A 142,475-nucleotide genomic window follows, 5' to 3' on the forward strand; every position below is an offset into this window, starting at 1 on the left:
ATGAAACTGCTCACTGTTTGACAACCGCTGATCTCCACAACACTGTTACCAGGCCTTTCAACCGGCACCCCCAAAAATGTATCATTATGAATCACAAATCATGAGCGTCTGATATTGTGTAAGTGAAGTGAGTGGGTGAAGGATGGAATTTAATAGTTCTCAAAATTTTACCTGGATAAATAAATAATAGTGTCAAAGAGGTTGGCTTTCTCACTCATTTAATTCACAACTTGATCAACATATAGCACAGGTCTGTCCCCATATTATACAGCAGGTTCTACTTATGTATTCTCACTACCATTATTCCTTGCTATGGGCATCTGATTTAGGCTGCCTTCCCGACTCATGATTTCAGTCCTGATATTGTCAATCTCTACTGAACTAAAGGTAAAAAGTAGTTGTTAACTTGAAAACTACAACTTCATGACATCACAAGGTGGAACAGAGCATTTGGAGCTTTGGAGATATCGACAGACAGGATTACTTAAACATGTGTGAATAAAACTAAATACAACTCAAGGTATGTTGAATGTTGATGAGGTACCAGTATTATAACATGGCTTAAAGCTCAGAAGAATCAGTTTTTATGTAATATAGGCCCTTTAGCTACTCCAATAGTCTAGTTTGTATATTATTTCCCAGAAAGGAAAGCCATCGTAATGCCTACAGAATCATTCCGTGTCTTAACTTACTCACTGGGTTGATTTGTTGAAATTCTGAAAACTTGCTGTAATGCCGGTGTGTGTTGGTAAATACATAAATGAGTACGACTGAGAGGAAGTGGCGCAGCGTGTGACTCTTGGTGTTGCGGTCGTCACTGTGAGTCAGAGCCCAGAGCTGCTGTTGTCAGTGTCATCGGTTTTGCCTCAGGGACGAGAAAAAACTTCATCATGGCACTATATTAAACACGCATGATTCAAATGGACACACCTTGTTTCTCATTCGAAATTTATTCTATCAACTGGGCATGACAACAATTGAGTGCTGTGTTACGTGGTGTTTTGAGCAGCCATGACAAAAAATTGTTTGTTTGTTAGTGCAGTTCAACAGTGCCGCCTACTTGGATGTCTGCCCTGGTTTTGGAAGTAAATTTTGCATTCATTTTTCCCAGAGACTTTTCAAAAAATTCAGATAGGCAATTAAGAATTCAACAGCAATAATTCAACAATAATTAAATAATTCAACAATATTCAGAAATTCTAAAGATTTTAGTAACTTTTTTAGTGATAAAGTTTTAGAAAAATATTAAGTTTATATGTTATTTTTAAATATATGAACATATATGCTTGTATCAATTTGTTACCACATAGCTGATAAGCCCTTAACAAGCTTTCAAGCATGTAATATTTAGTTTTTAATTTTTTTATTTTAATGAATGGGAAAAATGAAATGTGAAATTAGGTAGTCACTCTTGAGCTCCATTATCAGAAGTCTTTAGTTAGTATATCTAATCTTGATAGAATCTAGCTCTGTGATTACTTGATTTTTTTTGTATTTTTATAGCAGTTCATATAAACATTCAAAAATAAGTAAGTTTAAACCAGATTTTTTATTTTAGGTTTCTATTAGTGATTGGGCCTTGAACTTACTAGGCTAACAGCAAAACATGTTACTTAGTCATCTATTAAATATTGGCTATAGAATATCCCAGGTACAACATAGTGAAACCAGTAATACTTATTCATTTTGTTTGTATGTGTGTGACAAAGAAAGGTAGAATAAGAATGAGCAGACACAGAATAACAACTCATGGGAGCTATTTGGATCACAGAGGTCAAACGCAGGTCAAGACAATGCAGACGATGGAGTAAAGATGGAGTCAGATGATTGGCTGTGTCGTCTTTCCAAATGAAATATCAGTTTCATTTCCCTGATTGTTGCCAGTGTGAGATCAGAAATATTTGTCATCTCTTTGTTCCTGTCAGTCTCTCGGGAGTCTGATTACTCACCAGCACTTACTCTACCAATAACACAGAATGGTGGGTTTGTTTTCTAATTCAAGGCTCGATGTTTCTTGAGCAGTTTATGTAAATGCATTTCCTAGTAAATAAGTGCGTGGGTATTGTTGGGTTTCAGCTGACATCACAGCATTCTATAGGCCAATATTTAATAGAAATGGGGGCAGGTTCAAATTTGCCTTTTCAGGTATTTCATGGCAAAATACAGTCTAATCAATAGATCTTTTTTTCCATTAAATTTATTACATAAATAGAAAGTTATTATAAACATACATACAATCAAACAAACAGATAAACAATATACACACAGGTTACAAGACATAGGACAGATGATTCAGACTGATAACTGACGTTCTTTATAAATTGATAATATGTAATTAGATTGTTTATTTAGAAGGTTTTCTACTGATTTAACATAATTTTGCATTTGAATTGAAATAGGATTAGGATTGCTATTATTCCATTGACATTCCAAATACAAAATAAAACAAAATACCCCTTTCTATTTACATACATACATATTTTTTGAATAACAACAAATAGTGGCGGCGGTTAGAGGGTGTTTCCTATTTAAGTGCATCGTTCTGAGTGTTTCCTCTCCGCTGAATGAGAAAAGCAGAAGTAGTGTTCATATTTCCATGTTTCACAGTCACACCTGTCAGCTGCTGCCCTCAGACCACATCCCCTCCACCGTCGGCCATTTTGCAGCTCGGAGTGTGTCACGATTATAAATGTTTGATATTGTGGTGTACTTTGGCTTGTCATAATAACAGATTTTGAAGCATGATATACCACTACAGAGATATATAATGATAATATTGAAACAAATTTATGCCACTGACACAATAACAATAAAGCAAGATAATCCCAGTAAACCATTTTTAGCCATTAAATGTCCTGAGCTGCAACAATCAAATAGCAGAATGAACTGATAATTAGCCATAGAAGTTACTTAATCAACCCTCTACAGCTCAAATCTTATCATATTACAACTAAAATAATAAAAAGCTCCCCATCATTGCAAACAAAATGTACAGATGATAAATATTCAGCTCAAAAATTGTTCCAGCTATCATATATTGAATGATAAGTTAAATTTTTGTGACAGGCCCAGGTGTATAAACCTGTATTGTCAAAAATGTATGCCAAATTCATCAAGTTGAATAAAAATATAACAGGAATACACAATACCGCTTTAAATGGTACACTGAGTAACTTTTTGGTTGGGGTCCCACCTGGAATGTTCCACAGTATGACATTAGACAGCTCTGCTTTACATTTATCAAATTACAGGTGGTTTTACAGCTCAAAAATACCTAGAAAATCAGGCATTCAGACTCTGAGCGGGATTTCCTCTCCACAGATCTGACCTATAACTTGGTCTGGTTTGATCTCCATAAAAAGGTTTAATACTGTACTGTGAAACATTCCAGAAAAGCAATAAAATCTTCATGGAAACAAGCATTTGAAGGGGCCCCCCCACGAGAAAAGTTACATTATTTTATTGCCACTTCTACTTTATAACCAAACAAGATCAGTGTGCTCAGAAAAAAATATATATAATTGCAAACTTTGTATTAGGTGTAGATGTAAATAAGATTGAGTTTGCAGAGAGGAGCGTGGAGGGTGGCAGGAGCAAAGGAGCCGGACAGATTGGCAGATTAGTCACTATACAGCCTGAGGACTGTTTGTGCAGGATGTTGGTGGTAAACAGACGGAGCAGAGTCAGCCCAGATACCCCTACCTCTCCCCAGACACTTCCTTCCCCCACAGAGCCGCTGCACTCAACATCACGCCCACAAGCAAGCCCACCAAAATCCAACTGTTCGCATATATCTTTACAAAAGAGCTTTTTGCCATTTTGGTATGTGATATTACTTGATATAATTACATGACAACAGAGGGAATTTGTTGTGTTTTATTCAGCCTTGAAGGTGCACTAAGTTTTCATGTTTCTTAGAATGTTGCACAGTATGGCATTAAAGCAATAACATCTGCATATAGACCCCTAAAGTGCACCTTCATATTCCAGGGTGGTCTCTATGGTCACTCAGAGTATAGTACTAATTAAAAGGCATATCGCTGTAAAGGAGGTGGATAAACTACAGAAGTCTCTTTAAAAACATCTTTCATTAACTTTTTTGCTTCTTCTGTTGGCTTTTTGTTTGTCTCTTCATGTAAATCATCTCTGAGTATCCTGAAAAGCCCAAGTGTAGTATCAATGAAAAGAAAACAAACATAAACAAATACTGTGGAAATGCAAATGACCTGCACTGTAATATAACAAAAAACACTGATATCATGACATCGTTATAGTGTGGTATATCAGTATACGTGTGTAAGAGACTGGGTTGTTTTAAATTACAAATCTGAAGTTTTGGGATTTTCTTTTAATTCTGGGGATGCACAAAAACTCCCCCATTTGTATCAGGACGACATCCTGCCCACCACAGGAACAACACGGCCCCCAACAGGAAAGTCACCTCCTCACACTCACATTATCCTACAGCCTCAGGACATGTCTATAATTGAGAACTGCTGACTCTACACTTTGGGAAAAACCTGTCAGTCAGGTTCAATGTGGACTTACAGTAAGTTAGTCTTGTATTTTAAAGTGTCTTGTCACATTAAAAGCATTTGTTTATCATGAAAACATTTACTCATTTAACCTTTTATGGGCCTTTGGAGCCAGTGCCACTAAACTTTACAACCGCTAACACAGTTCACCACAGGAAATCTCACATTTGTGGTTTGTCTTTGTGAACACACTCAACTTGATAATTACTATAGTAACTGTTATGCTCAAGTAGTTCCTTTTATTTATACTGACTTTACATTATTTGAACTTCTTTTCATTTAAGCTTTTTAATAATTTCTTTAAACATGAGAAATGATAATAAACCTACTTTCTACTCATTAACTCAAATACCTCTTTTTGTATTAGGTAGCTGTAGGGCTTTTCCTCCACCTCATACTGAGATGCTTCGAGTAAGGATTCTACTCAGTTTCCTTGAATGACACAGGGCCACGTGTGTTTGGTCTTTGGGGGATTCCACCACTGGTGTGGAAAGTACTACTGAAATTCTACAGTACAGTACCACAGTCGCTGTCTCTCTCCCATGAGACTTTCCATTTGTATTTCCACTACTGCACAGTTGTATTTCTTCTACTGCAGTTCAATGAATGAAAATAAAACACAAATGAATGAAACAAATGACTCAAAGAATCTGAAAATGTATACAGCATGTTGTGTTGCTTGCAGATTTAGTATTACATTTTATTATTCTAGAGACATTTAACTGTTACTACACATTTACCATCTGCATTTCAAACAAAAGCTGTGATATACAAAAGTCTTGTTGAAACTACAGAATCTATGTCTACATGTTAACTCCTATGTCCTCTCACGCATTCACAGATTGTCATGTGTAGTTGTCACATTGTCACCACGGGTCCATGTTAACACTGTAAATGTTGATAATACGCAGCTCTCATCTACATCTCGCTGTGGTCTGACCTCACAGGCTCCTGTCATGACCAGGTCAGCATCATTGTTACCACGGTGACGGTGACAGCCGCTAATCAGAGTGAGAGCGCGGGCAGATGGCACTGTGACTCACCAGCACAAACCACAACATGGTTTGCTGTCTCCTCAAGGAGGAATGTGCAGTCTACAGGGAGGGGAACGGAATATATAAGGGCTTTACTTATGGACGAGTCCAATAAGGCCTCAGTACTTTCATATCCTGTAATCATTCATTATAGGCCTCTGGAGCCTAACAGTGACCACACACTTTGAGGTTCTGGAAGAAAATGCTGAATTTTGAATAATCACTAATACATAGAAGTGGGTGGAGCTAGGGGATAGGTGAAAACAGTGATTTTGAGCACTTGTGCCCCAAATGCAGGGTACAATACAGAGCTACACAAATATACATGAAGCAATCTGACAAGCACTGCTAAAAGCAGTTAAAGTTGATTTGACATAATATGTCTCATTTGTGTTTGTCTGGCAAATCCAGAATGATATCTCTGAAATTTTTAGTTCATTTTTTTTCTATACAGGGGTGATCAGTCGGGTCACCATGAACCAAACATTTTTATGCAATCTGATTTTTTCAGTGACACATCACCCACCATTTTAAATACAATCACTTTTCTCTCACCTCTGGGAGTTTAATGTTTTGCCCATTGTTAAATGTTTTTTTTTCTTCCTTTTTTCCTTGTAAGCAGTCATACTTGTTTTGATCTGGATGAACTCTGCATGTCCCTGATTGGCTAATTCATCTGTCAGTCATGCTCATTTCAACTCGGGGGAGATTAAATGGTGACCAGACTCACATCTTCGTAAAGTAAAAAGGAAGTGTGTCATCTGGGTCCACCTTTATGTAATTGTGATTTACTTTGATCAAATATTGCCAATCCTCAATTGAAACAAATCAAATGTCAAATCCAAACATTGTGAAGTCACATCTTTACTTGAGTGCAAGTCTTCTACCTCTGTTTGAAGCTACAGCTAATTAGTGCGGGCGCTTTGACACGGTGGGCTCAGCAGGTGATGCTAACTTTGGCTATCTGAGATGATATTTATCAGGTTTTCCATGGGTGAAAGAAGTGACAAGCCGGGCTGATGAGTCAAGAGTGGGTAATTGCAATCAAATGGGATAAAATAAGCTTTAAAGGCCTGGGCTTTCAGCACACTGTGTCGGTGTGTGTGGTGGGGGTGGTCACTCGACTGACTCATTCACTTTGTCTCCAAAGGTCTGTGCACTGCTTTTACTGGCGCATCTTTGTATATGTGTTTTATGCTTTAATCACCTCCTTCACGTATTAGTCAAGTGGAAGGTGTGTGTAGGGAGTACGGGCATCTACTCTGCAAACGTCAACCAGTCCCCAGCATAATGTATTCATATAATGGTGCTTGTGACATTCAGTATCAGTAGTGATTCAGTGCAATGTCTCCAAGGTTATAACTCATTCAGTCAGCAGCAGGGTCAATAATAATTAATGTAATATATATATTTTTTGCAGTCAAAAATGTTGTTCATATTGGTTGATATTTTACATTTTATTCAGTTGGGTTTGTTTACTTCCTGTTAAACAGAACTGGTAAGCCCTGCCTCTGTAAGGTGACATTTCACTCCAGCAAACAGTGGATATTTATTTGTGTGTTTTTATTGTTGTAAAATGGCTACATGTATAAGCCCGATAAGTCTGTTTATGCTTTTTTAACATAATCACAAGTAAGTATAGAAAGGTGGGTGTAGGGGGCAAGTGAAAACAGAACATTTCCACTCATCACTCAAATGCAGGACAGTACAGGAATATTCAAACAAGTATGAATGAATATAAATACAGCTTTGAGCAAGCTAATGATAAGAGAGTTTTTATTACCATTTAATCGTTTTATTATATTGTTTTTTTCAACATAGAAAAACCTCTACTGCTTCTAAGCCCCACCCGACTCCTCTGTCCTGCAGACGTCTACCCCTACCCCTCCTCATCCTCCAGACCCCCATGCTCCCCTCTCCACCCCTCCACCTTCCCCTTTCCTTCTCTTCCTCCAGACACACCCAAAGGCCCTCACATCACGGTGCGTCCTGCCTTGTGATAACAGACGTAAGCTCTGATTGGATTCAGGTAAATGGGCTCATTTCCAGGGCATTGATTGTCTCTTTAATGAACAGACACACAGGAGCCTTTTGTATCACGATCTGCAAAGCTTTACATTAGAGCCAGCCACAGACAAACACCGAATCAAGATAACCACAGGGCCAGACACTATCTACCTCCGTAAGCCATCAGGTCCAATCAGAGCTAGTGTAGATTGGTGAGTACGTGGTCACTTTCAGACAGGAAATGTGTTTGCGTGTGACGCAGTTTAATCTTTGTCTAATTCCAAACAGGGATGAGGGTTATTATTTGGAGGAGTTCAATAATTGGCACAAAATAAAGACAGTCAATTATAAATCTAAGAGTACGTGTCTCCAAATCAAAAGAACATTGGACACTCAGAAAACACTTTGAGTTTGTGAGTTAAATAAATAAATTTAAAAAAACTGTTAATCAAAACAGAATTAATTGAACTGTCCACTTACATCAGGACAGGTTTTGCTTTGTACGTTTCTGAATATAATTAGGAAAAAAAATATTAGCATAGTACAATCCACCTATTTGTTAAGCACAGCACGTTAACTTTAGGTGCACTTAAAAACAAGAAGGCAATTGCACAGAAAGGATTTATATCTATGTCTTATCAATCAAAGATGAGACCAATTCGTTGTTTTGCAAGTGCCAAGTAAGTCTCAAGTCTTTGACTTGAAGTCTGAGTCAAGTCCCAAGCCAAATACAGACAAGTTCAAGTCATCTGCTTTGAGCTTCAAGCCATTTCAAGTCTTTAAACCAAAGTACCAAATATAGCTTAGATTTCTGCTATTTATATGAATTTTAAGCTAAATCTTTAAAAGCACATTTTTCCTTTTTAAATGTCTTGACAAGATCTTAGTGTGTATCATTACAGTCAGAACAGAAAGAGTTAAGATTTAAAAATGCTAAATAACAGCTATTTTTTCATGTAGTTTGCACTGAAATGGAAGAATCATGTTCTATGTAGTCCTCTGTTATACTATATCGTACTGTATATTACTTTAGTACATTTGAGGATACCACATCGCAGTACTTCAGTTACGCAAAAAATAACAAACACAGAAGTGGGAGGAACATGTTCCAATTTGTTCCTGTAAAATTCAGCACCACATGTATCAACTGTAAAGAGAGAAGTATTTTCTAAAAACATATTTTTAGAAGCATCAAGTCTTCTCAAGTCACAGGGCTCAAGTCCGAGTCAAGTCCCAAGTCACTGACCTTCAAGTCCAAGTCGAGTCCTTAGTGTTAGTCCATTTTATCAAGTCAAGTTTCAAGTCCTAAAAATAGTGACTCAAATCTGACTCCAGATAGGACCAAGGCAGGGAATGTGTGTATCAGCCACGTTGAGGCCTTTTAAAGGGTTAATGGTTTTTTAATATATTTGATGTTGGTTTTAGGGTTTTATGCACAGTATATGTAATAAATTAATTTGATTTATGGGTTCATTTGGGTTTGTAGAGGTGTTTTAAAGAGCAAATGTATAAGTGACCACCCTTCTTAATTAACACTAGTCTGGACCAGTTAGTGGATAACAGGACAGGATAAAAGGCACATGAGACCATCACAACATGTTCTGCTGCTGGAGAAAATGCTGACTCTCAAACCGCCATTGTACTTTGCACATTGAAATGATTGAAAAATTTAAATAAAAATTGGGGACCATGCCATTGATGTCTTCTGTCTCACCTGCATCCAACTGCTAAAGGCCAGCCTATGTTACAGTGCAGCACAAAAGATCAAACTTATTGATGACTTATTGACTGAATGGCTTCCAACTATATTTATGTATTATACAATGATTAGTGAGTGAATGATGAGTTTTTCATGCCATAATTGGTGAACAAAAACAAAGTGGAACATGTCTGGACTGTTCTGAATAATACATAAAAGGTCAAATAAGAACTGGAAACAATAGCAGACAACACATGGATCACTTTACAGTATTGACATTAGAAGTAACATGGAGAAGTGCATGGTGCTTGCTTCTGCTTTCATTGATAGCGGTGTTTGTTAAGCAGGACATCAGAAAAAGGATTTCCCTGACATTCTCTTGTGTAGGCTGTTTCCATTTAGATCATAATTTCATATCATGACCATGACTCATCAAAATATTATACAGTTCTGACAAAAGATGAAAGGATGCCTATATTAATTCAGAGTTTTTTCTTAGCAGTCTTGGTCCATTGAGAAATTATCATTGTTGTATTAAACTGTCATTAGCAATCTACATGCTTGGCTTTCTCTCTTGCTGATGATATGGCCTGATTAATGGACTAGATCAATACTACAGGGAGATTAAGGACTTATACTGACTTGTGATGTGATGTTGTTCCTGTAGGTAAAATGTAACAGCCACGAATAGACTACACACTAAGAAGCATCAGGGTAGTTATTCCTTTTCTATGTCACTTTCTAAAATTGCTGTAGCTTTTGTGAGTATAGACTCAGACAGTATTTGCTGGTAAGTGTCCTACAAACACCAACAGTAAAACTACACAATTTTCAGAGGCATAAAATCACAAGGCCCATTTCATGCAGAGAGATCACATGAGGACAACCATACTATTTGAAGCAATAGTAATCATATCCATTCATCTAGCTTGCCCCCAAACATTTAACCTTATTATAAGTAATTCAAAAAAACAAATGCCTTTGATGCGTACAAAACATGACCAATAAAATACACATCATATTAATGTGACTCAGTTGCCCTTTTGTTGCCCTTTAGCTAATATTGTACATAGGTGACTGGGGGATTACATGAAGAGGTTTCCTATGGATGACCAATGACATCATTTTGTTGGTAAAGCCCAGTTCATTGTCAGTGACTCACATCTTAGAATTGTGTGCATTTGTTCTTCACACAAAAGAGAGCTTTAGTAACTGGTTGTTGCAATCTACTGTAAAAACAACTGTATAGAACAACATTTTAAACATTTTTAGGGCAAAACAACAGTGTTATGGGGAAATTAACATATAAAGGTCCAGCATCACACAGAACTGTTTGTGAGCTTGTAAGTATGTTATAATGCTGTTATCAGTGTTGGGAAGGTTACTTTTAAAATGTATTCCCCTACAGATTACAGATTACATAACCCAAAATGTAGTTTGTAATGTAATCCATTAAATTACTTAAAGTGAGTAATGTAATATGAATACTTTGGATTACTTGGTTTGCTGTAGAGTAGAAAAGATGAGGATATCTTCACATAAGAAGTTTTGTCTGATAAAAGAAAATAAAAAGCCCAGAATTTACTTCACCATATTAAAAATAGTATTGATAGAAGAGGAGGAGACAAGTCCGTGCAGCATGATTTAGTCCTGTTAAATCCTGGTTTAGACCTGGTTTAGTCCTGGTTTAAACCTGGTTTAGTCCTGGTTTAGACCTGGTTTAGGCCTGGTTTAGTCCTGGTTTAGTCCTGGTTTAGACCTTGTTTAGACCTGGTTTTAGTCCTGGTTTAGATCTGGTTTGGATCTGGTTTTAGACCTGGTTTAGACCTGTTTTAGTCCTGGTTTAGACCTTGTTTAGACCTGGTTTTAGTCCTGGTTTAGATCTGGTTTGGATCTGGTTTTAGACCTGGTTCAGGCCTGTTTTGGACCTGGTTTAGACCTTGTTTAGACCTGGTTTTAGACCTGGTTTAGACCTGAGTTTAGACCTGGTTTTAGACCTGGTTTGGACCTGGTTTAGACCTGATTTAGACCTAGTTTAGACCTGGTTTTATTCCTGGTTTAGTCCTGGTTTTAGACCTGGTTTAGACCTGGGTTTAGACCTGGTTTTAGACCTGGTTTTAGACCTGGTTTGGATCTGGGTTTAGACCTGGATGAGACCTGGTTTAGACCTAGTTTAGACCTGGGTTTAGACCTGGCTTAGACCTGGTTTAGTGTCCGGCAATTACAAAAAAAAAAAAAGGATATAGCCCAAAATGTAAAAACAGGAAAATATCGCCGTGTAATCCATTTATTTCAACAAAGTAACTGTAACCCAATTACCTCTCACTGAAACAGTAACTGTAACTAAATACAGTTACTCATAATTTGTACTCAGATTACGTAACTCCGGTACATGTAATCTGTTACTCCCCAACACTGGCTGTTATATCCTCAAAAAACATATTCGTAGTTGTGTTTCATTCACACATGTCTGAGAAAACCTGGTTTATTAGTCTGTCTACATCTCCAAAGCTCAAAATGCTCTGTTCCACCTTGTGATGTCATGTAGTGGTAGCTTTCATGTTAGCAGCTACCTTTACCTTTAGTTCAGAAAATGAGAATGAATCAGTTCCAGGACTGAAATCCTCCAAATGATTCTTGTGAAGGTGTATGGAGTTTAAAAACACAATGGAGCACTTCCAGTATTACCACATGGCGTAACAGGGTGGAGTGTTTTCTGTTTAAGAGAAGTACTCAACCTAAATATGCAGAGTTTGTGCGTTAAACATGTGTAAATTAAACAAAACCCAACTCCAGTTACGTTTGTGATGAGGAAACAACATTATAGTTCCAAAAATAGCATAACCATTAACAGAAACTAGAAACAAATTTAAATGGGGAAAATAATAAAGCTTAAAATGTAACTAGAGTAACAACATTTTGTAATGGGAATAATATTTTGTAATGGGAACACATTGAAGGCAGGGTCTGTATTTTCTAGATTTCTTTTTGGATAGTGGTTTTTACATATTCTTCTTTTTGAGTTTTGTTCTTTTGAGATCACCTGCACACAGAGTTTGTCTTGCATTTCAGCTACAGAACTCAATAAAATTCCATTCTCAAAACTGATGCCTAACAAACAATACACAACCCCTGCAGATGATGAAGGCCTATGGATGTGGCCACTTGAACACAGCTGTCTTCTGCTTTGTCTGCTGTCTGCATCTCTTCCCGAACCACTGCCAGGTTCTTATCAGGGCTATCCAGATAAATATAGCCCCTCTTTGCATCTGACTGTCTGGTAAAAAGTGGAGAGGAGACATTCTTCAAGCACTATGTCTTTTCAAACAGTATAGTCAGGCTTAAATATGTGATTCCTCCCACGAACACCAATTTCTGATGTAACAAAAGTAAAGGGGAGACAGACGACGAGGCATGAGTCACCAGCCTTGCCTCTACCCCTTCAGAGAAACTGTGGCGTATACGCTGTAACATAAGCACAGCACCAAAGCTAAAGTCATCCAAAATGAGACAAAATTGTCAATGTGCATTTCATGATTTGGGGATTTGCATACTGATGTCACAGAGATTTTGTAATGGGAGATAATTAGTTTCATCAGGTTTTGAATTTTAAATGCTGCATTTCACACTTTGATTTTTTTAAATTCTAAAAACGACATGTTTGAACTGTTTTTATTTCAAAAGTGAATTTTCAAGTATAGATTTTCTATGTGTTTAACAATTCAAAATAAAATCTTTAAAATATCCAACACAAACACAGTGTAAAATTTGCAGCAAAATTTTTGCAGCAAAGAACTAAGATGCCAAGGCATAAGCGGGCAGGGCTTATAGTCATGGAATCAAAGAGCTGATGTTTGATCAGACTAATTCCTGATTGTTACTAAGTTAGATCAACTCACTAAATATCGATTGCTTATGCCTTGGCATCTTGCAAATTTTTTCAGTGCAAATTTTACACTCTGAATTTGACTGTTGGATTTGAGGGCTTGAAAATGTATGTGCTGAATATTTATTTATTTACAATTCAAATTGAACAATATTTAAAATTCTAAATCTGAACCAAATAATCTTCTATATTTTATGATGGTTACAATTCCTGTACAAGAAATCCTAATAATATTTATGAACAATGAATATATATAATAAGACAATTGATAATTAAGTGCAACAAAGAATAAGTTTGCTGTTTTAGGAGAGTATGAATGTAGTCACAGGCAAAGCCAAAATGAGCAGCCTTGGTTGCATAAGAAAGGCCATCTACTTACTTTTTTAGTATATGTAATTACAGTTTTGCACAGGAGAGATGTAAAAAAAAAATATATATATATATATGATTATTTGACCATGACAAACCCCATACACAGTTACTGTGTATTCCCTTGTCTGTGTTTCAAGAATGACTAACCTCTTATCTTGCTCTTTTCTGCAGAACTCGCTTGAAAGTATTGTACTTTAAATGAATCCTGTGCATTGACATTTATATGCACTTCCTCTGACGTGGGCCCTCTCCACTATCGAGTACATCTTTCTAGCTTAGGAGAGAGACAGAGTGACAGACAGAGAGAGAGATAGAGACACAGAGAGAAAGAGAGAGTATAGTGTCACCACCAAAGCCAGTATCTGTCTGAAACAGGGCAGAGAAATCCCTAAGTCCCTAGAGTTTAATATCAGTGGAGTGGATTTGGCTGAGTGCTGCCCACACAGGTGACGACAGGGCGGGGTAAAGTAGAAGAGACTGTGGAGGCTGAAGAGAACCGTGATCAACTGTGTTTTATTTTTAGGAGAACGTGAAGGTTGCTTTCATTTTTGTAATGTTTTTTTTTATATCTTTGATGACGCACTACACTGAGGGATGGTAGAACAGCTGTGTGAACACTGAACACATGCAATAAAATTAAAATCAAACCCAATAGGAAAATAATGGTGATAGGAGAAAGAGATGAACATTTATGTCACTGTCAGTACTTACAACAACAACATAACACAGTACACGTGTGAATACCAATATAGGGCCAATAATACAAGAGTAATGCATATCATTTGTGACCTCTGAGTCCATGTTTGAAACATTTCAATGTGAAATTTCAGTGAGTGATAGACATCAAAATAAAACATATACCATACAATCCTCCAGCTAATGTAATCCTGACTAAGCCTAGCAACAACATCACAGAGAGGGGTCCCTGGGTATGGTACTGTGGTGCCCACTGTTCTTAATAAAGTGCCCCAACTGGCTTTGAAGTTTGGGTCAAATTCAGAGGACAAATTTCCCTGCAGAGACATTATGGGTTTGACTCCTGGGTTGCCCAGGCCTTTCTGTGAAGAGTTTGCATGTTTCTCCCTGTGTCTGTGGGTTTTTAATTAAATCATTAAATCATTAAAATGTCTGCATGGATTTTACACAAGCATTGAGAGTTCAGTGCTTAAAAGACCTAAGCATTTCAAACATGGAGGTGACAGAAAATTAAAGATGGGGGTTGTTGTGGCTCTAAATCATTGAGTCAACATCAAAAGGCCCATCCTCGCCTCTCCAGGCCTACACTGGTGTAACATAAGGACCTGGTTATTTCTGTCAGTGTGTGATGTAGTGGAGGTTGGATTTATTCTGCAGGGCACTCCAGCTGATGATCTCATGAGTGTGTCACTGCCAAAGGCTCACTCTTATTCATTGCCTCTACAAAGATACAAAATCAATGCCTCTGTGCCCATTTCATCAATAGAATTTGACACATATATGCACACAGTATAGTATATATTATAATGTTTATATATATATATATATATATATATGTATATGTGTGTGTATGTATATACATATGTATATATATATATATATATATATATATATATATATATATATATATATATATATATATATATATATATATATATATATATATATATATATATATATATATATATATATATATATATATATATATATATAATGATAAATTTATAAAGTTATGTCTTTCACTCATCGTTGGCAATTTTTCTGCTGTGTGAAGAACAATGTATTTCTGTTTAGGGAACTATACACAGCACTGAATCCCTGAAAACAGGAAATGACCACATTCATGTCATAAGCCAGGTCTAGTGTCTATATTTTACCGCCCCATCAAAGCAGATTTATTCCATCTCATCTGTGAAATCACACACCTCTGATTTCCCTCATGTTATTTTAAAATGTGTTGTCAAAAAGACTATCTTGGTGGCCTGACGTGTTTTAATGAAAAACCTTAATGCAAATGTAATGCTAAATGTTTGTTTAGTACCCACACACCACGCCTTTTATAAAAATATCTGTCAATTCTGTTGCTACCCTGCAGGGCTCAGCTATTTTTACGCAATGGAATTTTCAAATCCTGAAACTTGGATTGACTTCTTTGTACAATATCCGGGGGCAAATAAGGCAATGCACAGTTGTGTCTTGGGCAATAGTTGTTCTTGCTGGCTTTGGAGTCATGGAGTAAGTGTGAGCGGTGGGCGGGAAGGAGGAGCTCTGACTCAAGTCATGCTGGAGAAGACTGTGTGTTCAGCATGTGTCATCTGGAACATCAGATCCCAACTTGAACTCAGGAATACCAAGCATTCCGAGGTAACTAAGAACAAATACCACCCCCACTGGAGAATAGAAGCCTGTATGGAAACGGGAAAAAGCAGGAAGAGCAAGAAAGACGTAAACACCCCCATGACTGAAGCCCTTCATGAGAATGTAAAACCAGTTATAGAGAAGTAATTCATGTCTCATCATAAACACAACAGTTTTGGCATTCAAAAATGGTTACGTATTAAAAGGGCCCATATTAGGCTATCCTCTGATCTCTGTTATAAACGTTGTTTCCTCGTCACAAACATACCTGGAATTGTGTTTCATTCACATGTTTAACACACAAACCTCATCTCACATTATCTCAAACTGAAAACCACCTTGTGATGTCATGTGGTAATACAGAAAGTGATTCAGAAAGTGCTCCAATGTGTTTTTAAACCCCATACACCTTCAGTAGAATCATATGGATGAACTAAAGTGAACTAAAGGTAAAAGGTAATTGTTAACTTGAAAACTGCCACTACATGACATCACACAGTGGAACAGAACATTCTGACTAACTAATAATAAAGGGTTATTAATTGTGTGAATGAAACAAAACACAATTCCAGGTATGCTTTTGATGAGGTAACACCATTCTGATATGACTTAAAGCTCAAAAAGGAAATTTTGCATAATATATTACCTTTAATGGGAAAAAGTGGCAAAAGTTATCTTCTTCACAACACTGTCTGTGACTGTGTTTATATTATATGTCATGCAAGTCCAATTTACACTCACATCTGAGTAAATGTGGCAATACGATTTGTCTCTGTTACTAAATTCTGGCTCTTTGTTTAGACAGTTTGTGAAGAGGAATTCCAGTGCTGTCCTTGTAGGAGAGTAACATGCTCTTTTTTGGGAAACAGCATCATCACTTGTAGGCGTTCACCAGGAAGCACCTGCAGCAGCTACCACTATTGTGTCTCTGTGCCTTTATATGTCGCATAGAAAAGGGACATTCTCAACAGGAAGTCACTATTCAAACGCTTGCATACTGTGCAAATGAAGTAGTGCTGCCAAAAACTTAAGAACTATGGACTTTATTATGTTTCTCCAAAATTTGATTTGTAGCACCAAGCACTGACTCAGAGCTGCACAGTAGTACTGTTCCAAGACTACATTTGAACACAGTGAAAACATGCAAGGAATCTGTAAAAAGTCAATGTATTTTTAAGGCTGAAAATGTCTTGGAGATTTTTATAACTGCATATGGCATGGTAGCTTTCTCTTTGGCGAAGTTCCAGGCACACCTGAAAATACCTCAAGGCACAACATTCTATGCTATAGCTAAAATGAACATTACTTTAAAGGGCCTATATTATGCCTAAACCATACTTGGAGCTGTGTTTTGTTTCGTTAATGTTTAATTAACAGGAATGTAAAAGGTAAATTAACAAAAAACTAAAATATACAGAAAATAACCTAAACTAAGAAACAGAACAACAGAATAAACCGAGTTTTGTGCCACAAAAGGGGTCACGCAGGCTTACACAATAACGAATGGTAAAATAAGGGACACACACGAAACCAAAACACAAGTTCCCTAAATTAAACCACATAAGCCCACAAACAGAATCGAGTGACCAAACTAAAAAAGGCACAAAACAGAACTAAACTAAACACACAAACAAACACAAAAAGGCATACTGGCCACCAAGGCCAGCAGCCCCGATCAGGTGCTGGTAATCTCCTTAAATAGGGGGCGGTGGCTGCAGGTGAGGTGGGCGTAGACTTGCCACCAATCACGGACCAGGGCTCCCACAGCAGGAATCAGGAGAACTCAGCAAAATCACACAAAACAAATAAGAACTAAGGCCTGGGGCCATAACAGACCTTTAACAGTAATTTATACACTGGAATTTGTATCAGTGGACCAAAGGAACTACAAACACAAATTTTGTGCTGTTTTAAGAATAATAGCCTATGTGATTGTGAACGGTTGTCAAAGGGTGTATTCACCATAGGCCAATATACTGACAGTCCAGTGGTAGAAATGAAGCAATATTGGCTATGTCCCAATTTTGGTAGGGGGACTAAGCTTTACCCAACATGCTAGTAATCCAGATACTGTTGTATTAGGCAGAGAAACAGTTAACAGGCTTACAGCACTGCTCTATGATCACAGGCTTGCTTCTGACAAACAACTTGCCGGGGCACTTCCTAAATAAATTAGCTTTACTCTAGAGTCTCTAATATGCTCGCACAATCCTGTTATAGAGATATGTATGAGCCGAGGCTTCACAGGATGTAGGCAGATGGGAGGGAAAGAACGAGGGAATCAGAGAGACAGAGAGAGAGAGAGAAAGAGAGAAAGAGAGAGAAAGAGAAAGAGAAAGACAGGAGGTTAGCTGAAAGGAAATGCATCTTGTTTATGTCTCTGGTCTGGGCCTTTGTTGTTATTTACAGCTGACACTAACAAAGTCTGTAATGAAATAAGGTTTAGAGAGGGCTGCTGATGGTGGGGCTCCCCGCTCTGTGCTGATGTCACGAGCCAGGATTAGAGTTGACCATATGGCACTCTAGTAATCCTCTGCTTTAAACCGGGCATTTCTCCTCACAAGACAACGATTAAATAAATAAATAAATAAACACAAATATTCTTTTTCATCCTCTATAAATGTTCTATAAACACAGCCTTTCCTCTCAACTGTTTTTTTTAGTTATACTATACTAGCCTTTTTAAATCATTGACTCTAGCCCGGCTGTACAAGTTGTTGACGTGATTCCTCACTGACTAATAAGCCTGTTGCTTTAAAAGATGCACTTTCAATAGACCTGACAAATCTGAAGACAGTGAATAATGGTCTGTGTGTCTCCTCCTCGCATCGAATGAGTAACTGACCATCGGGTGTATTTGGTCTACAGTTGTTGAGCCATTGGGATTCATGCCAATTCGTTATCCTAAAAAAGATGACAAAGAAGTTACTATCAAATACTGTTTATGAACCTAAAACTCTCTGAATTGCTGCTAACACACATTGCATAAGTAATGGCTAGGTTTTAGGATAGAAATATGCCAATAAAGAACAATCAAAGCATTACATTGTGAAATTGAGAGGAGACAAAATTTTTGTTTCATCATAAATAAAGAGAACAGTCCTTTGGTCACACTTTTGGCTCTGTAAGTGCATTTGTTTCATAAATATGAATTTTACTTTTTTTTGGTGTATCTGGCCAGTCCATTCGATAGCTTCACACTGTGCATTTGTTATCTTTCTTGTGCACACACACTGAGACATGCAGTATATTTAACGGATTAAAATGTTCATTGAAAGACTTAATTACATTGCTACACATGAGGCTTACTCTTTGAACTGCAATGTTGAAAAAAAAAAAAAATAACGTAAATGCTTTTGCAATGTGTCATACTATTCACACCACAGGCATGCTTTGAATTCTTGCATGTGCTTCGAGACAAAGGCAAATGTTTAAATCGGGATTAAGGCCTAGATGGCTTCATATTTTAACGCCTACTCAAAAGCACAACCCAAACAGTCTGAGGATTGCCTGAACGTCATCTGGCTGTGACGTTTAAACCTGTTAATTCATTTAGGGATTGAGTTTAGGCGGTAAGAGATATAAAGCTGTGCAGTTCACTTGGCAATATGACAAGCGGATGTCGGGCAAGGACTTGGCCAGGGTTATGGAGAAAAAAGCAGACTAGCTAGTAAGGGTTACGGGTTTACAGCATTTTCCTTTTACTGTAGCCTAAATAAAGCACTGCAGTGTAAAGTATGTGCGGCTCTTAATAATACAAAACACACACACACACTCAATTCACTATGATTTGCACACAATAATTTTTGGAGTATGTGAGAACACTATGTTTGGATCTGTACCATAAGCATGTCTATCCGCTGAAGGAGCTGTTTATATCACTCTTAAATGGAAAAGTCGCACCTGAAACTATAAGGAGTAGGTGTAGGCTGAGAGAAAACTGTGTGAGTAATAAGTGAGCTATGAATCAGTCCTAGCAGCGGCACAAGGGATTTATTGACCAGCCCCGAGGGCGGAGTCATTACTACAGTCATTGTTTGTGGGCGTGCCCTTATCTACGTCACTGTCCATATTTGGTTCGTGACGTCAGGCGCCGGAGGTTCATTCATATAAAACTGATCCACCGGAATCCCCTTGGAGGAAATGTAGGCAAAGACGCGTACAGGGCTCTGTGTTGCCCGTATATTCTATCAGGAGTCAGTCACTTATATTCTCCAGGCAATAATAACATTTAAACTCCCAAAGCAACAATGAAGGTGTCAAGCATTGATGGCCGGCGTCTGAAGAAAATCATCAGGAAGGAATGTGGGACCTGCCTTATTGTGGATTGTCGACCGTATCTTTCATTCACAAACTCTAGCATCAAAGGCTCCATCAATGTCAACCTCAACTCAGTGGTGGTGCGGAGGTTCAGAGGTGGACCGATGCCTCTTCAGTTTGTTATCCCGGACGAAAGAGCTCTGTATCGGCTTCGGGAGGGAAGCATATCGGCAATAGTAGCACTGGATGACCGGACGTCCCACTGGCAAAAATTAAAAAAGGACAGTGTAGCACAAATAGTAATAAACACCCTTTCACACTTAACAAATGGGACCAGCATCTGTTTTCTGAAAGGTAAGCAAATTATAATAATGTTTTACATTTTCATATCTTATTATGAGGTCGCCCGCTTTTGAAATAATTAATTGGCAGCAGCCTTTTCTCTTCCTCTAAGTTTAAAACAAGCTAGCGTTTCCAAAACTTGAGAACGTAAGAATAAATGTATTTTTAATAAACTATATTCCCCATTTTGTCACAGTATAATGTTTTATCGGTGCTGTTAATAGCCGATACTGTAAAAGCCGTCTAAGTACACTAATGAGCTTCTTGGAGAGATGTTATGCGTGCGTCAACGGAGTGGATGAGTCAGAATGAGAAACTAGCGAGCTTATGATATGTTACTGATAAAATGTGTGTGTGTGTGTGTATGTCTTATATATATTGTCTCACATATATATATATATATATAGATAGATATGACACAAAGTAGGCCTACAGTCTTGGTCATTTGCCCCGTCCAAGTTAATACTTCGGGGTCGCTGTGATGTGTTGAAACGCTCCCATTTCCTTCTGTCACCTCTGAGAGCGCAGGATGTGGGCCTAAAAGGATTAGCGCTCCTTCCACGGAGAGGTGCAGTAATTAATTTCGCGCGTATAATCAGTTTATAAACGTAATAATCTGCTGTTGAAACTGTTTCATAAAAGGCTGACATTTCTCAAGCTTAGGCCGTGACACTGTGTGTTAGGAGCCAGGATTAATGTTTGTTTCCTCTGTTTGTTTCAGGCGGATATGAGAACTTCCACTCTCAATACCCTGAACTTTGCACTGAGGTGAAAACCATAGACCAGAGCGGAACTGAAACTGAGAGAAAAGTCAGCTGCCACACCGAGATGCGTTCTCACCACAAACCAGATTATGATCAGGTATGGAAACACCCTCATAGGGTTTATTTTTAACTTCACTGATAAGTAATAACACATAGAACCACACTGACATCAGGATGTCTATTATCTGACCTTCACTACACAGTCTCTCTATATTTGGTTCAAAAGAAAAACGCCACTTGACGTTTTGCCTGGACAGGACACCTGTAGAGAAACATACACTTTCATCATGGCCTTTTCTGTCATCCTTTGCCAACATGCACACAACACTACACACTTGAAAAGGGGCAATGATCAAGGGGCTTGTTTACATATTGTTATAGGTTCTAGATGTTTATTAAATTGTTGGTTGATATCAAATCTGAGGCTTTTTGAGGATTTTGTTTTTCATTTGTATTGAGAATTTTGTTGTGCTTTTTCAGGGCAAACCTGTGGAGATCCTGCCTTTCCTCTACCTCGGTAGTGCCTATCATGCTTCCAGACAGGACTATCTCAGCGACCTTCACATCACAGCCTTGCTCAACGTGTCACGCAGGGACCTGCAGCCAGCAAAGGGCCGGTACGACTACAAGTGGATCCCAGTAGAGGACAGCCATATGGCAGATATCAGCTCCCACTTTCAAGAGGCAATACAGTTCATTGGTGAGCTTTATGCCCTTTTTGGATAATAATAGTAAAGTTAGATTTCTGCGTAGCAACCGTATTCAGAAATCTAAGTAAACACTGCAGAAAAAATAGACACGGGATTATTTTCTTGGAAACCTGTGCCTGTTTTTAGCGCTGCGTAAAGGAGCTGTGAAATGTGTTATCACAGCACTGATATTAACAGCAGCGGGACTTTGTTTATTTGTCACATGCGTATTTGATTCTGTCTCTCGTCTACCCAGTCCAATTTCTCACCTGCTGTCATTCACAAATACGACCCTCGTTAATCAGTTTAACTTGATCAACTGCTCGTCATCGTCTCCAGCTTTCATTCAGGATTTACTCCCATCCTTCCCTGACCTTTCATTCATCCTCCCCCCATCTTAGCCTGAAAAAGACACTGTCATGTCGTCATTGCTTCTCAGGCCTAATCTCTGTGGCTTACTCCCTTGGGTGTGGCCAGCACTATGACAAGTGGGTGAGCAGTACATATTTAGCCAAGGCCAGGGGGAGGAAGCTGTGGGTGTGCTACTCATCATAATCGTTGTTTATGTTGTTTGGGCTTTGACTAAATGTGAGTTGTCTGTCTGGATTGCATAGCATTGCCTGCAGGTGGGTTGCACTGATGGTCCCTATAGGGCAGTAGGACAGTAAATATGGAAGGTAGTGTGGGAGGGAAAAGTGGAGCTCAATAGATATACTCAATGTGCAGGTTATTTATAGCCACCACAAGGACAAAGTCCACAGCCTGCATCCCTGCTAAAGATATTAGATGACAACATAAATGGATAATATTGTGCATGCGGTTTGGGTTATCTTTTAGCAAGTCTGGGTATTGCATAAGCATGTAATGTATTCCAGTAGAAAAATTAAGCCCATATTTACAGAAAGGTTTCTGAATCCTATCACTTCCTGGACTCACAGTGGATTCAAAATGATCAATAATTTATCAGTACAAAAGATGAGCAGCATAATAGAAATATTAAGTACCTTAACATGCTTGAGGTCTGATTTCTGGAGTGGCCATGCAGATGAGACACGAGTGCTTCTTGATATTGTTATTAGGCTTTGTCTAGAGCTCTAGATGGCAGACTAAACTTCACCTAGCAGAAAAACAGATATATGTTGCAACTACAGTAACTCCAAATGAACAATTGTAATGAAATATGTGTAAGTGAGATTTATAAAGACCACTGGAATTTATTACACATAATGATGCACAAATTAGTGTGTTAGAGTGCTGCACCACTAAACTCTCCAAGCCCACATAGTGTAGGAGGCAGTCTATCACTCTTGTTTTGTGACTCACACTAAGGTCCCAAATGCCTGCGTGTAAGGATCTGACAAGAAGTCCATAATAATTAGGGACATATGTTGTGTGAAATAAAAACTGTAGAAATAATATTAAATTTGATGTCCTCTTTTTCTTTCAGATCAAGTGAAGCAATCTGGAGGCAAGGTCCTGGTGCATTGCGAAGCAGGCATATCTCGTTCCCCCACTATCTGCATGGCCTACATCATGAGGACCCAGCGGCTGCGACTCGATGCTGCCTTTGACATCATCAAACAGCGTCGCACAGTCATCTCACCCAATTTTAGCTTCATGGGTCAGCTGCTGCAGTATGAATCTGAGGTCCTCTCTACAGCTCCAGCTCATGCAGTCACTCCAGAACCTGCCACACCCTGTGCCCCAGAATCTGCCTCCTTCTTTGCCAATGACTTTACCAATAACTTCAGCACCAAAAACTATGAGCCATCTGTGTTCACCCTCCCTACCTCTTGCCTGCACTCCCCAGTCCATCACCAGTTCAAACTGAGCCCAATAACTGCACTGCCTTAAATAAACTTTTGACTGCTTGTAGTCTTTACTTGAAAAATATGAAAAATAATACTTTGTGTGCCTGGTGTTTGACCCAGCAACACAGATTCACTGGAGATACGAGAAAGAAAATGTTTATATGACGATGAAGAAGTCGAGACTCCTGGGAGTTGCTGTTTTCCGGTCTTCTGGGCTGTTGATGAAACAACACAGCACAATGATAGCCTGAACTGCAATATTCATGCCTTAGGTTAATATTGTGATTTGCCTATACATTTGGGCATAGAAATTATTTATTTGAAAGTACTGTCTGATTTTTATCAAGATAGAGATGTTAATTAATGTGTGTTTAATAAATGTTTCACTACAAAAATGTTTCACTTTGCTTTTACTGGTCAAATCTTTTTTGTCACCTACTTGTCTTCATGTCATTGCTCTGCCTGGAATGTTCCACAGTATGATATTAAACAGCTCTACCTTACATTCATTACAGGTAGTTTTATTGCTCAAAAATACCTAGAAAAAAAGGCATCCTGACTGTGAGTGGGGCTGCCTCTCCACAGATCTGACTTTCAACTTGGTCTGGTTTGGTCTCCATTAAGACAGAAAGGTTTAATGCTATACTGAAACATTCCAGACAAAGCAATAACATCTCAGTGGAGAAAAGCATTTGGAAGACTCTCCACCAGGAAAGTTAAACAATGCACCTTTAACACATTTAGAATGAGCTCACTACAATACATAATCAAAAGACAACAGTGACACCTGCAGTGAGTGAGGGGATAAACCATACAGTCTTTGGGATATCATAAACCAATAAACAAAGTGGCCTACTGAAAGGCGCGACCCATTCATTCAATATACTACTAAAAACCTGCCATAGGCCTAAATATATTTTCCATTGTAAAATGAGGAACTAAAGTCAATGAACTAAAGATAATAAATTAGAGTTAATGGCTGAATGAGAGTAGCCTAACCTGGCCGGGACAGGGGCCCATATGTCGTACTCATGTGTTGCCCTCACAGGCCGTACACCATACAGATCCACGCCGTAGACCCGGAGAGACGTTTCCTTTGGCGCCCAGAGAGCGAGTGTCTAGACTGTACCATCTCAGGCGCTGGGGGTGAGGTATTAGTAAAGACGGCCACATGTGACAATGTAGATAGTTATAGCCATTGTATGATAGGGTAATATTCCTATCCTTTTCTACCCACGGTTCTAAATCCAACAATAATAATGCCTTTAACATTTTTGACGGACCTTGTCCTTATAAAGATTAATGGTATGTTCCATTCAACCCGCCCCCGCCGCCATTTTCCGTGTCATTCTGTTGCTTGATTGTGTTTCTCGACAAAAATTAATGCATTATATTCAATTAACTTTTGGATTTCGGTATATTTCCCGATTACTCCAGCTCTTTGGAGAGAGGAGTTGATCCCCTACTTTTTCTGAGAAGAGTTGGGCTACTCGGACCGCCATGTACATCAAACAGGTAAGAGAACTATCCAGGACTTGTGCATGCTAGCGGCAATCAATGGCCTATTGAAACAGTTTATAATTGCGCGTTAACTTTATGTGTAATAGCTCAAAGAGCAGTTTATTGTATATCAGTCATATTTTTGTGATGCAAAGTATGTTAGCATCATAGTCAGGTGTGTTTCTGTTTGCTCTACTCTGCCCGCCCCCTTTACCGGGGCTAAAGCTAATGCTAAACTCTCATAGTGGAGTTTAGTTTGATTTGTAATTTTTTAGTGCTACATTTTCGTACTTCAAAACGAATCATTGCATTTATTACCATTTGCACCATGTTTAATATTGTCTTATGAACACGTTTCTTAAAACATTACAAGTGTGCTGTGCCAAGGCCCCACTGTGCCAGATGTTTAGCTGCAGTGTTTACTTTCGTATAACATTCATCATTATATATGTGTAGGTCATTATTCAAGGATTTCGAAGTTACAGGGACCAAACCGTAGTCGACCCTTTCAGTCCCAAGCACAATGTTATTGGTAAGTGCATATCACATGCTGTATGTGACTTAATTGTGACATGACAAGGATCTTAAATTGAATAAATAATTCTGTTTTCACAGTTGGAAGAAATGGGTCTGGCAAAAGTAACTTCTTTTATGGTATGAAATGAAAGTATTTAAATAAAAAATAATTAATATAATGAAATTGTCTGTCTTATTTCAACATTCACTGGTCTTTTTCTGCAGCCATCCAGTTTGTGCTTAGTGATGAGTTCAGTCATCTTCGACCTGAGCAGCGTCTGGCCTTGCTCCATGTAAGATATTAAAATGACAGTGACAGCACTTTTCCTCTTTCTGTTACAATTTCTGTTACACATTTTTCTTTTGTTACAATAGGAAGGAACAGGTCCCAGGGTCATTTCAGCTTTTGTGGAAATTATATTTGACAACTCGGACAACCGGCTTCCTGTAAGTCAGATTTCATTCATCATTCTTTTTTTTTTTTCTATGTTCTGTGTCCCGATATTGGGAAAGTCTCTCCAAATTTTATACACTGGGGGAATTCTGTTATAGTGTCCATCTTCGTCAAGTTCATGAGCTGTCTGAACTGGTAATGTTCATGCTAAGAACACATTAATAGAGCCTTTTGTAAAGTTGCATAACAACATAACATGAACACAAAAATAATCTTGAAACTTTTTACCTTTTTTATTTTTCTCTCTTGTAACTTACAATATTGTTTCTATTTTAGATTGATAAAGAGGAGGTCTCGCTTCGGCGTGTCATTGGGGCTAAGAAGGACCAGTATTTCTTAGACAAGAAGATGGTGACGTAAGTGTATTGCCCTGTATTTATTAAGGTAAATTGTAAAATCATGTAAGTGTGAATGGCGTCTGTGATTTTTGCAGTAAAAATGATGTCATGAACCTTCTGGAAAGTGCTGGCTTCTCTCGCAGTAACCCCTACTACATCGTCAAGCAGGGAAAGGTGAGTCAGGAGTGTCTAATGCGGGTGTGCAATGTCTGCACCTGTGATGGTGTTAAAATGATAAAATACATTTTACCAAATGTTAATACATATTTATTGGTACAGATCAACCAAATGGCAACAGCCCCTGACTCCCAGCGTCTCAAACTTCTTAGAGAGGTGGCCGGGACACGTGTGTATGATGAGCGCAAAGAAGAGAGTATTTCTCTCATGAAAGAGACAGGTAAACTTTTTGGAATTATTACTATTTCTTTCATGTGACAAAACCATCAAAAGAAACATTGTTTCTACAAATCTGCTACCAATCTGTAGCATCTACTCCTCTTATGTGGTTGGAGTGTCTTGCTTAAGGGCACAACAACAGTTTTTGCCACTGTTGCCAGACTGTAACACCTGGTATTCCCAGTGGTTTCCCATCCAAGTTCTTACCAGGCCCAGTTCTGCAAACAGCTATGAAGAGTAACAATTTTCTAATCTCTGTTTTAACAGAGGGAAAGCGTGAAAAGATCAATGAATTGCTAAAGTACATTGAGGAGCGTCTTCACACTCTGGAGGATGAGAAGGAGGAGCTGGCTCAGTACCAAAAGTGGGACAAGATGAGGAGAGCCCTGGAGTACACCATCTACAACCAGGAGCTTAATGAAACCCGAGCCAAACTGGATGAGGTAAATCAAAACACCTGTTTGATGGCTATTTTCTACAGTAGATTTTGGTCTTGATTTTTTTTCTTTCTTCAGCTGTCCACCAAACGAGAAACATGTGGGGACAAGTCAAGGCAACTCCGTGATGCTCAGCAAGATGCTAGAGATAAAGTGGAGGTATAAATTAACATATAAAACTTTCAAGAAGAAAACCTACTTTTTATATGATTATTTTAGATTGCTACAATATTTATCACTAAACCTTATACAACTTGAAATAACTGGTTGAAATGTGTACAGTGCAATTTGGAGTCTGTTTTATATATTTGATATTAATATTTATAGGAAACAGAGCGAGTTGTGCGAGAGTTGAAGTCCAAGATCTCAGCCATGAAGGAGGAGAAGGAGCAGCTCTCGGCTGAGCGCCAGGAGCAGATCAAGCAGAGGACCAAACTGGAACTGAAGGCCAAGGACCTGCAGGACGAGCTGGCAGGCAACAGCGAACAGAGGGTACGGAAGCCTCTATGTGCGTCATGGTGCACACGTGATTCCTGCACCAACTCTCTATTGTAAACACACACACTGTGATTATTTACCTCTCTCCTTGAGATGATTTCTCAATTCTATAAAAAGTTATCGCTGCACTTCTAGATGATAGTTTGTTTTTGCGTTATTTTTAGTTAATTTTAATTTGACAATTTTTTTCTTTCAAGTAAAGGCTGTGACTAATACACCTTGCAGGTTTTTTGTTTTTTGACTCTAGAGACCCACTGGTGTGTCATTGAAAGACAAAAATATTGATAAATGGCTGTGGCTGTGGATATTTAACTCTCCTCATCACAGTGGCTTGACATCAGTTTTGGCACAAGGCCTCACGTATACCGAGCTGGCTTCTCTTTGTGTCCGTATGGCACAGAATTTCTCTGTGTATAAAGGCAATTATGACTGTGTTTTGGCCCAGTTCCCCATACACTATGATGAGTCCCAGGCATCATGCCGGCTGTTAGGATTAGGCCCACCTGGCTAAAATTGGCACGTTAACATCCAAAAGTTATTGGAGCACACTGAAAAGCAAGGGAAGCAAATTTCGTCAGTGGTTGACAATAGCTGTTTTCTTTTTATACTTAACAAGAAGCAAATCTATTTATCTCATGAAGTTAGTGTTAAATCCATCAACAATCCCTTCCCTCTCACTGCAGTATTCTTGAACTGTTTATTTTGTACCTTTTTAGAAACGTCTGTTGAAAGAACGTCAGAAGCTACTTGAGAAAATTGAGGAAAAGCAAAAAGAACTGCAGGAAACAGAGCCCAAATTTAACATGGTAAAAGAGAAGGAGGAGCGAGGCATCTCCAGGTAATGAGTCACTCCCACACATCTGGTCACTGAGAAAATCATTGATGGCTTTAACACAGCAACTTACTTGGATATTTAAAGTTATGTTTGTTCCTTTTTGGATAATTTATCCTGATGATTTGATAACAATTTCTCTTCTGTTCAGACTAGCCCAGGCAACACAGGAGAGGACAGATTTGTATGCCAAGCAGGGACGAGGGAGCCAGTTTACCTCCAAGGAAGAAAGAGACAAGTGGATTAAAAAGGAGTTGAAATCTTTAGACCAGGCTATCAATGACAAAAAGAGGCAAATAGCAGCCATCCACAAAGACCTAGAGGACACGGAGACAAATAAAGAGAAAAACCTGGAACAGTACACTGTAAGAATAATGTGTTTGATTTGTTGTGCCTTAGATGAAACATTAACACATCTCACAGCTAACATTTTTATACCTCCCTCTAGAAATTAGACCAAGATCTTAACGAAGTCAAGACCCGTGTGGAGGAACTGGACAAAAAGTACTATGAGGTTAAAAACAGAAAAGATGAACTTCAAAGTGAAAGAAAGTAAGGTGTTAATTGCTTCATATATGCGGTAGATCAAATAGTCGGCAGTTTTTTAATGATGTATCTTTTTTTTTTTTTTACTTGTCACTAGCTACCTCTGGAGAGAGGAAAATGCTGAACAGCAGGCTTTAGCTGCTAAACGTGAGGACCTCGAGAAGAAACAGCAGCTTCTCCGAGCTGCCACGGGGAAGGTATGTGTGTATTTATGTAATAATAAAGTTAATGGTGCCTTCTACATGCAAAAAAATACCACAAACTGACTGAATCATATCAATGAGCAATATAGTCATGTACTCAGAGCCAGTGGTAGATCTGTTTAATAAGGTTTGTTCTATTTAGAATGGATCAACAAAATGACACCCATTTACCACCAACGCTCCAACTGAGCCAGAGTGAATACTGAGAAAAACTCACTTTGTGACTCACCCGATTGTCATCTCAAATCTAATCATTCTTCTCCCTCACTTAGGCTTTCTTATGATCTGCAGCTAAATTTACACATGAGTCACTCCTTCGTCCAATCGACTGCCAATCAAATATCACTTGTGAGAATTGTCTAAGACTAAAAGGAATTGTTCTTTTCATCAAGCGATCCTGCATTTATTTGATTCATTTGTGATTGTCTTATTTGTATTCAACTGTGTGTGCACGCTTATTATCTAGTCTAGATGCAATCATTCTTCAAAGAATTTGATCATGGTTTGAATACAATTTGATTGATGGCACGACCCTCTTTAGTTGTCAAATTTACTTAATATGCTAAGAAAATTTACTTGTTTCCTCTCCTGCGTTTTGTGAACCCTAAATCTTACTTTTTCAGGCTATTCTTAATGGCATTGACAGCATCAACAAAGTCCTGGAGCATTTTCGCCGTAAAGGCATCAATCAGCATGTGATCAATGGTTACCATGGCATTGTCATGAATAACTTTGAGTGTGAGCCAGCCTTTTACACCTGTGTGGAGGTGACCGCAGGAACCAGGTGCTAATTTTTTGTTATTATTACTACCATCTTTGAGGTTGTCAGCACACAGAGCAGGGCCATACTTATTCCTTGTTGTGTTTTCAGGCTCTTCTATCACATTGTAGACACTGATGAAGTCAGCACTAAAATCCTGATGGAGTTCAACAAAATGAACCTCCCTGGAGAAGTCACTTTCCTTCCTCTGAGCAAGTTAGATGTCCGTGACACAGCATACCCAGAGACTAATGTGAGGACTGCACATGAGATTTTTTCAGTATAAACAATATATTTATTTTGAAACCTATTGTTTTTCAGGATGCTATTCCCATGATCAGCAAACTGCGTTACAGCCCAAACTTTGATAAAGCTTTCAAGCATGTTTTTGGGAAGACACTCATTTGTCGTAGCATGGAGGTTTCCACTCAGTTGGCCAGAGCGTTTACCATGGACTGTATCACACTGGAGGGTAAGTAAAAAAAACTCTAAACTCTTTAACATTTTAGATTTAGAATATATATTATGCTTTCTTGTAATATACTAGAGAAGAAAGGGATCAATCTTTATTCATCCCGAGTGAGGAAAATGTTTTGCTGCAGCAACATGTACACTGTGCTGCTCTACCCTCATATTTGTATTATACACTCTTGGCATAATTCAGTGTTTTTTTTTATTGTAAATCATTGTTTTGATTTAAAACAACTTGAATTGTGTTATTTCAACAAAGCAAACAGCTGATTTTCATTCATTTATATTTAATAAACTGCTCTGCAACATTTTCTTTTTTTTTTTTTTTTTTTCTTTTTTTTTTTTTTATAATTGCATTTACTAAATTAGGTCTTGACTAAAATATTTTTCAGTCTGTGGCGTAGGAAGAACTATTGTCCATCTGCCATATCACTCCCAGTTGACATCAGGGCATCATAAAACGCTTGTCTTAACTGTGTAAATTTTCCATAATCATATATCTTCTTTTAAGCAAAACTGATTTATTTTCTCCAGGTGATCAGGTGAGCCACAGAGGAGCTTTGACAGGAGGCTACTATGACACACGCAAATCTCGTCTGGAGCTGCAAAAAGACATGCGAAAAGCTGAAGAAGAACTTGGTGAACTCGAAGCCAAACTTAATGAGAATCTACGCAGAAACATTGAACATATCCTTTCACTGAGTCATAAGACAGGGGCTGGATCACTCACCTGTCCACCATGAGGCTGTAATTATACCCGTGAGTACAACCTGACTTGAAAACACAAAACGCTGCTGTGAATGACGACATTGTGAAAGGAGTTTTCCAAATTAGACTCGGGAGGAGAGAAGGGGAGGAAGTTTTGTGGCATTCTCTGCCCTCTCTGTCTCAAGAAATAGCTTTGCGGAGGCGATGGATGTTAATATACTTACGTTTTTCCCTATTTTTGCTTTGATCTTGCACACCCAACCTCTGCATGCTTTAAGACTTATGCCCCACACTTAATTTCACATCACTACACGTTTATTCATAGCAGCACTTCTCACAGTTTTAAGATATTCTTGCACATGTCTTACCTGTCAATCGTGTGCTCAGACACGTGTGTGTGTGTGTGCGCGCGTGTGTGTGTGCGCGTGCGCATATTAGAGCCTGATCGATATATCGGTTGGCCGTTATGAGCACCTGGAAGCATATCGGCTATGGGCCGATATTTATTATATATATATTTATATTATATTATATTATATTATTTTATAAAATATATCAATTTATTTCACTCGGGCTGACTGTCCTTCACTGCTGGTCATTTAAAATCTCTACCTCCGTCCATAAACTGCAGATTATGTGAAAGCTCTTCATACTACACAATGGTAGCTCCTCTTTTCAAACCCTCTTGCCCCCAAACTAGCTACAAATCTTTCCCTGAAGATCCATGCAGGTACTTCCATGAAAAATCCATATAGATTGACAGTTAACTGGCTTGCCAGAACCCCATGCTTTGACAAGACTTAACAAAGACAAGTGGGCCTGGACCCATATTCCAATTACACTAATTATGAGAGATCCGTTTAGGTAAATACAAACATGGCTGCTTATGTTAAAAAGAGAAAAAAAAAAAAACTCAGATGACTGAGAAACTGAAAATTTCTGCAAAATCAACAGGCGAAGCACCAAGTTCAGGTTTAAAAAAAAAAAAAACATTTTCTTAACACTTGTCTTTACGTATCAACAATGAGATTGACCAGCTGATGAACCAGATGCAGCAGATTGAAACTCAGCAGAGGAAGTTCAAAGCATCCCGAGACAGTATCCTGTCAGAAATGAAGATGCTGAAGGAGAAGAGGCAGCAGTCGGAGAAAACATTCATGCCCAAGGTAAAACACACACTGGTGTGCATATACAAGTCAAAGGTTTTGTTTTCTAACTAATATGTTTCTACAGCAACGCAGTCTTCAGAGTCTTGAGGCTAGTCTTCACGCCATGGAGTCAACCAGAGAGTCCCTGAAGGCCGAGCTGGGCACTGACCTTCTATCTCAACTCAGTTTGGAGGACCAGCGGCGCGTGGATGACCTCAACGATGAGATTCGCCAGCTGCAGCAGGTCAAACAAATAGAGCAAACAAATGAAACGCTCCATTGCTGTTGCATTTGTTTCTGTATGTACAGCAAAAAAATTTTAATCTGTTCACACATTAATTCAATATACACAGTATATAGTACTGACTGACAGTCTGTTTCCTCCATTTGGTGTCTGGTCGCTTGCAGCAGCTGTGTGTGGGGTGTGTGGGACGTGTTTGTGATCCAACATGGCTCCTCTCTGCCTCTCTGCCAGCTGCTCTCACCTCACTCAGTGCAGTTATTTTATCATCACTGTGCAACAGCTTCCACCTTTCTGTGGACAGTTATGATGTTGTCATGTTAGAGTTGAGAATCAGAACTGTTTTTGTTTTTATATCCCCACTACTTACTTGTCATACTTATTTTTATTTGGGTAGACAGGTACATATTTAATGAGTTTCAGCACAAGTTTATGAATAATACAGTATTCAATTACGTGTTATCCAAATATCATTATAATATATAATCCTAATGTTGCTCAATTATTACTATCTTGAACATATTTTTGCTGTTGCCAATGCAGGACAACAGACAGCTGCTGAATGAGAGAATCAAACTAGAGGGCATCATGACCAGAGTGGAGACCTACCTCAATGAAAATCTACGCAAGCGCCTTGACCAAGTAGAACAGGTACTGTTCTTTTACTTTTCTTTTCTCTGAAAAGGTAGAAATGAAAAAAGAAATGAAAACAAAGCTAGTAAAATTGCATTAATATTGTCTTCTTTTTTTTCTTTACAGGAATTAAATGAATTGAGAGAGACTGAAGGAGGGACAGTGCTGACAGCAACCACCTCAGAGCTTGATGGCATCAACAAAAGAGTCAAAGACACACTGGCTCGATCAGAAGGTACACAGTGGGGAAAATCAGAGAAAATTGTCCCAAGTCTGCTGTGAGTTTTACTGCTGCAAGTGATTAATTTTGATTTGTAATATAACCATATATATCACGCACTAATTATATATTCTGAGATACTACCAAATGTACTCATTTAGTTTATTATGGCTTTAGGAGAATTTCAATTCTGATAACTGAACAAAAGATTTTGATTGAATACGTTTCGCAGCTCATCCAAGCTGCTTCTTCAGTTCTGGTCAGATTATTATGGCTTTTTAAAAATACAAAAGTGCCCTTACATAACATAATATATAATATATTCTATTAGCAGATATGCTGAATGTATTTCCTTGTCCACTAGAATAAATAGATTTAAGTAAACTATACTGTTTTCGTCAGAGCTGGACTCAATGATTGACAAAACTGAACTGGAAATCAAGGACCACATAAAAAGCATGGAGCGCTGGAAAAGCATTGAAAAGGAGCAGAATGACGCCATTAACCATGACACTAAAGAGCTGGAGAAGATGACCAACCGCCAGGGCATGCTGCTCAAGAAGAAGGAGGAGTGCATGAAGAAGATCCGAGAGCTGGGCTCACTGCCTCAGGAGGCCTTCGAAAAGTACCAGACTCTCACACTTAAACAGGTAGGCACAAAAGGGACTTTTGACATATTATTTTGAAATGGACATTATTGAGCAGTTTTCTCAGGCAGAATTGCAGCAGGATTATTAAATCTCCTTCTGGGGTCTGCAGAGGTCAATTTCATTTTTAAAAGAGATCTCAAGTATGATATTATACAACCTCCTTAGCCTTTTAACATTAAGTTGTATCTATCTTCTAACCTTTCTCTTTACTTGTGCATCTTGACCTTTGAGTAAAGTGACACATAAATGACATAACACAAGCCCAAATATTGACTACATAACAAGTCTAAAGGTCAGAAAATGCAATAATCTGATTTGTATACCTGCACCTGGACACAGAGAACAGAAATTCTCCAAGTTTAAATCCTAAGGCCCTACCACTTACTCTTCAGTAGTGAGTCATCCTCTTTGCATTCTGCTGCTTAGATCCTTCAGCCAAACTCCTCTGCTCTTAGACGCTTGCTTGATTAGACTTGGCATCTTTCATAATGTAACATATACAGGGACTCTGACAGTTCCCCCACTTAACAATACCACAAATAGCATTCGCAAGCGCTCAATAGTTTTTCTATCTGCATAATTTCTGCTCAGAGGCGAGATGGTGCTGCTGATTGCTCAAGTGGATGAGTGGGCTAAATAACAGAGGCACTTGTCCTTGTTAAAACTTCATTACTGATTCAGATGGTGGTATTTATCAACCTAATGTGAGTGAGTCTTTTGTATGCTGCACCCAAATAGACAGGCTTTCCTATTTTCAGCTTTGAATAGTGCCGCCAATGAGGTAAACAGTTATCAAGCCACTGCATGTAATTGACTGCTTCTTCGGTTCAGTGTATTTGTGTTTTACTCGAAGCACTGACTTTTCTCTACTCTGTCACGGTAGTGCAGCTTGTAAAAAAAAGTAGACTGTTGCCCTCATATGGCTGTATAATTAATCTATTAATGCACACAGACTTGTAGAATGTTTTTAACCACCTATTTTATGCCAGAATACTCAAGCAGTTTTACATCCAATCCAAACCCAATCGAATACACTTTATTCATATTGCACATTTCACAAACACTTTCCAAAGTGCGGCACAAACACATACTAGTACCAACAATAATAATATAATGATAAAATAAACGCTCACATTTAATCATGCTAGTCCTAAAACAATACAACCAGTAAAATAAAATAAGAGCAAAACCATAAAATAGCAATAAATAAATAAAACCAATAAAATACATTAAAAATAAATAAAAGACACTGAGGACCACACAACTCACACAGTGTTAAAAGCCAGAGAATAAAAGTGGGTTCTAAGAAGAGACTTACAACACTCCACTGTGGGGGCAGTTCAGATGTGGAGGGGCAGAGCGTTCCAGAGCATAGGGCTGGCCACAGAGAAGGCCCTCTCCCCCCTGATTTCTTGTCTTAGGCACCACAAGTTGGAGCTGGCCCTTGGACCTCAGAACACGTGTAGGAGTGTAAATTTGGAGGGGGTCAGTCCATTCAAAGCTTTAAAAACAAACAATACAATTTTTAAATCAATTCTGAAATTTACAGGAAGCCAGTGCAAAGATGCACGAATTAGGGTAATGTGCCCTCTTCTTTTGGTTCCTGTTAAAAGTTGCGCTGCAGAGTTTTGAAATAACTAGTCAGTAAAGTGCGTTTTGTGAGATGCTGGAATAAAGTGCATTAGTTGTCCAGGCGTGATGAAATAAAAGCATGCACGACTTGTTCAGAAAGTTAAGATAAAAAAGGTTTGACTTTGGATAAAAGCCACAAATTATTAAAACTTGATTTTAAAGCACCATCTCCTTGTCAAATTTAGGACTGTGGGGCGAAGATAATTTTTAAGGCATCCCACATCAGTGAGGGTACTGCTGGACCCAAACAGTATCAACTCTGTCTTTGCTTCATTAAATTTTAAAAAGTTTTGGGCCAACCAAGTCTTGACAGGTAGACAGTCAAACATAATAATTTTGTTGTGTGAGCTATTGTGAGAATTACAGTATGCTTGCTTTTACTCTCCTTTATTGGCAATATAAAAGTAATCAAGATGACTTCATATTATTTTTTAAAAAGGCAAACATTGTCAAGAAGAAAAATATTTTTGTAAGACTTAATCTCACTTTATGGGAATGTATTACTACTTCAAACATAATTGTTTGTTTTTTTTAAGTAACATTATTTAATAACATGTTTCAGCTTTTCCGAAAACTGGAGCAATGCAACACTGAGTTGAAGAAATACAGTCATGTGAACAAAAAAGCTTTGGACCAGTTTGTGAATTTCTCTGAGCAAAAGGAAAAATTGATCAAACGTCAAGACGAGCTCGACCGTGGCTACAAATCTATCATGGAGCTCATGAATGTCCTGGAGCTGCGCAAGTATGAGGCCATCCAGCTCACCTTCAAACAGGTCCGTTCACTAGATACTGTGGGTATTAAGATTACAGCAACAACTACTGTGTATCAAAAATATCTTCTCTTTTAGGTGTCTAAGAACTTCAGCGAGGTGTTTCAGAAACTGGTGCCTGGAGGTAAAGCCACTCTGGTGATGAAGAAGGGTGATGCAGAGGGAGGACAGTCCCAGGATGAGGAGGGTCAGGACAGTGAGAGGGGCTCAGGCTCCCAAAGCAGTGTCCCATCTGTGGATCAGTTCACTGGAGTCGGCATTAGGGTAATTTAGTTTCTCAAATGTGATGTGTTTGTGATGTGTTCAAAGGCTTAACTAACATAAGTGTGGTGGATTTCTGTCTTGTTTAGGTGTCCTTCACTGGAAAACAGGGCGAGATGAGAGAAATGCAGCAGCTCTCTGGTGGTCAGAAGTCTCTGGTGGCCCTGGCTCTGATTTTTGCGATTCAAAAATGTGACCCTGCTCCTTTCTACCTATTTGATGAGATCGACCAGGCTCTTGATGCTCAGCACAGAAAAGCTGTGTCAGGTAAAGGCAAACACATTTATCCAATTCTCAGGAAAAAATACATTTTATAAAGTAAGAAAATCATGATAATGTAATTTTCATTGTTATTACAGACATGATTGTGGAGCTGGCTGGGCATGCCCAATTCATTACCACCACATTCAGGCCTGAGCTGCTCGAGTCTGCAGACAAGTTTTATGGTGTTAAATTCAGAAATAAGGTGAGATTTTGTTCTGAAGTAAAATACCTGGTTTCACTTGTAACCTTGATGATCTGTTTGCACTGATGATGTTACTCAGGTGTATTAAACTTTGCATGTGTTATAGGTGAGTCACATTGACGTGATCACAGCGGAGCAGGCCAAAGACTTTGTGGAGGATGACACCACCCACGGTTAAACACCACCTCTATTTCTTCAGCCTCATACTGGCCCCAGAGCACTTCTGTCAAACCATACACTCTTACAGTAATTTACGAGCATGGTCAGCAGTTCAGGTCCATGACATTCATTTTATTCAGTCTAAATTTACAAGACATTAATAAAATTCAGACTTGGCATGACAAAGCTTTTCGCACTAATTTCCCTTTTTAAAAATACATTTCTTAAGGGAAGTTTAACTCTTTCTGGTAAGATGAGGAAGAGACTCTTGGGACCCAGTTATGGGAGGAATTTGTTAAAGCAAATATGATTTATGTACAGTTTTCATAACATTTGACCCTCTCTTATGTTGACATTTTTACCCATTTTATATCTACATAATTGTTTTTGAAATGTGTACAATTTCCCAACCATAATGCATAAAAGCTTATGGTTTTAGATAATTTACACACAGTGGTGTCATGTGATCATTTACATGCATATTGATGTAAGAAAATGTGTTCTTTCAAATTATAAGAGATCAAATTGTAATTTACAATTTACAATCATTTAAACTCCATGTTAGAATGTAATGTTACTCAAGTGCTCAGTATTTTTGGAAATTAAAGCCCATATGTTGTAGTTTTCAGTCTTCACCATTTTACATGTTCTCTTCATTTTTATATGAAATAAAATATTGAAAAATAAACTCGATTTTGTTTTTGCTTTAAAAAGAAATTCGCATAGACACCAGATGGCGCCATGTTTCAAGCACATTGATTACATGTGTCAGTAGCGCAACTAGAAATATGATGGAATAAACCAGGCCAATATTACATGATGATTTACGTCCTGGCTGAATAACAAAGTTAGTAATTTTTTACTATATACACTAGAGCCTAAACTCTTCACTCAACTACTTTTTAAAATTGTTCTCTGGTGAGTTTTATTTTTGTAATGTTTTTGAAATTGCGTTTTATTAGGCTACTTCTGTTGAAAAGACATACAATGCACACTGACTATATATATGATGTATTGATTTTCTTCATTATAGTTATTCAACTAGAAAAATCTGACTACAATACAGGAAGCATTTTCTTGCTGGCCTATTCTAATATAAGCCTACACAGTTTACACTGGCATTATTAAAGCGCATATGTGTTTTTATTTTCTCTCAAATTACTTGGTTTGGTGGTATAGTGTACAGTAAATATTTATCACAGTTCTACATCAGTCAAGAAACATTTGAGGAAAAGTTGGGAAGAAAAGTGCTGAGTAAAACAGAATTCCTCTATATATGCCATAAACACAGAAAAGTTCACCCAATTGCTAATTTGCAATTTACGCAGAAGGACATTTATCTAGGAGTTTAAACATATTTGGCCCTGTTGAGTCAGTAAGTGAAATTATAAACTTCACCAAAATGAATAAAACTAGATCAAAACAATTTCAGATTTGTAGTAAAAACTTAAATATAAATATGTTAATTATGTTTTATTCACTTTTTCAATCATTCACTTTAAAGTCTCGTTCAGTGTTTGTGTGCACATAATATCCACGCACATGAGGTTGTTCAGGGTTTCAGTGGAGCAGGCCTTTCAAAAGGTTATAACCTTCTGAAAGGCTATCATTAAACCCATGTGGTCCATGATCCTCCTATAATCAGTCTCATGGTCTTCTCAACTTTCTTTTTTGTTGTACCTTTTTCTTATGCATAAAAATATAGAATATAGGTCTATACATTTAAAATATCGGCCAATCGATTCTGGGTGGATAATCCAAGTGTGTCAGGAGCAATACTACTACTACTACTACTACTACTAATAATAATAATAATAATTATTATTATTATTATTATTGTTATTGTTGTTGTTGTTGTTATTATTATTATTATTATTATTATTATTATTATTATGTGATGTGTGAGCTACTGTGTCCAAATAATTTCCCTTGTGGAACAACCAAGTTTGTCTCAGTCATCAGTGTCATTCATTTATTCAGATAAAAGTACAGATACTGGAGGATACAAAAAATAAAAAAATGACTTGTTTCACATTGCTCTAGCTAATTAGCCCTGGTGCCAGAGCAGCTCTGGCTGTCCTGGCTGTGAGACGTTAACAGCCCTGCACTATATCAGATGCCACATCAGATGACAGATCTCTGGGGTATAAGACCTACACTGTGCCAATCTGGTCTAACATTTCCAAACCCCAAGAATAATTATTTCACATCTCAATTTGAGTTGCTTCAAACTCTTAACAGTGTTAAATTGGAGTAATGGGTTCTATTCCCATACCCCATTCCCAATTCATAGGCCTACAACTGACTAACTTTCTAATTAGACTATTTTTTTTCTAATCCCCCAGCATTCTCTCCTACACTTTATAGACAAAATATGTCCTTTTTATCAGTCCACCTAATATCATTTCTTCATCTCTTATTTAAAATAAGCTTGAATCAAAGAACATTAAACACTGGTGTCAAATACATATTTAACATTCACCCCTCTTGTCTCCCTTGTTTCTGTGACCACAAGCTCTCCGTGTCGTGTGTCTGCTCTGGCATGCTTTCTTCTCCATTCTCACACAATAAACACCATATCTTTCCAACCATGTATCTTTGCTCTGTGGTTTCAGTGCGTCTGCAGGTTATAGTAATGTACAGATTATATCAACCCCCATCCTCAGTCTCCTTATCATAAAGAAGACAATAAAACTGTCCAAGGGTTATGTCCAACAGCTTAATTTGTTGTCTAACAGGTGGTATTGGGTAATGGGACCAGGTCATGCCAGCTGACTCACTGTCCCTGTGCTTTAGTGTCTTCTGCTGGACGCATTTCACGCAAGCTTAAATTGCCTTAAAGGCAGCCACAGCCTCTTAACTCAAACTTTTAGAATTAAAAATTTATTAAAACCTGTGTTGCCAGTCAGACTTAAGTCTTCTTTTTCTGACAGACTAATGTTAGATTGTTTATTATTATTGTAAAGAGTAGGAAAAAAGTTTAACATTAATCCACATGATGGCACCATATTGATACACAGCAGTAGAGGGAGCAGATTGCTTTCGCTTCGGTCAGGTATTATGTAGCTTTAAGACCTACAGTATGTGGGGGCTGAAATCTGTGCACATCTGGCCACCCCAATCTAACCAAAGGCAAGCAGTAAGTGGTTATTTTAAGCTAACGCAACCAATAATAATTTTAATAAGATATTTAGCCTAACCTTACAGCAATATAAAGAAGCAATTAACGAATATAAACGATATGCCCTGTCTGTGGGCCTATTTCCTAATAATGATATGTCATTTCTAGATTCAGACTTGTTTCCCTGCCACAGTATCTAATATTTTTCTGTTTGCCGATACCTACTGCACTAAAATAAGAGTACTTGTTCAGACTGATCAGACTGTGTGTGACAGGCAGAGGAATAACCGTGCTGGTGTCCCAGGATGAGCCATGGAGTCGCAGCAGGAGGCCCGCAGACCCCCTCCTCTGATCCAGGGAAGACCCGAGGAAGACTTGGGGCCCCGGCTGATCACAGAAGTCACTCCCCTTATGTCTGCTGGACCCAATGGATTTCTCATGTGTCAAAGCCAAAGGGTAGACTGGCTAAAACGAAGCAACAAACCCCAACTTATAAAGATTAACATTAACTTACTTAATGTCATATTTAATGCATACATTGATACATTGTTAGATGATAGGCCAAATCTATAGTGTTAAATTTCCACAGGACTGCAAAAAGTAATAAGGCAACTGTATGCAATAGTGTTTATAGGATGTTGTCTTTCTTTTAAGAAACAAAACACATAGCTTCTGTTTATTCTTTTTCTGTAGTTAAACAATACTCATCTTTCCTCTCTTCCATTCCTGGGGGCTGTGTCTGTGCTGTACATCACTCTTTATGTTTAGTCCAACAATAAAATATGCAACTGCTGTGAACAAAGGAATTTGCGGTCTGTTAGTGATTCCCCATGCTCTGCTCCCTTTAAGCCAGTTTTATGGGGTCACATGTTCTCTAGATCCTGGGCCAAATGGTAGTGCTGGTCATAACTTCTCTGAAGTCTGGGTTAGCAACAGAGCGGCACAGTCTATTCTGAGTCTGTACTTCCATGTTTATTGTTTGTGTACTTCAGGGCTGTCATACCACATCTGACACATTATTCACCATGTCTTTTGTTTGGTGTCATCAAATCTTTCTTCTGTGCGCTAGCTTGTTGCTTGTTTGCCCACACAATGTAATGGATACTCTTTTCTCATGCAATGTCCATAGCCATATTTGACCTTCATTGAGTAGAGCACATGTGTGCACAAATGGCTCCATGAGCTTAGGATTTTCACATTCTATGCCCTGCTCCGTTCTCATAGAGGTCCGTTATAATGAGGCTAAAGGTAGACTATTAAAGGGGCTTAATTAACGCTCTAAGCTTGTCTAATGACTTCACACATGCCAGCTTAAATCCTTTACAAAATAAACATTCCCTTCTTCATGGGAATGCTCGCCTCGTAAAGACATCCTCCACTACAATGAACATTTTATGGAAACTCAACACATGACTCAAATTACTTATTCACTTGGTTTGTTTCTCATTATAAAATGGACCAGTGGACATTCAGTGTTAAGATTAGCACATCATCTGTAGCCTGTGAAGTGTGTTCCAAAAATGCCCATGAGCGTTACATGTGCTGTAATATACTGTGGGGTTAACAAATTCCCACATGCAAATGGAGACATACTTTTAACTAAGTCATACAGAGACACTGCAAACCATCATAGCTCCAGTTCCATGCATAATCTTTTTTTATTGTTACTATAGATATATTACATTGATTTGACTTTCAATGGTTGTTACGTTGACAACGTTATTTTATTGTAATTGACTTCATTTCAGGGAGGTATTCTTAGAAACCACTTCATGCTACAGCAGGATCTGCTTTCTCAGAGAGCCATAAATAAATAGTAGGATTGTTATTTGTCACATGACTTGTATGTGCTTGGGCCCTGGGCTGGGGTGTGCATGTTTCCTATGTCATGTCAGATGCTACTGATTCTTTAGGAAATGGGTGAGCAGTTTGCATTTAGGGTAGAATGCATTATACAACTTTATATCATATAGGTTTCTTTTTGAAGATCTTCTGATTAGCATTTGTACAGATACTTTTTAAATATAATTTGATAATTTACTTGCCTTGATAAAAATCCTTACTGCTTTTGTATTTACTTGGTGAAGCTGTGGCAGCTCTCATTGCAGCGCACTTGTGTACTCCTAATGGTGATTTATGGGCGAGCATGTCTTACCTGTTGTACAGATGTGAAACCACAGCCTGCTGGACCATTACAAAATGTGAATAATCTGACACTGTCCCAGTGCTGAGGCCAGACCCTCCAGTGATTCAGCAGCTAAATTGATCCCAACAGCAACTGAGTGACTGATGGCATTCCCAGAAGTGCAGTGCCAGTGCCTTTCCTGGCCAGACTATGTAGGGCTGCGTGTACAAGCGGATATGCGTTTGTGTGTGAATGTGGAGGTGATAATCAGCAGTGGCTGCCGGGTCTTTCTTTTCTCTTGTTGTTGTGCTGTATGGAGCTCTCCCAGGCAGGGAGTCCCAGTTGGTCTCCAATGCCCCCCCTCCCATTCCCTGAGTCCCCCTTGAGTGTTCTCCCAGCTATACACTCACTCACTCTCCTGGCTGCTCCTGAAAGGACTTCACTTAAGTTATTCTCCTGACACCGGCTGAACTTTAGGTAGAAGAGCCACATGCATGTAAATTTAAAGAGGAAAAGTTTCTTACTTACTGTGTTGTTGCTGCTGTCGATCAGGGCAGGAAAGTGGCTGAGCCCCTCCTCGTGTCCTGCAGCCGCTGCCCCCCACGGACCGCCCTGTCATCTGGTCATTGCCGTGAGACCAGAACAAGAGAGGAGACTGGTGAAAGTTGCCTCATCAGGATTTGCTGTCTTTGGAGCACTGCAGTTATTTTAAGTGGTAGTTTGGACAGGACAGGGCTGTGGAGGCTGCAGGTGGAACTGGGACTGTAATGTGCTGGAGCTGGAGCTGACAGGACACACTGAAATGCTGGGGAAAGGACAAAGTGTAGGATACCCCATGGACGCGTCCGGTGAACTCATACCAAGGTACGATTGAATCAGTTTCCTCCAAAAAACCTGACAATGGACTCACAAGGAGCGCGGCTGTTCCGCTTGGGCTATGTGGAAAATGCATTAGTTTGGGCATATATACATGAAATGAGTTATGAGGTTAAGTTTGTGGGCTACTCTCTTTGGAACCAGTTCATTTAAACTGATGGAAATAGTTACTGCTGGTAAATCTAAGATTTTTATTTTTTTTCTTCTTTTTAAATATTGGTAGAAATTGTTACTTTCTTCAACAAAAAGATAAGTTAAATTTATGCGTAAGTAGAAGGCGCTATAATAATAATAATAATATATAATGCACCATTATCAGCAGAGTTTGCTTTAGAAACCAATAGCTCAAAAAGAAATACATATAAAGTTGTTGTATGTATTTCTGGTAAATATATTTTTTTGTTTAAAACCTGGTTTTTCACGGTCTACAACGCAGTTCCTTATCCAACTCGGCTTTAGACAACATTGCAAATGTACAATGCCCTGTCTTCTCATAAAATAAAAAATAACATTTAGCTACACTTTGTATGAATAGTAGTAACAGTACAGTGCAGGAAGTATGCATACATTTCTAAACTAGAACCAAGTAGACCATACTAGAATATGGTCTACTTGGTTTAGAAATGTATTCAGTATTTTAAATGTAAATACCTATTTTAAAACAACAATTATATTTATTGTTTTGGGCATCATTTTAATATTTTACACATCTCACTGATGTGAGTGTATCTTGGAATCACTAAAGATTTAACAATTTTGTAACAATTCTAATTGTTTAAATTGAATGATAAAATATTTTTGATAATGTGAAAAATTATATACTTTTAAATTTGTCACTTTAACATTCAGCATGCCTTATTTTCCTGGTCGTCTAAAAGGCGTGAGGGACTGGTGTGAGTAGGCCTGCCTCAGGCACCTCAGAGCTTTCCTCACAGCTCTGTGTGAAAATCCCACAGGATTTCCACTTTATTCACAGGGGCCATATAAAAGGTGTTAATAGGCCTTGCTGTGTCTATTGTACCATTAGCGCAGTCACAGCTACATGACATTTCTTCATCGTGTCATTGTTGTTGTAGGCCCAAAAATGTATTCAAAGGGCTATTACTTTCTCGTCTGTTTGTCTCATATAAAATGTGTAGATTGAAGGTAGACATTGTTTATGTGGTCCAGTCAGGAACTAAGGTGGCTGCTTTGATTATTCTGTTTGCACCTTTTTTATTTGAGCTTGGAGTCCCACAGTCTTCTGCCTCTTGACTTCCATCTCGTCCCTATTACACTCCATCTTAAACATGTGCTCAGGACTACATGCGTGTGGGAGCTACTGTGGCCTACTCTTACCCAAACTGAAGTGCATTAGAACCCCTCCTAAAGGTTCATTTGTACACAATGAAATCATCATAACTGACCTGTTGAAAGTACTAGATTTGGAGGCTGTTTGGAACAATACAACTTTAATAGGACTTAATACTTCATTGTCTGCAACAACAAGACAGATTGTGTTGTGAAATGCGTTCCTGTGAATAGATTTACTGAAGGGATTTACACCTAACTGGGATAAGCATGAGTGATACACATGTGATAATCCTCAAATCATCTCAGATCTGGGGTTTTGGGGGCTGCTATAAATGAATCTGCCTGCTATGGCCTCCAGTCTCTCCAATACTCCCATTTAAACTGTTCTTCATAGTGTACAAATACATATACATGATTACGCATACAACTGTGTTTGAGGAGTACATTCATATTTTTATTCGGATGTAAGACAAACATATTATAAATTTCAAATGAAAAGTTGCTCATCTAAATACTTTTACCTCTGACCTTCAGTCAGTGTCAAACAAATGCTAAAGTTATTATTACAGAACTTATACAACACTTAATCCACACTGTGTACTATTCACAGTTTTTGTTTTCGTAGGTCCCCTATTTTTAGGATGTGGCTTCATTTGTGTTTGGGCAAATTAGTTCTATTTGATTGTCTGACTCAGCGGTGAGTCAGACACAAATATAACTGACCCTTATGTCTTTGTGCCCTGGTCCACTCGCCGTACGCTTCTGTAACTATTAGCTTGTGTGAAGGGGTTTGACAGCAAACTTTACACGCTCCAACATTTATAGGTAACTTTATAGCTGCAGAATCTTCATTTCCATATAGAGAGGTCAGAGTAAAACTTGTAAATCTGACAGTGACTAGACTACATGAATGTAGGATTGGGTGATAATGTGACAAAAATAAAATTTCTTTTTCCCTGACTGATTGATGATCAATATTAAGCTTTTGAACTTAAACAAAGCATAGTTTTAATCACTGCCATTTAAGACACAATAAAAAAATATATATATATATAAAAATACATCTTACTCCTAAGTCTGAACCTTGCTTCAAATCACTAACCACAAAGTACAAATACTGGCTGTATATCGATCGATTTAAAAAAGCCCATGCTTATCATTGATTAGAAATTCAATTAGAAATAATTGAATCTCAATCTCGATTCAAGTACAGTTAAATGCACAGCCATACATGATGAGGATGAAACCATTTACCTTTTACATATTTTATTTTTTATTACAATATTAAAGCAAAGATCCCAACATTTACCATTTATTGTATGTGTGAAGCACTTTGCACGCAGTTGTTTTAAATGTGCTATAGAAATAACATTGACATTGACATAGGCACAATGTCTCGTGCCACTGAATGAAAAAAATACATATTAACACAAATACAATTTGTAGTAACATTAGATAAAACAAAACAAATGACTTGTCAAGAATAGCATATTTATTGTATTTTACTGTATTTGTAACTATTGATGTTGATTATATTTATATTAATTATATTATTTTATTATATTAATCAAATCTTGAGAGGCCATGGCAGTTTAAGACTTAATTTTAAGATAATTTATTACCACATTGGAGTATATTGAAAATCACAGAGGCACTCTAATAAAACAATAATACATATTTGCTTGTATTGTGAGCCATGCACAATTTCTAGTAGATCGTTCATACCGTTTCGTTATTGCCGATTTTATATGGTGTTGATTGAAACTGATGACAGTTTATTATCAATATATAGAGTGTTCTTAACATGTAGGTCTCATGTAGGTAAGGAGGCTGTATTAGTGTCTTTTCTCACTTGTGCAAAACTTGAACCCCAACCATTTGCATTTACCATTTACAGGCTCATTTGAGCAAGTTTTTGAGCAAAAATATTGTCTAATAAGTGCAGTTAGGATAATCCCCTAAAATATTGAGATATTATATTTGTGTCATCCACAGCTATAGGCACAAGTTCAGTATAACTTTATAATCATAATTATATATTTCAGGAAGACAGTATGATTGCTATATCGTGACAACTTAGTATTGTTTCAATTTGTCTTCTCACAATCTGTGCTCTGACGTAGTTCTCTTAACAGCCAGAGCAGTTTACCTATAGAATGTACTGAATGCATGCCTCGCTCCAGGTCTGAGGCAGGGAGCAGGCCTGTGACAGCATTAGCCTGCCCTTGTTTTAGGCTGCACTGACAGCTGAGGCTCAGCACAGTGCATGTGATGTACAGGACAAAACCACTGGCTCATATCCACACTGGAGCTGTGCTTCTCTACAGAGGTTGGATTTTACACCAGGTAAGACAGACTCCAGAGCTAGTGATTTGTGTTTGACTCTAAAAATGTGCACAAGTGTACAGAGGTACCGTTCTGTTACTCAGATTATGTGGTATATACAATGTACAAGCGACCACATGCTGCCTTCTCTGCAATGTCTGCAATAATTTGACACAATTTATCTTCATTTCTCACACCATTTCTGAGTAAAATAGAATCACAAGTTTATGAAACATGATATTCATCACACCAGTTTATCTTGTGTTTAGTGTTTATGGCCTCTAAACTCATAATAATCCTTACATTAGTAGTTCACCTTATTAAATAGTCATGTAATATAACAGCGTTTCATAACAGTGGCTAGGGCTGAATTCTTTATGGTTTTGGTCAGAAACGCAGAGATCTACATCTTTGTATTTATCTGCCAATCTCACAATATTATTATTATATTTTCCCGTGTACCTGGATGACTGAGGGGTACACAGACATAATAGACATGTAATAGACATAAGATGTGTGTATTGTGTCTATTTAGTGGACTGGAGCTGGTGAAAATTTTCAGTGTAACTTACTTTGATGCACAGAGGAGGTGGTTCAAACAATAGTGGATCAGATTACATCAAACAGGTGCACATATTTAAATATTAGGGACACATGTGTTTGTGATCCCACACTATATGCTTTGGTAATATAACGCTTTTAGTGATTTATGGTACCTATAGACCTTAAAAGTTAATTAATGGTACAGTTGTTATACAATTCTAATTTGATAAATTCTTTTTAGAAATGGCTATTGGCGAAAAAAAAAAAAAATCCCACTAACTGTTAATAAAACTCTGGTGAATCCTGTGTTTGTTATAAATGTATAAACATGGCCACACACTGTGCTCTTGTTGTTTAGGCAAAGAGCAGCATATGTATGTTCTAAAAGGAGCTTTTCAGCGTATCGTCTTGCTTGTCTCCAGACGCAGATTTATGGCCATGGGGCCGTACGTGCTACTGCCTTTAGGGAAGTGTCTCCTGTGTGTTTCACAGGCCAGAAACTAACTAAATTATATGATATGTGTAATAATATCATCTACAGGTTTCTATTCTAACCATTTGTAGCAATTAAAGTGGCACAGTGATTTGTGTTGGTATCAGTATATAGTTGGACATGTAATTAATAGGGCAGTCTCACATTGCATTTCACATGTTTCTTTGGGTTTTTCTCCTTTGAGGCAAAAGTGAGGGCTGGGCCAAACTTATTAGTTACTTATGAGTATTCAGCCCAGTGATCATAAGCAATCTTGATCTATCCTGAGGTCACCTCAACCAAAAGCGTTCAGGAGGAATTTTGGGAGTGGGACGAGACACAATTCCCACAAGTTGAAAACAAGAGAAGACAAGATTTTGTCATTATTTATGATAATACATTTTCAGTTCACAATTTGAGCATATAACTTCTCAAGAAATTTAACACTTTAATGCCTTTTTGTCCAATTTAAACGATAGGCAATTTTGTAGTAATTTTGTCTTGCAAGATCTTGTGGCATGAAATTATTTTCCCCAAATCCCATAATTTAAATTTACATCACACATTTTTATTTATTTTTTTTTTTACCATAAACCTTTAAGAAACATGTGTAGTTGCATTTTGTGCAGTTATCTCTTTACACGTGTTTAAATAAAGCGCTATGTGCACTCATTTGGCAGCAGGTCCACTAAAACCAAATATCGGCCTAAGCTGGAGAATTAAGGCACAAAGCCAATATGCTAAAAACTGCAAATATCGACTTGATATATATCGTCTATCTCTAATAGGAGAGGTGTTCAAATGGCCCTTAGACCATTTACTGTTGGACCTCAGTCCTCCTGTTGGCCCAAATGATCAAAAGCTGTGAACTGTGGTTGTGGGCAGAGTTTAAGAGTCCCACTTAAATGTTTCCAAATCTAAAGGTGTGAAGGCTCAGTCAGACCAATGTACAATATAATTATTTGAATATGAAGAGCACTGACTACACTCCCCGTAGCTGTAACTTTGGGGGAGGAGCCCATGCATCCCCAGGAGAACAGATTACCTTGTGTCTGTCACATTATGCCACTAAAGGTCATTTCTAAAAGAAAAGCATTTAATTATGATAAATGATATGTCAGTGGATGTTGTCAGTATGTCCGTTCCTTACAGAAGTGACTTTTTAACAGAGACCTCCTTGTATTAAAAAAGGCAATCTACAGTTACATATTAATCTCCATAAATGATCCTGCTGGAAATGTGGCACTGTGTTTGCGCCAGAGGACTTGAACAGATTTATGTTGAGGGATTAGACCCAAATGGGCTGAACGTTTAGCAGTGGGAACAGAGCTCCTCATGAGACCAGTGCCACCAGTGAGAACCACTCTGCCTGTCAGCATGCCCACTCTGTGTTTTCTTTCCTGCAATTTACACTTGGACTCAGAGCCAGGAAATGATTTAAGGATGAACGTTTAAAATGATGCATTTAAACAATGGGTCTTTGTTTGAGTCAGATGTTCCCTTCACTTTTGTTTAAATTACTGTTGTGGATTAACTCAGTAATGTTTATGATGTGGCACTGGTGGCTGGATGCTTTTCCATGAGTAGTGTAAAGTTTTGAATGTATTTGTATTTGAACAAATTATGGGGGAAAATACATAAAAAATATTTCTAAAGAAAAAGAAAAAGATCTACCACCACTAAGTGATTCATACACTGAAAAAAAAAGGTCGCTGGATTTGCGTAAAAAAGTTATGGAAAGCGGTTGCATGCAATAAAATTATGTTTAGGCTTTGAAACTTATTTCAATCCCCTCTGCACATATTTTTTTCAGAACATGAACGTCACTTTTTCATGTTAATGAAATTTTATCAAATCATGCTGAATACGGATATTTATCTTATGTTACCTTATCATGAAATGTATAAGTATGTATAATGTAATTTAATTGATCTAATTCTGTAAAATAATACAAAAACAGTTTTTAGTTTTCCACAGTTCTGTATTGTCTTAACAGAATCAAACACACAAGAGCACAAGTACAGGGACACAGTTTGGAGCTGGACAGTGTGAAGATTTATTCCAGTGAAGAAGCTCTGGTCTCTGCCTGTGGACACAGGAATAACACACGTTGATTATATTATAATGATCTACTCTGTTGTACATGTTTAAATATACTTAAAGTACTTAATACTACAATAATGGACCAGAACAGAATCACAAGAACATTAGAACTGTATCTGCAGAAACAATACTCACCATGTGCTGCTTTTCTTCCTCTAAACACAGTACCAGGTAGGGCATCTGGTATAAAGTCCTCCTAGTGCCACATCACCCTGTAGAAACACAATGACTGTTTCAATAGGAAGTTCATTTTGAAAAATGTGTTTAAATCATTTTAGTTGAGTTACTTACTTTGTTCATCTGTGGTCTGTGTTTTGTTGGTTCTTCAGACATCTTCCTTTTTTCTGAAACATCAGCTATAACATTCTTGAACTTCCCCACAGCTCCAGCAGTGCGCTGGATATCACTCTTTGTTTATAGATTACTCTGGAATAAACACATTCAAATCTTATTACAACTGTCACACTCTTGTAGATGGACAGTCAGATACAATTTGTCTCATGGAAACACTCCTTACATTAACTCTAATTTCAAATAAAACACCACAAACATGTTTTAACAATGACGACATTCTAGTCCAGAGAAGCATATAAAATCTTTGAAAAGTCTCAACTCCAGATCAGCTCTCATAATCCTCCTGCTCCACACTGTATCTCTGCTCCTGGAACTGTCCTGTGTCCTGTTACATTTGAATTTTCCCTTCAAAAGTTTTGGGGAGGAGAATTCGAGAGGGAGGAGCCTCACCAGAAATTATAACAAAGTCATGTTTCCTCAACCTGATTAAAACATGCAGGTCTAACATCGACCACAATCAAGTGACCTTTGTAAGATTTAAACACGCTGGACAGAGAAATGTAAAAAAGTCATGTTATTGTTGTTAAATTTGTTTTTGCAATTTGAGCAACCTCTCTAGGACTATTTTTTCAGTGTAGCAACCTCCTTTTGTTATGCTGATTCTCATGCTATAGTTCATCTAATTCATTTTATTCATCTTATATGGTGTAGGAAAGACTCAGTGATGTTTGTAGTATAGAAATTTAACTCCTATGTCAAGTGTTTTTTTTTTTTTTTTTTTTTATAAAGCACACATGCTAATGACACCCCAGAATAGATCATGTGATGAAGGAGCAGCTTTAAAACTTCTTTCATCACAAGGTCACGACTCCGATCAAGTGCTTTGTTTCAGTTAACAGCTCTGCTAATCAATAGCACCTAAGGGAGGGCAGAGGTGGGACCTGCTTGGTTCCATGGAGAAAACTTAAATAATTTGTCAGCTTTGTTTTGTTTAAACTGCTAGCATTTAAAGTGAAAGCCATAGTATACTGTTTTACATAAGTTTTGTTTTAAATTATTTAATTATTTTAACTATTATTTAAAATATACGCAACATAAAAAAAAGATTGTTATTTTGACAATTGTGGTGGTTGTTAATTGTGTACTGAGTTTTAATATACCTACAGTTCACCAAAAATCTAAAACAATTGATGATTAAAATAAGTTTGCATATTTATATTTACTAACTGCCTAAAAGCATAATGAAACAGTTAGGGCACAGTGCAGTAGACAGCTGTATTCATACAGCTGTTCTGGACTCATCAGTGCTTGGACAGACAGGAGCTTCCTGGGTCCCTGCTGCGAGGAGCTCCACATACAACCACAAATACAGCTGCCAAACTATTTAACTAAGTTAAGCTTAGCATGCTTTTAAAAGTCATTATGTTTCATAGATGTTTTTATGTTAACTTGTAAAGCTGCTATTGTGGTGCCAGGATTGTTCCACAGTGCATTAATTATATCTCTGTTGCATTTATTTGCTCAAAACTACCTTGAAAAACATGTAATTTACTGTGAGCAGGATTGCCTCTCTACAAATTCACCCTTCTCATGCTGGCACCACCAGCTTGTCTCCAAACAGATGTGTAGATAGGCAGCTAGACAGATAAACAAAATAATAATATTTTCCTGAAAAAAGCAAATGGCGGACCCTCCATCAGAAAAGTTACATAGTGTATCTTTAATATTTGAGTTCAGGATATAGGACCTTTGGAATTGGTGCCAGGTTTTTGTGCACCCAGATGTGACTCTGCTTGTGAAACTGTATATAGTGCAAATCTTTTAGACATATAAAGACTTTAACACATTGACACGTGTCAGGTTTATGTTTGCTTTCTGATGTTACTTGTGTAAATATATGCCATCTCCACATGATGCCTGTACTGCCGTCTGCTGGGCGGTTGTCATGGGCACTTGCTGGCATTGTGCCTGGCACCATGTGGAGACTAAGCCCACCTTATTTCAGTTGTTTGTGGTTGTTTTGGCGACTCCACAGAGGGCCCTGTCAGGGGTTTGGCCAACTGGGCAGACCCATCGTTAACTGTGCGCATGGTGACGTGTGATTGGCTGCTGTCCTAGTGCTGTCATCCATCTGCTTGTCTGTAACAACTCTGCCATTTTCATCACTTTGGGCAAGAGTAAGCCATTTATTATGCTGATATCAAGACTGCAGTCTGTATATTCTAGATAATCATAATCAAAATATAATTATAATTATTGTAATATAGTTGATTAGTCTTAGTAGCTATCATAGCTCCTTTATCATTGTTGTAACATTTTGTAGCTCAGTGCATTTACACAGTTCAAATTATATGTCTGAAACCACCACTTCACCAAAAAGTTTTATTTTACAAGCCTTCGATGTACCTTTTGGGGTGAAGACAGAGAAGTGCTGCTGCTGGTCATATTGCCTTGGGGAATGACGACTTACTGGGTGTGATTGGTATTTGTGAGCATGTCTGTGTAGTGACAGATGGCAAAGTGCAATACTAGCTTTGGGAAGGTGCAATGGAGAGTTAGGTAAGAACGCAGAGCAATGGGATATGAAGGAAAGAAGGAAGAGGGGAGCACATAAAGGAGGGGTTGTAGGATTCATCTCCACGTCACCCTGTGTACAGATATAGCTCTGATGTTGCTGACCACAGTTGGGGTAGACTCTAGTTACATGTATTCCTTACTGTACTGAGCATCGAGCGCAGTGATGGTGTGATCTGCCTCCACTGAGACTGACAAGGTTTTAAAATAAATAATATTTGACTTTTAGATTTTAACTATAATAGTTTTCCTTAACCCATTTGTGTTGTAATGAAAGGATTTTTTCATGTTTGAGAGATCCTGTATTGTACTTGCAGCCTGAGTGCTCAAAAATGTTCCCTTTGCACATTTGTTGTAATCCTGCTTACGGCTCTGTATTTGTTACTTGCAATTATTTAAAAATAGACTCCAGGTCATATAAGTACAGTTCAAAAATGTTGTATACAATCTGCTTTTTGCTTTGGTGAAAAGCTGTAATAAAGTTTTGGACAAGACTTTACACACTTCAGTTATCAAACAATTTTAGATTAATACTGCAGTTTACAAACAAAAATATGTGATGCCAGAAAAACAGAAAAAACTGAAAACATCCCATGAACCACTGCTCTGACTCAGTAGACAAATCTTCTTTGTAACCTGGATGGATGTTGGACTATATGGTCTATGCACATGTAATTTGTCTGTCTGAGTGACTTAGAATGTTTGTTTATTTGTCAAACTCACTGTAACATGATCCAGGGTCACTGTAAGGAGAGACTTTCCCTGCAGCATGTGCAGTCGTCATTCTTCATTTGCTGATGTCCTTTTGGAGCCAACTGCACGTCTGATCTCACTGTGTCTACAGTGCTCTGAACGCTCGGCTCTCAGCACCCAGTTTGACACTGAATGTCAACAGACCTCAGGTAACTTTTACTTGCCTCTTGTCAGCACTCTTTTCATCAGAAGTGACCACTGGGCACTCGATAGGTCCCAACAGAGAGGCCAATGTTGATAAAGTGTCAGAAAACAGGGGTGTGAGAATGTATTGTTGACATACAAAACCCTCAACAGTTTTGGTTCTACAATCTGCAGTCTAATGATAGATGCTGGGGGATTTGAGTGCGCATATTTAAAACCATGTCAGCTCCTGTAGGACTAATTGCACTTTTCCTGCATTGGGACCCATTTGTTGGAATGCTCTTTAAGTGCTACAGTTGGAGGCAGCTGTCACACAGAGAGCTCCCCCTGACCTCTGTGTCACTAAATGACCCCAATCACTGTGTTCGGTCACTTAATGGTTTGGAACAGGAGTGTATGATGCACAAGCACTACCTTCTGCAGTGTGAGAAAGAGGAGGGCAACATGTTTTTTCTTTTTTTGACTTGGGCCATAATGGGTGCTTTACACCTGCCTTCACAACAAGTATGTGCACTTAAGGTTCACATGAGACGTGTCCACGCTGGATACTTCAGATTATTCTTAGCTCGCAAACTTAAGTTTATCTTTTGATATGGACTCATAAAATCTTGAGGCTGATCCCTAGCATAAATTTCGCCTTTTTATATCCATCATCATAAAGTGACACTGTAAGTCAAAGTCGACTATCACTTGACAGGGGGTCTTAATGTGTGTAGTAAGAGGTCAGAGCCCACATTTCTGTGGGGGATACTTGTGCCATTGCTAGGTGCTATAAATCAAGAAGTCCCCCACACCATCTGTGCCAAAAGTGGAGCAGGCAAGTTCACCAAGCTGTCTTGCACACACACCCCTCTGTCATGAAGGGAGCAGTGTGTTAGCATTATGGACTCCAACCAAGAGTTTAATTTGATAAAAATTTTAAGGAAGGCTTGGGATGTTGGTGAACATTCCTACTGCATTTGTGAAAGCTGATTCTGTCTCTGTATGAGACAGTATGAAGTGGTGGACATGTGGTTGGTTTGCCTGCTTTGTTGTGAGCAGATGCATGTACACAGTCTGGCACTTTTCTGTGAAAAAAAGACAACTGCATTAATTTAACTATAAAACCTGTTAAGAGCTTCCAAATGACATGTGATTCCTTTAAACTCTCTTGCGCAGTGTATAGCACCACCTAGTGGATCAGCAACATCCTCACAGTTTTGTTCCACAACTGATATGACTTTAATCGTTCAGAGCAGTTATCTAATCACTAAAATGCTACACATCTAACAAATTGTTATTATTATTTTTTTGTTTGTTTTATTTGTGAAAAGTAAATTATTGCTGCTGATAACTGAGAAGTTTTCTTTGGTTCTTAAATAAATAGTACTGTGGTATATTATTGTAATATGTTTAGTTTGCCATGTTTTGAGCAAGGTTACTTTCACACATTTACCAATCGCAGAAAAATATCCACATGATGACCATAATCTGTTAAACTAATACCATTGTGCATTGAATGTTTTGGAACATATGAACAGAACATGTGTTTAATGCATTTTCTTTGTTCTTTCTATTCTTGCCCATTTTACATTAAACCATAACATGCAATACATTTATTTCTAATAATTTCAAACTCAGTTTTGATACCACAGTGATAATAAAAAGACAGTAATGATTGTTACAAATAATATTTTACAATTGCATTTTCAACACAGATAATATAAGATTAGTCATGAGAGACCAATTTAACCTTGTATTATTATTATTATATTATTGTACTTACAATACTTTTGACAAACATGGTGGAGTGTTTTAAGTCTTATCTTAAGACCCACTTTTATTCTCTTGTTTTGAACACCACATGAGTTATGTGGTTCTCTGTCTTTTTTATTTTACTCATTTATTGCTATTTTATGATTTTTACTATGTTTTATTGTTTTAGGATTGGTATGATACATTTTTTAGCAGTTTACCTTTTGTTGTCTTCATTTTATGATCTCTGTGCAGTACTTTGGAAACAGCTTTGTTTGTAAAATGTGCTATATAAATAAAGTGGCTTTGGATTTGAATTTGACAACCCTAGTTCTTAGTGTTTCTTGTATATTCAGCTCTTTAGTATCAGCTCCTGTCTGGACTCTGGTGTGTCTTTATAAACACTCTGGTGAGGTGCGTGTGGATGTATGTGCTGCGTTAGTGGCAGGTCATGCTCAGATGCCGGACAGAGGTCAGAGTGTGGAGCCTCGGGGTTTCGGCCGGACGCCCACTGAAGGTCTGTCTGGTTACTGTGCCATGTACCTGCCTTATACAGCCTGCAGCATGGGGTCCAACCAGAGGGGTAATGTTGGTCTTGTTTCAATGTAGGATAAGAAGACTGTGTATGTTTGTATGCATGCATGTTATATATTTACACCATTTTAAAGTCATGGGCTGTAATTTGTCCTTTAACATGTTTTCCTCTTGAGACACAGTCAACTGGACCCATGTGTCCTTTTGTTTTGACTACGAGAGCACATCCATCATTGGTGTCTGAACGCTGAATGTATTATGTCATTCATTATACATGTAATTAAATATTTTCATATACCGGTCATTTTAGTTTTATTACGAATATTTAGGTTATTATTTTAATACAAACTTGTTTTCTTTAAACTATTGTGCCTTGGTATGTTAAGACTGGTGAATATGGAACACATACAATACTTTAATTCTGCAACTACATTTCCACCAAACAACTTTTATTTGATGTAAGATTGTAAAAGGAAGGATTGATAATCTAACATCTCTCATTTTCATACATGTTACATTACTGGACAGAACCCTGAACTTTCACACCTGGTTGTTCATATTTGATGTGTCACATGATGGGCTGAAGTGCCTGCTCCGCTGTGCCAGCTGCAGCAGCCATATTAGTTAAGGACAGAGCGTGTCGTGAAAGCTCTGGGCAGCGTTTGTATTTATAGCTTTGAGTCACACGCTGGAATGGTGTAAGTGTATCTCTCCGTCACCGGGCTTGTCCACAGAAAGTGTCTGCAAATGCAACAAAACAGAGGCCAGTTCCCTGTTGTGGCTTTTACTTTGTGAGTGATAATTCATAAAAATTTATGAATTATAAGTAATAAGTTCATGTTATTTGATTTGTTGTTTTGCTTATGTTCTTTCATGAAGTACAGTCAGTATAATGGGATGTTGTATATTGGATTAAATTAAATTAATATTACATTGTTTTGTGGGGTTGCTTACAGTGGTCTTCATAGACTTGTGTGTTACTAATTGACTTTATTTATTTATTTTTAATACAACTCCACGTGTTTGAAATTAGTTTGCAAAAGTTGAACATTGCAAAACTCTTTCAAAATCATAAATTATAAAGGTTGTATTTTTATGGCTATATTATTTTTCATTATTTGATATTTTATTAAGGATTGCCCCTTGAGATGCATCATCTCTTTTTCAAATCACAATAGACAATGACAAGAGACAACAGACAACAGATTACTTACAATCACATACAAAATAATTCCATACAATCACAAGACATCCTGCTCTTCATCCTTCTGTCCCACACCCCCAAGATCCCCACCATGAAACAGCTGAATCAGAAGGACATGATTAGCGAAACAGACTTAATCACAATGACATTTCAACCTTAAGACTATGGACCACAGAGCCAGTCTTGGTAGTCAAAGCTTAATGACAGGTACAGGTATAAGCTTTGTATACAAAGCAGCTTTAAAGTGTTGAAATTACATTATTGTCCTCAACTCTACACTAAGGTTATTCCAATCAAATGGAGCTTTATAGGAAAAACCTTTCTTGCCTCTCTATTCACAAAGTGCACACTAAAGAATGGGTGCTCCAGGATGTCAAAGGAAATGAGTTGATCTTAAGGAGCCCATATGTTGTCTCAAATAGCATGGGAAGCTACAATAAATACATTTACAAATATACATTACAAAAGCACTAGATACATTCACAAATAGTGACCAATGAAGCTGTTCTTGCCTTCATTTGCAAACATAAAGGCTGTATCTTGCCTCTGGTTTTAGCGCAAGCGCAGGCATGTGGTATGGAGCTCCAACTGTGAGGTGTGCCATGCCAAAATATCAGGTGGAGTGTGACAGACTGAGGGTGTGGTGTGGCACGTTCAGTGAATTGCCAGAATCTTAAAAATAAATATCAAACTAGTCCACTGAAAAACATTACTGCCTTCTTTTTTGGGGGTATGTGATAAATGCATGAAATTCACATGTTCGTGTGCTGCCCGGGATGTTCATGCAGTGTCCAGATGCCCTTCCGTAGCAGAGCACATCCCTGCACCCGCTCCAGTTATCGGCACAGCACTGCTCTATAGTTTGGTTTGATCTTGATCTGTACAAAAACTCCTTATTCACACAAGGCCGTTAAAGCACTATCCTAAAATGTGTTTTTTTTACCCTGTCTACAGGGTACTGCTCTAGGCACGGCACCTCCTTCTACAAGCGCAGGTCGATTTACCCTCCCCGTGTTTTAATGGTCTAATCCATCCAAGCGGTAAAATCAGAAACATTTATGACAACAACCTGTGAGAGGAGAATGTGAGCGGTCAGCTCTAGCAGCAGTGGAAACTCCACCTCAGGTGAGAGACATGGGACCTGTCGGCCTGGGACAGGCGAGAGAGGGGCACACCTGTGCACAGAACACAGGCCCAGTGAGTTCTGTCATGGCTCATCGAAAATTCTATAACCCTGGCGCCTCTACTGGTGCTTACTTACATTGTGTGGCTCCGGAGCTGTTTTCTGTACCCATATATCTTTTTTTTACCACACCTCTCTTTGCTGCCTGGTAATGAGGCAAAGATTGCAGACATTACCCATGCTGGCAGTGATTTTAAATGCCACATCGGTCACAGATTGGTTCAGATGCCATCACAGCCTGTACCGCCCCACTTCAGCCCCCAGCAGCCAATTACAGCCCAAACTGGACACGCACCCTCGTTAACACTAGAGCTCGCATAGAGCCCAAAATGTTGATGCATCTTGTAATAACCCATTCTTACATTGTTTTTCAGCCTCAGCAGCGGCCCTGTGGACAGCACCAGTAAAAAGGGTCTGCTCCAAGGAAATGTCCCAACAACAGCTCCACCACAGAGTCAGCTGCTCCTGACCCCAGCCAGCCTCCAACTGGCACAACTACAGGCACAACTCACCCTCCAGCGCTTAAAGCTGGCTCAGGGGGGAAGTCCAGCCTCAGCAGCCGTCCTCAATCAGGTCCTTTCCAGTGTGGCCATGTCTCAGCCCTTGTTTAATCACCTACGAACTTCATCCATGGTTGGAAACCCTCAGAGCACCTTCACCACTGGGGTCCTTGGATTTCCTTCCTCCAATTCCACCTTAAATGCTTTGGCTGGTGGAGTGTTTTATCAAAGTTCAAACTCGCTACATCCAAACCAGCCCATAAGGGGGGGCACAGGGGCGCAGCAGACAATGGACTATGGCAAAAAGACAGGATCAGCTTACCCATCTGATACTGACAGGCGGGCTCAATACAACATGACTGGAGGTACATCTGCTACAGCTAGTACAGACAGGCAGTACTCTCTGGTCAATACTCAGGTGAAACACTTAGGTAGAGACTTGTATGGTAAGGATATAAAAGGACAACAGGCTGGGTTCAACCTTAATGAGCAGAATGTGTACAACTCTGCAGTGCAAAGTGATCACTGGAAAGGCTCAGTCAGTCACACAGGAAACTGTGAGGCCTCAAACACAAACCCTCTGTGGACATCATCTGGACAACCACTCTGCTCCCGACCAGATCTGTACAACCCAGAGGAGCCCACCTCTGACCCCAAGTTTAACTCCAGTGGGCTACAAGGATTTGGAGGCTACCAGCCACTACATGGAAATGAAGAACTCAAGATCCTTCAGCCGCATCAAGTCAGCGATTATTACGCCATCACTCCCTCTCAGCTGCCACATCAGTGCAGCATCTGTGACAAGAAGGTCTACAACCTCAAGGTCAGTGACCGTGCATTCTTTCAGTTAGATTAAGCCTTTTGTACAGGGGATATAATTTCTGTTCTGGAAATTAAAAGAATGAGAGCCTCGCACATCAATTACTAGAGATGGGTACGTAGGAGGAGAAGGAGCAGCCCAAGAACATACAGAAAAATCTGGGATTTTTCTGTATGTTCTGGAAATTAAACCATACTCCTTTGTTTTGGCTTGAAGTGCTTGGATTCTGATGTAAAAACAACATTATTATATAGTATTACTGTAGTTACTTCTATATTTATTTAATGAGACAGGGACAGTGCACAATCTACATTAACCTTAAAAGGAGAGATTCATTGTACCAGGTTGTAGCGGCTGTGACAACCAGTACTAATTTCCACCTGTAGTTCCTGGGCAGGTTAATTGATTGATTGTATTTTTAATTGACCTTAGCTATCAACTAACGTCCTGAACAAAACCTATACTCTCACATATGAAACAAACTGTTCTTGCCCAAACACACTACAGCAGCTCGCAATACTGTGGCAATATTGAGCCACTGAAAGGAAAGTTGGTCAAAGACAAAAAGAAGTTGTTGTCAAAGTTGGTCAAATTTTTTGCATCATTTATCTTTGTGTCAGCTACAGCATGTTGTGTATTTAGACTTATTTATGAATTTTTGACATGAGCAAGTGCAATTTGAGTTGATATTAGGTCTATTGGCTTAGTGAAGAACTCTTCTTTCATTAAATAAGAGATATAAACAACCATTGTGTCTGTGTTGCTAGGACTGGGAGCAGCACGTGAAAGGAAAACTGCACCTCCAAAACAAAACTCAGTACAGCAGTGAGAGGTAAGTAAAGTAAAAACACTTCGTAATAAGATAAACTTTCCATAACAATAATAAAACTTTGAAAAGACTGATGGGGCTAATCACATTTGCGGTAACTACCATCCACGACAAATCTGTTTCTGAAAAGTTATTAAACATTAGACATTAGTCTAGATTTTCTCTGCAGCTCTGTCCTTATTGTAAGTTTAAAAACAGATAGCCCTGTCAACACAGCCGCACACATATCTCATCTAAAGCTGCATTATGTGAAAACAATACATTTTTAACCAGATCCCTTCACCCACATTAAACTACTGCGAACTTTACATTACCATAGTGACATACCCTGCTCTGCCCCCCAACTCTGCCCTGTCTAAATTTATTTTTTATGGCCAACCTTGGAGCGAGGTCACAGCATCCTCCCTCCTGCTTTTCTCATCATACACTTCTCCAAAACACCTTCATTTCAAGTACATTTTGTCATTGTTTTTCCTGCCTCATGCGCTGCAGTCTCAATATGAATCTGAGCTCTGTCATAAGATATGAGTGGGCAGGGAGATGTAGCTAAAATGGTCCGTCCCTGATTGTTGCAGCTCGGCCGTGGCATCGACTGGAGGGGTTCACTACGCTGTCGGCAGACCCTCGGAAGCACCAGTGAACTTGGGACAAACTAACTCTATGGTCTATACCACCACAGGTCAAGGTAAGAGGCACTTATACTGACACGTATACTTTTGAGTCTCTTTCTGTTGAATTTCTAGAAATATTTTAAGAAACATGCAAGCTATGCAGCAATGTTAGATACTACATATTGAAACATGAAATAATGTATGGAAGAAACACTGAGAAACACTCTTTTAAATTGAAAGTTAAGATGGATTCTTCAGTAGAACTTAGGCGTACTTTAAAATGCTGTGTCATTTGAGGACACCGCCTTAAATACACAAATATGAAGTGGTACAGAACGAATTGTCAGTATTGTCCTCATTTATTGATTTTAATATCGTACAAAAAATCTGAAAAACAGTTATACTCTGCAATGCTCAAACTGTTTCAAATGGTTTCCACAGATGGATCCTCAGGGGGCAGTTCTTCATTCCTACCAGCTGCAACCATGAAGACGTATCCTCTCTCAGACACTGGCTTCACTCCTCTACAGCTTGATCCAAAGGTGAGGTTAATGTTCCATTATCAATAGTGGGCACATGTTAGTGTAACTGATCATATTTAAAAATTGACCTTGTTTATCATTATTTTTATTATGTGTTGTGCCAGTAAGTTTAGAGTATTATTTATGAGGATTCGTGTGTGGTGATCACACACAGAAATAGCTTCGGAGGTATTATATGTACAAAGTGTGAAAGCAGAAAGAGCAGAGGTGTTACAGTGTAATGAAAGGCAGAGCCTCTTGTTGACAGCTGCTGATGCACTGCCCCAGGTTCGAAAGTGTGAAGCATTGTTATTGAAAAGTGAGAACTGTGTGTTATGTAGATGATGGTCCACTGTGTATTGAGTCTATTTTGTAATGTTTTAATTTTATCAGTTATTTATGACTAAGAACATACAAAGACCTCAACAGATGACTGAATGAATCGTGTAACATTTGTTAAATCAGTTAAAGTACACTTGTTCCTTACTGACCTATGGTCATTGTGCTTGTCCAAGCTTGTTGGCTGAGCTTTGGGAAAACTGCTTGTACATGTCCAAGGCCTCAGATGGCCACATGGGCTCTCATTGTCTTGTTCTAAGGTTAAATAGATGATGGGGATTCATACACTGATTGTGGGCTAATTCACATTTATAATGTATTCATAATACTGTATACCTTAATTTATCTTATTTTGATTTCTTAAGGTCTCTACTAGAGTGACACTAATTTGTTATATATATATATATTATATATATAATATATATATATATAAAAATATATTATATATATATCGGGCAGCAGTAGCTCAGTTGGTAGAGCATTCGTCCACTAATCTGAAGGTTGGCGGTTCAATTCCAGCTCTCCACATATACATCACAGGTTGACTGGTCAGATCCACTGACCCACAGGTTGGCTGGTGTGATTCCAGCTCCCACAGATGAATGCTGTCGTTGTGTCCTTGGGCAAGACACTTAACCCACCTTTTCACAGTGTCTGCGTACACTGGTGTGTGAATGTGTGTGTGAATGGGTGAGTGGTTCCTTGTTGTAAAGCACTTTGAGTGCCTTGAAGGTGGAAAAGCGCTATAGAAAAATGTGACCAATTACCATTTATATATAGATACATTTCAAGCTTTGTTGCTAAAAAAATGTTGTAGACAGATAACTTGAAATATAACTTTAAAAATGAACAAATTTTAAATGTAATTTTAAATGTCTTGTTTATGGGAAAACCAGTCCTCCAGGAGAGTGCTGTTATTTACAGAATAGTTGCTAGGCTCATTTACTGTTTTATTGTCTCCGTGAGAAATATGCAAGTCATTTTAAATGAGCTAATGTTAGTGGCTTTAAAGAGGCACCTGTTGGAACAGGTGTTTTTATTGTTTTTTAAAGTGGGGTTAAATGACTTATACACAGAATTTCTTGTGAATACTTAGATTGAACAGATTAAATGTAAACTAAGACACTTTCATATGGACACGCAACATGTGACCTGCGTGTCCACCGTGTCTTTGAGCCTGGAGTTACAGTAGAGCTGCTTATTGAAGGACCACTCACAGAGATAAAAGCAGGATTATGGCACTGCTGCTCAGAGCAGACCTCAGGACCTCAGTTTAAGAGTGTAGAGTTTCAGACTGGTAAGTGATCAGGAGATTTGGCAGGCTAACTTTTATGAAGGAATGTGTGGAGATACTGTGAAACCAGTCACCATCTCTTTATATCCGAGAACAAGGATCCCACTTGTTACAAATAAACAAACATCCTCACAAGAGATTCCTGTTAATGTCTCTCTATGCCTTGCCTAAAACACATTGTATTTTTAGAGCTTCATTAACAAATCCATCAGGCTTTAGTGAGTATTGCTTCAGTGTTTGGAGTTACTAAGCACTAGTTTGCTCTGATGATTGGAGCCAGTGGTGGCAGCCAAAAGTTACTGCTACTGTCTGCTGATCCAATGTCTGACAGTTATAGTTCTGTGGTCAGACGGTCTGCACTCGCAGACACAGACACACATTTCAGCTTGAAAATTCCTTTAAGAATTACTTGTTCTTTGTGATATACCAGGACATTAACAGCCTATTACTGGACTTGTTTATAGAGCGCAACCTACTCTGACCTTCTTGTTTTCTGGTGTGGCAGGGGCCTGGCTGACCTGTTTAGAGAATTATCACTGTTGAATCAAAAGCATTCAATGTGTCCGATGCTGACCAATCTAGCTGCTTCATATGGACTGTGTATGGACTGAAAACTGTTGGATTTAAGAATAGTATAATTTTTTCATTGCTCTGGCTCATTTCTAATCTAATTAATTCAAATGGCTGATATTATTGTAGGTGATATCATAATAAGCCTTGACATTGTTTACCAGTGTCATCTTCCACTTTACGCGCTCACAGTTTCACCAGTGTAAAGCGTGTGTTATTCCCTGCACAAACCCTGGCTCTGCGCTTGGCTGCACATGGGGCTGTCTGTCAGGTCAAGGCAAAGAGGCGGGGACTGCACAATCAGCACAATAGTTGAAGATATAAGAGCCCATGATCTAACAAGCTAAATTTACTGTGGATTTTGACACTGAATTAAATAGTGGCTAGGCAATGGTAATCAGTATGGTAGGACATAACACACATAGTAGGTGTGGTTAAAACAGTAGTGCCTATTAATGTTTTACATTTTTACAATAGTAACTTTATAGCAGTGTATGGTTATGCATTACCATTCATATATCTGTTGTTTAAAGGTTCTATATTATTCATAATTTATTCTTGTGATGATTCTAGTAAATGTGTATGGAGTTTTAAAATACAGTGGAGCACTTCCTATATACCACATGACATCACAGTGTCTAAATATGCAGTGTTTGTGTGTTAAACATATGTGAATGAAGCAAAACACAACTCCAGTTATATTTTAACATTATAAAAGGCCAGAAAACAGCCTTTTAAACCACATGTTTATGTTTGTTCTTGTGGACAATTGTCCATTGTGCGGTAGTTATACTTCACAAAACAGTTTCACATACAGTGACATGAAGCCCTTTTTTTCAGTCCTTTCCTCCCAGGAAGGGAGCTGCGGGGAGAGTTGTACACATTTGTAACCTCCCTGAAGGCAGCTGCACTGAGAATGATGTCATCAACCTGGGACTGCCCTTTGGGAAAGTCACCAATTACATCCTCATGCGGTCCACCCATCAGGTACCTTTTATATTTTCTTCTTACAATTCTTGAATGATGCTTTAATGTTAAATTGACACCCATGTTTTATATTGTTTATTTTATTCTCAGGCCTTTCTGGAGATGGCTTATGTTGAAGCCGCCCTGGCTATGGTTCAGTACTACCAGCTCACCCCAGCTATGATCAACAATCAGAAACTGCTGATTAGAATGTCCAAAAGATACAACGAGCTGCAACTTAAAGTAAGATTTATTCTCAGTATTTTCAAATATTTTTGCCTATTACTAACCCCTGTTGTTTCATTCAGAAACCAGGAAAAGATGTTGAAACAATCATCCACGACATCACTTCTCAAAGAGAACGAGAGGAGATACAGGAACATGAGCAGTAAGAATCTAATTTGAATAAGTTTGGTATTTGTTTAAACTTGTTTAGTTTAGATAAACTAGTAACTTCTGCTTTTGTTGATAATGTTGGAACAGCTACGTATCTGACAGGGCCCGCTCCCGCAGCCCCATCAGCCGCTCTCTAAGTCCTCACATCCACAGCCCTGGTTTCACCTGTGATACCCCTGAGACTTCCCAGGGGGGAGTCTGCAGGGGCGCAGAGCGAGGCACCAATGGACTGAACAGAAACTCCTGGGAATGGTCCTCCCTTCCGCCACGGAGGACAGTGGACGAGAGGGTTGACCCATGGCAGGATGAGTGCTGTCCAGATGAAGATAGGGTAAATGGATGGGGTACAGATAGTCGCAAATCCTACCGGAAACTTACAGACCACATGAACTTGAGGTGTGCTGAGGAGCGTGGAGGAACCCGGGACTGGCACCCACAGAGAATGTCTTACAGGAACGTGGAGGACAGCTACTACACAAAGGAGCAAATGTACAAGACAGACAAGCCCCTCAGACCACCGTACCAAAGACATGACCCCAAGTCCAAGAGAAGAGATGCTGATTACCACCGGCCCAGGCACTCTGAGCTGGACACAAGCTCTGAGCCACCAAGAGCAGAGGACAAGAGAGGCTCACCAGAGAGAGGGCGGAGCAAAAAGACATCCAAGAAACACAGCAGCACAGAGAGGCACAGTAAAGAACACACTATGGAACAGACTGTAAGTAATAATACTGAGCAGTATTGCAGTACCTTGTACGTTGTTTGAGTTACTCAAGTAAATTATTTTATAGGATCGACATTCAAAAGAAAAATCTGCAACACCTCAACACAGTACTCCACAGAATGAAACCAATGACTGTGAAAAAATAGAATGTGTAAGTACTAGTAGTTCTTTCATAGTTTATCAGCTTTATTTGTGTTGATCTTTTAAGAATATATAAATGTTTTATAGGAGAGGAATGCTGAAAATACTGAAGACACAGATGAAGAGTGTTGGTATCCAAAAAACATGGAGGAACTGGTGACCGTTGATGAAGTTGGAGGAGAGGATGACATTGTTGAACCAGACCTTCCAGAGCTAGAGGAGTCCCCACACAAGGAGTCAGTGCATGCAGTACAACAGCATGATGTATCTGCAGATGATCAAGGGTCTGTGAAAGAGGCTGGTACTGAAGAAAAGACCAATGCAGAGGTTGAACCAAAAACATTTTTAGTGGATGAAATGGAAAGTAACAAAAGTACAGTGAGTCCTGAAGAACCTAAACTTCATACATCAACAATGAAAGACTTAAATTACTCTCAATGGCAGTTCAAAGCCATGATAGAAGATAATGACACCACATATGGTGATATACAAAGGGAAGTAGAAAATCATGTTCTTAATGCAGAGGAAGACAAAGGGCAAGAAACTGAACCTATACTCAATGGAGCTCAAATTCCACAAGGTATTTTAATAGATATGCATTGTGCAGTATTTGTGTAAATATGTGTATTTCTTTGTTCATTCATTTTGATTTCTTTCTGTAGATATTGAGGCCCTGTTACCATCTGGTGAGCAAGACAAGGCGGTCAATGAACATAGTATTCCTTTAGGTAAGATATAGCTATAGCTATGGCTGGGTGATGTGACGAAACAAATTATCAATATCAATAATAATTAATTTCACTTTTTTATTCAATTTTATTTTGTCTCATCTAAAACAAAACAAAAAAATGCTTTCAGTATACATTTTCCAAAAATAAACAATGCAAACTTTTAATACTTGCCATTTAACTCAAAAGGTCATTTGTTTGTTTCTCCAAACTCTCCTAAGCTGATCTTTGACACTTAGAAATGACTGAATCTCAATCTTGATTAAAATGAGATGGCTTGCATCCCAAGCTATAATAATTAAGAGTTATATTAGATGCTTTTACTAAACTTGGAACTATGTGGCTGGGAAATTGAAATGATTAAGAATGATCAGGTTTTCTTTTGGCAGGATAAAGTCCACAAGTGTTAAGAGAGTGGTCTGTGGTTTTAGCCTTAAGATAAAGTGGACACCCTATAAGTATACTGACAACCTGAGGCATTAGCGCTCTAATTGACTGGAAATGCCCGGCCACTCACTGACCTATTTCCATGAGCAGGTTGTGAAATGGACTCCTGGGAGATGAGTATTTATATTATCATTAGTGCTGGATGACACAGTCACACATGGTCTGGAGCTCTGATAGAGAGTTACATAAGAGCTGGTCCAGGAAGCCACAACAACCCAGACAGCAGGGCTATTTCTGCTCTGTGATAGCACCAGAATGTGTTTCTGAGTACACAACCGAAACTTTGACGACTGGGCACTTCTGACTTTTATTTTCCCAGTAGATATATTAGTAGATAGGACATAAATGATTTGTACTCTAGAGTGATGTTTATCTCCCTTTCCCCATTTTAAATGACTATGTCATAAAATGGACTTCAGAAGTGCACTGTATTTGGATCAGCAACTGACACTTTCTCCTTGCACAGCAGGAGTGGAGTTCATTGTGCCACAGGCTGGTTTTTACTGTAAGCTCTGTAGTCTGTTCTACACCAGTGAGGAGACGGCGAAAGCAGCACACTGTCGCAGTGTGGTGCATTACAGAAACCTCCAGGTTTGTCCCAAAACACTCACGTTTCAACAGCACTATAATCAATGTACAACAGTGAGTTACTGAAAAGCACTGAGTTACTGTAAAGGCCTCCTGGTGGCCCCCACTAAACTTTGTCTCATCATCATTAGACACATAAACATTTATTACACAGGGTGGTAACAAAATAAGATAAAAATTACATACTATAATAATACTGTTACGTACATACAAATTAAAAATGTACACATGCCTCCCCACCCTGGTGGTGTACTCCAGTGAGGAGCAGCTGTGTTAGGTTTCTGATTATTGACCAGTCAGCACCACTGCGGCTTGCGTTTCTCTCATCCTTGGCAGCACAGCTGACAGCCGCAGTCCTACAGTTCTGCATTTGATGGATTACATTCCAGGAACAAAGTTTTGAACACTTGTGCCATCTATCAAACAAGTGTGTCTTGTACTTGATTCTATTACCATGATAACTGGAGACATTTTGTACAGTGTAAATAATTTATCAAATATATAACTTCTTATCAGATGCATCATTCTCCTTTACAGAAATACCTGTCACACCTGGCAGAAGAGAGTCTTTTAGGTCAGTTTAGTGGCACTTCTCTCACACAGTGAAACCAGCAGGAAGCACATATCTTCTATTGAAGACAGTCTGTACACCGTGTACAGTGACAGAGCGAAGATGGATATTGTTGAAATGTGCCATGGAAGCTGCGACTAATGGATTTCAGCGCTGACTTGAGAGTTGGAATGAAATGGACACTGCTTTGCAGAGCTGACTGTGTCTGCTATTTTGTAAATAACCCACAATTGGTGAAATTAAGGCTGTAGCAGTAATGTGTGAATTTAATGTGATTAATTTGCTCCTTTATTTAAAGTTAAATGGTCCTACATTATGCTAGACTGTACAACTTTTAACAAGTAAATTTTTATAATGCAATTTCTCAATATAAAATTTTAGATTCTTTTATTTTAAAGGACTGAATCACGTTTAGGCAAGATTTTGTCTTTTGACGAGCACACATTTGTTTTTGCTTGTTTTCCATATACAATAGGCCAGAAAACAAACTTGAAACACCAATGCTAAGTTGCCTTAGCTTTCAAGCCTGAATAATGCACATTAGCATTTCCCCTTGTAAAGAGAATGTCAAAAATAATGACATTATATGATTATTAGTATTTAACACATTCAGCCTTTAAAACTTGAATGAGTTGTATCATGGTCTAATAATGTTCTTCTCAGTTCAATAACTGAGGCCAGTTTCTCAGGTTTGTGACATGTTGTGTTTTAATGCCAGGATATGACAGGGATTAATGTATGGGTATTTTTCAGTTTCAGTAAGATGGTTGTGCAATTTGTTTTTTATTTTGATTTGTTGTGAATTAAATTAAGCTCAGTGTCAAATACAGTCAAATGCCTTAAACCTTCAAAACTGGACCATGTGTGCCAACTAGACTGTAAACTGTGAATCTAATAAACCAAAGAAAAGAGTGATATTCTGTAACAAACTTTTAATATATTTTGAATAAATATCATTTAAAGATATATGCATAATGTTGTTGTATTTTTGTATTACAACTTTTATATAGGTATTTATTGTGAGCATAAGTAAAATAGCATTTTAATAATCTTATTTCTCAACCAGCAGTAATTTTTTACACCCTAGATATGAAAAGGAAATTATACGACATAGCATTTATAATAGTGTTTGGGTTTATTCGTTTGAACATTATCATGAATTTTATATTAATATAGATCTGCAGTGTCGTTATATGTCATATGGAACCCACATGCTAAAATTATTTACAGATAAAAAGAAGCAGCAACCTAAACCTTGTGTTTGGGACCAGTTCGTTGTCATCATAGAAATCCTATTTAATTAACCAAATTTCTGTCTAGTTAATTATAATTATGTGTGTCACCGACAGGGGGTAGTATTTCCATGAACTTTACATAGCATTACGTCACAGAACTTGCCAGAAGAAAATAAAATCCCGTAGTGATTTTCTATTGGCTGTTTTCTTTAAACCCCCTTTGCTCTTTAGCCAATCGTAAAAGAGAAACACGGAGGCACGGGCTCTTGTTACTGGGTAGATACAACAAAAACAACGTCATATCAGAGTTTTGAAGCTCGGAGACACGGTAAGTTTTTGATTCTTTATTCTCAACGGTTTAATTTGACTTAATTGAGACTGTAATGTGTGCATTGTGTTTCCACATTTTAACTGCAGCAATTATTTACGTGTAATGATCGTCATTGCTATGTTAAGAGAGTCGTATATCGACGAAACGTTGTACAATTGAATGTACATTTTCACATCGTAAGTCTGCAGTGAATATATCATACGTATATGTCATAATTAGCGTAGATCATGTAATTTGTCTATTAATTTTGGAAGAACTCTGCAGCTGAGATAACATTTCTTCCTTTGACGCAGCTCTTTGCATCCCTCTTGGCTAACGCACTAGCTTTTGTTTATCAACACAACTGGGTTGAATGAGGAAGAGATGGGGCATCATTCAGTGATCTTTAGGGCTTGTCTGGGCATGGTTTTAACCTGCGTTGCAATAAACGTTTTTATTTTTACAGTTTCAGTTTGGAAGTTTGCTTTTACTCCTCTATTTGCACGTATATTGTTGTGATCATGGCAGCTGATTGTCAGGCCTGGCTCAACGCAAACCCCGTGGGTGAGTATCTGTTGCTGTTACTGAAATATAACCTATTAACAGTGCATTCCAGTTGTACTTTTTATACGGAAGTGGGTGTTTTTTGTTTGTTTTTTTGTTTGTTTTTGTCATGTATCATTTGGGTTATGTGTTCTGACTTCTGAGCACCATTGTACTGTACTTCACAGAAGTACAACCTATTGAACATAAGACAAAATTTTTTGTCATCTTCAGAAGCTGATGACCTGAGCGACTCTTTTGTCTCTGGAGATGAGGACAATGGGGGAGTCTCCAACAAAAACCTTAATGTTGAGGTCAATGGCAACTGGATTTCCTCTTCAAGCAACAGCATCCATGAGGCCCGTCTCAAGGCCAAAGCTAAGAGGAAGCTGAGGAAGAACTCCTCCCGGGACTCTGGCCGAGGAGACTCCCTCAGTGATACTGGGGACATCATCAGAGGAACTAACACTGTCCCCACAAGTCCTAAAACAAACTTTTGGACAGAAAGTCCAGACTGGGCAAGGGCAGAGGACTACCAAAGAAAGGTATGTGCATTGTTTGAACTTTGATCTGATTACTCCTTTCATCTTTTAAAAATGGCTTTCACAAAATTTAAGCTTTTAACAAAAGTTAGGCTGTTAATAAATTGTATATTATTATACATTTTGTGACTTACAAACACCATGTGTGGCAGATGAAGAGTAGCAACCCTCCTTTTGTCTGTTTAGTGGTTACATAAATTGTACCACTTCAATGGAACTGTGTTGTTTTACCTGACCATTTTATATTTCAGTATTAAGAGTTCATACTTCCCAGCTCTACAAAGGCCAATGCACATCTTTTCAAATGAAATCCAATTTTGACTCTCTTATGGATGAAAAAGATGGAATGTCTTCTGATGGTTTTAAGGAATATCCCACAAGCTGCTTTGGGCCTGTGCTACTTAAAGCTCCTAAAGATCTGTTGATGTGCTTGTCAGACATAACAGCTGTTTGTTTGTGTAATATGTGCAAAGAAGATTAGCATGTGTCTGCTGAACACTAAATTTAACAGTTTCACAGGATTAGCGGATAGTTTTGACTTACAGCTTCATTAGAGGGAAATGTATTATTATTATTATTTTTAAACCAGATGAGATCACTTTTAATAGTGTAAACATTGCAAAGGCAAGTATCAGTTATTGTTGCTGTACCTTGTGCACAGGTGGAGCAGGTGGCAAAGGAGTATGGGGCAGATCAGGAGAGGTGTATGAGCCCTTTGTAGTGGACGAGAAGGACCCCAATTATGATGAAGCTCAGGTAAATGTCTTATGAGGATGTCATTGTCAAGTTCTCTTCAAAGTGTCTTTATTTAGCACATTTGGACCACTACCCGGAGTAAATGAAAAAATTAAAAGAACAATCTTTATACAATTACTAAATATTTTCTGACCAAGTTTTTCAAATGGTTTAATTGATCAAATAGATTCAAAATGTGGTACAAATTTGGTCTACTGTGTTTACAGGAAAACTGTGTGTATGAGACTGTGGTACCTCCGCTGGATGAAAGGGACTTTGAGAAGACACTTACACCCATAGTACAAGAGTACTTTGAACACGGAGACACAAATGAAGTAATTGTACGTACTATGTTGGGGGTAAAACACTGGCACAGCATTTGTGCTTCCCAAACTAACACGAGAGCTGTGTGTTTCAGGAGATGCTAGCTGACCTGAACCTTGGGCCCATGCGCAGTGAGGTGCCTCCCTTGACTGTGGCACTGGCCCTCGAGGCTAAAGCCAGTCACCGAGAGCTAGCGTCCCGTCTGCTGGCCGAACTGTGCGGGCCGGTGCTCACTCACAGTGACATGGAGTGGTCCTTTGACAGACTGCTGCAGGAGCTCCCCGACTTGGTCTTGGACACACCCGGCGCCCCTCAGGTGAGCTGAGCAAGCATTCACATCAATGTTTGTGAATATGATTAGAATTTGAATAATATCGCAGTTGTTGATATATTGTAATATGTAGAATATGGTTTATAATTTAAATTAAAAAATGTAAAAACAGCTGATTAAATAGTGGGAATAATGTGCTGTGTAACCTTTCAAACTAATTTATTAAGTGACATTTCTGCACTTATATTATTTTTCTGTAATATTTTTGTTAAACCTTAAAGTATTGGAACACAATCTCAAGGGTCTTTGTGTGAGAGAGGTTCAGTGTGGTGTGCATATGAGCCCTTTTTAGCCTGAACAGATACAGACTCTGGTCATTGTTCTGGCAAAGTGCAAACTCAGCACAGCTAGCCCCAAAGCTCACTACCTCATGTCAATATGGCTCCAGTCATTTCTGCCCTGCACACTCAGCTTTGTAATAGTAGCTTTAATAGTAGCTCAATCTGCAATATATTTTTCAATATTCCTTTCTTTTAATGGCCTTGTTTTCATTGCTGTTGGGATTCCCTAAACCACATAGCTGTTGTGAATATTCCAAATGTTAATCTCTAATAATTGTTATATTTTGATTGGTTTGTTTATTTTATGTTTCTTTGCAGTTGGTGGGCCAATTCATTGCACGTGCTGTCCATGACAAAATACTGTCAAGGAGCTACATTGATGGCTACAAAGGCAAAGTTGACTGTGAATACACAAGGTATACCAATTGTATGTGCAATGTGTGTTTGTTTATATGATTCCCAGAATACATCATAATGTTGTCAAAAGCAATTGTTTGTTGTATGTAAGTAAACATGAGATTGCGTGTCGCTAAGACAAGACTTCACTCTTCCTTCTGATGCGATCTCCAGAGCAGCGTTGGACAGAGCTGCTGTCCTTCTCAAGATGAGTAAAGGGGGTCTCCGACTTGACAGTCAGTGGGGGACTGGAGGGGGACAGAGGCCAGTCGTGCAGCTCATTCGAGAGGTGAAGAGCACTGTGGCTTGCAATGCCTTGATATTGTGTGTTCAGAAGTTATAAAAAAATGTAAATATTCCCTTCAGATGAACCTTCTTCTTAAAGAGTTCATTCTTTCTGGGGACCTGAAAGAGGCTGAGAGATGTCTGCGAGATCTGGAGGTTCCACATTTTCATCATGAGTTTGTTTATGAGGTAAAATATTTTTTCATCTTTCAAATTTACTATTTTTCCAGGATTTTATAACATATCTATGACATTAACAGGCAATTGTAATGGTGCTGGAATCAAAAGGAGAGAGGATTTTGGATATGGTCCTTAATTTGCTGAAGTCTCTCTGTGAATCTACCATAATTACTGTCGACCAACTTAGAAGGGTATGTTGCCCCTTAGTGTTCATATATGTTACTGCAGTGTGTTGACAAGTTGTCAACACACCTGTTTAACTGTTTTCCTTTTCACAGGGCTATGAAAGAGTTTACATGGACATAGCAGAAATAAACATAGATGCTCCTCGTGCTTACTTCATCCTGGAACAATTTGTTGATAAAAGCTTGAGTAAAGGGATTATTAATGTGAGACTACGAGATCTCTGTCCTTCTCGGTAAATTATTATTATTATGCAGCAAACAACAAATTTATTTTAAAATGGAAAAAAAGCCTGACTTTTAAAAACATTTCTTTCAGAGGCAGAAAAAGGTTCATCAGCGAGGGAGATGGTGGAGTTATTAAACTTGAAAGCTGCTAAAGTGTAATTTATTGTGCCAAGAGGATAAAGCTACTTTTCTACATCATGCATATTTTTGAAATGGTTTGGCACACATTTTCTCCCTGTTGTAAAAGAATGCATTACCAAATGAAGGTGTGGTATGAAGAAAAAAGCACTTTGATAGCAAAGTTGATAACCTGCTGTTTAATGCAAACATTTACATAAGCTAGCCCTTAAAGTGCCACTCCTCTCAGTGTCAGTCATTCCATGTTGTTACTTTCATACACAGTATTTTCTTGTTTCCACTGCCACCTTTGGTTTTCTAGTAAGCAGTGTTTGTACAGCCATGACAAGTTTGTGACAAGAGCTTTATAATAAAGGGTTATAACATAAGAACACAGAGGACATCCATTGTTTCCTATATACACAGTACTGTACAACTATAAATTCCTTGGACAATTACAGTGACTGACAAACATCAAGATGCCCACACAGTTGTCCAATCCTAGAATTCATACTTTTTGCAAAAAATGTGATTTCATTGTGTTATCACTAACTCTACTCCTTCAGTGCCACTTCCTGCTGTTTGATGGCCTCTTGAGCCTCGGTCTGCATTTTCTCCAATTTCTCCAGTGTCACAGACTTCAGAGGGAGTAGCTTTGGCTTACACAGCACCATTGTAGGGACGTCCTCCATGGAAAGCTGCCCTGCACAATTAAAAATGAAGGAATAGATTTAATAAATGTATAGTTTATTATGCTCTGTGAGATAAAGGATAGTCATTTAGAAGCTGTTTTAGTGATGCATAGACTAAAAGGACAGAAGGGTGGCTCCACTGACAATTCTGCACGCTTTTGCAAAATTCTCAATGCTCCACAAACAGACCATTGTCTTCAATGTCTCCAGACCTTGTTTAGGCAGCACTTCTCTGAATATAGACTTCACTTCTGGCATGTTGCACTTTGGGCACCCTGTTGAGACGGATAGAATTGTCAAGTTTTACAGAGCTTAGAGAAGTCATGTGTAATAAATCAGTTGGTATAACGCGTTATGCATATGTTGGATAGAACACCCCTCTGCAGGCACTATCGTTAAAACAGGCTATGTCCAGTACTATTTTCTCAACGCTATAATTATCATACCTAACAAACACATTTTTGGGATATCGAATGAAGTCAATCAATCTGTAAGTTATAGCTTTAATTTGATAATTTACCTTTCTAAAACTAACGAAGAATGTGTGCCTAACAAAAGGTAACATGCTAGCGCATTTCTTCTTAAATCTGCACATACGCACGTTCCAGTTGACTTATTTGCAGTAATTCTAGTGAGGTAAAACAATTTATCATGTGTATGAGTTAAATAAATGAATGCAAAACGTAAAATATTAATCCTACAGTACCTCAAACCTCTGCGAAGATTTGCTACAACAGTTGTCAAGACAACAGTTCCGGGAGAGTCACGTGATCAGGTTTTTTTATTTTATTTTGGTATGCTACGACATCTAGTGGTGTTTGTAAGTAACATCCCAGGGTCCATACAATTAATTTGACAAAAAATATAATTTCATGAAGTGTTTACGACATCTTTTTCCATGTGACCTTTTTGTATTTGTGCTTATGTGTTTGTAATTTTGTCATATCCTCAATTTTGTCATATTATGTGGGAAAAATGCAATCAGAATAATGTAAAAGGAAATGAAGCATAGCAATATTGCGGTTGTATATATTCATACGGATTGTCTGGTTTATTTGGCTGTGTACTATATAATGTATGCATTACAGTGTTAAATTAAAGTTTGTGACAGTTTCTGAGTATGGTCGTAGCCAAGGACATTCAGTGTCTTTTCTCTATGGCTAAGCAGGAAAAGAATGTGTTTAGAATTAGATCCTGAAAAATTGGCTATATATTTATATTAACTGTTCAGGATTTTGACCAAAGGAATGGGCCTCGTAGTCTCGCGATATCAGCGCTGAGGCGTGTGAATGACGCAGTTTGGTGACAGGGGCGGGAGGGAGCGGAGCAGAGCAGGGAAAGAGGAGGAAGCAGCAAGGATGGCGGAGTCACACCTCTGAAGGTAAAAACACTTATATTATCACAACAACAGCGGGCCTACTCACTCTAACTACATTGATTTGCATTCTTTGAGAGATAGCGACGCTGTCAGTGTGTTATTATTAAGGGTATAGCCTCAAAGTGTCAATTTTCGGTGGAGAGAACGAACGCACTCTTTTGTTCAGCTTCGGAATGGCCGCTGTTTTTCAATGTGTTTTATTTTTTCGTCTTACATCCAACACAAGAACATAAGTTAATTTTACATTTGTAATGTGTCAAATATTTGCTCGATGAGATCCTGACAGCAAGTGGTTCTTCGCCAGCGACAGGCGCCTATGAGCGCTCAGCTGACCGCAGCAGCGATCTCCTCTCTCGGTCAAACTCACGGAGGACGGCTCGGTGTGAAGTCGCTTTCATCGGGCCTTTGCCTACACTTTAGAAAGTTTTCTAACTCTAAACGCAACAGTATACAAAATCATGCATATGCACACATTGACACTGTTTCCTATGTGTTATTTTTTGGTTGGAGTCCTGTCTCACGTTTGACTCGCAGGAGCATTTGCTAAGACAGTTAGCTGCATTAGCCGTAGACCTATACATGTCTATGGCGTTGGCTCTGCTAGCATTAGCTTTTAGCTCTGAGCAGCTTGGCATTACTGACGTTTGCTGTGCTGTTGACGTTTAGCTGAGCTCCCACTATTTCCTGCCTTGTTGTCAGTACTGAGGCAGGCTTGGCTTGTGTGGTTTGACAAAAATGTTCTAACTTACACCAGTCCTCACATCTGGGATACTTTCAGGTTTGATTTCCCAACTTTTATACATTTGTATACAGTGTTGGGAACGGAAACAAGAAATGCTTGATTTGATTGGAGTTGCACTGCATGTAAAATATAGTATATAGTGAGTAGTATATAGTCCCCTTGCGTGTGTGCAAGCGGAAGATGTTGTGTTTACTCATTTCGACCATACCCATTCACTGTATCATGCCAGTTACAGGACATTTGCCACACAAAAGTTTGGGATATCTACTTTTTCTGTTCATTGCATTGATGGTTACTCGTCCCATTTCTGATGAGCGTTGGCCACTGGCATGTTATGACTTGTACCTCTGCTCTTGTGGTAGTCCCAACAATGACATGATCATATGGTGGTCATATTATGTAACAGTAAATCAAATAATCTCCAGGACAGGAAAGTATTGACTTTCCTGACCTGTACTGTTTCATCAGTAATCTGTTTCCAAGGATTTGTCTCTAGCTCATGTAGCCTCCAAGCTAGCAGCGTCCTGCCATCTCAGCCCTGTTGTTTTCTGCTTAATCCACAGTTATTATTGACTGTGAGAATCTCTTTAGTCAATATAAAATGCACTGATTTAAAATGGTTGTTTTGGTACATGATATTAAACAGAAACAGCTGACAAATAAGATATTTTGTGTTTACTTTGCTTTATTATCAGTATTGTGTATGATCTGATTAGCCACCATTAATGCATTTCTGTAAGAGGCATTCTGATTGGAAAACAAATGCAGGAAACAGTTTGTCTTGGGCCAAAGCAGCACACTATCAGATGAACCCTGGATTATCTTAATGTAACTTCATTAGACATTTGTGGGAAATAAGTGGCTCTTGGTTTGAGTCGACTCCTGCAATTGACTCGAGAGTTGTGTCATGTTATCACAAAAACACAAAGAGCTTTGGTCTGGCCTGTACATGGTAAGGTGAAGTGAATTAGAAAGTTATAGTATAAGATAACTGCTGCCTTTCTTGTGTCAAATGAGGGAAAGATGAAATTTCTGTAGCTGTTCATGCTCAGGCCGGTGCCCGGCTGGGACACACACAGTGCAACCGTAAAAGGAAGTTAGTCGCACAGTTTAGTTTATGTGGCCCCTGTGGTTTGACTGGCCTGGCTCTTCTCATTTCTGTTAATAAATATCTTCACCTAGGCCTGCATCTGGGGAAGGCGGTGAGGGAAACACTTTGTTATTTGCAAAAGTGTGGTGCCTTTAAATGGAAGGGGGGTTGCTATTGACCCAGAGCGTCTCTTCCAAAGGTCACATGACCTGGTGCTGTTGGGCTTTGAAGGCCACCTCTGCAGATTCCTCGCAGCACTCCTAACCTTTCTCTGCGCTCTGATCCTGGGCCAGACAGAGCAGCCGCATGTGAAGGTGCGGCTGTTGGCTCCCAGTAACGTCAACACCATAGCCCCATGTTTGTTTAGTTGAGTGAGTTAGTGTTAGTTTGACTTGATATTCTTTTTATGTGTCTGTGTTTTAACACAAATCACACTTGCAGTTATGAGACATTTTTGTCTTGATGAACTCAGAACAATCGTTCCATACTCATGTAGCATTAAGTGCAGGTATTATCATGTATTATCAGGTTTTGCAACAGCCCTGTCAAAGGTTATTTGGTTGTTTAATAACTATTGGAGCTGGCTGAAGTCCTATTTACATTAAATGCTCACACTTAAAAAACTGAATAACAACATTAATTTCAGCACAGCTTAGTTCATGATATTCACTATATACCACAAAACAATTTAATCGTCATCTTGAGTGAATGAACACATCAATACTGTAGTGAAATTCAGAATATAATTTTTTTTTTTTTTTTTTTTTCCAACAGCAGTTCTATAAAGGATTAAAAAGCCCCTTTGCAACCTGAAAGAATTCCTCTCACAGGTCCTGGATTGTGAAGCATGTGGCCCATGGATGCCACAGTCCTGCCACTTCAAAGGATTTTTTCTTCCATGGCATTTTAGCAAAGTCTCAAAAGTGTCTAAAAAGGCATTGCCTCGAAGGATAAACTCAATCGTGTGCCCTGCACCAGGATGGTGTCTCCCACTAGTGTCTGTTTTGTCCCGAATAAGTGACGGGACAGAGACCCCATGAGCAGCTCTGTGGGACACCCCACATCGTCGACATGAGTAGTACTTTAGGCAAAGAAAAAGAATCTAAAGAGAAGGACCCTAAAGGTCCTGGAAAGGACAGAGAGAAGGAGGGCAAGGCTCTGGCCGCATTAGTGAAAGACGGAGGCAAAGAATCCAAGACCAAAGGGAAAGATGGCAGAGAAGGAAAGAAGGACACCAGCAGTGCGCCACCGGGTGTGGCTTTTTCTGTCGACAACACCATTAAACGGCCCAACCCGGCTCCAGGAACGCGAAAAAAGTCCAGCAACGCTGAGGTGATCAAAGAACTCAACAAGTGCAGAGAGGAGAACTCCATGAGGCTGGACTTGTCCAAACGCTCCATCCACATGCTGCCCACCTCCATCAAAGAGCTGACTCAGCTGGCCGAGCTCTACCTCTACAGCAACAAGCTGCAGAGTCTCCCGGCCGAGGTGGGCTGCCTGTCCGGCCTGGTCACTCTGGCCCTGAGTGAGAACTCTCTGACCAGCCTGCCTGAGTCCCTGGACTCCCTGAAGAAGCTGCGCATGCTGGACCTGCGCCACAACAAGCTGCGGGAAATCCCCGCCGTGGTCTACCGCCTCAGCTCCCTCACCACGCTTTACCTGCGCTTCAACCGCATCACCACCGTCGAGAAAGACATCCGTAACTTGTCCAAGCTCACCATGCTCAGCATCCGCGAGAACAAAATCAAGCAGCTGCCAGCTGAGATAGGTGAGACTCTTTGATTTCATTACTGTGGCATATTATCAGATCCTGTTGTGTGTAATGAACACTACCTTTCTGTGTTATGTGACAGACCTTTGTTAACTGTTTGATGTAATGTACTGAGTCGTGCCTGTGTCCAGGGGAGCTGTGCAGCCTGATCACTCTGGACGTGGCCCATAATCAGCTGGAGCACCTCCCCAAAGAGATCGGGAACTGCACCCAAATCACCAACCTGGACCTGCAGCACAATGAACTGCTGGACCTACCTGAGACCATAGGTACCAAATACCAACAACAGCATTCATCTTTCTCTTTTTAGATCAAAGCTCAGTTCTCATTCAGGTTTTGTTTATGTTGCAGGAAATCTTGCGAGCCTAAATCGTTTAGGCCTGAGATATAATAGATTGTCCGCAATCCCGAGATCATTAGCCAGATGTCGAGAACTGGAGGAACTAAACCTGGAAAATAATAACATTTCAGTTTTGCCCGAGGTAAGCACACACAGGTGATTGCTTGGGTTTAAACATTAATAAATGCTTTGAGTGTGAGTGATAAAATATAAAGGTAGATGGAAGCATGTCCAAATGTTCTAAGTGTTTACCTCAACTTAGCCTGATTTATGCTCTGTAAGTAAATACTAATAATACATACATGTCCGCACTGTTTTTATGGTATGTTCATGTTTGTTACTGTGTGCTTGAAGGGGCTCTTGTCCAGCCTGGTGAATCTGACCAGTCTGACGCTAGCGAGGAACTGCTTCCAGTCCTATCCTGTGGGTGGGCCGTCCCAGTTCTCCACCATTTACTCTCTCAATATGGAGCACAACCGCATCAACAAGATCCCATTTGGCATCTTCTCCAGGGCTCGAGTGCTGAGCAAACTGAACATGAAGGTAAGGGCTTTTTCCAGCGATAACAAAAATAATAATGCATTGATTTATATTTAGCCTGTCAAACCATGACCCACTAGGCAAGGTGTGAAGTGTTATCCTTTATTATGACAATGAGGTGTGTGTGGTCCCTAGGACAACCAGCTAACGTCTCTGCCGCTGGACTTTGGCACATGGACGAGCATGGTGGAGCTTAACCTGGCCACTAATCAGCTGACCAAGATCCCGGAGGATGTGTGTGGGCTGGTGTCTCTGGAGGTGAGCAGACCCTCTCACATGTCGTGTGGGGCAGTACAGAGTGAATCAGCCAAAACTGTATCACTGGTGTCACAGCCCATCCTACCACTACTTCAGTTAATATTCTTTCCATATTTGGATTACCAGATTTTAAAGTTACTCATGGCTATTTTATATCTACATAGGTTTTAATACTGTCCAACAATCTCCTCAAGAAGCTACCACATGGTATTGGGAACCTGAGAAAGCTCCGGGAGCTTGACTTGGAGGAAAACAAGTTGGAGTCTTTGCCCAATGAAATTGCTTATCTCAAAGATTTACATGTGAGTTTTACTAAAATGTGGTGTGTAATAGTAAGTAAGAACCTTTTTATATGACCAATGGTCAATTTCTTTTCTAGAAATTGGTTTTGACCAATAACCAGCTGACCACATTACCCAGAGGCATTGGGCATCTTACCAACCTGACACACCTGGGCCTGGGGGAGAACTTGCTGCAGCACCTGCCTGAGGAGATTGGTGAGAGCTCCACACATATGTCCTCTACCTCTATGTCCATAGAAAAGGTAGCTCAGCCCCCTCCCTTTGGTAGTCTGGTTACTGCCCAGGCTAAGAGTTAAGCTAGAGATTAAAAGGGTGCAAAAGCAGCTAAAGGGGGTGTATTTATAGAGTATTCGCACTGGGTACAGTTTTCAATTATACTTGTGAGTTGTCACTTTGAGGGGGCCAAGTGAAGGTCTGCACCTTTGAACTCCTGAACCTTTTATAAACATAATAATAATAATGCATTGGATTTATATATAGCACTTTTCAAGACACCCAAAGCACTTGACAGTATATTATTCATTCACTCCACACTTTGTGGTGGTAAGATACTATTATTGCCGCAGCGGCATTTATTATTAATCTCCATGTTCCATCGCTTTGAAATTTGATGATTATAAAAAGTTCTGATAAATTTCTACATGACAACTTGAATCTATTACCTGGTGTGTATTTTCAGGAACACTGGAGAACCTGGAGGAGCTGTACCTAAACGATAACCCCAACCTGCACAGCCTACCGTTTGAGCTGGCCCTGTGCAGTAAACTGACCATCATGAGCATCGAGAACTGTCCGCTCAGCCACCTGCCACCGCAGATCGTCGCAGGAGGACCCTCCTTCATCATCCAGTTCCTCAAGATGCAGGGTCCATATCGTGCCATGGTTTGAACATATCTTTGTTTTGCTTTTCTGACCCAATATGCTCTGCGCTGCGGCCTGGCCGCCCCCAGTCCTGTATGATGCACTGTAAAGACAGAACAGGACCAGCAGGGGGCAGCTGATTTGGGCTGGAGAGGAGCAGCCAAAATGTGGAGACTTTGTGCTCCAGAGTCTATCATGGACCCGACTGGACCTCGGCCACGTCCCACTCATGTTGCATTCCGTATAAAGGAAACTATTTCCATTTCTTTGCCAAAACTGAAGATATATAAATTTCTATATATTGAGTTACTGTGAGCTGAGTGGCAAAAGTCTTTGTGACCATATAAAATGTGCTCCCATTGCCAATGTATTTACAGTACTTACAGCATCTATGACGAGAGCAAGGATACAACTGTATGCAGAGACAGACCAGTCTTTGAGCGTCACATTTCCTGCTGCTGCCATAACTGTAACTATACGACTGTCCTTGTGTTTCCTTTTATTTTGAAATGCCCTTTTTACATGTTGTCATGTTTCTCTATCGGGCTCTCTGTGTCTGGACCATAGAGAACAAAGGTCTAATGATACCAGTTCCTTTTTAGGTTTTGTACATTATTTTTACATTTTTTAAATAATGTGCCTATGTTTAGAGTGGACCTGTGGTTCATTTCGAAGCAAATTGTCCATACAAAAACAAATATATAAATTATTTCAGTATTTTTTTTTAATCCTGCTGTTTTTACTTGTATTTTTTCTGTCTCATTGATTTGTTCAATGATATCAGTTGTAAAATAGAATGATTGAATATCGTTTTTTGACAAATAGCAGCAGTAGTTGTTAAACATGCTCGCAATGTATACATATGAGAAATGCCAATCACACGTGCTTAAAAAAGCAGGATGGACTTTGTTGAAGATGGTGGTGTAATGACCCACTATCTCCACTGCTTTGTATGTGACAAAAAGGTATTGAAAAAGTCCAGCATATGCAGGTAATGGGATAAATTATGTTTTTTTATGTACCAATCTTGGTTGTTGCCTTGAGTGCAATTTTAGTTTGTTTACTTGTTTGATATTCTCTTCAGTGTTGGGCTGCACAGCTGTCATCCTTTTGGTCACTGATCCACATATCAAGCGTTTTAAGGGGTTCAGTCTCTGGACAATTGCTGAGTGTATCAAAGCTTCAAAAAGGTTTAATAATAAAACATTGGCAGGTAACTCCTTCTCCACACCTCGTTATTACTTTAAGGCTTTTTTTTTTTTTTTTTATACGGTAAAAGATTAATTTGAACAATTCTGTTATCCCACACTGTCCCAGCAATGCTGCTGCTCTTGTGCACTTTTGAAAACATTGGCATCTTCTCCATATTAAAATAGAGTGGCCTCACAAGATTTTTTTTAAACGGGGCATTTTTCATTTCAGTATTTGATTTAGAACTTTTTTCTTTTTTTGTGTAATTTTGTCAATGTATTGAGTTAGCAGGGTCAGGTGATGACAGTCTTAAAAGGGTTTGCTCTAACATAAAATAATTTTACTTTTTTTTTTGTAGCGCATATTTGATTTACATACCTGGCTTCTCTGTGTGCTGAATAGCCACTTACAATTCAAGCCATTGTTTAGTTTTGTTTTTTGTTTTTGAGGGAAAGTGTTCTTTTTCTTAATGCAAAATCACATTTTTCTCTTAGTATTATGTGAACAGGCTGTGCATTAACGAGCCAATCCAATGTTATTTTCCTGACCATATATTCTACTTCCTCAGTCTTGTGTTGAGAAGTGTGGCTCTCCTCTAGCAGTGGTGCGGTGGGCTTTGTTCCTTCAGGATGTTCTGATCTCTACCACACGGGGCGCCATCTTTTCCCATGCAGACCACCCCCACATCCTGATGCTGGACTGATCCTTTGACTCTAGTCCAGGTTTGCAGCAGCTCTGACCCAGATTAAATCAGACTTCATAACAAGGTGCACATATGAGCTCAACGCAGTCACAGTACAAGACTGTCAATACGATGTAAAAAGGGCTTTCTGTGTTCATGCTCAGCAAACTGGGGGCATTGCATTCCTCGTCTGTTTACTTTGTGTGGAAATGCCTTCAGTGACTTGACCTGAGTGAGATGTGCTTTAGTAGGGGCTCATCAGACATATCTGTATCATGTGTTGTGAATGACGGTAGTACTATACAGCACAGGTTTATGGGAGCATACCGTTGGGCTGAGCACTCATTTATCAGATCATGAATGTAGTTAAGTTTGCTTTGGGCTCCATGGAAATTGCCGCCAGCTGAAAATATTTTAATCTTATTGCAGTATGATTGGTGTTTATATAGTTTTGTTATTTCGGACCACAAAGAACACAGCTTATTTTGGCGTTTTGCCTTTGAAGTACATTGTCTCTTCATATGTACAGGCTCATGTTGAAAGCATTTAACTGGGTGAGCGGATAAAGTGGTTCACAGTGGACTTGAATCAGATGGTTATTTAGTGTTTCTGCAAAGTATCTCCCTTTTTGTACACAGAGAAAGGTGTCCATGCTTCTTCTACTTATCAACATTGACAAGCAGCCTTAATGCTCTTTTATGTGTTTTTTTGGCTATTCCTTGTGTCTATGGCCACTGACTGTACTTGATGACAAGCAATTGGTTGTAACAATGTAATTTTGGGTCGGATTTTCTTTTTGTCATTTTCCTTCTTCTCTGTATACAGTGATCTGATGTTTCAGTAGGCTCAGTATTAAAATCTGTAATGTGATTAGAGTTTTACAAAGAATACAGAGTGCAATGGAGGACGATGCCATTATGCTATCAAGTGCTCTCACTTGTCTTTGGCATTAAAGGGGAATTCCACTAAATCTGACTCCTATTGTTCTTCAGCACAGACAGGGCATTCACAGATATTACATTTGGAGATAAAAAAATTAAAAATAGAATATATTTTAAAAATGTGACCAAGACTTGGCAGGTCTATCAAACCCTGTATTTGGCTAACAATTTACAGAAAATAATTTAGTTTATGTGCAAATTGTTTTGTTCACACTGAGTAGGTTCCTTGCTTTTTTCTTTTTTTTTTTCATTCATTGAGACCAAAGCTTAAGACCTGATGCGTGATGCGAAAGGTCACTGTAATAAATAAAATGCGATATAAAACAATTATACAAGACATCTATTGTAGCGTGAGTAGTGTGGTCAGCAGCTGTGCCCTGTCTAACACTGACCCCACCTGGTGATTTAGTTTATTACACCTCTCTTTCGATTAGGCCTATATGTGGGGTATTTTGTCATGTTCAAGCATGTACCGAGCTTTCTGCATAGTTTAGAGAAAAAGTAATCAGAAAATAGAAGATAGGCCTAATTAAACATCTGCTGTGACCGGATTTATGTTGAACACAAGTGGCACCATGAATACAATTAAAAAGAATTAAAACTGTCCATAGTAATAGTCTTCAAAATAATGTGCATAGGCGATGTCATATTAATAATAATAATAATAATAATAATAATAATAATAATAATAATAATAATTTCTTTGTCTAAATTAACCCCCAATTTGGTTACTGTAATTTTGTTAATGTGGGAATAGGCCTAGAATTTAAGAACTTGTCTAGACATGTTACAAATATAAATATTCTTGAACCCAAGGGATCAATATGAACCCATTATTGTGAGACCATAGGCTATGTTTTATTTTTTTATTATTATTATTTATTTATTTATTTATTTATTTTATTTCTTCACTTTGCTTTCTTATTTGGATGTTGAACCTGGGCCTGCAGACTTTGTAATGTTTTTTCCTGTGTAGGTCTATACTAAAGCCTGAGTGTGGTGCGTGAAACTGGGACGAGACAAACGACAGGTGTCACTGTATCCATGCGCGTTGTGTGCGTCCTCACGCATCAATGAGCGCCACGTCGATCTAAAGGTGTTTACCTAAAACACTCTCTGAGCTTCTGTACGAGTGGTATTTTGCCAACCAGGAGGAACAGACAGGACAGGCCGGCTCCGTGTTCGGGCTGGCGCAGTGGGTAAAGAGAACAGAACTCATATTGGCTGTTACAACCACACGTGTAACAATGGTACAATTACATTAGCCTTGTATTATTATGTAGGTCTATTGCATTTGTGCCATACGACAGAAAAATGGACTACGGTCTCCTGGGCAACAGGTGAGTGCGTGTGACGTCAGCACATGGGTGAAAGTCCTGTTGACACTAAGGGCACCTAAAGGACACACAGACACTACAGGAGAGGCGTTGTTAGCTGTGTACCATACAGCATTTATAGTCCATGCATGTAATAGTCTACATAGGTCTACCAGGCCAGGAAAATTTAAGGCCATAATAAAACACCAGCCGGGCTCACCAATCATTTGGTCTATTTGTATTTCAGTAACAGAAAATAGAAAGTATCTTAACTTAACCATAAGGTTCCAAACAGTATAATATCCTCCAAGAATATTTTATTTGACTTGTAATGGTTTTCATAATTTGTTGAAAATGTCACCGCTTTCCTCCTCTGTTCACAAAAGTCTCAGGCATTTGTACTGGATCAGAGATTAGTCTACTTTGTCTTCTTGATTAATGCAAATCAATGCAGAAGAACAGTAGGCAACAGACACAGGATAGAAGCACTGCTGCACAAAAGCACTGTCAGAACTAGAGTACAGATTTCAATGATGCTGTTTTACAATATGACCACACAGGATGAGGATGAGGAGTAGAATGCGAGGAAGACTGTGCAGCAGAACTTTGTGTCCTCCCACACTTCCCCAGGAATTTCATCCTCCTCCTCCATCCTCCAAGGGCAGCCATCTTCCCAGAGACTGAATTCAAATGTGAAACCACAAAACCAAACACACTGTTTCTGAGATAGCTGTAACTGTGAATCAGAGGCAGCACTGCGCTCCAGCTCTGGGAAATGATGGCTCCCTTGATAGAACAACAAATATCTTTGATAAAATGAAGCCAAAGCCATCATCAGTGGCATTAAGGATGGGAGATTGATAACAGAAAAAGTTTCAAAGATAGTCCTCTGGACAGTGTTGTTGAAATTGAGACATTTTCACTTCCATCCCAAAGTAATTTTCATGCTGTACTGGTCTGAGAAGCTATTCATACTGGTCTAAGGGGTGTATTTATTTCTGCCCTATACCCTGGCACTTGACTTGTTTTGTTGGTCAGGGTTATTCTCCGTTTGAAACATTTTCTAACAGGGACTACTCATGGAATTACAGATTACACCAAGATGTAAGATAGACTTGAGGGTTTTATAATGTCGCATGATAACAATGTTTGCAAGTGGGCAGGAGTGGGGTAAGCTTTCACCTTCTAACCTCGAAATAGCTGGCTCAGGTTTTGCGCAATGTTCACCCCATTCCACATTTCAACTGCTTTGCTCCAGACACAGTCATGTGGCTTGTGGTAACAGGAAGGGCATCTGCCAGGTCATCTGTGAATGGTGAATTGCAGAGACCTCCATGAACAGTATTTGTTCAGATGATTTTAAATATTTAATCGCTTTAATCTTCTGAAGCTGAGCAACTATGAGTCATACAAAAACTGAGAACATTTAGGAATTGCACACATTAGGTGCACACATTAGGTGTGCACTTCACCTCGGACTATAGTCATCACATGGTTAACACTTTGCAGTTATTTTTCCATGGGGCATTTGCTCCAATGGATCTACATTGCATTATTCTGTAATAAGACAGTACATATTGCCTGAGCTCCCATTTATTTTAATTTTGATCAAAACTTATTAAGCTTGTCAAGTTTTGAGGCCTATATATGAGCAGATATTTGAAAGAATGGTTAAATATATATATTTTGGTGAGAGAAAGATAAGGTGCCATCAGTAGGCCTATAGGGAGTAAGAACAGACTTATGACAGATGCTTTTACAGCATGTCAGCGTAACATCTTTACACTATGCCATAAATGTGTTAGTTAGGTAAATATTTATCTTTTACAGCTGACATGTACCACCAGGTCAACCAAATAATTGAGTATGGACATCTTATATGTTTACACTTTGTTTATACAGTCCACTGTGTGCAAAGTAATAAAGATACTTTGTACAAAAGTAAATGAGCCTCCTCATTTAAACACTGTTTCCACAAGTAGACTATGACGCTCTGTGTAAACTGCTTCTTTCAGTAAGAAGAAAATGATCAAGGGCATACGCTGCTGTGAATGCTGTAATCTCTTACACAGACATCATAGCTGAAGGCAAACAAAAGTAAATGCCTAGTAAATGTGTGAAGTCAATACAAAATGCCAGATAAAATTGAAAAATCCAAGATGACAAAATTTGTTTCGACAGATGGTGCGAGTTAAGAATACAGGGCCAAAATCCAAGAGCATTCATAATTCTTCTCTCACGGAAAAATGGCCCTTCTACCCGCTGAGCTCAAAAAACAAAAAGAAAAGTGAAGAGTGAAGGTCCATAGCGGGTACGTTGAATGCTGTTATAATCTTATGTGGTTACTGTTACCAGCCATAGCTGGATTTCTAGGCTAGTGCCTGCGTAATGACCAATGGTTTGATGCGCTTTTGATAGCAATACCCGTCCCTTGTAATCTTAATAACATACTATATTAAGTTAATGTCAGTTATACAAATTATTTTGAAGCAAACATGATAGTGGTTTAGTGAAAGTGATCGTAAACCGCGACTTTCACCTGTGGAGAATGTGTATGTGATACGCTCCGTGCGTAAACGTGACCAACTGTTTCAGACTGTTATAAAAAACAGTTTATTCTACTTAAGCTGATGTCTAATGTCATATGCTCTCAGTCTTTGAGACACACGCTGCCTTTGCTCTCTACACTGTAGTTAGTAGGAGCCGGTGTGTGCGCGTTATAAAGTGAGGGAGTGGCGCTCTGGTTAACACTGAGGGAGAGACTCCTCGCGCAGACAGCAGCACGGCAGCGCCCAGGATAACACGATTAGCGCTCTATTAGTCTGCTGGTGAACACAACACACGGACCTGTGCGTGCGCCTGTGGACAGAGGCGACAGAGACTAAAGGAAAAGGCTCCATGGATTCTGTCCGTGTCATTCTGAACTGCGTAAAGAAGTTGCGCACCGGGCATTTTTGGTTATAATTCTTTGCAGCTCTGTGTATTTGGTAAGTTATTTACATATTTATCTTCAGCAGAGTATATAATTGTTCCTATAATACTTTGATTCGTTTAGCTAATTTTAGTTTCATTGTTGCCTTTTAATTCCAGATGATGCCACAGTCTCTTCACTGATACAATGAGATTATTCATTATGAAAGAGAAAAAGCTCGAGAGGAGTCGTTATTTTCCATTTCCGTGGTTTCGAAGCCCCACTGTGAGGCACTAGCTCTCTGCCCTGACCGGAGGGTTCTGTGTATCCTCGTGTGAACTCACATCTGTCTCCATGGGGTTTGACAATGACACCAACGGGACCATGTCCTGGGCGCCGTTCAGTGTGCAGACGTCCGTTCTGCTGACGGTCCTGGTGAGCTTCATGATCCTTCTGATAGTGTTTGGAAACGTGCTGGTGGTGATAGCAGTGTTCACAAGCAGAGCCCTCAGGGCTCCTCAGAACCTTTTCTTGGTGTCTCTGGCCTCTGCAGATATCTTAGTGGCCACGCTGGTCATGCCCTTCTCATTAGCCAATGAGCTGATGGGATATTGGTACTTTGGGGAGATCTGGTGTGAGATTTACCTTGCACTTGATGTTCTGTTCTGCACCGCCTCCATTGCCCACCTCTGTGCTATCAGCCTGGACCGCTACTGGTCCATCACGCAAGCCATTGAGTACAACCTAAAGAGGACCCCTCGCCGCATTAAGTGCATCATCTTCATTGTATGGGTGATTGCAGCTGTGATCTCATTCCCACCCCTGATCACCATGAAGAAGGAGAAGAACAAAGAGCACCCCGTGTGTACCATCAATGATGACGAGTGGTATGTCATCTCCTCCTGCATTGGCTCCTTTTTCTTGCCCTGCATCATTATGGTCCTGGTCTACATCCGAATCTACCAAATTGCCAAGAAGAGAACTCGGGCCCCCACTGGAGACAGAATACCAAAGGCAAATGCAGTGGACCACAAGCACAATGGTTTGGATGGAGGCAAAGAGGAGGACATCAAGCTGAACGGGGAACGGGACATTGAACTGAAAGAGCAAGGAGGAGAAGGCGATGGGGTCAAAGGTGAAGTCAATGGAGTGGACATTGAAGACTCGTCATCTTCTGATCATAAAGTGAACAACCCCTGCTCCATTAAAAAGAAGAGCCACAAAGGTAAAACCAAGCTGTGCCAAATCAAACCAGGAGACAATGAGGTGCCCAAACGTGTCCAGAGCACAAAGGGGAGCAGGTGGAAAGGCCGACAGAACCGTGAGAAGCGTTTCACTTTTGTCCTGGCAGTAGTGATAGGGGTTTTTGTCATCTGCTGGTTTCCGTTTTTCTTCACCTACATGCTCAAGACAATATGCGTATCTTGCTATGTGCCACTGACTCTGTTCAAATTCTTTTTTTGGTTTGGCTATTGCAATAGTGCACTCAATCCAATCATCTATACTATCTTCAACAATGACTTCAGGAGGGCCTTTAAAAAGATACTCTGTAAGAGAGACTCCAGAAGATATGCCTAAAAGCTTATTGGACTCTATTGGACTACATTATTGTATATAAAGTGTAAAGGAAACGCATGGACATTCACTTTTCACAAACCACTGCAGAAACACCACAGAGAATGTCTTTAATGCAAATACAATTTTTTTTTTATTTTTTTACAACTGAAAGTGTAAATATATGTATTGTAGGTTTATTTTTGTTGTCATTGATATAGTTCAGTGCCATATGAAGTGACAGTTGAATGTGGGTTTTGATGGTTTTGACTCTCCAAGCAAAGCAAGTTAAGTATAATATTAAGTATCTTTTATGCCAAACAAACATGACATAGTGATTGTAACCTTCACTTGGCCAGACATACATGCAGTGATAACCTTATAAATAGGGCTTTTGTGCCCCCAAAATTATAAGCTTTTTATTTCAAATGTGTGAGTCAAGCCATTATAACTCAAATACATAACTTCATAATAATCTAAGGCAGTGTTAACGGTTCATTTGCTGTTTTGTGTTACCAAACTATGTGTCGCACAGTAAAGAGTGGAGCCTGTCAAACCAGAACTCGATGGACTGGTCTCTCTGTTTCAATAATTTGTTTTGTTTTATTCCTGAATGAGAAAAGTGACATTATTAACGGGGTAGATATAGTATGGGATAGAGACGAAGTGGCCATTTTCCTTGTGGGGGCTGGAGTTTGCTGGTTCATCCCTTTTCATTTGTGCGAGGCTCTCTAAGGAAGCTAAATTAATCTTTCGGGAAATGACTGATTCGAAGGCTGTTACGTTTGTTTGCTGTTCAGTGCAGTGATTCTCGGCACGTTTACCAAAGTGTAAGGCTGTGAGAACGAGGGCCCGCGTGTGGGAGAGTGTGTGTGCATGTCAACTGCTCATGTAAATACACAGAGGAGAGATCCCACCGGACAATACAGGCCAGTAAACTCGGGACATTGCTCTGTAGCTACTGTACAAGATTAATTAAAGTCCAACATCATGTCTCAGATGAAGGTCTAGTATCAAAAATTATTAATAGTGTATTTATTGCAAAAATGTGTTGAGATAAAACAAAGATATATATACATGTCTAAAAATGGCAATGGACAATATAAAAATTGTGCATCACAATTTTCATGGCCAAAATAATTATGATTACATAATACTGCAGTAATTGTTCTAAAATTATTGCTTAAACTTGAAAATATACTCAAATGACTATATGGGTCAGTTAAAAAAGTTAAGACAATGATCTAGAAGAGAACATCATGCAGCAAGTATTAAGTAATTGATACTTGTCAAATAAAATTGCATTTTATATTTTAGATACATGGTTAAAATAGCATATTACCAGCTTTTAAAAAAATAATTTAGGGTTGTTTTCATTCTTTGGATCTAGGACTCTTTCATAAAGCTCTTATATACACGTGATCTAAACCCTTATTTATAGTAGGTAACATTAAAACACTAACTGGATCATGGGGTCTTGACTGTTTTGCTCTGCACCAACCTCTGTCTTGCATAATTGAAAGTAACTGACCCGAACATATTCATTCAGAAGTGTAATATTTTGAGAATCAATCAAGGACACTCTCAGGGTTAAATGTATTTCATAACAGGAAGCTGACACATCATATCTGTGAAAGAAAAGTACCTTGAAGATGTGATGTATGTTGTGTGTCTGTGTTTGCTGGTGTCAATGCCACTGTATTTCCAGCTCCACTTGTAGACTCAGTGTTAATTAGCCGCTGCCTTTTAGCTATAGTCAATATTCACCCAGCACAACTCAAAGCACAACACTATCAATAACAGAAGTAAGTAGGCAACTTGTCTGAATGGATGATGAAGTATTCAAATGTTAATTACTGTCTGAAATTAGTTTTATTTGTGCTGTAAACAAATCTGTATAACGCACAAGAAAGCAATGAGGATCATCAAACCTCCCTAAAAAGCAATTTGAGGCTTCTATGCAGAAAATTATAGTTTGTCATTAATTCCCCATAATCTCTATCAATATCCGCTTAGTTTGAAGGTGCACTGTGTAACATCTCTGTTGTGTGATTTGGCATTTTCTTGTCTCTATGGAGATGGTGCATGGTATGGCATTAAATATATATATATATATATTTCTTGCATTTATTCACTTACAGATGTTTCTGTTGCAAAAAAAAAAAAAAAAAAAAAAAACACCACACATCTCCACTTACCTGACCTGTAACTTGGCATGGTGCCATACCACTCGATAGAGACAAGTGAGATACATTTAATGCCATGTGGAACATTGCAGATTGCAGGCACTAACATCTCCATGGAAACAAGCAGATAGCTGACCCTTCTCCAGAAAAGTTACATAGTGCACTTCATCACTGACATCCGGTTTGTTTGAATTCAACTATACTTTTCATAATCATATTTTACAATTATGAATCTAAGAAACATACTAATTATGTATAATTATGTATTTATAACAAAAGTTATATATTGTGTCCCTTAAGAAACATGATGGTGAAATATTCATGCTCCTGACTTTAGCTATAAGGGAAGTTTTAACAACAAGGAGATTAACCAGAACTCTCAAACTTTATTAGCATATTTTACCTGGAGAGATATTCTACATTGTGTCAACAGCAACTTGCATACATTATACAGTCATTTACACCCACATTTTGCACCTGCATATTCAGAATAATAATAAACAGCCAAATTATGAGGAGTTTGACTGTGCCTTGTTCATGTAAGATTCATGACTCCACCATGTTTTCTTCAAGCCTAGAAGTACAAATTGTGTAAATATTTAATAGGGCTGATAAGGCAGTCAAAAGTGGAGGCCAAGATGGTGAACTGGTAAAACAATAATGAATCCAAAATTACATGGCAACACACGGTCAAACATTCACACATAAAAAAAAAAAAAAAAAGAATAAATTCAACTATAACGCATACCACTCTGCTAAAAGAAACCACTTTCTCATTTAAAAGAAACATGAAATTCCACATATAAATTATTCATTGGCAGAGAAGGGACGAGGTGCTCCTGTGGTAGTAATGTGTTTGTTTTTGGGAGAGCAGGTGAGTCACTCCAAGTTTCATACTCTTCACAATTCACGTCTGACAATACGATTCACACTCCTACGAACTGAGGCAGATCATAACAGTTTAGTAGCTCCACCAAAGAGAGTCCATTCGCGTGTTTTTCTGGGTAAACAACATATCTCAAAGGGTCCCTATTACACAACAACAACAAAAAATCTGTTATAATGCTGTTTCCTCATCAGAAACATACCTGAACTTGTGTTTTGTTTCATTCAATATTTTGTAATATAGGACCTTTGATACATTCACACTTATTGATGTAGATCAGCTTAAATCTTGTTTTAGTTCAAAGTTAATCCCCATCAAAATTCTGACAAAATGTAGTTAATCACCTAAAGATACTTGGAGTTGTGCAGAAAAGATCAAAATTTGTTCCACGTTGTGATGGAACGAAGCAGTAGTTTTAAGTTAACAGCTACCTTTCATCATTAGTTTGGCAATTGCACGTCTGAAATTATGCAAATGATACTAGTGAAGGTGTATGGAGTTTGAAAACACAGTGGAGCACTTCCTGTATTAGCACATGAAATCACAAAGTGGGACAGAGTGCTTTCTGTTGAGAAAGAACTCTCTAAATATGCAGGGTTTGTGTGTCAAAATGTGTGAATGAAACTAAACACAAATCCAGGTATCTTTCTGATGAGGAAAAGCCATTATAACAGATCAGAACATAGTGTAATAAGGGCCTTTAATGGAGCTTGATTTAGTAAGTGCAGTGTTTCATGTGTACTTTAAATATAGCAGACACACAGGCGGATGTGGACAGCCCACTGGAAGAAGCCAGCTGTTTATGTCGGCAGACCCTCTTCTTTCACAGACACGCTGCACTTAGCCTTTGGGAATCAGAGCATGGATCATCAGGTTAGAGTGCACATCCGTCTCCAAAAGGCTAAAGCATGGCAGTAAGGAACAGTCAATGTTCAAAAAGACAGGGACAGAATGCCACAGAGAATTAGGTATAAGCTTAACTCTCATGTCATGTACTGCTACATCAAAATATTCTCAAGCTGAAAAAATTTTTCTTGTTGTTTCCTGCTCAGACCAAGTTCTGTTGTGTCTTTAGGCAAGACACTAGTATGAAAGTGTGTGCGCAGATGATTGGCGGTCGTCAGAGAGTCCAGTAGTACAGACTGTCAGCCTCGCTTCCGTTAGTCTGTCTAAGGGCACCTATGGCCACTATAGTAGTTTACTACGACCCAGTATGGTGTGAATGAATAATGACTACAGTGTAGCACTTTGAGGAAAGCTAGTAAAGTATAAAGCATTGTTTTATTATTATTGCTATAGATTTGTGCATTTAATATCAAAGTAAATTTACTCAGCTCTCCACCTCCTGCAATGTGTATGAGAATAAGGGAGTCCAGTTAGGTTCTTTCATATCTCTTGGTTTTAAAACTAGTATTAGCTTCTCTGCCTTCCTCAGATGTGTCATGTGATGTTTGTGACATGTGACATGTCTGGTCAGCTAACCAAAACCAAAACGACCATACACATCACAGCAACATCATGTGCCACTTCTGAGGTGAATACATGTCACAATAATGCAGGTCTGACTATAAGAATCTTAAATATTTTATCTGCCCTGTTATATGACCCACTATATAAATAATGTATATATATATAAATCTGTTATCACTATATAATTATATATTATTCAATTGCATTTTATTTGTATGCTTTGTGTCCACACAGGCAGTTGTTATATATATTTAATAATTCTAAATACACTTCTGGTCACAAGTAAAAGTAGTTAATTCCCTCATAGCTTTTTCTGTGGGTGGGAGATAAAAGGCCACAGCGATATGAAAGGTTGACAGAAGCACCCACATACTACACAATGTACTTTATTTGAACGTGACACCCGCCTATTCAGGGCCATTGTAATATACATGATTGTTCACAGTTAACGATGACTCACGCTTGTTTTGCCCCGCTGCTCCTCCTGTGTCCTCAGCCAGATAATTCCACAGCACTTTTGCATTTGTCATCCAAATTACAGTGAACCCAAAAACACAGCTAACTACCAACATATTTTTAACTCTCGTTGATATAATACCAGCAGCCATGAGGGAAAAAATAGATCATATTAATCTGTACCAGTCCTGTGCCTTCAAACACAGAAACACTCAACTAGAAGTAAACTGCAACTACAATTTCCACTCAGACAGACGCAAAGAGAAAGTATAAGTACTTTTATTGAATTAATTATTTTCAGTGCTCAGACCCTGGCACAAGACATTGTGATGAAGGACATGGATTATTAAATGACGTTTAGGAAATTTCTTCCCCCAAGGCCTTGACACTGTAGGTTGTAAAGGTGAGGATGAGGTGAGAGAAGTGAACAATGAGAGGATGAGGAGAGTGCAGGGGAAGATGAGAGGATGAGGAGAGTGAAGGGAATGATAAGATGATGAAGAGAGCAAAAGAGACGAGAAGATGATGAGGAGAGTGAAAGGAATGATGAGCGGATGAGGAGAGTAAAGGGGATGATGAGAGGATGAGGAGTGTAAAGGGAAGGATAAGACGGTGAGTAGAGTGAAGGAGATGATGAGATGATGAGGAGACTGTATGAGATGATGAGAGGATGAGGAGAGTGAAGGGGACAATGAGAGGATGAGAAGCTGCTACAGTGCTGGGGAGGAGCTGGTGTGCAGCACAAACTGAAGCGGCATTGCACCTGCACTGGGGGTTTAAAGTGGCCTGACTAGATTCTGATTGGACGGGAGGATGCACTGAGAGTGGCGGAGACGAGTATTTGTTGTGAGGGATGAAGGTTGAGAGCAGGTAAACTCTGGAGAAACACTGAGATAGACTGGAGTGAAGTTAGGTCTTCCAGGCAAAATTTATGCTAGCTCCATTATTGTTATTGATACTGCCTTCACACTACTACAACTACCACTGTGCACTATCATTGCATCCATTATATTATTGGGTTGAGTTTTATGAGACTTTTTTTTTTTGTATATTGTTGTTGGAGTAGGAACTAAACTTGGTGATTGGCTTTTGAGTTTTTCACAATGTTGTAAATGTGTTCTCCAAGTTCTTCTGATTCATGCATGTTTGAGTGATCATGCCCAGCTTTAGTGCTTAGAAAATTCTTGTTTTCATTTACCCCTTGTCTCCACCCACTTATCTGTAATTTGCTACTATTAAAAAAAAAAAAACACACACACACACACACACATTCAATTTACATGCAGGTTTTGTCACGTCACCATTTTTCAACAATAAATAACATGTAATTAATTCACTACGACGAGGCCTATCAGTTCTGCTTTTAATCCATTAAATATATTGTAATTATTATTATTAGAGTTTATGATTAATAAAATGCAAAATAATGATCTTGGGATGTCTTTTCATTTTTACATATAGGTCACTTTTTATGAAGCATGGAATACTAACTCTAAGCTTCCCAAACACATATAAAATAAACAGAATAATACACTGGAACTGTACTAAACCAAATTACATCCTGACAGAATTGCTTCTCTTCATTTCTGTAATTGAAAACACTTCCTCCGTCAGCACTAAGTGTCTGTGGGGCCTCTGGGTGGAACCAAACAACGACAGACAGATTTCCCTAGAACACAATTGGACTGTGCAAATGTATTTTCCAGCAGCAGATTATGATCAACAGCAATCAGCAGCCTTCTACACTCATAGACGCTTGGCATTGTGGGACACGAGGTTATTAGACCTGTGAGCTAAGTCACTCAGTTCAGGCAGTTTACCTCTTTAGTATATTGTATAGTGAAAGTTGAGGGTGATTGTTATAGTTCAGTGGCATCAAATATAAATGAACTCATATAATTACTAGTGGCAGCTAAAGAACCTCATTGAAAACAAATGCAATATATTTGGTAAATAATTAAATGTTTGTATGCAGTGGATTACCTTTAAAGGTGCACTGTGTAACTTTTCTGTTGGAGGGTCCGCTCGCTACTTGTCTCCATAGTGAAGTTATTGGTTTGTCTGGAATGTGCTACAGTATGTTATTAGACATGGTAAATTCCATAAAAATGCCACCAATAACTAAGTTACAGGCTGGATCTATGGAGAGGCAACTACTAATCACAATAAGAATGCATTTATTTGAAGGTATTCTCTAGGAAAAAGAAAACAAAAAACAACAACTTTGAATGAATGCAAGACATTTAATAGTGTATTGTGGAATATTTCAAAGCAATATCATCACGGTAACTTGCACAGTGCACCTGTCAATTGAAGCTTAGCATGTATTTTACTTTGTCTTTATAGATCATAGTGTATGGGATAATTTGAGAGGTGGTTAGACAAAAGGATAGTTTACATTGCTGATTTTTACTTTACAAAATAGTTAATGAACGTCATAACTGATACACCCAAAACAACTTTGCATTGTTTTTTTGATTGTCAAGGTGCATTATATATGTTGAAGACACATGTTCAAAATTAATGAATACATTAAATGATATGTTCTACAAATTTCAGCACTTTTTATCACCTCACGCAAATACAATATAAGACAATATCAGACCTAAACTAAGTGTTATTCAAGCACTGTTCCCACCAGGGCTAAAGAATCAGATGTTCTTTGATTTTCTGTCCAAGTGCTTTAAGTAAAAGCAAAAAATATATCAAGGTCAGCTGCTGTGTGCATTGCGAGATAAAACATGCGTGAGAAGATTAGGTGGCAAAACAGCACACACATGTATTCAAAGCCAGACACAGAGACTTTTGTATAAGTATTGATGCAACGGCTGGTTTAGAATGGCCCAGGTGTAGAGAAGATTGCAGGCTTTACCTTGAGAAAGCATCTGGTGTAAAAATGTGAGCAAATAAAGAAATTCAGAATGATGTCTCACACGGGTCTTCAACCTGTAGCTTCACCAAGGGATTTCAATTATAAGTAATGTGCTGAATAACTAAAATTTGATGAATTACCAATTACCACCAGTGTCATTTTGACGATTAACTCTGTGCACTGAGAAATGGATATTGGTTTATGTTTAGGTATTCCATCTAAGGCTTGCAGTGGTTCTTATATTTACTCAGTTTCTTGTGACCACTAAAATTAGTAGCTCTCTGGCATTTTTGTTTTCTACATTCTGTTTGAATTTAGAATGGTTTGGAACTGGACAATAGAGTGTGAAAATCCTCCATCCAAACTTGAGACAATCCAACCACAGCCGTTCATTTGTTTTGTGTCTCTTAAAAGCTGAACAAATCTTATGTGTAAAATTCTCGTATCATTGAGATTCAAATATATAATTTCTTATACAAAAGATGAATAACAGTTTGGTGCTTCAGTTGCTGATTCTGAGAAAATCCACACTGTTTCTCAGTCCTTCATGTTGTTTTTTTCCCCTTTTTTACAAGTAAACTCTCATGTTTGTTTGTTTGTTTGTTTGTTGAGCAGCCCATGTTTCTCTCTGGTTAATCAGCCTACCCAATCACTCCCTCTGAAATCAGGGAGACAGGATACACCTCCAGGTCCACTCATCTTTGTAAAGTTTTGTCAAAGAGGGTGGTTCTGGCTGATCAGGTAAGATCACCCCTGCTCTGCTCTAAATTGTAAGGTTAAGGTTAAAGTGCGTGTGACAGATTAGACTACTATTTCACTAGAGCATAGTTAATTATTATATTTAAGATCTGACTAGAAAACTAGACTAGTTTTTATCTAATTTGTAAATGTTGCATTCCTTGCCTGTAAATTATCCCTGCATTTGGTATGGAATGACATAAGTGGAGATAAACACAGAATAGAACACAATATTATTTCCTGTATTTTTGTAGCCTACATTGTTCTCAACTGTTACTAAACTGTGATAAAAACTTACCACAGGTACTATCCCACCAAACCAAGACAGAATTAGAAAAACAAAAATTTAAAGCTACACTGACAACTTTTTGTTGGAGTGTCCACTACTTGTCTCCATGGGAATGTAATTGCTTTGTGTGGAATGTTCCATGGTATGACATTAAACATATCCATCTAGCATTTATTCATTACAGGTATTTCTATTGCTCAAAAATACAATAATTCCTTCTGTGAATAGGGGAATCTATATTGTGGAACATTCTAAAGCAATAACATTTCCATGGGGACAAGCAGGTGGTGGACCCTCGACTAGAAATGTTATGCAGTGTGCCTTTAATGTACACTTTATTGTCCCCATAGGGAAAATGGTCATCTGCATTTGAAGCTTCTTGGAATACTTATTGTATTGGAAAAGTGTGTATGGATCACAGGCAAACAGATCAATGCATGTCATCGTGAAAATTTGACACAAGCTCAATATGCGCAATTGCCACATACAGTAGACTAATGAGGAAATCACAACTTAAGATGGCAAAATGAAACGAAACGAAAGCAACGGAAATAAGGTGTAAACTTATAAAATCACATGGTATTGCTTCGTCATAGCCTGCTTTTCCGTTCAACAAGCAGTGGTAGGGTACTTCATTTTGAAAGAGACACAATTTTCCAATATTTTTACCAGTTCTGAAAAATCCTGGTAGATTCAATCAAAACAAAAACAGTCTCTGAAACCAACCCAAACTCACTAAGCCGGGCGGGCTCAGACCAAATTAAAAAGACTGCTATGCAAATTCTGAACACTCGCTGCAAGCTTCCAAAGAGCAAAATTACAATAAAACATTTTTGTCACATACTGTGCTTCTTTGTACAAAACGCTAGATAAAAGTCAGTGAGCGGTGAACCCTCTTCATTACCGTGACTCTTTGTTTCCGCTGCCTCGTGCGCGGTGACGGACAGCTCAGGAGTGCGTGTGTTTGGTGACAGGGGGCAGGCTGAGGTACAAAAGGGCAGTTGGAGAGGAGCGCTGCAGTGTTCTAATGAGAGTCTAGTGTGATGGACAGGGCTGTGGGCGGATGGAGCAGGGACACTGTACTTGAGCACTGCAGCCACACACCTGCTAGTGACAACAGCACGTTGTGTTTGTTTGTCATTAATTTGGCTTAATGCATGCTTAGCAGAAGGAGAGAAGGCAATGATATGCTGTCAAAACTTCATATACATCCACGGAACATATGCTGGCTGCTGTTTGTGTCACACTTCCAGATGTCCCTGCTGTTGGTAAATCTGCCAATACCCTGGAATCGTGACTATGACTTTATAAAGGGATTTTTTAAGCAGCATGAGTCACACTATAAGAGAAAACTTATGCAGCACATCTGTGAGGGTTTACGTTTCAGAGCCTCCTGAGATAACCTGCTGATATTCATGGTTTTCAGAATGATTAAAAGAATTAGGGCCAGTTTCAGAGCAATTAACAATTTAAATCGACAGTTTGGAATTTTGGACATAGGACCTCATTTCCTAGTTAGCCAGAGTGTTGGAGATGTGTGGAGACACTTCTTTTAAATATTCCATCCAGTCCAAGACCTCCCCATTAGAAAATTAGAACATTAGAAAATCCTTTGAAATGTGTTCTATTGACAGCTAGACATAAATGTTTTTCCATTCTTTCTTGAATAGGCCACTAAACACAAAGATGTTGATTTATTGATCTGATTTAATTGTTCGATAAGCTGTCAAAAAATCAACATGTTCTCTCTTACCGGCAGACCTCTTCTTATTTGATTTGTGTTTTTGTCTGTCTTGAACTGTGAAGTGTCTTTTGAAAAAGCTTGAGATTATTATTGTTACTCTGAATAGCTGAAACAAAGATCTGACACTGTTAAAAAGAAGCATTTTTAGGAGCCATCAGTTTGAGGCTGAGCGGCAGATGTGTGTGCATGAGAGGAGAGAGATTCAGAGTATACAGTAAGTCCATCTTAACTATATTAAAGTGAATTGTATTTTCCTTACAACCTCTGACATGTTAATAAGCCATAGCTTCAGCTTCACCAAACTTCATTGCATCTTCTCGTGTGGCAGTTGGCTTTCCCTCTTCAAAGCTGATATGATTTTACTCCCTGAATAATCGTATTTACCTTGAGAGAAAAGGCTCATCTTTCATATCTGTGCCAGTGCTAAATTAGCCGAAAACCCAGGCAGGGAAAATGGACTTGATAACCCATATTTATGCTTGAATTGGGTTATGTAGCTTGCAACAACACAAATGGAGAGGAGAGCACATAGGTATATCCTGCAGGACAGTCCCCGGCGAATCAGGAACAAGGCAGTGTATACATTAAACAGTGCAGTGTCGGCAAGAATATGGGTGAGAAGGATCCCACGGGACTCAATGTACGAGGAACTATTTTTGAATTCTGGTACAAAACATTATCTTGTAAGACTGAAAAGCTACAAGCCTGGCAATATGTTTTAAAATGAAGGAATGATGTAATATTATGATCGTAGTTGTGATTGAATCGCAAAATCGCAAATTGTTTTGTTGTTTTCTATTAGCTGCCTGACCAAGCAAATACCTTACTCCATACAACTATACAACAGCTCACACTTATGTAATAGATAACCCGACATCCTGGCAATCATTATTTCATCTTTACACTGTTTTCTTCTTGTATTACTATAATTCTACATTTTTATGTTTACCTGTACATATACATTTATATAATTATGCCTTATTTGACACTAGTCTATTAATGTATCTGCTATTTTTGCTTTTTTTAATTTTGAATTTATTATTACCATTTGCATTTTTGCTCTTTGTTATTATAATATATTGTGATGTGTGAGCTACTGTGTCCAAATAAGTTCCCTTATGGATCAATAAAGTTTATGGTAACACTTTATTTTAGGGCACACTTGTTAACATCTATCTACCTGCTAATTAGCATTGTTGGAGATGGTTAATTTGTCATTAATTTGTATTTATTCAGCCTTTATTAATGTCTAATTCCCTTTATTCTGCTATTAGTTAGACATTTACAAACATTTTCCTATTAATGCACTCCTCTTACCTCTTATTAGTATGACCATAACCATTTTTGTAAATGAATTGTTTTGTACAACTACCTATTCATACATGAACTATTAATATGCTATGTATGTCACAATACATGAATTAAGTGAAGAGGAGACCACTTTAGAACAGGGACCATATTTTACTTTAATTTGTGTCAAAGTCATCATTTATTAACTACAGTCAAAACATCACTTTATAATGGAGAAACTTATTTAGAGCTTACTGACTTAATTCATGGCTAGTTGGACTCTGTTAACACCTAACAGAGTGTGTTTCATTACATAAGAGTAAGCGAAATTTATTAAGTGCAAATAAGTCAAAACTACATTTATTTTGCCACTAGTCATTAACAACACGCTTATTACCAACAGCTTATTGGACTCATAATTCATGGACAAAAATCCTCTAGTATCATAGTAAGTAGTAATAAGGAGTATACTCATAGGAAAGTGTTTGTAAATGTCTAACTAATCGCAGAATAAGCTTATGGGGAATTAGACATTAGTAAGGGCTGAACAAATACTAATTAATGAGAAATTAACTATCTACAACTATGCTGATAAGCAGGTAGTTACATGTTAACCAGTGTACCCTAAAATACAGTGTTACCAAGTTTGTTTAAGTGTAAGACAGTGTAAAATCATATAAACACAATTTAACAAAACCAAAAATGATATGTGTTACATCAGTCATGTATTATTATATGTCTATTGTCATCTCTAAACTTCACATTTCTTCTCAGCAAATACTTTTCACAATTACCTGAAAAATAAAAAGCACCACATAACCGTATATGCTATTTTAAAAACAGATGCGAAAAACATTTAGAGTGCTTTTTCAAAACAGCCTTCAAAACAGCTTGTTGTGAGTCGAGTTTGAAATAAATAGCGAAACCCAACTCTGTTATTCTGTCCCGCAGCATGGTCCTTTAGAAGGGAGTGCATAGCCACAAAACAGTGCACTACTCCCCTGGGGCAGCTACATTCGTACATGATTGTGTGGCTAGACCGTAATGCAGCTGCTCAATAGAAATCAGGTGAGAGAAACAAATATCCCTTTGTGTTTTTAATGGGAAAATTCTGGCTGTGGTTGGACTCTGGCACCACTCCTGATTGTTCTTGTAAATGAAATGATAAGAGGGATTTGCGGTGCATTACTGAATACATAAAGATGCCTATTGGTCACAGCAGACATCCCAAACAAAATAGAGGTACCTGAAATTTGCACATCTCTTGCTCCTGTTTTGTCTTTTAAACTATGCCGACAGAGAGCCCTCCCTCTGGAAAGGTCAGTCTTAAAATGGCCCTGAGATAGTCTATTGGGAGCCATGTTATTTACTTGCGCTTTATAGGCCCGTGGTAATCAATATGGTGTCAGTCTGTTCATGTGTGCTTGCGTTGACTATGCATGAGAGTTAGAGCATGTGGGAGTTGGGCTGTAGCATCACACATGTTGGGCTGAGTCTCTGTGAGGATCTGCACATTGAATGTCTCTAGGGAATGACAAGAGATAGTGGGGCTTTATAGTGGTCTCATTTATCCAGAGCTTATGTCAAGAAAAAGGACGCAGCACACAGAAGAAGACCTACTTTGTAAGACGAGAAAAATATATATATATATGTACATCAAGCCTCAAACATCAAAAGTATTCATTTAATCAGTGGTCATGATTATTAAGGTCACACTCTTCACTACAAACCCTCTCACTGGCGTTTACTACCTTTACTACATTTTCATCAGATAGAACAAGTTTTTAATTATTTTGGATTCATCTTTTGTTTACTTTATTCCATATGTCTATTTCTAGTTTTGATGTAGTGGGAATATACAGTGTAAATAATCATGGAAATAAAGAAGAAACGTAAAAGAAAACATGTCAAAATTAGTGTACCTTAATTCAGAAAAAAAAAAAAAAAAAATCATAAAGCTGAAGCTTAAAATGTTAATTTAAGAGAATAGGATTTCACAGTTTTTGTCCCATTTTAACATGTAACAATGTCAAGGCCATGTTTTTGTCAAAATTGGATGTCCCATTAAAAGGGGGTAAAATCTTTAGGGGGTTAATGTAATGAGGGGCTTTGGCCATCTCAGCAGGGGCTATCCCCAAGCCCCCACTTGATGCTGATTATGGTGTCAATAATTTGTGAATAATCATAAAATTGTATGTTTCTTTCCACAGTAATTGTGACACTAAAATGGATTCATGACATCCCCTTATAACAGATGAGATTAATGATTAAAAAGCTTCTAAATTCACCATACCTATTATTACTCTATTATTCATGTTTCATTCAAGCAGCGTCAGTAGCTGCAACAGCCCTGAGGCAAAAACACAACTTTGCACCTATGTCTGTCCAAACAGCATCAATCACCTTCACACACTGAATCAAACAGTGCAGATCTGTGACAGCTGCTTCAGCAGCTCTGGTGTAAAGTCGAGAAATTAACACAAGAACCACTACTCGTAGGGTTTGCCGGGAAAACTAAAAGGATGTGTGTCTTTAATGACTCCAAGTAGTGGGAGTTGAAGTATTTGATGCAAAAAAAAAAAAAAGTAAATAAATACATTTAAAAAACAAAACAAAACGAAAAAACCTGATTTGTGCTGTGGTACGTATTGCGATCTAAGAGCATTTCCCTAAACTCCTGCTCCAGTTATCTGGGAAGCAGAAAAGCACACAATGTAGATAAAACGTGTTTTGCAGGTGCAGGTAATTATAATAATATCGTAATGGGAAAGGCCTCATTTGCCAAAGCAGGTGCTGCAGCCACTTGGATCACCACTAACAGGGGCAAAAGCTTCAAACTTTTTCAACATTGTCGGGTCAAGCACTATAATTCTCCCATGAGGTATTCATAAAGTATCTTAAACATGTCTTAAAAGTGCGCTTTTTTGGTGGAGGATCCACCATCTGCTTGTCTCCATGGTGATGTTATTGCTTTGCTTGGGATGTTTCACATTATGACATTAAACAAATGTATCTTGTATTTATTCAATTACAGGTGTTTTTATTTCTCAAAACTACCACAAACACATGCATTATTACTGTAAGCAGGTCCATTTCTTCACAGATCTGACCGGTGATGTGGGCTGCTTGGAGATAAATTAAATGCCATACTGAAGAATATTTTCAGAGAAAAAAATAACCTGAAGTCAAGCAAGTGGAGGACCCTCTACTATAAAAGTTACACAGTGCACCTTTAAGTAAAAACTTATAATGGGATAGTTCAGTTTGACAGTGACAATTTTCTACAACCATTTTCAGTTACTAGGTGAAAATTAATTCATATTCATGGTGTGTTTGATGTCACTGTGATTGCTTTTAGTCAACTCTTCTTTGTAGAAAATGATTGTGGCTAAAACTGTTAAAACATTTTTTTGGTATTTTTCAAATTCATAATAAGTTGCCCTTTTATGTGAGCAGAATTTTAAAAGATCCAATGATTGTACTTTTAACACTCACTTTATTTGTTGAGCTATTGCAGAGGTGGTCCCGAAAATTCAAAGCAAAACGTGACAGAAAGACACTTTCCCCACATAGGCACCAGTGGACAGGTAGTGGAAGTGAATACTGATAAAGCAATCAAGCATTTCCTCTGTGCACAAAGCAGCTGAAAAGGCCCAAGCCTCCAGCGGTACAACATCTGGCATCTGCTTGTGTTTCTGCTCATCACGTTTCGCGATTTTTGTTTATTTCTGAGGGACTTAGCTTGGTCATGGGGGAGGAAATGCAGACATCAATATCCCACAACAAGCTCAGAACAACATACAAACAAATCAAGCTGCTTCGTATTGGGCATTTGGGTTGAGTTACGTGCGCCCATCCTTGCTTGGTATGTCCAGAGTTGTATGACACATCCATGGGAAAAGAGGTTACGATCTCTATCCCCGAGTTACAAAACAGGTCACGGTGTCAGAAGTGGATTGAGGCGACTCACCGGATGTTTACATGACAAGACGCCATTATTCATCATTAGCAATGGAAAAAAATGGAATTTCATGACTTTGGTAATAATGTATATACTTCCAGTGGATAAACTTAATGATAAACAAGTTTAATGTGAAGAAATTGTGAAAAAGATGTAACATTTTTGGCGTAGCTGTGATCTGCCTCTTGTTGGTGGCGTCTGTCCAGGGTTCCACAGTAGTTGTTCTCACAGGATTTTAAACTTCCAGTGGGAATAACATTATAAACAACCAAAGCTTTTTCTGGCTCTTTCTCCCATATTCTATCTCCTCAGATCATGTCTCCTTGCTTCCCCTTGTTGTTCTTGCAATAATTCTCGTATCTGCCCTTTTAATCTAGCCTACATCCTAATTTATTAGACTACATGCTCAGCTCCATAAATTATAGCCTGTGAATACAAATACAGTGATTATTATAGCTGTTAAGATTTGGTTTGTAAATGACTTTTTCTAAGTAATGATAATATTGGTTGAATAAAGCACGTGATTTTATGAAACCAATACCACAGAACACACCAAAATGCACCAAATTTCAGTCAGTTTTTACAATTATGTCATAAATATCATTACAGCAGTTAGTTATTTTGTATTTTCTTAAACATATTTTCTTACCGTTTTTCTTTCAATGCACTTAACATTTTCCACTTTGTCTTTGTGGTCCCCTGGTGCAGCGGGTGACCTCTTCAGCCCTGTGTGTGCTCTACTAAGTGGGAACAAGGAGCAGAAACATGAAAACAAGGCTCAGACACAAGACAGTGGGATGAGAGCTGTTATTGCCCCACGCCTGGAACTATGACCCCTCCAGACCACCATAGTCAGAGACACAGGAGGGCAGAGGGGGGCACAGGGGGCACAGGTCATCATGACACATCAATTAATGTATAATTTCTAATATTTGAATAATCAAGATTTGTCTGCATAACTTACTTTTGTTTGTTTGTGGTGTTTGTTACATTGCATTTCCAATAAAAACTCTTTCTTAAGTGCTCGAATCTTGCCCCACCCTGTCTTTTTGCTTATCTTATGTTTAGTATGTGTATATTCATTATATACATTATATATTAGATATTATTATACAATCTTTTTGGGGAGAGGTGCCTCCGTGACCCAACCCTGGATAAAGTGGAAGAAAATGGATGGATGGATATTATTATATATACAGGCTATGGTCCTCATCACTTTTAATTAGGGTTTTTGTGACACTAGTGTAACAGTGAATGTCTTATGTTTTGTTAATGGTGTCTGTAGCTATCCTATTTCTTCATATATGAAGTGAACCACATTCTTACTCTCAAGAGGAAAGTGTATCAGTTCTGTCTCATTTTGCCTTCTGCTTCATTTAAATAGTCAAAACATAAATTCAAAAATACCCTATTATTAGGGCAAACCCCACTCTTATACACACATCTCTTTACTGCTTGAATAAAACACAGTAAAATTATAGGCTGAAATATGCCTAAGAAATGGTAAGTACGTAGTCATGGTAGAAATATATTTTGTAGCGCAAGCAGTAAACATATAGTTTTTGGAGTGTATGGGCAGTGCCCAGAGCTGTATTTGATTGGAGAGAGATTACCTTGTGCACGCAGGGAGAATGGGACCGTGATAAAGCAAAGGTAATTGAATGAGCAACAGAGGCAGACCCAGCCTGAGCAGTAGAGTAAACTGGCAGTGTATTAGTCTGTGTCTGTTTGTGTACATCTGTGCTAATGCTATAGGCTCATTCCCTATTGTATATGTGAGGATTACAGAATGGTGTGGATTGCATCATAAAGATCTTTTTCCCTCTTTCCTTTTCGGATCACCACCAAATAACTTTCTATTTTCAGGGACTTTTATATTGAATTGGTGTAGACTCTGTCCATGTTGCAGACTGCTTATACTTAAAAACAACAGAAATTACATCTATTTGTTTTCCATATAAAAAGTATAAATTCACATGTGTATATAAAAATATAGACTATTCACTATGTATAATATTTGGGCTGTCTTCTACAGTGCCTCAGACCACAGTTTTGGAACCACTTGATAAGTGTTTTCCCCCAGATGCCCTTTCTGATGCAAACCTGTTTATACAGCCTAGGTTGGCACACTGCAGTTGCTTTATAATACTCTGCCCAAATGCATGTGTGATTTCCATATGCGTGTGATGAGCCCAAAAGTTATGAATGTGCAAAGCTGGTTGTTTATGATGTGAAGAGCTTAGAGCTGTGTACCTCTTGTACCTACTCATCCTCCCACAGATTTATGGTCAGCACAGACGAGCTGTACCCTCTTTAGCAGATAATTGTGACAGTGTCAAACCCTCCTCTCTCTTAATCATAAAAGACAGCTGGCCTTGGAACACACTGAATACAAAATTAAACATTAACTTATTTAACTTCTTGTTCCCCTTTCACTTTATCATGAATGTGGTTGGTGCAACCACTCTACATCAAGGTCTAGGCAGGTATTTGTTACACCAGTGTAAAGCCACTCCAGCAGTGGTCACATGACATGCCACACAAGTGCGAGACAGAGCTGAAAATAAATGGAAAAGGAACTGTGTCCAAAGTGTATAAAAACCTCCTTGTACGGACTGTGGAGCACTATGATCTGTTTTTGTGGGCTATATTATGTCTCATTTTACAATTTTCTGCTTATGGCTGGAACATCTAATGTCTTCCCATGGCAACATAACCACAGACAAAATTGCGTTCTTTTTATTAATGGCAGTAATTTGTTGGTTATGGCTGTAGCTTTGTGCAGCCATAACACATGCTTTTATATAGTGACACTGCGGCTTAAACATGGTTTTCTGCCTGCTTTCTGCTGCTGTTTTCCCGGCAAGGATGAGTAAAAATCAAATTTGCACAAATGGTTTCATCAAATAGTGCTTTAGCCTGTGCAATATCCGCTTGCCACTTGATGCATTGTGCTGCTAAACAACAAGAGACTTTTCCTGGTTAGTGTTTGCTAGCATTAGCTGCTCCTGCCCTCTTTTCCCACTCAATCTCCCCAAAGTGCAGAGGTGATGGTCATAAAACGAAGCATTATGTAAAAGGTGGCAGCCACATGAATCACTCCTGTTTCATACTTTCAAATGAGAAAGTTGTCCTGACGCAAACGGGCCCCCACAGCTGTCCACACACCACTGGCTCTTTTTAATAGGATAACAATCCATTTGTGCAATTTCAGAGCAATTTCATTTTGACTTTGGGAAGAAAGCTTAACAGAGCACGACACAGGAGCCTTTATAAATTATAATTTTGCAGTAAGGAACAAGGGGGAGATCAGCCTAGACTTGCAAAGTGATGCTAAATTGTTCTGTCAGAAATAAAAATGCAGAACAGATTAAATGTATTTTGTATACAGTTGCTGTTGTTTTCAGCTTTATTGAATTGTTTTCTTTCTGCTGTAGTTCAGTTTGACAGCTAAAGAATACATTTGTATTCAGATAGAGATGCTGCATTTTCCTGTGGTGATTCAGCCCCACATATTTAGGAGTGATTTTATTGTTCGGACAATCAGATGAAGTCTGGGGGAGGAGATTAACTCAATTAATTACCATGGCGATTGTGTTTGGATTACATCATGGACCTTTGTTTAAACAGGACACAAAGACTCAAAACACTTGTTGAGAGCTACAGCCCCCAGGGACACACTTATGGCTGAAAATGGCTGATATGTCCACACTTTGACGTCATAAAATTGGAGCAAACTGCCTGAAGCACACTGACTCATTTTACTGACCCAGAGGTGAAACTTTTCATATGAATGGACAAAAAGTTACAGCAAATACAATCTAATCAAACATGCCATATAGATGTATGAGGGTCCACCCACCGCCAGCTGTGCCCACCTCCAGTAATGCACACTATCAGCAGCAGTGGAATCAGGTAATTTCCACTAATTAGCTGCATGTCCAGCCACGGCCACACACTTTTATTATACTTAATAAAGACAAAGGTGGATTAACCAAACAGGGAAAAGCATGGTCAGTTTGTGTGAAAACAAGTACTGTGGTTTATAAGTAAATTAAAAAGAAAATGCAAAGAAGAGCAAAGCACCTGTATTTTGTTCTGAATGTTATGAGGACATTTGAGAGGAGATGTCTTATGCATTTGAACATTTGTTATGAATTTCCAGCTGTGATTGGACCATCCCAAAACTGGACGTTGTTTGCTCCACTCAATGTTGTCCGGTTTCACACCATACTACATTTGAAAAAAAATGAGGTTGGTCTACACCAGGGAACCAATTAGCCAACAATTAGCTAAAGAAGACCAGAGCTTCATAGCAGTAGTACACAGAGGGGTTTATGTGGGGCCATGAAATGTAGTTGGTGATAAATTTAATCTCCTCTCTCATCTTTTCTCCCTGTGTGCCACATATGGTTGACAGATTCACATGGCAGACGTAACACATTGATTAAATGGCCGCTGTGTAGAAGGCTCTAAATGTCAATGTAACATTTTAGCCATACATCAATTTGAACACACAGGGTTTTTCATGTGATTGTGGGTGTTGTATCTCTGTACATCTTCTATTCATAGGTTTCCGGCATAAGGATTCCCTCCTGATTTGAAGGATTTGGCATGGCAATGGTTCTCTGCTGTTATAGCAATAACACAATTCAAAACAAAAATAATATATCTTTTGAATTGAGTGTCCTAACAAAATTCTTCAAAATAGGACAGAATCCTATGCCTCAAACTCATGAATTAAAGGCAGGTAACCAACAGACAAACTTTATTGTTCAGCAAGGGTAAATGTTTAGACACAATAGCTCACAAATTATTAAAATACATTATCAAATCATCAGTATTATCATTACTAGCAAAAATGCTGAAAACAACTGTTGAGATTAGTTTATAGCTGTATGTATTGTAGCCTATACAACAGAGAGCAGTTTGTCCAGTGTCCTCCTATAACATCTCCAGCTCACAGACAATCACATGTCCATCTTCATAGTGTAAAACTTTTCTGTTGCCAATTCATTTGCTGTGTTTGTCTTCATCATTTCAAAGAGGGGCATTATCTTAGCATGTGATTTCTACTTATTTGTTTAGGCTGTTATGAAAGATTATTTTCTGCCTTTGTAATTTAGTTGTTCCTTTGAAAGTAAATATTATTGAGATTGAGAAGACCACATGAAGAATAGCTGGGTACATTTTTCCATTTATTATTATTATACAATTTCACAAAGACCTGCATGATACCTGTACAGACCAGCAAGCCAATAAACTTGAAGTTGTGTGGAGTCGGTCATATCAGCTACATATTTCATTATCACACCAGGCTTTATTAGATCATATGTTTTTGAAATTTCAGCTACATGCACCCAGTCAGGCAATTTTTGACAGAGGGGCGATATTTCATGATGCAAGTGTTTTTTTATAAGGAAGAATTATTTTGTAGGTCTAATAAATATGCAGTTATGTGCCCTGTTATGAGGTGTGTGGTGCATTTGAATAATAGTGTCTGGTGCTGCAGGTGATTTGGAACAGACGAAAGCACATAATGAAACCTAGCTCTTATTAAATCCAATGCTTTAATCAAACTTCCACGTCCTGGTACTGTTTACAAACTTTTGTTTTGGCTCAAGTTATTCACAGTATATAGAGGCTTTGACAGCTTCATCAGTTGTTCAGGATTGAGATTTATGTTCAAAATAGTGATGATGCCCTGAATCTCAACTATATTTAACTTATGTTGTTTCTGTTTTGATTTACAGCTTTTTCAACATTTCAGTATTAGTCTTTTATAAGGTTGGCTGATATGCCCTAAAAGTTTGATCAAGATTTTCCTGATCACAGTTTAGATTTGATCATGATCCATACACAGATAAGAGGTAACTAAACTTATCTGCTTTTTCTGAAAGTTCACACTTCATTGAAGTTAAATCCACTTCTAGTATTCATACTTTGCATCAGATGTAATCATTCTCTGGGGATATGAAGCTAACTGAAAGCACTGCTCTGTTACTCGAGTTAGACTTTAATCTGATCTTTATTTATGAGCTGATTTACGCTGTTATATAAATCCCTAATATGGTAAAATAACATTTCAGCCACCAGCTAGTCAGCATTAGCAAACAGTTTTTCAGTCACTCTTGTCTTTTTTGTTGAAAATCAAACTCTAATTTTCAACAACAAAATTTTTCTTGAGTTTTCATACTATATTAAAGTGCTTATGTCACTAATGTGTGTTTTGTGTTACCATGGTGACTTCTGAACATTCTGCCAATAGAGGTACATGTAGAAAACCCCCAGCGTGATGTCACTACCAAGTATCAACTGCTGAGGTTCACCAATAGGAGCTGTAGGAAAGAAAAGTTAATCACAATATGGTTTTGTTACAGAAATAAAATCACAATTACATTTTTTATCTTTAAATTAAATTTTATTTTCCAGTCACTCTGCTGCCAGCCGAAATGTTAAACCTTGACAGTTTTAGGTTAATAAATTAGCTGTTGAGTAAGTAATCAACCAGTTTTGAATAAATGGATGTTGCTGTGAGCCTGAGTTATTGAAAATATGCTCATTTGAGTCCAGGACCACACTGACAGAGAAAATGCCCCTCATGGCTGTGCATGGTACTGCGTCAAACCACACAAATTAAACGTCGTGTAAACTTACAGAGGGCTGTCTCCAAGCAGAGGCGTTTGGCAGCTGCTTCTGGCCTAATTGCCCTTATCAAAATCCTGAGCAGCCGAATGATCGCTGTCTTTAATGGCCTGCATCCTACTGACATTTAGTGCAGTTCATTAACGCAAAAACGACAGGAGGCCTGATATCTGCTCCACTTGGCCAAGATGGCTGCTGTTATGTAACCAAGTCAGACGCTTTGGAGGGTATAAGACAGAGCAATGTACCTCATGAACAGTTAATTAAGCCTAGAAAACACTGACTGTGGGTTAGGCTCGTTGTATCTCAGCTCTGTTTATTCAACTCCACAGCTTATTGACTCTGAGATACACAAAATACAGCCCCAGGAATGACCACCACTTGACCATGTTTTGACCCTGCTCACTGAGATGCCACATCCCATCCCAGCTTAGCAACTATTACCAAGCAACTTAGTCCTCAGCAGGGGCTTAGCTGTTTACAAGGCATCTAATGACCTGACTGATTTGGATATTTAAATAATGCACTCTGTTAAAGCAAGGACTGACTGCTCCAGTATTCATTTGCTTTGGAGTGATGAAAAACTAACACTGCTGCCATAGAAATTAACAATTTAAAAGAACGATCACTCAGTGATATCTGCTGAATGGTCAAAAGTCCTCAAAATGTCACCTATAAACAGGAAGATGAAACCCATGGGCAAAGATGGTAGGCTTGTTTGTTCAACTATTTGACATAAAACACAGGCCATACAATTTATACTGTTCATATATATGGTACAGAATCATTTCTTTTTCAGTCAGATTATCATTATTTGCCAGTGGGTAGCATATATCTTATACCAGAATCTTGTCAGAACTGAATAGCCTCTTTGATGAGTGATGAAATGTATTTACTCCTAAAGTGGACCTAGTATGCAAAATTACCTTTTTAGCACTTTTAAATATGTTATAGTTGTTTCCCTTCTCAATTACCCTCTCAGCGTTGTATTCTGAGTGATTCATGCATGTTTGAGCAATCTTTGTACTCCTGTATTCAAGACGTCATTGCTTGCTCAGCCCCCGTTTCACTGCCACCAGCATACACCCACTACTACTTACTTTGTTCTCCAATTTTATTGTCCTAATCATTTTGGTACAAGTGAAAAAAATAAATAAAATCTGCTTCTATCTATTTGGAGGTGCAGATAACACTGTGACTCTTTGCTGTGATGATGTTTACAGCGACATTAGCTCCCATATGGCACCTCAGTTTTCTAACATCGAAGTCAGCAGACTTGTTTCTTTTATTAAGTCATTTTTTATTAATATTACAATTTAAAATGTCCAAATTACAACATAATGATCCACGGGTGTCATAGATCACAACGGTATAGCAGACAGTTGATAGAATTTTCTTTTGCAACTTTCCCATTTATTAATGCTTCTAACTGTTAGTAATTATTAAATATTAAATTGTTGTTTTTTTTCTCTAATCCATAATACTGTTTTAGGCACACTATTCATTTTCCATTCACTCCAGGAGACATCATCAGGAAACAGTGCAGCCAAATCACATCATTAGCATTAATTAGCCTGTTAGCAACATTATAGACATAATAGACACACTGCATTCAACATAATTAGTAGTGATTTATATTAAAGCTCAAGCCTTTACTTGTGCCTTCACAGGTACAAAAATCATTCACTATTCCCAAAATAACAATGGATGGTTCTATGGATCAAATAGCCTATATTTATTTATTATATACAAGCAGTTATCTCAAACAAAACAAGACATAAACATCATAATTTTGTAAAGATTGGAAAGGAACATCGGCAAAGAAAAGAAGCAGATTTTCATCAATGCATCCCTGAATAATTTTAGTTTTCTTCAGCACAATTACGGTTGTTAGCCTCATGGGAAATTATCAATTGCATTCAACCAAATATCAGGATCCAAAAATCTGAAAAAAAAAGAAAAGAAAAAGAAAAAAAGCTGAACAGAGAAATGGATTTTAAAAGGGGAACAAATAAATTATGAATGAGACTCCTGGGTAAGAGGTGCATGTGTAATTAGTAGCTAATGCTTCATGGCGTTTGTGTTTGTTTTGGGTGCATTCAAGCTGTTTCATTTTTTTTCCCCTCCATCTGTCATAAGCATGGACATCCCCCCTCAGGTGAGAGGAGAGTTTCTGGTAGCCATCTTGTGTTGCTTCATTACTGCACTCATGTTTTTTACAGTTTTTCTCATCACCTGTGTTATTGTGTGTTGGCTCCGTCCCACTCTTCTGCTCAGATGGTGCTTCATTGCCATCCAAAATTTTCAACGCCTCTCTAGCTTCTCGGGCCCTCTTTAACTCTATCATAATTTGTTTTATTATTGACTCGGTTGTATTCTCTAATGCTTTCGTATGTTCTGCAATAGTGCCAATGCTAAAATCACATCTGCCGCCTGCCTCGTACCAGGTGCTGTAGCCCACACAAATGACTGTTTTTTCAGCTGTTTTTGTTTCATCTTCTGCTCAAACGAATAATTGTACTCTACGCTGAATATCAGGTGTCTCAAGGCTCTGGTTAGACTTCAATGCTTTCAGAGTTTGGCACGGTCCATGAGGCCAGAGCAGAAAGAGGTTTGGAGCAGATCCTTTCAAAGGTCATATAAACTGAGTCAAATGAGCTTTGAGCAATGTTATAATACTGTTACCTCCTTCAAAACATACATAAGGTTGTGTTTTTTTTTTTCATTCACACATGTTTGAGTAACTCTTTATTATTAGTCTTTCTACATCTCCAAAGTTCAAAATGTTCTGATCTACTTTGTGATGTCATATAGTGTTAGTTTTGACTTTTGTTAACACCTAGTTCAGTAGAGATTGGCAATTTCAGAACTGAAATGATCCAAATGATTCTAATGTAGGTGTGTGGAGTTTAAAAACACAGTAGAGTACCTCCTGTACTAGCATGACACCACAAGGCAGACGAGAGTATTTTTTGTTTGAGAGAAGAACTCTTTGAGGGCTGCAATTTAAGCCCTTTAAACTCTATGCTCAAGTAGTGCAGAAATAATATACTAGTACAGAGAGTCCAAGTCAATCTGGGTAAGATTTAAATAAAAGGCACATGCAAATCAGGAACTTGTACTTCATAATAACTACACTTTTAATAGCCTTAAACTGGAGCTATTATGACTTTTTAGAGCTTTTAAACAGGTTATAGCTCTTTCCACTTCTTGTTTACCCTCTCAGAGTTATGTTTTGAGTGATTCATGCATGTTTGAGTAATTTTTATTCTTCTGCATTCAAGAGATCATTGCTCAGACCCTCATTTTCACCCCCACCAGCATACACCTACTGCTTTGTACTTACTGCGTTTATTTTCTTAATTGGTGATATAGTAGGATTTGGCAGCGTTGCATAGCCAGTTTGGAACTAAATAAATAAATAAAAATAAATGTTGCTGTTATAACTATATAGCAGACTCAAGCACAATATGCTTTCTTTATAAAAGTGTGTGAAATTTGGATTCATTAAGAATTAAGAGCTTAGTAACTTCAAACTCTAACCCCTTATTTCAGTAGGTACTAAGAGTTAATCATTCTAAACCAGGCATGTCCAGACTATGACCAGGGGGCCAAATGCGGCCCTCAGACTAGGCCCTCCAGGTGAATTGGCCCGTATTACATTAAGCAGTACTTTTTAACCACATATTTTTGAAAATCTATCATGGTAAAGCAGAAATACCAAATTGTGTGAATAGACATAGTGAATAGAAGACCTAAGCATGAATAAAGGTCTTGTGACTTATTCCAGCCGCTTATAAATGCACAGATATGAATTATCTGTACTGATCGCCAATCTATGGCTCTCGAATGGCCCTCCACTTCATCTGTGTTTTGATTTGCGAACCTTCATGACAAAAGTTTGGACACCCCTGTTCTAAACAATAAAAATAAAATCATTGAATTAATTAAGTCTTTGTTCATGCTTCATTAAGGCAAATTAAGCTGCTATTACTCTAAAGTGGAGCTTACACTACAATAGAACTTTAAAATTCTTCCACTCTCAAACTGCTTGACATCCTGCTCAGGCTTATAGATAGCTGTCCTATTGAATGTGACAGAATCTGAATAACAATGCATTTCCTTTTGCTCTGGAGGCTCATTATTTCACTATATTGCTCCAAAAATACCACTTCTCCTGAAAGCAGTGAACAAAACCCACTGTCCACACGGTCATTGACACTGTTATTATTGGGGTTAGAACATGTTTATCAAGTCATTAAACCTATACACTATGAATATCTGCTGTGACAGACCCTTAACATTGAGAATAGATAGGCTGTGCCACTAATGAACATGGGATACTTTTTATATACAACTAATAGGAGAAACATCCACCAGATACTGAAGAGTGGAAAGACCTGATTAGACGAATATGGTGACAGAGACATGGCCCATGGAGGAGTTTATGACTGATTATACAGGGAAAGAATACGGATTTGAATGCATAACTTTATGACCACTGGCAGGTGAAGCGGATAACAGCGATTGTCTTTTCATTGTGGCGCCTGAAGTGGGTGGGATATACGAGGCAGCAAGTGCACATTAGAATTCTTACTGTATGCTGGAAATGGGTACGTGTCATGGTTTGAGTAGCTTTACCAAGGGACGTTATGGATAGACAACTAGGTTAGACCATCTCCAAAACAGTGTTCATGTGGTGTTCCTGATCTGGAGAGCAGGAATGTACTCGACCATCTCCAGATAATACTGCTCAAATAAGTACACATGCTGATTGTTGAGTATGGATAGAATGAATAATGCATCATAAAGCGCTTTGTGTGAAAGACATTATATATCAATGATTACTGTTTTTATTCTTACATGAAGAAAGTAAAAAGAAAGTACTAAGTTCTACTTCCAAAAACTTTATGAACATATGGTGCAAAACATTTTATTACTTCACAATGCCTGTCTCTTTGGAGTCTCTTTGTATACATCCATATGGAGCAGGTGATACCATGCGGCTGTGGTACAAGTCAGATCTCTTGAAAAATTTCAGGACACAAGGAGAGCGCTGATTTTTGAGGCTTAGTTTATGCAAATTAGCCATGTGGTTTTAAGTTTCATTGCTCTTAAACATAAACAAATATGCACAAAGCTGCATTAAACACATTATTGCTCAACGTATATTGAAAGAAAGAAAAGCGAGTGTCTGTTGTGCGGTGGTAAAGATGACCAATCACAGCCCTTTTTGTCTGAGTCACTGCCCCTGCTGAAATTTAGAAAATTTCAGAGGTGCACATTGGTCGATCTAGATGCTCTGCATAAGGGGTTCACATCAACGCAGGCTCTCTGCGTGGTGATGCAGACAATTTGATGCTGGACAGTAAACTGTTCCTTAAGCCCATTCACAGTAATGCAGTATACAGAGTGCACCTTTGTAATGTAGCTAGTCCATTACAGAAACATTGTGCTAGCTAACAGGTGATAGTAATGACAGAAGCAAGCAAAGTTTTTAAATGTTTATTGAATATTAATATTCAGTTCAATTAATACCCAATAATATATAAAATTGTTATGCATTAAAGTGTCCTGTAAAAGAAAATGAAATAAGCAAAATAAGTGCATTTAAGTTAAATAATTGTGGGAAATGAATGGTACTTACCATTCGGAGCACCTTAAGAAGATTTTGGGACAGGCAAACATTTTGTTAGGAGGAGGGATGCACAGAGATTTTAACTTTTCTATTTAGTATTTTTAAATGAATAATAAAATGCTGCAAATTTAATAAAGAGAGGTATTTGTGTACTTGATGAAATTTAATATCTAAAGCACTGTTTTTGAGATGATTATCTTTTTAAATATTGAATTGAAATTGTCTGAACTTACCTGCACTTTAAGATGAGCTCACCCAATTAGACGAGGTGGCCTATAAAAAGAGTCAGCCTCACCTTTGTGGAGGAGAAGGTGCTGTGTGTGATAGAGTGACTATATTTCCGTTGTGAAAACCCAGACATCTTACCGGGGGTGGAGCCTCGATATTGAGCTAGTCTCACCTCACAACCTGTGCACATGGCTTCCCACTTATCCCGACCAGGCCGGAAAATGGAGAATTTCTTATTCAAGTCATTGTTAAATGCTCATTTGCGCTTCTGCATGTTGCAGGCTGACCGACTGTTTGTGTCTGCTCGCTCCTTCTGAGTGCACAGACAGCTATGAGAGCCGCTCAGTATAATGGCCCCAATGCAAAGTAATGAAAACCTGGACATTTCCATCACTTAAAAAAAAAAAAACTTGGACGCCCAGGACAGGACGCAAAAAACGGACATGTCCGGGAAAACTGATTTTTGGTCACCCTAGTGTGTGAGTGCAGGTTACCGGCATGCCTGTTTTTAACTTTGTACTTTTGTAAATATTTTTCAAGTTTTTGCTTGGTTCTGGAATAAATGCACTTAGGATCTGCACTACAAATCGGCTCAACTCTACTCTGTTCCTCTTATACCTCTATGGTTGCTATCAAGGCGATTACAACCTTTAACAGGCAGAAGGTAGAGTAGAGTGTAGACTGAACTGAAAATATATAGTTTTTGGTCTTATTATTAATCTTGACATCCTGCTGCAGCCTATATAAGACAACTTGACTGAAGTGTGATCCGCATGAGCCAAGGCCATGCCTCCGGATGGCTCCTATAAGTCCTTATTGACGTCTTGGATGTTGTTGCTTTGGTTTCAGTGCCTCAGCTGATTTAAGGGCTCTCCAAACCTGATGGAAAAAACACCACAGCTCTTCAATAACTCACCATCTTTACATGCTGCACGGCCTTATCCCTTTTGTCTAATCTGATTTGTTTTTCCAGAGCAGAGGCCTTGAGTCAGCACACCTTAAGACTAATGCTGCTGCAAGGGGCAGAAACAAAGAACTTAACGTCAATTCTTATGTAATGAACTGCAAACCCGAATCTCTGAAAGACTCTGTTCTTCTCCTGAGTGGATAAAGTTTTCTTTGCTTTATTTACAAGAGCTGTGGTTAAGGCCAAAGTATACGAGAAGACAGTGTTTTCATGCTGTGCAGGAAAAGAACATGCAGGCTCTCTAACAAAAAAAAGTATACAAAGAAATGTCGAAATACAATATAGAATACTAAACGCACATCATAAATGTGAATTTATGTTACTTTATGTTTTCAGTGACATTTTTCAGAGATTTGGACATGGAAAAATATAGAAATCTTTCCTGGAAACAAAGATAAATGAAAACTCCAGCATAAAAAGCATACTGCAAAACAGTAATAGCGCTAAATATGTTATTGATTCTCTGTGATGTTTACAAGACAGAAAAAAAAAAAAAACAGATATTAGAACCAAAGCAAGTATGAGGGTAGATCTTATATTTGTTTGACTGTTTGGATTTGTGATTCTGGCTTTGATGATTCTGATCCCTTCACATAACCAGGAGGAGGGGTTTTATCAGCTTTGTAGTGTAAGCCTTATTAAAAGGTTCTTAACGTGATGCAGAGTTTTCCAAATTACAACACCAGTGGTTCCTTGAAAGACTGTTCACCTGCTTGTTCGTGGGCAGATTTATATCTTTGTGATTTAATACTCCACTTGTGGCCAGTAAACTCCGGTCCTTTATATTAGGCTGAACAAATGAAAGTGGGAGGACAAAACTGTGATCACCAGCAGGGATTTGGTCAAGGTTAATGGTTAAACAAAAACTAAACTCTCAAAATAATTGTAGTTTTCAACCTTTAAGTTCTTGCCATTTTATAACAGTGCTTTGCACATCCCTTTTCACATTCTCTGCTGCTGTCAAGGTGACCTGCTATACAAACTGCACATTCCTCCAACAGAGATTATGTGCTCACTGTGGCCTAACCATTGTAAAGCATGTTCTCTGGGGTATTAATTGTTGACACACACACATATATATAGATAGATCATCATGTTAGTTTTTGCAAAAACTTTTACACTACTAATTTGAAAAGGCTATATTCAGTGAAGCAACATATTAAAATGTTTAGTTAGTTTCAGTTCAGTCCAGAATGAATTCTCCCTACAATGCATTTTTTGGGAAATCAAACTGCTCATGTTGAGCTAACAGGACATTGTCAATATTTAAAGGTCAAAGTATTTTTCTCTATTTTAACAATATGAACTTTGAAATTTTTTTTAACTATGCAAGCTCCTAAAATTTTGCTTTGCAAGATTTAGTCTAGCCTCACTCTGATATTGTGCTAACTCCACTCTAGCAGCTATCACTCTGATCTTTGGCATTTCATACCAATGAGCACAGGCCATTGAAAACAACACAACACCATCTTCTGTTCAGATCTTATTATACTTCCATAGCTGAGCGTCAGACAGAATCACACTGCTAACTGTAAGAAGGATTTGAACAGGGCCCAGGAAAGGCTGCAAGATTACTCAAACATACATAGATGGCATCTAAAACCACATATATACTTTGTCAGTGTAGGAAGATTTGTCCTCTGCAGTGTGGTGGCTGGTGTCCCATCTCATCTAGAGCTTGAGTGAGGCTTGGGCAAGATTGGAGGAGTTTACCTGTGGTGCATGTTTTTTGTTGATGAGGGAACCTGGGTGCTCAAGGAAATCCATGGGGAGGAACGCACAAACTCTGCACAAAAAGCCCTGGCAACCTCAAGTATCCACAATGGTTGATTCAAGAAATAATTTGATTGCATTTTATGAGTTGCATATGCCGCTGTTTGGATATGGGTACCACTCACTACATAGACATGTATGCCAGGAAAATGGTTAACTAGCCAAGTCCAGTTTAAACAGATTTTTCAAAATGCATGTGATTAGAATCTCAAAGATCCCAACAACATCCAGAGAAGCTGTGATGTACTCAAATGACCACTGCATGTAACAGTGCGGTCTCATTTCCATTAGGCTAAGACTAAAGACACTTGGGAAAAAAGCCAAGACAATGGTGGTATGTATAAACATTACATGAATTTGGACATTTTACTCATTTGTTTAAGATCAGCAGTGATGACACAAACTACCGTCCTCTCCACCACAGACTACATGTGTTGTTTCATTGTTGTGGTCTGCTATGATAAGTGACTTCCTAGCATGCCTGAAAATTAAATGCATGATAGTTTTATCATCAATTATAGCTGCAAAGTTTTTGCGCTAATGCTAAATTACAAGACAAACCTGAATGTCTCTTACTCCCTCATTCTCAGTTTGGTTGTTTGACGTGCTTGTAGACTGGAACAAAGTGATTTTGGGCCAAAGACAATTTGAATGTGGTTATTTAGCACACTCAGAGCTATGTGCATCTAAATGTAGTGACTGAAGAAAAGATGAAGTATCAGCATGAATCATTTCCATGTCAAAGAAGTAAGGGCAAAAATGATTGAGCCTGTGATCTGTAGAGAGTGAGACTATTCCACAAACTTGTATCTTGAAATATCTTGTGTTAAATATACATTTCAATAGCATGATGACAAAGAATGCAGTGTCTTTATCTTACAGTGACCTTAGACCAAAGGGCTCTTAAAGGTTAGTGAATGCGTGAGCATAAGGTTGCCATCTAAAGAGAAAAAAGGTCATTTTTTCTAAGCTATCTTGAGTCCATGAATGTTGGAGTAAAGAGAAAAAAGAAGAACAACAAAGACTGAAGAAAAAAAAGTTCAAAAGCGGTGGTGGACAAAAGAGGAAATGCTGCTCACGTCCCCCTCAGTAAAGACTGAAGAGATGAGGCTTTCAGAGAATAGATCCTGAATAGACTAGAGACCATGATGCGGTTTCATTACATTACCTGACTTAAAAGATGTAAAATAACCATCAATCCATGTAATTTAAAGGTGCATGATATGCATTAATATTTCATATTGTAAATTCAATTACAATTCTGAGCTCCGTTGTGTGTTAATGGGACCTCCTCTGCTAACACAAGAAGTTGTTAATCCCTTGCCTCTCTAGCCTCTGCCTGTTTTCCATGACTGTTTTAGGCCTGAACAATGGCGAGAGTGGATCATAAACACTCGTGGGCTTAGTTAAGTGAATCTACTTGAAATTCATTGTTTTGTTTTGGGGTTATCTGTTGTCACCTGCTGAATACACAAGTGCTGGGAAAAACAAAAACAGAGTGGATGCTGTTTAGAGTCAAGTTTGGTCATTGTGCTTTCATTATTGCAAAAAAAAACTAAAAACATTTAAAATGTAAAGTTTATAAAATCCTCTCTCACTTTTGTAGTACTTAAAACTGTAGTGTGATCCTCTTTTTGTCATGTTGGTCTCTGCCTCCATCTGTCATCTCTCACTTATCAGAGCTACTGAGTGCACTTCAATGCACTTTGTTTCGCAACTCATGAATTTTTAATTTTGCCATAGACGACCTCACAGACAAGCCTCACTGTACTACAAGCCACAAAAACATCAAAACATTAGTCCTTTGGTATTAGCAACTTTGAGATCAGAGCAGGTAGTTGCGTTATTTTGCTTTGCGATGGTTAAAATTCTTGCAGAAGAGAAGAAAATATGACTGGAGATTGATGGCAGTCCAAATGTAATACACACAGCTGCATAAGATTTATAGCCTATTTCCTCTGTTATAACTTATTATTCATTTTCTCCAGTTGAGGCATGGTGAAAATTATGACATTAATATAGCTCTCTATTATTAAAAAAGGCATGAATATATTAACTAATGTTATAAAAGAGGGCGCAATCCAGTTCAGTTATATAAGTTAGATACATTTTTAAAGACATATTCTGTAGATTGTTGTTTGTGATTATTTGCATTTGATTCACACCCTCATTATGTTTAGATTATGTTTTAAGATAGTTTTAAGGAGCTCTAGGCTAAGGCCAGGAACTGCAGAGGAAGAAGACAGAGAGAAATGAAGAGTGAAAGAGAAGAAAGAGAGGGAGAAAAGAAAGCAAGAGCATATCATCACTGAAAGACATTGAAGGAGACTAGAAGTTTACTTGTGCTTTTCCCCACCCACCCCTGCTATTCGCCAGCCTCTTTAGCCGCTCTGAGTGAGTGTCAGGTGGATTTAACCAATCATGATGAAGCATGCACTCTCAGAAGCATCAGATAGTTTTAGTTAGAATAGTGATGAAATTAAAATCATAATCTAGGCTCTAAAAAAAATGTATATGAGAACTTTGACATATCGCCCACTGCTAGTCACTATATCCGGTACAATAGAAAAGATCTCCTCCTCATGTTAAAATTATTTCAAACCTCAAACTAGCTGCCAGTTTTACTTCTTCATTTGACATCATGTGAATAATGAGAAATGTGCAGTTATATTAAAATGTAATATTTAAGCTCTGACCATAGACTGAATAAAAAAGTGGACTAAGGAAGTCTGATGTCACCCATAGCGCTCAGCTCCAGTCAGATGAAGCTTACGAGGCTACTACTGAATTTGGAGCCAAGTTCCATAAGAATAGGGATTTATTGATAGACAAAAAAGTGAAATAAAAGCACCAGGATCAGAGCATGTTAATACAAACAATAAAAAAAGAAAAAAAAAAATCATTGTAAAGTCAATTAGAGCCAGAGTCAGTGGAGCTGGAAGTCCTGATTCTTACTTCCCATGTGGAAAGCAGAGCCTAATGGCTTAGCTGTCTTTTTATATGTACACACTATGGTTCTGACCAATGCATACTGTGGTGTATTTCCACTAAACCCTGTATAAGTGCTGGTAATGAGATTGGTAGTGATCAGAGAGGCACAGATGAAGCCACATTCCCAACAGTCTGCCCCAACCACCATCAAGTATCTTATGTGCTAAACTTTGTGACAAAAAGAGGAATATATTACAGGAATGGCAAAAGGTCCCTGCAGTCCCATTGCATGTTCACATGACATCAAATGAAAACCATCCATCGAAATAAAGTCTTGTTCCTCTGAAGTAAAACTGAGCCTCTCTCCTTGTACTTTTCATCATGACAACACCTGGTCCTGATCATGAGATGCAGCATGTGTTGGAGAGTGATGGGTACTTCTTCGAAATTCTTCCTCGCATTTGGAGGGGCAAGACGTCATGTATGGAGCACATATCAGCTCCTCAGGATAATATCCCTGTCCACATGTACACCAACGCCTGCCCATTATGCAAACCCATTGTGGCAGCTCCTATAGAGAAGTGCAGATTGATGCACATTGCAGAGGTCAAATGTTAATCTGCCATAGATTGGTCATTGGAGTGAGATTTCATGAGCCAGACACTTTCAGTGCATCAAATAGACTTCATGACAACCTAATGTATAATGTTGTTAACCTTTGCGACTCATATGACATAGCCACATTGAAACTAGAGTGTTTCCCATATTCTTTTTGAATGCAGAAAAGAGCAGTCTATCACTCCCTGTCTGACTCACCAACAAAATTAGCATGGGCCCAACAAAAAACTGCAATAACACTGATGAATTAAAGTTAGTATGAATGCGCAGCTCAAAGGAAACTAGAGACTTTCTACGCTGCCATGGGAGGATCCTCTCTCACACATACCACTGATTGAGATGGTTTCCATGACAATGATGCATCTCCAGGGATAAATGAGAAGAAGCTGAATATGAACTTACACTCACCCACCCTCTTTCTCCCCTCTCCTTCCCCCGCAGCGAACAAATCACAATCACTTTTGTGTGATGTGACGAGAAAGAGAGATCTTTCATTTGCACCCATGATGCTGAATTAAATACGATGATGTAGGCATTGCTTTTCATAGGCGTTTATGTTCTTCTAAAGCACAAATTTGAATAAAACAAAAGATAGGTTAAAAATTCACAGCCTCATTTTCAAGGCATTTTAAAACATATTTAATGTTAAATGAACACATATTATTTTCTTTTAAATGCTGAACCTGAATAAATGTTCTATCATGTTGGAATGAAAAATAAAGAACTTTTAACCTTGATCAAAATAGATAGATATAGATTATTTGCTTTGGATCGGCATAATAAGTTACAATAATTTTACAATGGGTCAATGTTGTGTTGGGACATCCAGCTTTAAAACATAGCCACAAAATACCTTAAACTAACAAGAGGCACTTCTCTATCTGAAACTCTGTTACTCAGTTTTCACTTTATTCTTAACTTGGTTGTAACACAATTTGACCAGAAAGGACTACAACAAATGAGTGTATTGGGGCAGACAAGTCCCCCTGAAAATAAAGTCACAAGCTTTAATGTCATTGGTGTGTAATGTCAGTACAGTTACATATTCACAGATGAAAAATATTACAAATCTTAAGGATGAATAAAAAAGATTGTGTGAAAATGGAATATCAGGACTGAGATTGTGAGAAAATAAGGCGAAATAGCAGTGTAAGTGTGGCTTCAAAAAGGGAGAACGAGGAGATGAAAAGGTTAGAAGCAGCCTCTTCAGTGGGCCTCTCAGGTGTGATTTCTGTTCCCCTGCAAAGATGTCAGGGTGGGGAGGACAGCAGACACAAAAAGATCAGAGAAGAAGCCAGCCCAGCACGACAAGCAGAAAAATGAGCTAAAAGGAAGGACAAAAACCCCAACAATCTGAATGTGTGAAGAATAAAATGATGACAATGCCCCTGGGATGGTTATCACAATATAGGCTCCCTGTCTGCCCACACAGCAGTCTGGGCCTAACTGTCATTACAGCGTCCAACAGGTGTCCAACTCACTGACTTTATACAGAGTCAACACTGTGAGATTAATGGGGCGAAACAGCACACACCAAAGATGGAGGGACAAAGGGCACTGTGCCAATGAATGTGTTATTAATTCTGAGAGCCTGTGTGTGGACAGTGGCTTTTGCTGATCACATGGATCGGGCGAGATAAAGGCTACTATCACAGTCTATATCATGTCATATATATGTTTCTCAAACTGATCTAGTCCAAGTTTAGATCTAGTGGTATACTTTGAAAGCCAAATATTTTCATTGGTGTGAAATGTTTGAACCATTGGTCTAGTGATACTTTGCAATGACATCAAGCTGGGAGTGCTCTACTTGTATCTTTATGGCGGAATGTTCAGAAGTTACCATGGAGACACGATGCACACATTAGCAAACACTGCAAAAACGTTTTAAGATCTGAAAACTCAAGAAAAAACATAAAATGGATTTAGACAACACATTTTCAGCAGCCTGTGATCAATAGGAGCATTTGGGGTCCTGTTTAAGTGTTTGAATTTCAACAAAAAAGCTGAGAGTGACTAACTGAAAAACTGTTGGCAAATTTTATGTGTGAGACGTGCTTAACAGCATCTCACCTGTTGCAGTTCCAAGTAAGTCAGCTCTTTCTGGTCAGATTATGCTAAAATAAAGCTCAGACTGAAGTCTAACAGAGCTTCTGACAGAATAGTGCCTTTAGTTAGCATCACACCCCAAGGGAAGGTTGATGACATCAGATGCAAAGTATCAATATGAAGGCATCTTTATAATGAAAAAATGCAGTTTGGAGATGTATTTCATTGTAGCAAACTATACATTGTTACGAATTTAACATGTGCATTTTAGTTTCATTGATCAGTTATATTAAGGGGGAGGAAAAAAGTTGAATCATCTCTGAGGCAGAAAGGGGCCCTACTTCCGATTTTAAGTAGTTGTTAAAATCAATATTTAACCAAGATGAAAATTATATGTGAACAACTACAACAACAGCATAAACAAGTGAATTATTAATGAATGAGGCCTACACAAGCATTTCTGTTTTATACATCTGAACTGTGTGTTATAGCATCTATCTGATAAAATTACAACAAGTAAGCACTCTTCTACAGACAAATGGAAAACAATCCATCTTGATTCGGACCAATGTGTCCCAATCAAAAGTCGATTTGGGAGCTGGATGTCCACCCAGCCCACAGCTCATTACATTGGTCAGTGTTGTTTACTGGCTTTGCTCTTCCCGTGGCACTCCTCCTCTCCTCTTGTTTTCAGAAAAGTCTTTTGGTACAACTCGCTCCCACTCAGTGTCACCAGGACACACTGCACCGCAGCTTTCACAGCTACAGCCAGTGCTCCAAATTAGACTTCTCATTGTCAACTTATCATCCACTGCCAAATACAAGGTCTACGAGTCAATTCTTGTGAGAAAATGATATGGCAGACATTCATCTTGCAGGCCTATATAGAATCGATCACCCAGATTTTTGTAATTGACAACCTCCTCCCATTGACCAACATTACAATATCTGTCACGTAGCAATGCAGATTAGAAAGGTTTGTGCTGTTCCTGATGCACATTACATTCAGTATTCAGGCTGGCACAAGTCTGGCTGGTAACTATGGGCAATGTTTTTTCAATTGTATTTTGAATTATATTATTCTGTAGTAGTGAGCAGTATTAGTAGCTGTAGTCATAGTAGTAGTAATAGTAATGGTAATAATAGTAGTAGTAGTGGTTATATGTGAACCTGCTTGTTCACAGTAGCATTGAGACTTTGTTTTTTTGTAGATGTTGTTTTTTTCAAATTAATTCAAATTTATGCAAAAAGGACTGATTTGCAAAAAAAGTAATTTTGTGCCACTGAAGATTGTGAAAAATCTGTAGTGGGCTGTGGAGAAGACCAGATGGGGATGAGGAAAGAGGAAAAAAGTCACATTTTTTAAAAGCATATAGGATTTAAAACTCTTGGCTGAATTTTATTTAATGTTTAAGAATGTTGGGGTCTTCACTTTTTAATTACAACCCCTTAAGTAACAAAGATCACCTTCATTTAAACTTGTGCTGCATGAACTATTTGTTGTCAGTTATATTTCAACAATTTGCAGATATGTGTTCATGCACATAATGCTTCGATCAGAAACGGTCCTGCAGTTTGACAGCCAACAGATAAATCAATCGCCCTTCATTCACTCAACACTCTGTCTGGGCAACCACACACTTTCAGCCTAAGTTTGTGTCTTATTTAAAAGGCCTATATTTTTCAGGGAGTCCCTGCTTAGACTGCTGCTCCATGGATAAGAGGAAGAAAGAAAATGGATGGAGAAAAACAGGCAACAGACAAGAGTCAATCTGCACTGCACAATATAGGACATTTAATATATATACAAGCATGGAAATAAACCTGCCATAACGATTTTTTTAATTTTTTTTTTACCTGGGTTATATTTCCATCCTGGATCTTCTCTATTTTTTCAGTGAAAATTCCATCAAATTGTGTTTTATTTCAGGTCTATACAAAGTTGGTAATAGAAAAATCTGAGAATACTGTCATTTCCATGTAATAAGGTGTACTTTGTTCCAAAACTTAATTGAATTGGATTGGTTGAATGCACAGTTGGAGTGTCTTTAAAGGCTTAAAGAGTGACTTAAAACAAAGGCAAACAGAGAAGGTGGAAGCAGTAATGAAAGAAGCAATGAGCTCACTGAAAAATCTCTTTGCAGAAATATGAAATTGTATTTGAGCCTTGTAGAGGCAATATTCTCAAATTGTCTCTTAAACTGGGAAGTGAATATTCAGTTTTGATAGGTTCATATTTTGAGAACATCAAAAAAATATAGTATATAAAGCTGTTTTTTTTTTCCTATCTCAAATCCATCAGTAATTAAATCTTGATGAATAACAGCGCCAAAGACCAAAGCCAGTTTGTGTTTTTGGAAAATATCTCCCTCAAAGACACTGTAGCTCATTTTCATTCTGAAAACTCTGTCCTCTGGTTATATTTGCATAATAAAACAGTATTAGAGGGCTCTTTTTGAACCCAATTTGTGTCAAAATAAACAGTTGAATCAGTGCAGCGTGGCATTTATTATATGAGCAGTAATCAGATGGGTTGCTGTTCAATAAAGGTGTTTCTGTAAATACCACCTGCTAATTGGACAAGGTCAAAGGTCATCATCTTTTTGTTCAAACAGCAATACATTGGAGAGGTGTCTCGTTCTGACATCAGTGTGATAAAGACAAGAACATATACAGTGGTGGAAAATTGAAGGAAATTGTATGTGCCATCATTTTCCCATAATTCCCCGTTGTTTGCTTGCTGTAGTTATGATTTAGGTGGAGCTCAAAGGAAAATGGATTTCTAGTAAAAGTAAACGTTTTACTGCATATTACCAGATCCCATCATGTATGGTTGCTAGGTAACCTATAAATGACATCGATGTCACATGTTAATATGATGGGGATGTTTTTTATGAACCGTGTTGACTTTTTCATCATTTACACAAGCTACTGATGTTCTAGTTTGTTATCAGAGAGTCATGAAAAACATAAAGAACAGATTTTTATTTATGACATCAAGCAAAAAGCCCCTTGTGTGGAAGTTACTGGTGTAACCAGACCTGCCCTGGGCGAGCCTCAGACAGTCATAGCTGCACATGCTGTAGGCTCTCTGTCTCATCAATCCATCACTTAAAAGTTAAGTATCTATATCACCAGGTTTCTGAAAATGGAATTGTTCAATACTGCATTTGAGATCTTGGTGAGCATTATGATTAATCTATAAATTTTTTAAAAGAAGGAATAATATATAGGCTACACATTTCTGATGAGACTTTCGCTGTTATCAGTCTATGTTATGGCATGTTTGTGGATATTTTATTTCAGTACACCTATATAATCTAGACACACAAATTTAGATGTTCAAAAGTGTCATGAGATGGTATTAGTCCTGTTTTTATTCATTCTTCATTCATTCTTTATTTATTCATGTTATTGCTTTGCTTGGAATGCACCACAGTATGGCATTAAACTTCAATTACCAGACATGGTGTTGCTAAAAAGAACCTTCCACCAGAAAAGGTACATATTAGACTTAGACTTAGAGAGACTTTATTGATCCACAAGGGAAATTACTTGGGCACAGTAGCTCACACATCACATAATATTACAATAACAAAGAGTAAAAAATATAAAAATGGTAATAAACTTCTAAAAAAAAGCAGCAATAAAAAAGCGAGCGGTGTCAAATTATTTAAATGTATGTATAGTAAGTAAAAAACAAATATTGTAATATAAATACAGTATATTACGTTTTATACAAGTGGTCATAAGGAAACAGTGCAAAAATGACATGATGATTGACAAAAACAGAGGCTTATCTGTTACATAAAGGTGAGTTGTTGTACATCTGTATGGAGTATGGTATAAATGTTGGAGAATAGTCTGGTGCAGTGGATGAGCAAGTGTGTCCATGATGGAAGCAGTTTGTCCAGTGTCCCCCGTCCCTCACTGTGACAAATGTCACAGCCGATCACATGACCAACTATATGGATCAGTTTGCCAATCCCATCCAATGTCACTTTTACTAGTGCTGCTCCCCCAGCAGACCACAGACAAGTACAGGGCCCTGGCCTCCACAGACTGGTAGAAGATCACCAGGAACTTGTTGCACACACTGAAAGACCTGAGCTTTCTCATGAAGTAGAATCTACTCATGCCCTTCTTGTACACAGCATTACAGTTGTCCCTCCAGTCCAGCCTGTTGTTCACATGGATGCCAAGGTACATGTAGCAGTCCATATTTCCAAATCATGGCCCTGAGGGGTGATAGGCTCCACTTGTGTCCTCGTCCTCCTGAAGTCAATCACCAGTTTCTTGGTCTTGTCAGTGTTCACGTATTCACTTTTTTCAATCCATCACTTACAAAGGGAGTCTTACAGTCTGCAGTCAAATACGCAATCTTTAGATAAATGTTAAGGCTTCTATACTGACTGAGACACTAGGAGATGCTCTTTGTTACTTGGTTTCTGATTTTAACCAATCAGAACAAAGATTTTTAGTTTTAAGTTTTAGTCTGGGTTTGTGCTGATAATTCCCTGAAAATTGGCTTCAGAAACTGAAAACTAAACATTTGAGCCAAAAGCATTTGAGAATTTACAGTGCTACATTAGTTCCGGCGCCAAACATATCTTCAGATAAACATTTAAAGCCTTGATTTTAGACAGAAATGACTGTTTCCCCCCTTGGTGCCTATGAACACAAGTTTGTGCAGTGCTCTGTGACCAGCAGCTGTGCAGAGCTATGTAAAGCAGCACTCCTCCTCATTATGTGACTGGGAAACAGATTGTTACAGACACAGATGAGGTAACTCTACTGAAACCAACAACCAGCAAAATCCATCACATTTTACATTTACGACTCACGAGTAGAGATAATTGTATTTATATTTATTAATTTATTTACATATTTGACATATTGCAGCTTTAGGACTTACATTTTTTATGTTTCTGGTGGAGGGCTTGCCACCTGTCTTCACCAAAATGCTGCCATTTGCCTGAAATGTTCCACAGTATGGCATTAAACTTGGAGACAAACAAGGAGCGACAGTAGCTTAGTTGGTAGGGTGTTTGTTGATCTGGAGATTGGGGGTTCCAATTTCATATTATTGGCTGAGCGGTCAAATTCTTGTGTCGTTGTGCAAGACACTTAATCCCCCTTACTCTCAGTATGTGTACACTGATGTATGAATGGGTGAATAGTTCCTTGATGTGAAGTGCTCTGAGTGCCTTAAAGGTGTATAAAAATATGACAGTGATTTACCAGACCAAGTTACAGGTTAGAACTATGGAGAAGCCACCCCAGTTACTGTAAGAATGCATGTTGCAGCATTTTTTTTTTAGGTATTTTTGAGCAAAAATGCCATCCTGTGGACCAATCTGTGGAAAGGATTGGCATATCCATGAGACAAGCAGGTGTCAGACCCTCCAGAAAGGTTGCAGAGCTGCACTTTCTATACATCTATTTGTATTCAGAGATTGGCATCGTCCTCTTGGCCTTTATTGTATGTCTGTCATTTATGGCTTTGGATAACATCTAACTTTGGCAACACATTTTGGTTTGGCAGCAATATATGCTTCCGAAGATCCATTAGGCAGTTGTCCTCGTTGAAAAAAACAACAACAAATGTTTAAGAGATAACTTTCAAAGTAGAGATGGGGATAGAAGCAAGCCAACTGCATTCCCCTTGCTATAAATATCTTAATCTTAAGATTGTGGGTGGGCAGCGCCTATCTAAATAACTAGTCCTAGACTGTTTATATTAAAAGTGATCAAAACAGTGTGATATTAGTGCAATTATTTATTGTTAGAATTTATCTCAAAGTTGTTTTGTGGAAAATTTAGACACATCTCTTGGCCAGACTTGCAGTTAATCCAAAGTTTGTGCAAAAGAAATTTACTACCACATTATTTTTACACATTTGACATAGAGCTTAAATTATTTTAAAGATCTCCTGTTTCCACATAACAAGTGTCCTTAATAATAATAATAATAATAATAATAATAATAATAATAATAATAATAATAATAATAATAATGATCATAATAAATCCATCCTATTTGAATGCTGAAGAAATAGTAGCATCAACCCTGTTTATTCTCTAAAGAAAACCCGTGTGTGAAATGCAGTGTGCAGGTTTGTGATTTTCTCTAAAAGTTGCTGAGTTGGCTGAGGACCTTTAGTGGGTTGCCAAGTCTGGGAGCAGAGGATCAGGCCGTGTGAGAAGAACCAGGATGAATATGCATGACACTCCGCTGCAAGGCCGGACACCATCTGCAGTAGTGGCCTCCGCCTGGCAACAAAAAGGAGAGAAATTTCTTGTTTTAAATTGTCGATCTTTGCTAAAGGGAAAAAAAAAAAAAACACTTTTTAAACTTTCCTTAAGGCTGAGACTCTTGAAATTTTTAACATTTCTGCTCCTGTGTGAGTCATTGTGAATTTTAAAGGAAAAGTTAATATTTTATGTAATTCTTTCCTTTTTATCTTTTTCCTTTCAAGTATATGATGACTTGCAATAATTTTATCTGAGCTTTGAGTCTAAATAGTAATATTTATTTTATTTTTGCAGGTGCACTATGTAACTTTTTCTTCTGGTGGGCATTTACAGTCTTTACAGTCTCCATGGGGATGTTATTAACCTGGCCAGACAATGCCAGACTGATATGTGTGTCACTCTGAACTGGGTTTTACACATTATCAATCTGGGATGGCTCTTGCTGAAAACATTCAGAAAATGCAGAACGCCATGATGACTTTTTAAATCTGATTGGTGGAAGCGTCACAACAGAGGAACAAGCCACATTTGTTACATCGATTTGAGAGAAAAGCACAGACAAAGCGCTTACCTTCTGCACATTTCTCACAAACAAAATAGTACATATTAATGCTAAAATAGGCTGAAGTACGTCTGTCAGTGTCACCATGTTTGTTTTGGTGCATTTGGGCGCTTCTTTGGCTTCTGCGCAAACCTCAATCCTGCAAAGTGATTGGTCCGTCAACCTGTCAGGGGCATGCCAATTCTTGTGATATTTGTGAGTACACAAACTCACGAGAATCCATCTTGCTGTGAGATGTTATTGTTTTGCCTGAAATGCTCCTTAGCATTGCATTAATCATATGTGTCTTGAATTCTATCTAGTCTTTGTGTCTTGTGTTTTTATTGCTCAAAATTCCTTGAAAAACATGCACTCTAACACAGATCTGTGTCTTGGTTTAGTGGCGTCACCATCACTTGCTTGTCTCCATTAAGATTGAAATGTTTAGTGCCACACTCTGGACGTGTGTGTGTGTGTGTATACAATAGAGTATAGTTTTGAATTTGAGCACAAGCACAAACCAAGATATATCATTTCTATACCTTTTATTTTTGACATGATAAATGTGAATGTGCCAAATATTCAGGATTTTGACCATATAACACACTGTTCATGTAATGGCCTCATTCATACAGTGAAATATATTACAGTTTATATGGCTATATATCTGCCTGGGGGGGTCATAGTTTTAGCCCACTGTTTTGGACCAGCCCATAATGAATGCACATACAATCCCTCAACTGGCGATGCATGTCTCTGTAATGCAGGCCAACCATCTTTAACCCCGCTCCCCATTACATAGCCACTCAACGGGCCATTTCTGCTGCTCCGCGCGTAGGGACAAACAGACAGGCACCAAAACAGGACTTTAAACACACAGACAACAAGTAAGGAGTGGATAATGGCAGGATGCTGATGCAGGCTCCATTATTTTCTCCATCAGAGGTTGGCTGTTTACGTGTCCGTCTTTGTAATAGGGGGCATTCGGGTCAGACCCTAAGCCCTCTGTGAAGCCCGGAGGAGATGAAACACGTGTCTACATCACCCGGCATTATTCCAAAAAAAAGTCTGCCTAAGATCTAAGATTCATCCATCTCTCTTGGTGAGCATTATGATTAATTTATTAAAAGATAATAGAAAGGGTAATATATGCACATTTCTGACATCACCATGACAGGTCTTATGACATATTTGTGAATGTTTAATTTCAATACACATTTAATATATTACTCTAGACACACACATTTAGATGTCCAAAAATGGAAATTTATGAGGCATCAGATGGTAATAGTCATGTGTTTATTCATTTTCATTTGATTTTAAATTTACCAATTGATATTTGCTGTGACATCGTGCTGGGGGTGTTCTACATAAATCTCTAATGGTGTTCAGTGTTTACCATGGTGACAGAATTAGCAAACATTAGCAAATATTGCCAAAAGGTTTTTAAGACACTCTGAAAACTCACAAAAACAGCACATTTTCAGAAGCGTGTGATCAATATGAGTGTTCATGGTTCTGAATATATAAAATAGAGAGTCTGATTAATTGAAAAAAACTGTTGGCTAATGCTAGCTGGCTTATGACTTGTTTAACAGCAAAAATCAGATGACTTTTTGTAGTTACAGCTAAGTCAGTTCTTTATGGTCAGATTATGTTAAAATAAAGCACAGATAAAAGTCTTCAGACAGAGCAGAGCCTACAGTTAGCGTCAAACCCCACAGAATGTTGAAGACATCAGCTGCAAAGTATGAATTAGAGGAGGGGACTTGCAAGTTGTGACTTGGACTCGAGTCAGACTTGAGCCACTATTTTTAGGACTGAAGACTTGACTTGATAAAATGGACAGTGACTTGGGACTCGACTTCGACTTGAAGGACAGTGACTTGGGACTTGATTCAGACTTGAGGCCTGTGACTTGAGAAGACTTGAAAAGCACTTTTAAATCTGAATTCTTTCTATTCTGACTGTAATGATTCACACTAAGATCTTGTCATGACATTTAAAAAGGACAAAATAAGTAAATTTATTTCTACAACTATTATAGTCTATAAATACTTGAGACTTACTTGAGACTTGGTCCCACGTCTGGTATAAATTAGCTATAACATCTTACAGGTGTACGAAGTAACACTTGGTTATTGCTTTTCTTAGAATGCTTCACAGTATGGCCTTAAACTTCTAAACTTTTAATTGCTAAAAAGAACCTTCCTACAAAAAGTTTCATAATATACTTTTTTGGCTAACTTGTCAATGCCATTTATGCAAAACTTTTATATCTTTGTTTGGGAACCCATTCAGTTTGATGATTCTAAGGGTATTATACTAAGACAAAACTTCTGAAGACCTTTGTTGGCTGAGTGCTTCTCTCGAGTTCCAATACATGCAGACTATTTCAATAAATAACAAGAGTAAACTTTTCGCTGGGTGACTGGGTTGGGTAAATATGGTGAAGACGGCATTGTCATATGTGTTTATAGTGTCTGATTTATTAAGCCGATCCTCCCTCGTGAGCAAACAGAAACAATTATGTTCAAATAGACTTAGCACAAATACAAACAGGCGTCAGTGCTCCCCATCACTGTCCCGTGTCCAAGCCGAGAGGCACGCTCAAGAAACCCGAATCTGTTTGTATCACAGCATCAGAGTACAGTTATGAAACCTATTAAACCAACAGAACCCTCACACTGTTTCTCTCCAGCTTCACAGTTTAATCACCAGAAAAGTCAACAGGGGAAGGGCAATGCCAAATGCACCGTGAATATTTCAATTTTATTTATATATTTAATTTTAAAGGTGCACTGTGTAACTTTTTGTTTGGGGGTCTGTCACTTGCTTGTTTCTACAGATATGTCATTGCTCTGCCAAGAATGTTCCACAGTATGACATTAAACCACTTTTCTTTAAATTTATTTAAAAATTAGCTCTTTATCTTTCTTCAGGAGAGTAGCTTTGATCTCTTTCAAAGCCAAGTCTTTTTCATTTGTCTTTTTTGGTGTTTCATTAGTGACTTTTCTGGAGTTGGCAACCTCTTGTTTTAGATGCACATTTTCCTGTACTATAGAATAATTTTGCAGGTATCAGATCTCATAATGTGCGTTAACTTGGTCTTGTTGTTGCTTGTCCTTCTTCAGAAGAGAACCAGTAAGTTTTTGCAACACTTTGTTGTGTTCATCTTTTCAATTAGTTTTTTGGAGTTGGCAACCTCTTGTTTTAGATGCACATTTTCCCATACTGTCAAATTATACAGACATCAAAACCCCTTATGTGTGCTAAATTCTTCTTGTAGTTGCTTGTCCTTCTCCTGAAGAGTATTAATGAGTTTTTGCAACTCTTTTTCAAGTCTTTTTCATTCATCCCTTTTAATGACTTCTTTGGAGTTGGCAATCTCTTGTTTTAGTTGCACATTTTCCTGTACTGTATAATCATGGTACTGGAGCATCTTATGTGAGGTAACTAGGACTTGAAGTTCTTTGTCTTTCTTCTGAAGAGTAGCAGTGAACTCCAAGGCCTTTTCTTTGTCCATCTTCTCCTCAGTTTTTAACCTTGCATTTCAAAACAAAGCTTCTTTGGACCTGACCTTGGCTCTTGTCCACTCCAACTCTTCACGCAGCTCCATGACCAGAGCTCTGTACTCCAGGGGTGTAAGTTCCTGGACCAGACTTTCCTCGGGGTTTGAGGAGCCCTGGATGTTGGCAGACACCAGTTGGGTGTCATTTGGCTCCTGAACACCCCCAGTTGTTGTGGGGCAGAACAGAGCCTCCAGGTCTACATATTATATTATATTTTTTATAGGCTATCTTTATATCTAATTTATCATAATCATTGTAATAATATGTTATAATCATAATAGGATAATATATTGCGTATATATAATGCAAGACAGAGGCCCTTGTGGGGTTAAGAAAATCATATGCTAGTTATTAAAAGTAATATTCATGATTTATTTCCAGCTGTGTCTCTCTGTTGTGTTCAGTTCAGACATAATTTCAACCAGAGCACCAGGGTCCATCTTTACCTCTGCAAAGACACTTTGGCAACAAACCATCAACCTTTGAGTAGATATTAAGTACTGTACATGCGATGTACAACAGAGTACAGTTGTAAACGCTCCTCATCTATTGTAGCCTTAGCTCATGACACTGCTCCCGCCTGTTTCTGAAGCTTCTGTTCACACACTCCACGTGTTTTGTGTCCGTTTCTTGGCTGGAGCAAGTTTGAAAGTCTGTGAAAAGCAATGTCTGCCCCTCTCACTCTGCCCCTTTCACTCTGTCTGCCCCTCTTCTTGTAGGGCAGTATGAATGATTTCAGGTGCTGCATTTGGCCCCTGGGCTGCAAGTTTGAGACCCCTGATGTAGATAGAAAGGTTTAACACCATACTATGGAACATTCCAGACAAAGCAATGACATCTCCATGGAAAAAAGTATCTGAGGGAACCGCCACTAGAAATATTACATAATGTACCTTTAATATTTAAGATAATAAACTTTGTATTTGACCAGTAATGAGATGAACATTTTATTTTGGAGATGTGAGGCAAATACTCTCTTCTTCTTCGTCGTCTTTCTTGTTTGAGAATTTAAGTTGAAGCTTAAGTTTTTGCTATATATATATCCTCCTTTTGTCTTATTCCTTTAATTAATTGTTTATTCAAATTAAAAATATTTAAAATAAGATAGGTTTGTCCAATAATCAGAAAACTGCATTGTTGCCACAGTAATACAAAACAGAATCACTATCTATAATACTGGTGATTTAGACACTTACTGTTAGTTAAATAATTAAAATCATTTTCAAAATTAGGTCAAGGGAATCACATAATTTCTTGCCTAGAGCTCTTTTGCTGGTAACTTCAGGAGACTACCAGACACACACAAAAACATTGCACAAAAGTGAAAATATTTCTCAAAAGCGACCAGTGCTTTAAAAAAAAAAAAAGCTCTTATTATTATTATTATGATTATTATTATTATCATTTAAAAACACTCAATGGGAGTGGACATTGTAATACTGCTGTAACCTTTCTAATGGTCAGTCATAAAAAAGTTTTGCTGTTGTGTGCTGACCTTTTATAATGGGAATAAAATGACGAATCGTAATGTGCGGTGGGTTTAAACACGTGGTAATGAGGATGGGTGGTTGAGGATTAAAGGCCTTGAGGCTGCTCCTGCTCTATTTGTGATTGTGGTTTTCCATTCACATCTGCATCTTTTCTTGGTGCTAATTAGAGGATTAAGATAAACTCAAAGATCTCGAGTGTTGTGAGGTGATTACATGCTTGCATGTCCTTCATTGTCTAGGTCTAATAATGACAAGGCTTGGTCAAACTTGAGCACACAAATCAATGTTTTTATTTGAAGGTTGTCTGTTAATGGGGCTCTTGTGTTCATATAGTTAAATAGGATGGGTCAAGGTCCAGTGCTGCTAATAAAGTACACGGAGACTTGAGTCTTCTCTCAGTTAATCGCACCACTTTATTACAATGACTTGCTACAGCGATGAATCATGTACCAGTGAATGTCAGCACCAAGAGCCACTGATATAATCAACAATAACACTTGCCATTCTTATGTAATTTTAGCTTGGAAGTGTGCATGTCCCTCATTGGATCAGTTTCCGGTATTTGCTGCAGTTTTAATATTAATATTAAAATTAATATCATTATATTTTGACAGGAATCTGGCTGCAGATATCCAGCCAGAGGACCTAACCTGCAGAGACTCCATCCACAGTAAGTAAGTAAAAGTACAGCAGCCAAAAGACCACCAAAGTCTACTGTTTCCTGGCTGCAGACAAGCTAATTTCCTTTTCCTAACCTTAACCATTGCAGATTTGTGCCTAATCTTAACCAGAGACAGAGCCCATGGCAGCACATTCATGGACATAATGCCTATGCCAGTTGTATTTGTGCCATTGTAGGCTACACTGCAAAAAGCAACATCAAGGTAAGTTAAACTGACTTAAACTAAGAACATTTTACTTTATTTAAGTAGAGTCAACTTGACAAGTAAATTATCTACCAGTGGAAGAGTATTTTTCTTAATTCAGGCAACATTTGATTTAAGTGTAAAGAGTTGTTGTTTTCTTATCTTAAGTGTAGCAAGATGTATTTTCATATTTTAACTACAGAATGTCTTGTTCTATTGGTAAGTGAAATTTACTTAAATAATGACAAAACTTTCTTAATTCAAGTAATATTAACTTGGCTAAATTTGAGTTTTTTCAGTGTACATGTTCACAATTAAATATGTCTGTGGCAACATGTTTTAAAACGGATAATTAGGCAAGCAGAGTAGAGCAGAGACAACTCAAAGATACTTTCAAATTAGGACACGTTTAGAAATGTATTGAGAATTAATTGTACAATCTCTGAAGTGCTCATATGTGTAAACATGTAAAAAAAAAAAAAAATAATAATAATAATATGCTTATAAAAAGTAAACTAATGAAAATGGTGAGGGACATGTCAGTGGAGGTGCATCCTGGTGGAGGTCTATAGTCAGACTGTCTTGGATATTTTAGGGGATCAACTTTCAGTCAATATTATGGTAATCCATGAGAAATGAACTAAAAAAAAAAAGAAAGATTGAGTGCAGAAATATCACACCCTTTATATCCTTGTTTCATCTCTCAGAAAGTCTTCATTTTTAATTGGCTTTTGCTATACTCAATACTGTAATACAGCCTAGCATCTCCAAAATATTAATTGTGATATTATCTTTTTTTTTTTTTTTTATCTCTCCCACTTTTTGTTTTCTGGGTAGTTTGAACCCAAAGAGCACACTCAGGGGACTCACCAGCTGCTTCTCCTAAGATCAACATCTGGAGAAGAGTTACCCAGTGTTCCTGACAAGTTTCCCCAGCCTAAACATGGGGCCAATGCACAGGACAAACAACCATGTGCAGATATCGAAACATGTAAAAACATTGTCAATATTTATTCTGCCATTTTCAGTTGTTTGCTCATTGCATTAGGCCCTCTCCTCATTGACCAAAATGGCAATTGAGCAGTTCATTTGGGACATTTTATCATGCGTGTTATGAGATTAGCTCCTTCTGTCAACACATTTTGTTCATGCCAGTATTTAATTATATGCCTTAAGAAAAGCCCATGTAATCTGGCTTAACTTTTACTGAATGTCACCGGCTGTTTGAGGTTCAGGCTCAGATGGGGCACTCATGTGGGTAGATTTTCAAGGATCAGGTCAGACCAAAGAACAATATGTTTTCTCTGGAGGCTCTTTGGACATTTTGTTCCCTGTCAGCTTGTAGGAACTACCTAATTAACTCACACAGGAAAGTGACATAGCTAACCTCCATGCCCCTGTCTTCACCTATGGCTTTCACAGTCCATTTAGTACTATATGACCACTGCAGCGTGTACTTGTCTCTAATGTGAGTGTGTAAAGACACACTGGTTTCATGCTTTGGCTTTATCTGTAATGTGTCTGAGTTCAACATATGCACACATAAATGTATTCATTGCTCTGTACATAAGGCTTTTGAAATAAGCACATCGGCCAACAGGCACTCAGTGGAGCTATAAAGAGTGTTACAGCCCATTAACTGTTTTTTCTCTAAATATCAACGTTGACATCGGCAGACGGTTAAGGGGCACATGCTGTTTTATTATGGTAAATGTTTTATTACGGTAAACAAGAGTCCTGTTTATTTTTAAGCTTCATAAATATGACTTTAACATCAATCAATGTTAAGATTGGTTTGGAATCTCTCTGGGCATTAGCTCCATCTTGAAATGTGAAAGAAGTGACAAGCACTGAC

The 142,475-nt window shown here is 38.3% G+C and overlaps 6 protein-coding genes across 6 annotated transcripts; all 6 read left to right on the plus strand.

Moving 5' to 3' along the window:
• The first annotated feature begins 19,997 nt into the window (after window positions 1–19,997).
• dusp5 (dual specificity phosphatase 5) lies at window positions 19,998–24,128 on the plus strand. The gene is made up of 4 exons (XM_020931359.2): window positions 19,998–20,481; window positions 21,191–21,330; window positions 21,714–21,933; window positions 23,370–24,128. Exons 1-4 carry the CDS (start codon window positions 20,118–20,120, stop codon window positions 23,774–23,776), a joined length of 1,131 nt encoding a protein of 376 aa, XP_020787018.2. The 5' UTR covers window positions 19,998–20,117; the 3' UTR covers window positions 23,777–24,128.
• Window positions 24,129–25,067: 939 nt separating this feature from the next.
• smc3 (structural maintenance of chromosomes 3) lies at window positions 25,068–38,262 on the plus strand. Its single transcript, XM_055158266.1, has 29 exons — window positions 25,068–25,248; window positions 25,690–25,765; window positions 25,849–25,887; window positions 25,975–26,042; window positions 26,125–26,196; window positions 26,480–26,559; window positions 26,637–26,715; window positions 26,821–26,938; window positions 27,205–27,380; window positions 27,453–27,533; window positions 27,702–27,866; window positions 28,589–28,710; window positions 28,856–29,069; window positions 29,153–29,256; window positions 29,348–29,447; window positions 30,077–30,237; window positions 30,325–30,466; window positions 30,535–30,685; window positions 31,219–31,369; window positions 32,405–32,558; window positions 32,626–32,784; window positions 33,325–33,432; window positions 33,541–33,649; window positions 34,037–34,284; window positions 36,479–36,691; window positions 36,767–36,952; window positions 37,039–37,216; window positions 37,309–37,415; window positions 37,522–38,262. Exons 1-29 carry the CDS (start codon window positions 25,234–25,236, stop codon window positions 37,591–37,593), a joined length of 3,648 nt encoding a protein of 1,215 aa, XP_055014241.1. The 5' UTR covers window positions 25,068–25,233; the 3' UTR covers window positions 37,594–38,262.
• Window positions 38,263–41,007: 2,745 nt separating this feature from the next.
• rbm20 (RNA binding motif protein 20) lies at window positions 41,008–69,803 on the plus strand. Its single transcript, XM_055158459.1, has 18 exons — window positions 41,008–41,151; window positions 43,373–43,451; window positions 43,549–43,684; window positions 56,288–56,514; window positions 58,624–58,663; window positions 59,227–60,175; window positions 60,940–61,004; window positions 61,577–61,686; window positions 62,054–62,154; window positions 65,177–65,323; window positions 65,414–65,545; window positions 65,611–65,690; window positions 65,786–66,416; window positions 66,490–66,573; window positions 66,651–67,143; window positions 67,226–67,291; window positions 68,208–68,329; window positions 68,864–69,803. The coding sequence occupies exons 1-18, from the start codon at window positions 41,008–41,010 to the stop codon at window positions 68,930–68,932; spliced, it is 3,675 nt and encodes a 1,224-aa protein (XP_055014434.1). The 3' UTR covers window positions 68,933–69,803.
• A 574-nt stretch (window positions 69,804–70,377) lies between these two features.
• pdcd4b (programmed cell death 4b) lies at window positions 70,378–74,980 on the plus strand. The gene is given in 13 exon segments (XM_020931421.2): window positions 70,378–70,460; window positions 70,909–71,006; window positions 71,220–71,471; window positions 71,474–71,530; window positions 72,189–72,283; window positions 72,490–72,603; window positions 72,681–72,902; window positions 73,517–73,614; window positions 73,769–73,883; window positions 73,961–74,068; window positions 74,140–74,250; window positions 74,338–74,477; window positions 74,561–74,980. Coding segments are annotated over 12 exon segments (1,416 nt in total). The 5' UTR covers window positions 70,378–70,460; window positions 70,909–70,963; the 3' UTR covers window positions 74,622–74,980.
• Window positions 74,981–76,586: 1,606 nt separating this feature from the next.
• Window positions 76,587–83,777, plus strand: shoc2 (SHOC2 leucine rich repeat scaffold protein). The gene is made up of 9 exons (XM_020931340.2): window positions 76,587–76,659; window positions 79,263–80,256; window positions 80,391–80,528; window positions 80,611–80,741; window positions 80,954–81,142; window positions 81,275–81,397; window positions 81,562–81,699; window positions 81,777–81,894; window positions 82,379–83,777. The coding sequence occupies exons 2-9, from the start codon at window positions 79,560–79,562 to the stop codon at window positions 82,585–82,587; spliced, it is 1,743 nt and encodes a 580-aa protein (XP_020786999.1). The 5' UTR covers window positions 76,587–76,659; window positions 79,263–79,559; the 3' UTR covers window positions 82,588–83,777.
• A 145-nt stretch (window positions 83,778–83,922) lies between these two features.
• Window positions 83,923–91,717, plus strand: adra2a (adrenoceptor alpha 2A). The gene is made up of 2 exons (XM_055157921.1): window positions 83,923–89,677; window positions 89,781–91,717. The coding sequence occupies exon 2, from the start codon at window positions 89,956–89,958 to the stop codon at window positions 91,177–91,179; it is 1,224 nt and encodes a 407-aa protein (XP_055013896.1). The 5' UTR covers window positions 83,923–89,677; window positions 89,781–89,955; the 3' UTR covers window positions 91,180–91,717.
• The last annotated feature ends 50,758 nt before the right edge of the window (window positions 91,718–142,475 follow it).

Source organism: Boleophthalmus pectinirostris, unplaced genomic scaffold, assembly GCF_026225935.1.
Source record: "Boleophthalmus pectinirostris isolate CB_2022bp ecotype Guang Dong unplaced genomic scaffold, ASM2622593v1 HiC_scaffold_22, whole genome shotgun sequence".
Taxonomy (NCBI): Eukaryota; Metazoa; Chordata; class Actinopteri; order Gobiiformes; family Gobiidae; genus Boleophthalmus; species Boleophthalmus pectinirostris.

Coding starts and splice junctions, on each gene's coding strand:
- dusp5 (XM_020931359.2), top strand. CDS start 20,118: ATGAAGGTGTCAAGCATTGATGGCCGGCGTCTGAAGAAAATCATCAGG. Junction 20,482..21,190: donor CAGCATCTGTTTTCTGAAAG/GTAAGCAAATTA, acceptor TGTTTGTTTCAG/GCGGATATGAGAACTTCCAC. Junction 21,934..23,369: donor AGAGGCAATACAGTTCATTG/GTGAGCTTTATG, acceptor TTTTTCTTTCAG/ATCAAGTGAAGCAATCTGGA.
- smc3 (XM_055158266.1), top strand. Junction 26,560..26,636: donor TTAGACAAGAAGATGGTGAC/GTAAGTGTATTG, acceptor TGATTTTTGCAG/TAAAAATGATGTCATGAACC. Junction 33,433..33,540: donor GCCTTGACCAAGTAGAACAG/GTACTGTTCTTT, acceptor TTTTCTTTACAG/GAATTAAATGAATTGAGAGA.
- rbm20 (XM_055158459.1), top strand. CDS start 41,008: ATGGAGTCGCAGCAGGAGGCCCGCAGACCCCCTCCTCTGATCCAGGGA. Junction 60,176..60,939: donor AGAAGGTCTACAACCTCAAG/GTCAGTGACCGT, acceptor CTGTGTTGCTAG/GACTGGGAGCAGCACGTGAA. Junction 68,330..68,863: donor TGCATTACAGAAACCTCCAG/GTTTGTCCCAAA, acceptor TCTCCTTTACAG/AAATACCTGTCACACCTGGC.
- shoc2 (XM_020931340.2), top strand. CDS start 79,560: ATGAGTAGTACTTTAGGCAAAGAAAAAGAATCTAAAGAGAAGGACCCT. Junction 80,257..80,390: donor GCAGCTGCCAGCTGAGATAG/GTGAGACTCTTT, acceptor GCCTGTGTCCAG/GGGAGCTGTGCAGCCTGATC. Junction 81,398..81,561: donor GTGGGCTGGTGTCTCTGGAG/GTGAGCAGACCC, acceptor ATATCTACATAG/GTTTTAATACTGTCCAACAA.
- adra2a (XM_055157921.1), top strand. CDS start 89,956: ATGGGGTTTGACAATGACACCAACGGGACCATGTCCTGGGCGCCGTTC.